Source organism: Falco biarmicus, chromosome W (genome assembly GCF_023638135.1).
Source record: "Falco biarmicus isolate bFalBia1 chromosome W, bFalBia1.pri, whole genome shotgun sequence".
NCBI classification, from domain to species: domain Eukaryota; kingdom Metazoa; phylum Chordata; class Aves; order Falconiformes; family Falconidae; genus Falco; species Falco biarmicus.
The window spans coordinates 16,437,650-16,567,357 of record NC_079310.1 but is presented as its reverse complement, the minus strand read 5'-3'; the positions used below and the strand labels follow the sequence as shown (position 1 = coordinate 16,567,357).

Sequence of the window (129,708 nt, the reverse complement as noted above, 5' to 3'; positions counted from 1 at the left end):
TGGCAACATTACAAACCAAGAAAGATAACGGATGATTCGCCATTCGGCAACTACACCAGCCAGTCTGAATCTTGCGGGACACAACTTCTAGGGCAGCCTGCTGTTCTGGTGACCAAGTTCGAGGACTGTTGGCTTCGGTGCCATGCAACCAGGATTGGAACGGTTGGAAATCATCATTAGTGAGGCTTTTTGCGTGTCATCAGGGTGTAAGGGAATCGTGAAGAAACAGTCTTTCAAGTCTATCGTAAGAACGTTGCCAATTCTGAGGGATCATTGTAGGAGTTGGAAGACCAGGTTGCAACGCTCCCATCGCTAAAGTCTGATGATTAACCTTCCATAAATCATGTCCCAGTTATGTGCATCCAGATTATTAATCACTACAGGACAAGCTAATGAGCTAGTCACCTGCCAGTCACCTTCCAAAACAGCATCACGAACAACACCAGACCAACGCTATAGAGTTGGATCTTTTCTTGAGTTCAGCATCGGCGGGGTAGTTGGGCTAACTGGAGGAACTACAGGTATTGAAGTAGTAGGCAGGTTCATTTCAACTCGCTTTTCCAGGTTTCTTAATTTATCTATTACATCTTGTAAGGATTTCTCCGTATTGTTATCACAAAGCTTCTCCCCACCTTCCTCCTCAAATTCATCCGATGATGTTCCAGGAAGAGGAGGATGCATCATCGGACGGCGCTTTTTCCCGCCCTGTTGTGACCTATGAGCTGTAGCCACCCTCCGTTTTGGTCTTGCTCCACCCACAGCTCTGATTGGTGCAGCATGACTTGCTGCTCCTCCTTCCTGGGGAGGCTCAGCAGCCTCTTCCGGGTTCGGCTCAGTTACAACAGACCCCCGAGGAGTAACTTCCGGATTGTCCGCTGTCTTATCTAAAAAGCTCCTGTACTGTTGAACACGCAGAGGCTGACATACCCTTCATAGGACGAGTATGCCCAACTCCGAAAAATGTAGCCAAGAAAGAAGGTTTAGGTGAATCAGCCTTCTGCTCTATTGGCTTTTCTCCCACATCTCCTCCCAATGCTTCTATAGCTGCCGCCGCTACTTTATTTTCCGCCTTCATAGTTTCCAGAGTGTTAACTATAGACCACCACGTAGCTCCTAACGCTTTAGCTTCATTTCCTTCTTTACCTCCCTTGATCATAGTATCCCAGAGGCAATTTCCCACTTCTCTCCATTCCGTAATACTAAACAATAACGCGGGCTCGGGAATCTTATCCTTTTTTCGTGCCCAGATAACTAAGGTCTCCACTTCTGTTTCTTTAATGCTCTCCCCTCTTTTAAAGAGGATGCTAGTTAACAGTTTAATTGCCGCGTCTAATTCCATCGCGGTCTTCCTCTGAGCTCTCCCCTCTCACAGAAAGGATATCAGCAGGGAGCCCCGCCACACTCGATGCGGCCTTCCTTAGTGCTCCCCCCTCTCACTGAAATGGTATCAGCGGAGAGCCCTGCCACATTTGTCACGGTCTTTCTTAGTGCCCTCCCCCCCCTCACAGAGAGGAATTCAGCGGGGAGCCCTGCCGCGATTTACTCGACGCGGTCTTACCTCCAGCGGGGGTGCGATCTGCAGCTCTACACAGAACTCTGGACTCCGCTTTTCGCCTTCCAGGTTCCGTCCGCCTCCGACCTCCAGCTCCCTAATGGGACAACTTCCCTTCGGGTCCGATGCACGGAGACTTCCGCATTTAAGCAAACAGTATTTAAGCTAAACCGCTTATAAGCGAACCGCATTTAAGCGAATAAATGGGTCCCTGTTTGGGCGCCAGACGAAGAGGGTCCCCCGTGGAGAGTCGGCCAAGTCACGACAATCACACCAATATGGCTACATGCTGTGCTCACTTTATTAAACAAACACATCATATTTATAACTTAAACTGACCGCTCACATGACTTTACACACAGGTGATTGGATAAAAGTCTCTGGTCATGCGGGCGTCCATGTCGCTGATTGGTGGGCATGCTGCAGGCGCCTGATCAGAGTGTGCTGATGAGAGTGTGTTGATTTCGCGGTTCCCAGGACTTGCTCTGCACCTGGCTTCTTGTTTGTGCATAGCTTGTTTTCTTTCTCACACTGCTTGTTCCCAGGACAATTTAAAGTTGCTCTGCAGCTTCAACTAACAGGCCTGGGTTGTCCAACCCGGACAATGGTAACATATGTCCTCGGTCCTTTAAAAATCCCTCTACAGTGGGCAAAGGTCCTGACTCTTATTTCTTGACTGGTGGTAATGGCATATCCTGCATGTCTCTTACCACCCGGGACATAGCTGCTTCCATCAGTGAACCAGTTTTCTCCGTTTTCCATGGGACTGTCTTTCAAGTCTGGGCGACTTGTGTACGTCACTTCAACGATCTTCAGGCAGTCATGTTGTACTGGTTCTCCTGTGTTCCCACTGAGGAAAGAAGCTGGGTTGACAATGTTAGTAACGATAATTTCCACATCGTCCTGTTCTGCCAGTATGGCCTGGTATCTCAGGAATCTCTGTGGAGAAAGCCAGTGTCCACCCTTTGCTTCCAGCACCGCAGATACTGTATGGGACACCAAAACAGTTATTTTCTGGCCCAGGGTAAATTTTTTAGTTTCTTGGATATTTAGTATTACAGCTGCAACCACTCGCAGGCATCCAGGCCAACCCTTAGCAGTTGCATCCAGCAGCTTGGAGAAGTAGGCAACTGCTCATCAATATGGACCCAGATTCTTGTGTTAATATTCTCAAGGCAATTCCCTGTTTTTCATGGGAGAAGAGGAAAAATGGCTTACTCACGTCTGGTAGCCCTAAAGCCGGGGCTGACATCAGGGCCTTTTTCAGCCGTTCAAAGGGCTGTGTGGCTTCCTTATTCCATTCAAGGTGTTTCTGCTCAGTGGTTGTTAGTGCATATAGTGGTTTAACAAGCAGTCCATAGTTATAGATCCACAGTCGGCACCACCCGGTCATTCCCAAAAAAGTTCGTAACTCTTTTACTGTCTGAGGCATACTGTTTCTTTGCGGGACTGTCCCAAAGTCCTTTGGCCAGCGCTAATTTCATAGCCCAAATAAATCACTTTACGTTGTATTATTTGGGCCTTCTTTTTAGACACTCAGAACCCTTGGAGCCCTAGGAAATTCAGTAGACTCACTGTCCAGATCATACAACTGTCTTCTGTCTTGGTGGCTATCAGGATGTCATCCACATATTGTAACAATTTCCTGTCTTCAGGCAACAGTTCCCAGGATTCTAAGTCCTTTGCCAGCTGATTGCTAGAAGATGGTGGGGCTGTTTTTAATTCCTTGTGCAACACTGTCCAAGTGAGCTGGGTTTTACAACCACTTTTGGGATTTTCTCATTCGAATGCGAATAACTTCTGGCTGGCTTCATGGAGAGGGAGGCAAAAGAAGGCATCCTTCAGGTCTAAAGCAGTAAACCATGTTAATTCAGGAGTCAATACGGTCAACAAAGTATATGAATTTGCTACTATAGGATAGAGATCTTTGGTTATTTTGTTTACAGCCCACAAATCCTGAAGCACCCGTTACAACCCGTCAGGTTTGCGAACAGGTAATATGGGAGTGTTATATTCTGATTCACATTCATTTAGCAATCCCATTTGTAGGAAATTTTCGATCACTGGCTGATTTCCTTCTCTATCTTCTTTCTTTAGGGGATACTGCTTAACTCTTACCGGGTGCCAGCCTTCTTTGAGTCTAACTCAACAGGTAGAGCATTCTTTGCCCTTCCAGGTACACTGGTGGCCCATACCCCAGGGTATATCTGGTTTAAATTTTCTTCTTCCTAATTTCCTGCAGAGAAGCTGGTTAAAGATAAACTCAATATTTGAATGTATTGTTGATCTTTTACTTCCAGAGTAATTTCTCCTTTTTCAAATGTAATTTTTGTACCCAACTGATCCAACAAATCCCTCCCCAAAAGTGTCTTTGGGGAGTTGGGCATATACAGGAATTTATGGATACCTCATTGTTTTCCTAATTTATATTTCAAAGGTTTACAAAAATATGCCTTTTCATTTTGGCCATCACCCCTTTTAACATGATGTAGTCATCCTTCTGGAGCACCAAGGCTTGATTTAAAACCGAATATGTTGCCCCTGTGTCCACCAAAAACTCCACCTCTTGTCTCTTCCCCAGCTTTATTATAACCAGTTGATCTGCTAGTGTAGATTCCCCATGTCCCCGTCAATCTTCCTTTACATGGGCCACTATTCTTCTTGTCTGGTGATTTTGTCCCTTTTCCTTATTTCTTAGACATTCTTTTTTCCAGTGACCAAATCTCTTACACAGTGCGCATTGGTCCTTGCCTAGCCGGGACGATTCTCGTCTAGGCTTTCTTTCCTCCTCTTCCCTGAGAACCGCTATCGTTTTCCTTTGCATCTGTTTATATTCTTCCTCCCTTTTACTAAACACTCTCCAAGCTTCATCCAGCAACACTTCCAGATTTCTACTTTCTGTAGAGCGCAACTTTTGGAGTTTGCGCCTAATGTCCCACATAGATTGGCCCAAGAATAGGGAGACTAATTGTATTCCTACTTCTGACCTAGGATCCAGCGCTGTGCTACAGTGCATTAAATCCCTCAGTCGATCCAGGAATTCAGATGGGGACTCAGAAGGACCTTGTTTAACTGCATATAAAGCTGACCAATTTATGCTTTTGGGGACAGCCCATTCCCTTTAGTTTTCACTCTCAATACCCTCGTAATCTTTCCATATGTGCAGATATATTGGGATCCCACCTTCGATTTTGGAGGGGGGGGAAATTCCTTAACATCCCCTCCTGCAGCTTTATAATGATCCTCAGCCAAATTTCCTGCTGTTTTTAAAATTAACTGTTTTTCCGTCTCAGTCATAGAGTCCAATAATAGCTGCAAATCTTCCGAATCAGGTTTATGCTGTTTTATAAGAAATCGAAAGTGTTTGGTAACACTTACCAGATCATTCCGATAATCCTTTGCAACCTTTTTCCATTTCCCTAAATCAGAGGAGGAAAAAGGCACACTAATTAACATTGTTCCGCCATCAGGCCCTACTGCCTCCCGGAGAGGTGCTTGTAAGGTTGTTGAGGCAGATTTCTTCCTAGTACGGGAAGATACAGGGCTATCTGGGAGAGCAGGAGTTCCATCCGAGTCCACATCTTGTTCCTGTAATCAAGGGGGAGGCTTAAACAAATCAGTTAGATCTTGTTCCGGTACCTGGTGAATTTTGTTAGTTTTAGTGCACCTTTGCCCAATACTACATGCCGAACAGCACCACTTTAGTTGATCTCTAAGTTCTTTCAGAGTGTAAGTACCATGGGGTCCTGTGGTGGTATCATCCCACAGTCCCTCTGACACTCTGGATGGTTTTGGAGGGTGAAAACCATGTCTGCATGCAGGAGCGGGCTGGAAACTAGGACCATGCGTGGCAATCAGGTAGCTGAGGGGAATGTGCTCGAGCTTGTCTAGACAACAATTAACATGATGAGGCATGTTTGCAGAGCACAGGGGAGTGGGAGGACGGATGGCGCCAAGGAAAGGCAACACCTTGCTGTTAATTGCTGGTAGTTAACCACCAATCAGGGATTGCCTAGTATGCAATGCTTAGCTTCAAGAACCAATCTGTTTAAAACGCGCAGCTTCTGAAAGTGTATAAAAACGCGTGCTTCTGTACAATAAATTGACATTTGCTTGCATCAAGCTGCGTCCCGTCTCTTCATTCGCCGCAAATTGGTGACCCCGACGTGATGCGTTTAAGGATCTAACGTAAAGGGCTCTCGAATCGCCTATCTGAGCGACATGCAGCGAATCCCACATAACTTTGAATGATCTGCTGAAAGGAAGCAGGAGCCGGCCGGCCAGAAATCCCTCCGGAGTTGAGAGGTGAGCTGTGGGAAATCTGTAACGGGGAATCAGGCTTCGTCCCCAGAAAGAGACGTATATGGACTCATAAAGGGTCTTCTAGTCAGATCAGGGAGTCCGTGCCTCAGTCTCCTCAAATGGTGACCCCTATGGTGGTGTTCCAAAGCCTTGGAAGAATAAGGACGGAAAAAAGACAGCTCGTGGAAGAGGGCTGCGTTCCGGAGGAGACGGCTTGGCTGAACGATCGTCTTGCTGTCTGGACCAGGCGGACAACCTAAACCCCAAGGATAACACCTGTATGCATCGAGACAGGTGAGCAGCCAAGAAACTTTAGAGACTTTGAAAGAATGAAAGTGTGTACAGACAGCAGCCAATTGTATGATGCTGCCGCGGAGGGGAACTCCGTGTCGGGAATGCATTTAACATCTTGGTGGCAAATTCTGACTACTCTTTGCCAAGTGTGGACTAATTCTACTATCGGTGCTAAACCAGAGGAAGCTGTAAATTCCACCGACAGCGCAACTCTTCTCAAGACACCGTCAGCGATGGCGATTCTGTCCACACCTCCTCTGCCCCCAAAGCTTCTGTCACTGATTGCAGCGACCCTCACAACACAGGAGCAAGCACGGGAACAGGACAACTCGGACAATGATTTTATTGACACTGATAAACCTTTTGATCCAGGTCCTATAGATCTGGAAAAGGAGCTAGACCTTTTCCCCACCCCCTCGTCTCTCCTGATGCATTGATTGTATTTTTGGGGAGGGTGAAAGGGGGTCTGAACCAGTTCTTGTTTGGTGTGCCCTTCCACCTATGTATAATGTTAATCCAAAAGAAGATGATATTGTTTACACTTTGAATGTCGATAATTGTCTTTCTGTAGATACTAATGTAGTAGGAGGCTATGATGGGAACGTGTCGCAGCGGTTCTTCTCTTATCCAGAGTAACAGCAGGGAAAGCATTAAAGAGTTAAATCACCTTGTTTGGTAGGCAGTTCAGAATGTGAGTCAAAATTGCCACTGCTTTTTGTCCTTGGTTCAAGGACATGGCTGTGAGGATTTTGATGGTATGTGCTGCGTGGATTTTAGGAACCCCATTGCAGCAACATGTTATCAAAATCTGAGAAAATGTCAGCCTTTTTGGCATCCATTCACTCAATTGGCAGTATTGTTTGTTTGCTGTTACCTTGGTTGCTGTCATGTTTGCAAGGGCCCTGCAGAACATGGCAAACCTGGTACTAGCTGTTCAAAAACAAAAAGGGGAAATTGTAAAATTGTACGGAACAAAGACAGTGGGTTATTTTGACATTGATAATATATCTTAGTTGGTTTTTTATTTGTTCAATTACTTGTGCCTTGTTTTTCTCGGTTTCAGGGGTTCTTTTGTGCAACAGGAAGGGGGAGATGCAGGAGTGGGCTGGAAACTAGGACCATGCGTGGCAATCAGTTAGCTGAGGGGAATGTGCTCGAGCTTGTCTAGACAACAATTAACATGATGAGGCATGTTTGCAGAGCACAGGGGAGTGGGAGGACGGATGGCGCCAAGGAAAGGCAACACCTTGCTGTTAATTGCTGGTAGTTAACCACCAATCAGGGATTGCCTAGTATGCAAGGCTTAGCTTCAAGAACCAATTAGTTTAAAACGCGCAGCTTCTGAAAGTGTATAAAAACGCGTGCTTCTGTACAATAAATTGACATTTGCTTGCATCAAGCTGCGTCCCGTCTCTTCATTCGCCGCATCTGCATGTGAGACTTCATCCCATTTTCCTTCCCTCCTTAAAAATAGCATTAGTTGTGAAAGGGTATTATAATCCATTGACCCATTAAGTGGACATTTAGCTTTGTTTTCCAATTTATATAAAGGACACCACTGATTGCAGTATTTAATAAGGGTCTTTTTATTTTCTGTACCTCCAGTCCCAAAAATATCTTTCCAATGGGCAAGCACACAATCCAAGGGACTCTTTTTCAAAAATCCCCTTTGCGTTTTACTCATATTGTAACCTTTTATTAATTTTTTATTCAGATTCCAGCTATTCTTCTAATAAGTTTCCACACAAACCTCTTCTTGCACTTCTCTATAGTTTTCTCCCAATCCTCTTCCCAAACATCCCAAATTTCCAAAATGAAATTTTCTCTTCCACACACTAACTTAATTTTTTAGAGGTTTTGTAGGACTGGCGGTAGGGTGAGGTGATGATACCCAGAGCACTTTGAGCACTCTATGTCTTTTAGAGCTACAATACCAGCACCTTTCACAAAACAGCACTTCAGTAAGACCCAGGCTGGGTGCCAACCATTGTACCTATTATTATAGCTTCTTATATTACAGCAGACCAGACAGAGAATTGTGGAGTGGCTGGAAGAAAATGGGCATATTATGAGCAATCCAGACCAAATAACTTGGTTGTAATAACAGGCCACGGCTGTAACAAGTTGTTGTGAAGGACATATGCAAGGTCAAGAGAGACAAAGAAACTGTGTAATCGCACAGAGATAAGAGAGTTGGACTGAAAGATGAGTAAAAGCAGGATGCCTGCTTAGGGGGGGAGCAGCGTGTGGGCACCACACCAGGACCAATCATAGGGGAGATGGGAGCGTGTGAACAAGTAGTTTTAGCCTATCACCTTCTGTATAACAAAGCCTGCATAGCGTGTGTATCTTTTGCTGAGAATATAAATTGCTGAAAGTCTTTTAATAAAGTGGCACTAACTTGATCACATTGGTCGTATAAGTTGTGTTCGAACCTTCTGCGTCAACAAGTGGCACCCAAACAGGGACCCTCTCGTCCATGCTTCCAGGAGCAAATAGGCGGCTCAGAGGGGGCGGAAGAAGCTGGCCGTAGCAGGCACTGCCCCAGTGCCTGGGAAGGCACGCAATCTCGCCCTGATCAGGTGAGCGGTCAGGGAGGAGATGGGGTCCACGCTAAGCAAAGAAGAAGCGGCAGTGGTGAAGCTCCTCCAACATATCCTCTCTAAGAGAGGCTTATCTTATGATGAGGGAAGCCTGAAGAGGTTGCTGTCATGGGCTCAGCAGCATGGATTAATCTCCTCAGTGAGTGCAGTTTTTGAACTAGACACTTGGGAAAAGATTGGTGCAGCACTGTGGGAGGACATTAGTTCAGGCTCTAAAGACAGTGGGAAATTCTCCACAATGTGGAGAATTATCCTAGAGACTCTGGAAAAGATGAAAGCAGAACAACAAACTACAGCATCTGCTTTCACTGCCCTGTCGGCACAAGCTGAAGACACTAGAGCAAAAGACTCTGCTACTGCTATGACATTCTTGGGATCCTTGTTCCCAAAAGCCAAAAGAAGGGACAGGGATACATCGCGTGTAGCAGTAGTGTGGCTAAAGGGCCGAGAGCCAAAGGAGACGAATCCGCCACCGCTTGAATCTCCCAGTCCAAATTCGAGAGAACAGTCCCCGGAACACACGCACAATGTCTCGACAGAAGATGGCTTCTATCCACCTCTGCCTCCGTCCATGCCTCCATCACCTCAATCGGTGTTTGCAGAACGTCGCCGTGGTTTGGAGAATGTGCAGTTACAAGATCTCATGAAAAAATTGGAGCAACTTGAGATGCGGGTGCAAGAATCAGCTCAGCCTGTTCCTACAGCACCGCCACTATCTCCCTTCTCTACTAATCCTTTTATACAGGGGGGAGGGGGTGTGGGCAGTTCTGAGGAGACATTAGCAGTGGGACCACTACTACCGCCGGTTAAAATGGGTGGCGTGGGGGGTAATAGTAATCCAACACTTCGATGGCGGGGGGTTATTCGGGATGCAATTATAGAGGGACAATTTGGGCAGCTTGGGCCAATGGCATTTCCTTGTGATAGTAATGCCACAGGGTAACGAGTGGGAAGTCTTAGATTGGAAGGTAATTAAAGAAACAAAATCTGCAATAACACAATATGGGTTAAAATCTCCATATACTAATTCAATAATTCAGCATAATTTTACGGCAAATGTATTAACTCTGTATGATGTGCGTATGATTGCACAATCTTTGTTAATGGCTTCTCAACAGATACAATTTTTTCAACGCTGGCAGGCAGGGAGTGAAGCTGCGGTAGGAGCTGCAGTGAAGCCACTTGTGCAAGGAAAAAATAATAATGGGAAGCAAGATAGAAAATGTTTTAATTGTGGCAGGATGGGTCATATCAGATCACAATGTCATGTTCTAGTCTCAAAGCAAAAGAAATGGTGTGTGCAGTTTCGGAAAGACAATCATAACACTAGCAATTGTCGGGAAAAGGGAAACGAGACGTGGAGCGTGCCTTGCCCTCACGCTATGACACAAGTCCAGGGTGCTTGGAACGCTGCTCAGCCGCCACCTCCAGAAGCACCGGAGTGGACCTGGCAACAGCAGTAGCTATTACTCTTACCGACACCACAGTTCAATTGGTTGATTCAAATCTTGTGGGACCTTTGGGACATGGTTTAAGTGCCTTATTAATCGGACATTCTTCAGTATCTAGGAAAGGTATTTTTGTGGTCCCAGGACTTATTGATGCTGATATTGAGGGATGGATTAAAATAATGGTTTACACACTAACTGCCCCTATAACTATTAAGGAGGGATCAAAATTGCTAAATTAATTCCTTTTGAAGCAAAAGTGCCTAACGTAGAACAAAAGAAAAGGGGGATAGAAGGTTTTGGGTCTACCGGTCAGCCCGATGTTTTGCTAGCCATGGACATCAGTAGGGGAAAGCCGGGGGAAAAAATGGAAACGAGGCACCCTAGTGGACAAGTGTGTAAATTGCAGATGATTATAAATACTGGAGCTGATGTAACGATTGTACCTTTTTTTAAGTGGCCTAGGCAGTGGCCTCTAATGCCAGCGGGTACCGGCATTGTGGGGGTTGGTGAGACTCAAGCTACCTCTATCAGTAGAGATGTAATTGCATTTATGTTCTCCGATGGTAAGGTAGTAACTACGCGCCCCTATGTAATGCACTTACCTGTGGCACTAATTGGAAGAGATCTGCTCAGTCAGGTGGGAGCCCAACTCGTTACTTTGCCTTTTTAGGAGCTGCTACTGTTGAGCAACCAATCCTAAAAATCAGCTGGAGAACTGATGATTCAATTTGGATTGACTAGTGGCAGCTAAAACAAGACCGGCTGCAGATTGTTAATAATTTGGTGCAGGAACAATTAGATGCTGGACACATCGTGCCTTCAAGTAGTCCATGGAACACTCCAATTTTTACAATCCCAAAGAAATCTGGGAAATGGTGTGTATCACCTTCTGTATAACAAAGCCTGCATAGCGTGTGTATCTTTTGCTGAGAATATAAATTGCTGAAAGTCTTTTAATAAAGTGGCACTAACTTGATCGCATTGGTCGTATAAGTTGTGTCCAAGCCTTCTGCATCAACAGGGAATCACAGCTTCTTTTAAATAATATCAGTAATTCACCCTATTTATCCAATGACTCCCTTGTTCAAATATTCCCAGGGTTCCAACCCAAACCACTGGAGGAGTGATTCCCTTTGTCTTGTCTCGTTATCAACATAGAGACATTCATTCATTCATACACTATTAAAACATGGTACACTCGTACAAAACACCGACTATTAACAAAATTCCCAGGTATTCAAACCATACAGTTAACATCCATCTAGCAGCTGCAAATATAACATGCAAAGTGATTTTATCGCAATTGTGAGAGGTCCGCTTACCCTTCTCCTGCTTCTTATATACCAGTCATTAGCAGGTCCGTGATGGCTCCCTACACTGGGATGCAGCGGCGACCTGGGATTTGCTCGATCTGCCCTCAAGATCTCAAGATCGGCCGCCCCATTGGTCAGCAAATCCCTTCCTTATGCAGGGTACCTTCCTCCCATACGGGGACTATTCTGCACGCCAGACGTCTCTTCGCGATTTACCAGCTGCCCCGGCCAAGCCCATGATTTACAGGTCCCCTTTACTAAAACATACCGTTTTCTTCCGCAGCTTCAGGAGGTTGCTGTCTGCCCCCCGCGGTGAGCGGCTGGTAGCAGAGGCTCCTCCGAGGAAAGTGCTCGGGGCGCGCCCAGTGGCGTTCGCTCCACGGAGCAGAGATCCTCCTGGCTGGCTTGCCAAAACTGACTTGCGGAATCAGACTCCATAATCTTATCAGACTGTAAAGTAGGTATTTTTATTCAGCGCTGGGCAGCACTGGGGTAGTCTCACCAAAGCCGTGCCCACCAGGGGCAACAACTTGCCTCAATTTATACAATCAAATGTTTCATATACATAAGATTTCCAAATATGTCTATACATATTCATAACCTACCCCTGATTCATATTAAAATTAGCTTCAATAAGTCATTTCCGTAAGTCCCTCCCATGTGCTCTTGCGTACTGTCTCTTGGTGGGGGTCGTGGGGTTCATGGGGATGAAGGCTTGGTAGTCTTTCTCTCTCTGAACTTTTTACCTTTTCTCTTTGCGCAGACTCAGTTGTTCCTTGGTCTTTGTCCAAACTACAGAGTTGGTTTTAGCTAGTTCTCATAACAAACTGTCCTTCAGGAGGAACTGTAGACCCCTTGCTTTAGTTAATTTACCCAATAGTTAGTAAAACAAAGCATTATTTATCAACAGAAATCTAGATAATTGTTAAGCAATTAGATCTACTAAAATTTCTTTAACCCCTTCCCTCAGGCTAACAGTACCAGGCAGCCACTCGCTTATTCCACCTCTCCACCAGTGGGATGGGGACAATTGCGAAAAAAAAATATGTAAAACCCCGGGGGTTGAGATAAGAACAATTTAATAATTGAAATAAAGTAAAATATACTACTTGTAGTAGTAGTAATGAAAAGGGAGACAACAAAGAGAGAGGGGAATGAAACTCAAGAAAACCAAGTGATGCATAATACAATTGCTCACCACCCCCTGACTGATGCCCAGCCAGTCCCTGAGCAGTGATTGGTGACCCCTGGCCGATTCCCCCCAGTTTATATACTGAGTATGATATTGTTCTATGGTATGGAAAATTCCTTTGGCTAGTTCAGGTCAGCTGTCCTGGCTATGCTCCCTCCCAGCTTCTTAGGTACCTGCTGTGGTTGTGTGCTCCCCTGCTCCCCATCCTGTCCTTTCTTTCAATAAGGATGACCTACCAATGGCAGTGATAATGAGTGCCTCTGATCCCTGAGGGCAGTAATCGACTCAAATTGGCTTTGAGGGTTTGACTTGAGATCTCACAAAACAAATAACAGGTCTAACAATCAACCAGTCTGAGTGACACCCACCCCGGATGAGGCGGAGGCCTCACAGCCAGCTGTTGCTTCAAGAAAAGCCAGGAAGACCCCCATACATCTGTACAGAATACCCCACCCTGTGCTGAACCATCGGGCCCCACTGACCTCTAAGGGCCAATCAGTACACAATGATTGACTTAGTCCCACCTCACCTTGAGTATAAATCTGGCATTTAGAATCTTCTGTTTTGAGGACCAGAATTCCAACCACTGTATAGGCTTGGACCTCTCTCCTCCCCAAGCAGAGATACCTTTTTGGTAAGACTTGTGCCTCTGTATTGATATGGAGAAATAGTGTGAAATAGGGACAATGGACATCGATTGTGATTGTATAGGTCTGCTCAAGGAATGTGGGTATGGTGACTGGTCATGGGTGCGGTATCTGGTCACATAGGCACACAGCTTTGAGGAGACGAGAGATGAGAAATGTGAGATGGATCGTCACTTCGGGTATGCACGTTAGGCGGAAGGATCCCCCGTGCATCCAGCACTGCCAATAAAGGATACTTAGTCACTAAGAAATTTTGACTTCGTTCTTTAAATCAGTCTACGTCAGATATTACCCGGGAAAGTATTGTTAACTAAAGCGCTGAACTCTTAACTCCAATTCGATTGTTGCAGTAAATGTATTAACGGCAATTCTGAACTTGTTATATCTGTTGCCTTAATAAATCACATATTTTTATCAACTTTGTGAAACTGTTTCAGTGAAAGTCCTTGGACTGGGATCTGACAGGCAAACAATAATTCTGATGAGTGACTGTAGATATAATCCTTTAAATTTAAACCCACTGATCAAGTCTGAGACTAGGGTTGTATCTAGTCACACCTAGACACCTCTCTGGGAAGAAGTTTAGAAAGCAAGGGGATCCTTTCTAAACCTTGTGACTCAACAGGAGGGCTGTCTCCCCCCAGACACTCATCAGACTCTTACCCCTTAGCAGGGGTCCTCAAACTATGGCCCGCAGGCCGGATACAGCCCCCCAGGGTCCTCAATCCGGCCCCCGGTATTTACAGACGCCCCCCCCCCCCCCCCCGCTCCCTCCCCTCCCCTCCCCCCGCCGAGGGTTGGGGGGGGAAACCAAGCAGCCGCAGATGACTGCCTGCCACTTTATCCATGCGCCGGCCCCCTGTTTAAAAAGTTTGAGAACCCCTGCCTTAATGCAACACCTTACTGGCAGAGCATGGGAAACTGAGAAGTCCTTGATTCAAAGTAAGCAAAGCACTACTCTAGCAACAACTGAAAACATCAGTGTGTTACCAACATGATTCTTGAAGTACGGAATTAAACTCTATAACTCGAAAGTAAACTCTATAACTCGAAAGTTATAAAGTAGGTATGTTTATTGCGCGCAGATGCACGGGGGATCGCTCCTCCACAAGCGTGCATGCCCAAAGTGACGAACCATCTCACATTTATACAATAAAACAAATGAATATTCAATTAACACCTATACATATCAGTTACCTAAACCTGCTTACTCTCGCTTCATATGTTAATTAGCTTATCAGTCCTTTGCCTGGAATGTGGTGGCCTTGCAGGTTTGTAGGTGATTCATGTCCTTGTGACCATCTGATCTTCTCCAGCAAGGAGACTTAGCACTCCCTCTAGATAACATTGGAATGTCTCTCCTCCTTTTCTCATCCTTTTTATAAATAGCCCCTTTGTTAGAGGAAGAAGGGTAGTCCTCTCCTCAAAGCTGTGTGGCTATGTGACCAGACACCACACCCATGACCAGTCACCATACCCACATTCCTTGAGCAGACATATACAATCACAATTGATGTCTATTGTCCCTATTTCACACTATTTCTCCCTATCATTCTCATACTAAATCCAAACCACACCACTGTACCACCTACTAGGAATAAAATTAACTCTATCCCAGCCAAAACCAGGACAATGGGTCTTTTTTTCAGCAGAAATTATGAGCATAGGTTGCAGGACAATACTATTTAAAAAATAGTACTTTTTATATAATGCTATGTAGTACTAATTACTTTAAACTAAAATACTTTTATTTTTATTAGAAAAAATGCTTATTTTAAATAATGAAATAATTTGTGACTTTCAGGTGGACTTTTACTTCTTCATGAATATATATGTATGTCTTATCAAAATTTTAATACTTTGTTTTAATTAATTTTTTTTTAGAGGTAAGCTATACTGTTCTCATGAATGAACTGCATTTTATCATTAATACTGATATAGTGAAAAAAACCTAAAACTCTGCTGCAGACAGAAGCTGCATAGATAACAGAAACATTAACATCGGAGAAAGAGGGAAGGGCGGGAGCTTAGCACTAAGCACTTCGAGAAGGGACAGTTAGTACCCATGGAAATGAGCTCAACAAGAATGTAAATAAGGAGCCTTCTGATGAGGACTTGCTAGCTGCTAAAAGAAAACAAACTAAGGTAAAATAATTGTGGTAGTGGTAGATCAGCGACCTCCTACTCAAATGGCCCCCACCCTGAAGATGGTGGATCCCCGCTAAGGGATCATGCTGATATAGATTAAAACCAGCCCAGTGGGCATGTATTACCTTGACATGTTTAGAGTGGATAATAAGGAAGGGCTCATCCTTAGCTAGCAGTTGTTTTAAGATAACAGAAACTAAACAACAAAGACTGCTAATGTATGCAAAGATAAACAGGAACTTCAGGTAAATGCCCAAGAAGGTGAAAAGTACATCCTGAAGAGGCGCCAGAGGGAGGAGATTCTGAATTTTCAGAAACCTTATGTATATGAATGACTTTGTATAATAAATATCCGGCTGCTTGTTGAAATGGTGTGCAAGTTAGGATCCCCCTTGCACCTGGCCCGCAATAAACATACCTGCTTTATAACGCTCTGATTCTGCACGTCAATACACTTTTGATGCCTGAAAGGGCCTAATTGGACTGATATACTCAACTGGAATATTTCCTAGTATGTTCAGAAACTTTCCACTTTTAATCTTCGGTGACCTTGTAATCTGTATAGGACTTTTCAAGAGCTTTAAATGTACAGCTGATGTACGGAATTAGACTCTATAACTCGAAAGTTATAAAGTAGGTATGTTTATTGCACGCAGATGCACGGGGGATCGCTCCTCCACAAGCGTGCATGCCCAAAGTGACGAACCATCTCACATTTATACAATAAAACAAATGAATATTCAATTAACGCCTATACATATTTTTTACCTAAACCCGCTTACTCTCGCTTCATATGTTAATTAGCTTATCAGTCCTTTGCCTGGAATGTGGTGGCCTTGCAGGTTTGTAGGTGATTCATGTCCTTGTGACCATCTGATCTTCTCCAGCAAGGAGACTTAGCACTCCCTCCCTCTAGATAGCATTGGAATATCTCTCATCCTTTTCTCATTCTTTTTTAAATAGCCCCTTTGTTAGAGGAAGAAGGGCAGGCGTCTCCTCAAAACTGTAGTCGTCTCCTCAAAGCTGTGTGCCTATGTGACCAGACACCGCACCCATGACTAGTCACCATACCCACATTCCTTGAGCAGACATATACAATCACAATCGATGTCCATTGTCCCCATTTCACACTATTTCTCCATAGCACAGCCACTAATAAGCTATACTTTTTATACTGCTCTTATTTGCAGGGCTTCCCTCACACCTCACAAGCCAGGTCTCAGAAATCTAGCATTTTCTTCTTTCCCAGCTGCCCTTATTCAACAGTATTGAATTTATCAGTGATGATTTAAGTGTGGGTAGAAGATAGGCATTTTTTTATATATCTGAACTACTCTAATAATTTAGGAAATTATTCCTTATTTAGTTCTCCTTCATGACTATCTCTTCCAATGCCTTTTTTATCTTTTATCTTCCCCCTTAAGCTGTCTTTCTGCTTGCCTTTCAGTTGTTTTCATACTGCCTATTAATCTCTTATTGTTTCTTAGCAACTCATGAGGGAGAGATGCAGAATTTTTCCCTAAGCTGCAGATGTTTTTCCTCAGTTCCTTCCCTGAGCAAGGGATGACTTGCTGAGAAATCCTGAGGGCTATTTCTTGTGTTGGCTAGACTGGTGCTTCTGTTCTTTGCCATCCTACTGGCATATGCACTTCAGAAATGTAGTTTTCTGCAACATCAGTCAACTCTGTTAAGCAAATGGGTAGCAGGTAGTGGTAGTGATATTAAATGATTAATAAACTTGAATGTATGGTTAGCATATTGACTAAGACAAACAGAGTGAATTAGTTGTTAAGAGTTAATTTAGGATAAGCACTTTGTATGTCCTGCTAAGCACTTCCTTAGGCACCTGCAAATCCTTTTGTTTAGAAAAGGTACTTCACTAAGGAAGCACCTCCACAAGACAGATGAGCTGATAGGAAGCTCACCACAAGCAGTGAGCTCAGCAAAACTAGGGGAAAGGTAATTCCGGCAGGGGGAGATCGTGTCCACCAACTCATTGACCACTGACTCAAGAAATCCCCCAGACCCAAAAGAAGTTGAGACTGAAAATGCAAAGTAATTAACATGAGAAGAGAGAATTATTTGACAAATGGGAAACAGTTTACTAAGTAATGAAAGAGGTGGGTAACTTGTAACCAGTGAAAGCTTGAAAGCTGATGTCTTTGTGTTAAAGAAAATGTATTTTGAATGAAGACATTTAAAGTGCTGAAGCTGCTAAATGGCAGAACCAGGCCTCAGTCCTTGTATAGCCCTAATCCAAGGCTGGTTTAAAACCCAGTCAAGTTAATCAGTGGGAGAATAGAGAAACAATAGATGATCAATTTGTATACATAGGTGCTCTCAGAAATGCAGTTGTTTTTAGAAAAATTAGTACATGTGAATAGGAATTGCTTGTTCAAAGACTATGTGCTTGAAGGACTGTGTGAGTGAAAGTAGGCAGAAAGAAGATCATGATCCGAGGAGGACCTTGGAACCAAGGCAGAGACTGGAACCAAATAGATGAATCAACTGGGACAGGGTCAGGTGATGGATTCTCAGAACTGACAAGACCAAAGGAAACTTCTAAAAACTTTGGACATTGACTAATGATTTGATAAGTGTATATAAGCTGTGCTGTATCCCTTTGTTCTCTGCCACTGAGGTGGTGGCCCAACTCTGAGTTGTGATTAAAGCAAACCTAGTGGTACCCATGTCTGTGTGAATTTTTCCTTTAGCACTTTGTATGCTAAACTGTATAAATAGTCCAAGGTTTTTACAATCGGGGAACTAGGCATTTGTGGGTTACCACCTAGCTCCCTACTTTATGCAAACTAGAATACAGGTATAAGCAATACCTTGACTCGATGTGTGAATTTGCGCTGCGCACCAGATAACAAGCCCACTTACACGAGAACAGTAGGTCAATCTTTGTTAAATCTGTGGACTAAAAGTCTTGCAGTAAACTGGGTTTTAAGTATCTTTCTGAGGTGAAAGCACTCAATAGATACTAGGCTAAGAGCAGAAACTCACTTTACAATTATTGCTGAAACTGAATAAAGCAATGTGGTCAGGCCTACACCCACTACTGTCATTGAAATTGGGAATAAGAAAACTTAACACCAACGTAGCATTAAGAAGCATGCATTCATTATTGCAGCACTGGATGTGTTACATATCTGCTAATAGAATTAATTAACCACATTTGATTAGGAATATAGAGTTATTTTAATAAGAATATAGAGTTATAAGAAATATTTTAATTAAACTTGTATTGTACAGCAACAGCTGTTATGAAATCCTCTGTATAACCCCGTACCAAGGCCGAAGGTGTTGGAAGAAGGGTTCGCCGGAGTCAAGAAGTCGCTCAATATGAGTTATGCATCTTGCTCAACTTTATTAGTTTCTAACACTACTTATATAGAACCGATACACATGCATATTCACAAAGCAAAAATATAATTGGTTATTAGTCTCTAAGCGCGCGCAGTTCTCACACCCCTAATTATCATGACTAAAATAAGCATTCTATCCATGTAGCTAATTGAGTTGCTGTGCTTCAGCCTTGTAGTTTGTTACTCCCTATATTCCCATACCGCTCCCTATCTTTCTTGGCCCTGCACCTGCTTTCCCAGCAGCTGTATCTTGTTAGAGCCACGGCCTGTTGGCACAACATAATTACTTGGCCTCAGGATTCAAGAATAGCTCAAGGCTACCTTTCTTGTTAACTTCAGCACAGCAACTTCAGCACAATTATAAATTACAGGCCTATTGTAATACCAGGCCTGGATTGTGCAGATCTTCAGAGATTCTAAGGCCACGCTTCTGCAGCCATTCTTCTACATGAAGGAATTGGTCAGAATCACCTAGTAGGAATGTCTTAGATAACAGACTTAAGATTCAAGATGATTGTTTATATGTAACCTGGGAGAATGTACTACAATGTCAAAATGTAGAAGTAATGGGAACTGAGGAGAGTCGAGTGAAGCAACTTGTAGTTACCTGCCAAGAAACAGTTACCTTAAGTGAAAGGTAATTCCGGAAGGGGGAGTTCGCGACCACTGACTCATGTACCACCTACCCAAATTTTACCCCAGACCCATTTCCAGACCTTTCTAACCTTTACTGAGCAGAATCGGATATGGGAGGAGAGTATGTTAATGTTTTTCGGGAAATACTATGTTTATGCATGAATACTTAATGAATATGTACGAATAAGTTCTATATAAGGTATATGATTTTGAAACTTGGTGTGCGTTGATCGTGAGAGGACTCACTCACGCACCTGGCCTTCAATAAAGAAGTGTCTGCTTATCTACATCACATTGGTGTTGATAAGTTCTTTATTCCGAGATTTTGGTAACAGATGTATGGGGGATTGTTCCACCTAACGTGCATGCTGTATGTTTCATGAAAACAAAATTATATAATACATACTTATGATCATGCATTACATTTCTCAGAAAAATCATACATATTCGTTCAACAGGTGGTTCTTTGTTAATTGTCGCACATACTCCTTACAGGTATCTTAGAGTCTTCTAAGGGGTCTCAAACAATAGTTGACCCTACAGTTACAGCTGACCAATCACTGACCCTTAATTTACTTCCCTTATATGGGGAATCCAAGGAGAGTCCAAATTTTTTTCATTAGTTACCTATACAGTGGTCTCCTCAGTTACTGTACAATCCCCTCAGTGATCATAAGTTTTAAATTACTCTTTCCCCCTTAGTGTAAAATTATACAACCAGGGTTGGTTAGCAATCTCTCCATAGTAATTACACTGAAACAAACAATATAGTTGCAAAGCTAAACCAGAATATATAAGAAATATAGTTGCAAAGCTAAACCAGACTATATTACAATGATGTTATACACATCATGAATCTCACATCCTTTCCTTATAAATCTGGAGTCTACACAATGGAACACACTGAACCACACAGCAAGTGACTACGATCAATACGATTAGTAAGCCATCAAAATTTGACTGTTCTCACTATCTACTGAAAGTACAAATAAGGTTATTCTAGTCCATTGTTTCATCTCACTCCACTTTATAGTTGGTGTTCTTTTGAGAGAAAGTTATTCAGTGCTGGTTGTTTGATGATGACATTTCAAAAATATCTTTAATGGTTCCATCGATGTTGAAGTTCATACCTCTTATGGAATCTTCTTAAGCCTAGTATAATGAATCCAGGAATCAATTCCTTCTAACTTAACTGCAGTATTTGTAGTTAGTAATACTTGATAAAGTCATTTCCGCTTTTCTTGTAGGGGTTCAGAGTTCCAAGTCTTTATGTATACAAAGGCCCCTGGCTGGTACTGATGTACATAGGTGTCCGGTGCAAGTGGTCCTGTCAGGACAATGTGTCGTCAGAGAGCCACAAGGACCATTCCTAAAGAAATCAACTATAACTTTAAATCTGTCTTGCCCTGTACATGTATTAATAGTATTTGATATAGTTTTCCATATAATATCTCATAAGGGCTAATCTTACTTTTGGGTTGTGATTGTATCCTAATTCTCAAAAGAGCTAATGGAAGGGCCTGTGGCCATTTTAAAGAAATTTCCTGACATATTTTACTGATCTGTCATTTCAAGGTTTGATTCATTCTTTCTACCTTTCCACTTGATTGTGATCTCCATGGAGTATGTAAATCCCATCTGATACCAAGGGTTTTACTTAACTGCTGAACAATGTCTGCTACATAATGTGGACCTCGATCAGAGGACATTCCTATCAGTACCCCAAACCTTGTTATTATTTCTTTGAGTAGTACCTTAGTTACTTCTCTAGCTTTGTTGGTGCAACAGGGAAAAGCTTCCGGTCATCTCGAGAAAGTATCAATCAGTACTAAAATATACCTATACCCATTTTCTCTTGGTAGATCAGAAAAATCCATTTGTCAGTAATCTCCAGGTGAATTTCCCTGCTTAGTGGTCCCTGGGGGTGTTCTTTTCCTGTTAATGAGATTATTTTTTTAGACAAATGGGACACTTTGCTATTACAGACTTTACTATTCCAATCATTCCTACACTTATAATCGAATTTTGAAGACTGGAGATCATAGCCTCACTACACCAATGTGTTTCTTCATGTCTCTTTTCTACAAAATCAGTTATTATTTGCAATGGAACAATGACTTGTTTTGTGGGAGTTATTAACCAGCCCTCTCTATAGTTGCTTTTAACAGTGATGCTGATTGTTGATCTGCCTCACTATAATTGGGCTTCAGAACTGGGAGCTGTACCTATTTTTCTGGCACTAATAATGCAAGGATGCTTTGTTCAGCCACCTCCTTAGCAGTTTTATCAGCCAATCGATTACCCACATTTACTGCAGACTATCCAAATTGATGTACTTTGCAATGCATTATCACCACTTCCTTAGTTTTTTTTGATATCCTGTAGAAGTTGAAGAATTTCTTCCTTGTATTTAATAGGTGATCCTTGGGCCAACAACAGTCCTCTTTACTTCCAGATGGCTATGTGCATGAAATAAATACATATTTTGAATCAGTCCATATATTTACTCTTTTTCTTTCAGTTACCTTCAAGGCTTGTTTAGTGCTATCAGTTCTGCCCTCTAGGCTGACGTGTTGATGGGTAGAGCCTCGGCCTTTATCACCTGTGTAGTTGTAACCACTGCATATCTGGCCATCCGTCTTCCATCTTGTACAAAGCTATTACCATCAGTAAACAATTCCAAATCAGGATCAGTTAATGGTTCATCCCTCAGATCCTGTCTGCTTGAATATACATGTTCAATAGTTTGTAGGCAATCATGATACAGGGATTCAGAATCCTTTGTTTCTGAATTTAAAATAATTGCTGGGTTAACTGCTGTAGTGGTTTTAAGTTCTAAATCATCTTGCTCCAACAAGATAACTTGAGCATGTGGCTTGGAGACAACCAATGTCCCCTCTTTTGTTCTAAAACAGAAACCACCATATGCAAAACATATACTGTTATTCTCTGTCCTATTGTTAATTTTCTTGCTTCTTGAATTAGGAGAACAGTTGTGGCCAGAGCACGCAAACATCCTGGTGAACCTTTGCTCACATTGTCCAATTGTTCAGAAAAATATCCCACAGCTTTCCTCCATGTTCCCAATCTTTGAGTCTGCACACCAGGGCCAAATGTAGTCTTTCATATACAAATAGCTCAAAAGGCTTAGACAAGTGAGGTAATCCCAATGCAGGTGCTTACATCAGAGTCCTTTTAAAATTCTTAAAGGCTGTTCGTCATTCAGGGTCCATAGTAAGTGGTTCTCTTTTGAGCCCTTCAGGGTTTCATAACCAATAATCCATAGTTGAGAATCCACAATCTGTACCATCTGACCATGCCCAGGAATGCCCTTAGCTGTCACACAGTTCTTGGTTCTGGAGTTTGGCAGATTGATTTTTTTCCTGTTAGTTTCCAGTTTCCATTGCCCTTGGGAAATCTCAAATCCTAGATAGATCACAGTTTCTTTTCCTACTTGGGCTTTGCCCTTTGATACATGATATCCTCCTTGTCCTAAGAAATTTAACAAGTTTATAGTCATTTGCAGGCGTTCTCCCTGAGTTTCTGTAGCCAATAAAATATCATCCACATACTGTAATATTAGTCCTTCTGGATTTTCCTTTTTCCACAATTCTAATTCCTTTGCCAGTTGATTGCCAAATATTGTTGGACTATTTTTGAACCCTTGTGGCAATACTGCCCAAGTAAGTTGAGTTTTGCATCTGGTGGTGGGGCTTTCTCATTCAAAGGCAAATATTGCCTGGCTACTTTTGTCTAGAGGTATGAAGAAGAAAACATCCTTAAGATCAAGTACTGTAAACCACTTATGCTTTTCCCTTAAGGATGTCAGCAAGGTATATGGGTTAGCTACCACTGGGATGAATGTCTAGAACAGCCTGATTTATGGCTCTTAAATCTTGCACTAATCTATAACTCCCCATTTGGTTTCTTTACTGGCAATACTGGAGTGTTATATACCGATTCACATTCTACTAACAATCCATAATTTTAGAATTTCAATATTAACTCTTCCAATCCCTTCCTATCCTCCCACTTAATAGGGTATTGGTTTTGTCTTACCAGTTTAATTTCGATCTTTAAAATTATTCTTATCGACTCGGCCAACTTGGATCAATCTGGGATACCACTAGCCCATACCAAAGGGGTTACTGCATCTTCTACCTCTTCAGGGGTTTCTTCCTATGATCTCTGTGTATTCTGTAGCATAAAAATCTTTGCTTCCACAGCTTTAGATTCAGATATTAACAATTGTACTTCTCCAATAGTAAAAACTATCTGTGCATCCAACTTAATAAATCTCTTCCCATCAAAGGCATTGGGCATTCAGGTATATGTAAAAATTAATGAGTTACCCATTGTTTTCCTAACTTGAATTTTAGAAGTCGCAGGAAGGGCCAATTCTCACTTTTCCCTGTGTCACCAACATTTACAGTTTCTTGTCTAAGACCTCCTTTACAAGTATTGAGTACAGAATAAGTAGCTCCTATATCTACCAAAAATTCTATCTCATCATTTCCCAGCTTTAACATAACCAGGGGTTCAGCTGGGAATGACTCCCTCGGTTCTCTTTGGGACTCACCATCTAATGTCATCAACTCAATAGCTTGCAAAGCAGGATCCAAGTTAGGGCATTCCTTCTTCCAGTGTCCCTTTTTCTTACAAATTGCACATTGGTCCTCTGCCAAACAGGGTTGTATAGGTTGTGTGGAAGGAGGCAACCTGCCCCCTCCCCCACTCCTCTTTTTTCTCAGTTATTAAAAACAGCCCATGCTACTTCCAGCATTTTTCCTAGATGCCTTGAATCTACCCCTTCTAATTTTTGAAGTTTCTTTCTTATATCTGGGGATGATTTCTGTATAAAAATAAAGGCAAATTGAACAGCTTCTTCTGGGTTTTCTGGATCTAGATTAGTATATTTTCTAGCACTTATTTTTAACCTTTCTATAAAAGCTGATGGTGATTCATTAAGCTCCTGTTTTACTTCATTGCCTTTGGCATAGCATGTAAAAACTAAATCCACATATGAGAGTTCATCCCATTTCCCCTACCACCTGCACTATAACATCAATTGCAATATCGTATTGCATCTTACAGTTCCATTCTTTGGCCATTTTTCTTGGTCATCAAGGGTATGCATCGGCCACCAATGATTACAATGTTCTATGAGTTGTTTCTGAGTGAAAGGATTTCTCCCACCCCCTTTCCCCAATGCTTCAATAAACATTCCAAGGGGGGATTTCTTTTTAAAATACTTCCTTCAACAGATTGAGCTGTTCCTACAAGAGTAAACACAAATTATAATAAACAGCAAAACACCTTAGACAGGACAATTCAAAAATCCAAGACAATTAACTCACACACTTAGAAAAATTTTCATCTTAAAACATAATCCAGGTGTCAATATCCAATACTATTCCAAGATCAAAACCACAGTTGTACGCAGTGGGACTCTAACCCGCAATTACGTACAAAGATCCCAATTCTGGGCATCCCTGAACCTATACCACAGTTGTGCACAAAATTGTTCCACAGACTTTTGTCTAGCAGAGCTATAACCTTTCCTTTACCAGTTCCTTAATGCGCAAGACCTCTCCTTGTGTCTCACTTGGGGAACTTCCCAAAGAATGCCTTTACCTCTCCATAGTAATTATACTGTTACAATATAGGTGCAAAGCTAAACCAGACTATATTACATGGTAACACTACCAACTACAAGAAACATTGTTATCTCTTTGTTTTTCATAGTCTACTTTAAAGGTGGTCTTCCTTAGGCTTCTGTTTGAAAACTAATATTTAGAAATTGATATATGAATATTTATTGTGTACATGTGGCATATTTTAGGGAGAACATGATAGGAAAACGTAATTGCTTTGTCTTAAAGTGAGTTCTTTAAAGACTCATATGTTACATTTCCAATCAACAGAACTTAAGAAAACATAACTTATATCTTTATTTATAACTGTATACTGTTGTGTCTAAGGAGTTCTTTTAATAGTTTTAATATCTGAGAGAAAATTATGTTGGATCATCTAGGAAAATGCTTAAGGAGGTAATTCTGATCTCAGTGACAGTTTAGATGCTCAGTGTAGGTTTGGCATGCAACAGCCTGTGCAAATTCTCACCCACACCCACACCCCCTGGTGGGATGGGGAGGAGAACTGGAAAAAGGTAAAGCTCATGGGTTGGGATAACAATAACTGAAATAAAGTAAAATAAGAATAATAGTAATGAAAAGGAGAGGGAGAGAGAGTAATAAAACACAAGGGGAAAAAACAAGTGCTGCACAAAACAGTTGCTAACTACCTGCTGATCGATGCCCAGCCAGTCCCTGAGCAGTGATTAGTGTCCCCTGGCCAACTCTCCCCAGTTTATATACTCAGCATGACGTTCTATGGTATGGAATATCCCTTTGGCTAGGTCGGGTCAGCTGTCCTGGCTATGCTCCCTCCCACTTCTTGTGCACCTGCTCACTGGCAGAGCATGGTGTCGCATGCTGGTCCAAGACCAGAGTGAGGTTCTGCTTGTATTCTCAGGAACAGAATTAAGACTAAAAACAGAGTCAAGGAATTTTATTTGCCTGACAACAGGTTTGAAAATGCAAAGGAGAGAGTGAGAGATAAAGAGAGAAAGGAAGGAAAGAATGAAGGAAATAATGAAAGAGTTCACAGCAATTGCTACCACCCCGGAGCTGCGGTGTCCCAACAGTCCGATTCATTTCCAAGTTTGGTGGGGGAGCATTCCATCTGACGTCGGTTGGTTCCGTTCTTTTATAGGGTTGTCACGAGCTGTTCTTCTTAACCACACCTTCCACCCAGCAGTGGTGTGCCCAATACTGTCAGGTGGTCCTCAGGGGTCTCCAGGCCTCTCGATCCCCCCAGTCCTGGGTCTGGGTGCATGCACAGGGGTTTGGTTAAGTTTCTCAGGATTAGCTCCCCCCATTACTCCATGGTGTCAGTCAGTGGGATTCCTGCCTTAATGTTGAGATAAACCTCTGCTGTGGTAGTAGTGGTGTTGGCTTCCTGCCATAGCAATGTTGAGACAAACATCTGCTGTGGCAATGATGGTTCTCACCGATGCAGTCTCTTACACATGGGAAACTGAGAAGTCCTTGATTTAGGGTGGGCACTACTTAGCAACAACTAAAATATCAGTGTATCAACGTGATTCTCACACTAAATCCAAAACACAGCACTCTACCAGCTACTAAGAAGAAAACTAACTATCCCAGCCAAAACCAGGATCAAAATTTGAGGAGCTGTGTTACGTTGGGAAGCTTACTTAAAATTAATTTCATTGGGTATTAATGAAGAAATTAAATTTACCTTTCTATGTAATTTCCTGTATTTTTGTTAATACCTAATTGCACAATCCTTCAATTTACAGGTGAACTATGGGGAAGTCTGTAATGAAAGTAGAAAAGGACTCAAATTCACCATCTCCTCTGACTGTAATCCAGAGTTTTCCTTTGTACCATATGGTAGTACCATTGCTGTTTTTACAATTTTCACAGAATAATTGATAACTATGCTTAGGAATACAGTCAACTGCTGTGTATTTCAACCTAATTTTCAGGTAAGTAAAGTACAGACAGTATTCCAGTCAACCTGGAATATTTATGAAGATTGCCAAACCATTTGCAAAAAAATTGGTAACTTTCAGGGATCTACTTTAATCAAAGATCTTGACATAACAAGTTGTTCTGTGGCCTGTGTGTCAAGTGAGAAGAGTTTGGTCAAGTTCTTGTGATGACCCTTTCTGTATTTGGTTCCTTCCACTATCCATTTCTTATGTAGGAAATTTTTCAATATATCTATAGTATTTTTTTGCCTTATATTGTCATTAAGAAATAATATTCATTAAGGCTTTTGCCTGTTTTCTGTAAGACTGAAGAGAAGGCATTTGTCTTTCTCTGAGACACCTAAGACTAATCTTACTGTGGTAAGTATGAATGGGAAGTACATTTATGTGAAGTGCATTAGTATTGTTATCAGTAAATAAATTTCTCAATTACTTGGATAGAGCAATCTTGCTCAAATGCCTGTATTTATAACAATCACTGGATCTATGAATGTTTTGGATGCAGTTGTTGAAAATGTGATGAGCTGATTAAATTAATCTGAGTACATTTCACCTAAGAAATACCATGGCATTACCAGGGACTCCTGGTGTTAGTACCCTTTTTTTGTTTCCTCTCCCCTTTTATCTTATCCTCCTATGGTATATTTTTCTCTGTAATAAGAGATTTAAGGATAAAAAAGCTTAATTTGTTATGAGATATTTTATAACAAATTACTCTTATTGCTTGTGGTGTGGCAAGAGTAGAGTGGATATTAGTATGGATTTTGAGGTTGTTACACAGTTGCCTTCAGGTGTTGAGGACTGTACTTATTGTTCCAGCTCCTCCTTTCTTGTCTTTTGTTTCTGAAATATCAGGCAAAAAGGGCAAGTGGATATCTTTTCATGACCTCTCATACATATAATTGAATCTGGTAGCTCTTGCTTTGAGTACAGTAACTTTGAAACAATGTTTGCCTACCACTGAGATGGACTTCACTGAAAGGTTTGGACACATTACAGATGAGGCAATAGAGCATAAACTAATAAGCTTTACTAGACCTGGAAAGCAGTTCTGGGATGAATAGGCAACGAGATACTGGATTCAGTGAAGAGTGGAATATTCACATTATAGCTAAGGCACATCTTTTCTGGACTGTTCTTGACTAGTTTAAAAAAGCCCTTTGTATTTTTAAGAATAGTTTACAAACATAAGTGCTAGTGTATTTATATTAAGTCATCTTTGGTGTTCTTTTTGGTAAGCTGAAGAGATGAGGTCTATTAAATCTCACTGTAAATCATATTTCCAGCCCTGGAAATGCATAGCTACAGTGTATCTATCTTGGCTTTTAAAATTCTTAGAAAAGGATCACTTGTGTGTGTGTGTATGCACACAAGAATTGCATCAGCCACTACAGCTATAGGTTTATGTTGGCAACAACTTCATTTGTTTATCCATTGTGATTCCCAATTCTCTTTAAGAATCAGCTTTTTCCAGAGTTCAGTTCTACATTCTCAAAGTGCAACTGCTTTTTTTTGTCTTTTCTTTAAATGTCCTTGCTTTTGATTTTATTAAATTATTACTTTAATGGAATTACATTACTATAGTCAGTGTGTCAACACCAAAGGCAGCGTTAGTGTTATTTTGTCTGTTTATGTTCACATGTATACTTCCAAATAGCTCAATTCTGTCTTGAGACAATTAAGTACTTTCATCAGTTTTCATATAATTCCACTAGAAATTATGATTTCCCAGTTAAAACTCCTCTTCTGAGAATGCAGTCATTTGTGAAATTTAGTTACCTGCTTTATTTTACTCTTCCAAGCAATATTAAATTGATATGTTACAAAGCTATTCACAGCTGTGTATTTCTATTTTCAGTTAAACCAGTTCTAAAAGAAAATCAGGTTTGCTTGGCAAAACCTGCTTTGTTGCAAACTCTGACTGGTGTTTATATTACTATATCTTTACAATAACTGAATCTTTTGATCACCTTTCCCTTTGTCTGGTTTAGGATTAAAGAAAAGTCAATTAGTTCATTGGTATCAGTATCATTCCACTTATTTTTGTTCTGTTTTTCTGAATGGCATATTTGCTCACTTTCAGCTTTGTAGTATTTCAATACATATAAAAATACAATTAACTTTATCAGGCCAGAAGTTTTCTTGGACAACTCTTCTAAGTCTTTCTGATAAAAATTATTAATCTGCTAGTGAAATGTGTAGCAGATAGCTTTCTAACATCTTTATTTCTTATTAGTACATTTGAAATTAGTACACTATCATCTTATGCAACAAGATCTACATCTGTTCTGTATAGTTTCTACCATTTCCATCTAGTAGCAAGTCTCTGTCATTGTTAGTTTTCTTCATTATTAATAGTATTTTAAACTTTTTTGCTCTCTAACCCTGCTGAATGATTTTCCTACCCACCCCCAAATCTGGTCTTTAGTTTTTCTTACTATTTTTTTTTCTATGCTCAAAACTTCTGATTGATTTTGGTTGCTACCAGTCCCTCACTTTCTGTTTATTTACTGTATTTTAATCACTATCTTTGTTTCACCTCATAACTGAAATAGTCCCTAAAAGAAACTTTAACTTTGCACCAATTATGTATTTGAAGTGAGATGTGTCTACTGTTTGCTCAGAACTATATAATCAAATATGATCATGATACCCAAGCAACTAGCTATTTGCAATCCAATGATATTACTCTGTTTACTCTTATGAGGTCCAAATTAGCAGGTTTGTGTGGAATACCTTTTGTGTTTGAGAGATTATGTGGAGCTGTCTCCACAGAGTGGTGTGAGATTCAGTTAAGGTGTATATATACATCCCTTTTGAGAGCCTGGGAACAGAGCCATAAAATCCACTATATTATTGTTGGCCTAAATTATTCTTACATAAATCTCTCTCTGAAGTTAATAAGATGTTAGTCTGCTTGAGTAATAAGAACTGCAGAATTTGGCCCATTAATAAGAGACATTAATCTAATAGGAGGTAGGCAATTTCAAGGGGTGTGGAAGAGGAAATCCTCATTGTGAAATTTCTTAGATGATGTTTACTGTTGGATCTAATATGCTAGATACAATTGTGCCATATTAATTGCTTAAAACAATTTAAGTAAGCAAACAAGAATTGTGTCTCCCTTTCAGAAAAAGGAATGGAGTAAAGTGCAATGTATAAATAACTTCATAAAATATTAGTTATGCATTGGGAAGCAATTTTGTTTTAGAATATAGCTACTTCTATTGTTCAGGAAATGCCAGCGACATTTGCAAAGGTATTTGGCAAATCTAGTTGTAGGTTAGCAAGTAAAGATAACCGAAAATTAAATTAGATTTTATTTGAAATCCTTCTGTGAATCTTAAAGCATAATATTTTCATATATTGTACCATAAAAACACATGGAGCATGTTTATGGTACAATATATGTATCTGTCCTATGCTGTACCATAAACATGCATGGAGCTTGTTGGCTCTTCTTTTGACTAATTTAAGGTATGAGTCACCATTTCATGTTGTAATAATTAATTGTGAGCATTTGCCAATGCAGTGTATATTAACTGAAGATATTGCAATACCAGGATCAGAAAATGAGACAAGTAGTAATAAAGATTAAATGGAAGTATGCTGATGCTACTATTACATTGCTCACAAGGAGAGATTTTGGGGTAGGAGGAATTGTTTTAAAGTTCTAGTGATATTCTATATCCTGTCAAAGACAGGATGCTTGAGTAGAGTACTGCTGACAGGATGAAGTGGGATTTGACCTATACCTTGGTGTAACTTTGACCTGTCTTCTTTTAAGCAAGTAGTATGTTTCTCTCATAAAATTATAAACTCTAATCTTGTATGTGTTATGCATTAATAACTTAATTCATGAGAGCAGTTTTACAAAAGTATGCCAGCTCTTTTGAATAAGATGTCCGGGTTTCAGCTGGGATAGAGTTAATTTTCTTCTTAGTAGCTGGTGCAATGCTGTGTTTTGGATTTGGTGGGAGAACAATGTTGATAGGACACTGATGGTTTTAGTTGTTGCTAGGTAATGTTTATATTAAATCAAGGACTTTTTGTTTTCTTGGGCCGTGCCAGTGAGAGGGCTGGAGGGGCATGGGAAATTGGGAGGGGACACAGCCAGGACTGGTGACCTGAACCAGCCAAAGAGGTATTCCATACCGTATGACATCATGCTGAATATATATAAGCTGGGGGAAGAAGAAGGAAGGGCATTTGGCATTATGGCACTTGTCTTCCTGAGTAACTGTTACGCGTGATGGAGCTCTGTTTTCCTGGGGATGGCTGAACACCTGCCTGCCCATGGGAAGTGGTGAATGAATTCCTTGTTTTTCTTTGCTTGTGTGTACAGCTTTTGCTTTAGCTATTAAATTGTTCTTATCTCAACCCTTGAGTTTTACGTTCCTTTCTGATTCTCCTCCTCATCCCTCTGGGTGAGGGAGAGTGAGAAAGCAGCTGCATGGTACTTGGTTGCCGGCCAATGTTAAACCACGACATAAGATTACCCACATAAATGGGTATTTATAGGAATTAGGCATTAAGCATTTGCTTTGCCTGTGTGCGTGGCTTTTGCTTTACCCAATAAACTGTCTTTATGTCAACAATGAACTTTCTCACTTTTACTCTTCTGATCCTCTCCCTCACCCCACTGGGGGAGAGTAAGCAAGTGATTGTGTGGTGCGTAGTTGCTGGTTGGGGTTAAATTACAAGTCTTCTATGGGCAGCCTGATCAAGGGGAACCTATCGATGAAGCCTTCTTACTCCAGCTACAGAAGGTACAGTGCTCACAGGCTCTTATCCTGCTGGGGGACTTCAACCACCCTGACATCTGCTGGAAGAGTCACACGGTGAGATGCAGGCAATCCAGGAGACTCCTGGAATGCATTGAGGATAACTTCTTAGGCTAGATAATAGACATCCTTACCAGAGGGGTTGTGATACTGGATCCATTGATCACCAACACAAGCAAGCTAATCAGTGATAGCAAAATAGGAGGGAGGCAGCCTTGGCTGCAGTGATTGTGCACTGGCGAAGTTCGCAGTCCTGAGGGATGTGGGTCAGGAGAAGAGTAAAGTCAGGACCCTGAATTTTAGGAAAGCACTCTTCTGGCTCTTCAAGGAGTTAGTCAATAGGACTCCCCATGGAAACTGCCCTCGGATGCAAGGGAGCAGAAGAGAGCTGGCAGATCTTTAAGGATGCTTTCCATAGAGTGCAAGACCTCTTGATCCCCACATGTAAGAAATGAGGCAAGGAAGGCAAGAGAGGGGCATGGATGAGTCGAGACCTGGTGGTCAAACTAAAGGGCAAGAAGGAAATACACAGGCAATGGAAGCAGGGACAGGTATTCTGGGAAGAGTATAGGGACAGGGCCAGGAAGGCCAAGGCGTGGCTGGAGCACAACTTGGCAAGGGATGCAAAGAATAATTAGAAGGGCTTCTACAGGTATGTCAGCCAGAAAAGGAAGGTTAAAGAAAGCTTACCCCTCCTGATGAACAAGACTGGCAATCTGGTAGCAACAGACAAGAAGGCTGAGGTAGTCAACTTTTTTACCTCAGTCTTCACTGTCATTCTCTCTTCCCACACCTCTTGAGGGTGTGGACCGCAAGGCAGGGACTGAGGGAGCAAAGACTCTCCCACTGTAAGAGAAGGTCAGGTTTATGACCACCTGAAGACCTGAACATACATAAATCTATGGGACCTGACAAGACGTATCCCAGAGTCTTGAAGGAATTGGCTTCTGTTGTTGCCAGGACAGTCTCCATGATATTTGAAATGTCACTGTAGTCAGGTGAAGTCCTCAGTGACTGGAAAAAGGAAAACATTGCACCCATTTTTAAAAAGGGGAGAAAGGAGGACCCTGGGAGCTACCGACCTGTCAGCCTCACCTCTGTGCCTAGGAAGATCATGGAACATATCCTCCTAGAAACTATGCTAAGGCACATGGAGGACAGGGAGGTGATTTGAGACAGCCAGCATGGCTTCACCAAGGGCAAGTCTTCCCTGACCAACCTAGTGGCCTTCTATGATGGAGTGTCCACATCAGTGGACAAGGGAAGAGCTACGGATGTCATCTATCTGGTCTTCTGTAAAGCCTTTGACACAACCCCCTCCAGCATCCTTCTCTCTAAATTGGAGAGTGATGGATTTGATGGGTGAACTGTTTGGTGGATGAGGAATTGGTTGGATGGTCACATTCAGAGAGTAGTGGTGAATGGCTCAATGTGCGGATGGAAATCAGTGGCAAGTGGTGTCCCTCAGGGTCTGTATTGGGACTAGTACTGTTTAATATCTTCATCAGTGACATGGACAGTGGGATTGAGTGCACCCTCAGCAAGTTTGAAGATGACATCAAGCTGAATGGTGTGTTTGACACACCTGAGGGACGGAATGCCACCCAGAAGGACCTGGACAAGCTCAAGAAGTGGGCCCATGTGAACCTCATGAGGTTCAGCAAGGCCAAGTGCAAGGTCCTGTACTTGGATCAGGGCAATCCCTAGTATCAATACAGGCTGAGAGATGGAAGGGATTGAGAGCAGTCCTGCTGAGAAGGACTTGGGGATACTGGTGGATGAGAAGCTGGACAGAAGCCAGCAGTGTTTACTTGCAATCCAGAAAACCAACCGTATCCTGGGCTGCATCAAAAGAAGCGTGGCCAGCAAGTCAAGGGAGGTGATTCTGCCCCTCTACTCCACTCTGGCGAGACCCCACCTGGGGGACTGTGTTTAGCTCTGGAGCCCTCAGCACAGGGAAGACATGGACCTGTTGGAGTTGGTCCAGAGGAGGGCCACAAAATTGATTAGCTGGATGGAACATCTCTCCTATGAGGAAAGGCTGAGAGAGTTGGGGCTGTGCAGTGTGGAGAAGAGAAGGCTCCGGGGAGACCTTATTGGGGACTTTCAGTATTTAAAGGGGACCTACGGAGAAGATGGGGCCAGACTTTTTAGTAGGGCCAGTAGTGATAGGACAAGGGGTAATGGTTTTAAACTAAAAGACGGTAGATTCAGGCTAGATATAAGGAAGAAATTTTTTACAATGAGGGTGGTGAAACACTGGAACAGGTTGCCCAGAGAGGTTGTAGGTGCCCCACCCCTCAAAACATTCTAGGTTAGGTTTAAGATATCCCTGCTCATTGCATAGATGTTGGACTAGGTGTCCTTTAAAGTTCCCTTCTAACCCAAACTATTTTATGAAATTAAAGCATCTTTGCTGCTGTGATATTTCATTTAAAATATTATTGCCACCATGTTTTCCATGTTGTAGATATGTGAAATAGCAGATTGGAACCTGTTTTGGTTTGTGAAGTAAATGCTCTGGAGGAGGTTTCAATGTTCATTTTACAGACAACTGGAAGACCTCCAAGATATTAATTTCCTCTTTGCAGAAATGACAGAACTGAACATGAGCGCTTTTCATAATTTTCAGTGCAAAGTAAACACTTTAATGTACTGGTGAAGATGCAGTTCGAAGTAGTTTGTCTGAATTTTCCAAGGCAAGTTAAGGATTTGCATTGTTATCCATTTTGATTGAATTGTACGATTAGTAGGTGTAACTAGTTCATACTGAGTACTGGAGGTACTAAAGTATAGATATAATTCAAGCTAGATCCTACATTAAGGTATAGCCTACCTTTGCAATCAGTGAATCCAACATTCAGGAGGAACTTAAAGAATTTTCAGCTTTGGTTTTATCTTATGGTTTAACATTCCTCTCAGGTTTTTTTTTTCCTTTTTAATTTCTGTCTTTCTACCCTATGCAGAGGAACTACCTCACTGGATGGTGTCAGCAATGAAATGTCTAGTAAACTGTGAATAAATTTGGGGGGGGGACATACATGGACAGCCACACACTCCCATAAAAATCAATTGAACTGTCTGCCTTTACTGCTTCATCAAATACTGTTTATATTCACAGTCAATATTTTTTCTGATCACTGTCTTGAAAAAAAGTTGGAAAAGACCAGCCAGCATATGTTCATCTGCCAGTGCAGTTTATTTCAATTAAATATATGAAGGTTTAACTATTATGTTCATTTTTTTTCTCTATTATGTGTTTTCTCTATTATGTATGTGGATCTATTGGAAATAAAAGTGAAATTTTATTTCAGTTTCTGCTTTGTTTAGTGGGTTTTTTAGGGTCCAGTTGTTCAGACTTGAAGCAGTCTACATCTTCAGTATTTGAAAGAGATGTCTTCAAAACTATAGTGGACTACTCTGTCCAGATGAAAGAACATCTTCTTGCATTTTTGTTTGGATGTTTTTGTTAGTGTGTTAGGTAAGCAGTTTGGAATGTAGTGAAAAAAATTATCCTTTTAATTAACTTCATGGAATTAATTTGCCACATCAAAATAGTACCACACCTTATTTCTTTAGAACCTGTCCTGTTCATGCTACATGGATAACATTTTGCTATTTAAATTTTTTTCATATCACAAGTTGGTTTTATTCTTGTGTGTTTTTGATCACATTATAAAGACAAGCAATTGAAGACTTTCTGACTAATTTTTAAAGGTCTCTGTTGCTTAACACTGCTTAGAGCTAACATGGTTTTTAACAATTATATATTTATTTTTACAAATGCCTAAGTGTTTTATACTCACATAAGCTTTTAGAAGTTGCTTGACTGAAGTCTAGATTAAAAAGGATTAGGGCTGTAAGGATTGTTTTTAACCCTGGCAATATGACATTTGAAGGAAATGGAAATCCTTCATTGCTTAAACTTAGAATAGACATTAACTAAATTAGTGATTTAAAGAAAGAATAGTTTAATTATTCTCTATAACTTTTTAAGAGTTTCTACTATAACAGTTTAACTTACCCTGTAGCTATAGATGGCCCATTGAAAGATAGTAAATATGAAAATATTTGATTACATTTTATGATTGCATTTCAGAAAAGAACCACTGAGTTTCTTTAAGTGGGAACAATATTGCTTTTAATTAATTATCCAGATGAAAAAGGAATTTAGAATAACTTTTTCAGCTGTTTTTTTATTGGCTGTTTTAAACTATTTTTTGAATTTAAAATTTTTATACTTTGTTAGCATCTAGTTGACAGTCTTGCTTCAAACTAAATATAGTTCCTTTTTTGACTTTTTTCTTAGACAACAGATATTCTTGATATCTTTAAAAATTCTTCCTTTCACTCTCATTCTCTTTGCTTTACCATTATATTTCACATCTTTCAGGTTTTAAGAGAGTTTTATTTCACAGATATAACAATGAGAACATAGAATTCATGCCAATATTTATGTGGAAATAAAAGGAAATCACACACTGTTTAAAGGAAAAAAATAAAGTAAAAAAAATATTCTGGCATCTTACAAAAAAAGAGGTGTAAATATGGAATCCTTCCTTACTAACAAAAATAGATTTACACAAACAATTATGGGAATACTGGCTTTCAAGAACTACTTAGTTTGTTTTCCATCTTCCTACTTAGAAAATTTACTTTAAAGTACCAGCAGTATATGTTTGAAAATTTCTGGTTTCTCTAGAAGTCTTGCCACGACAACCTCCTCCAGACACCTAATACAGGTATTTCAGTGGCTAAAAAGTTGCACTTGGCCTTAGTGGGATGATTCAGGATACCTGAGTTAGTTACTCACTAACTGAGGGGGTTGTTGGGCCAGATGATCTCCAGGCATCTTTTCCACTTTTTTTTTTTTTTTTTTTTTTTTTAATAATTCAATGACTAGGCTCCTTAGTTAGCCAGTGGAAGGAGTTCAAGAAAATTCAACATACCTATGGTGAAGCCTAACTCTCTTTTTTGTATTCAAAACTACTTAGAATCAGTAGTAAAAAAATAAACAAGTAAATATAAGGCAGAAATTCCTGATTTGCAGTTTCGCTATCAAGGTCTTCTCTAACCACTCTTGTTGTCTAAAACTCCTGAATTCCTGAACTCTGATTTAGTGCTTAACTATATGTGCACAGAGTTTAGGTTAAGCCGACCCTCTAGAGTTGCCAAGAAATACTAATGAAGGGACTTCTAATCAAGGGAGTTAGCCTTGGGAGAGACAAAACAAAGCACCATCCTATCTTTGTGATGTAAGCCATATGTACTTAGACTATTTTCTTCATGTTAAACTGATTAGTCAGCTCTTATGTTCTTTAGCCTTACCCTAGAAGTGAGCTATCCTCATTAAGATACTAAAAATCATACCCCCTAAGGGAAAGACCCAGGCCCACTAAAAGACCCTTCATCAGAGAGCATGCGTAGTAGTAAAATAAGTTAGGTAATGGTATGCAAATGTGTAGCAAATCATCTATATGGACCTGCCCTCTGGGCAGGGAAAGTGTGATAAGATTTTGTGTATAATGTCTGTAACTTTGTACTGTGGTATGCTAGCTGTGTTTGCTAACATCCAGACTTGTGCAACTCTGTAATAAAACAATATCTCATTCAGTGTGTAAGATTGGCTTGTTGCACACCAGGAATGGACTTGTATTTTAGAGACAGCACTCTGACTCTTGTCTGACACTTGATCTGTGATTATTGATGGGGTGGAGAGAAGGAATTCTTTTTGGGGTCAACTGAGAGAGAAAGAGGAAAGTTTTGGGTTCTACTCAACATGTAATTAAGTCTTATCAATGAGGCTAATGTACAAACCATTGTGAAGCTGTGGGTAAATTTAGAAGATAACACGCTGCATAGAATACTATTCTGTAATGTGTCAATGCTAGTACTGAATGCTGCCTGTGAAGCAGCAATTGCTTAGCAAGTTGTGCATTTACAAAATATGAAAAAGCAGATCTACGTCTGCAGTTCCATTTCTGGGTTTTGTATTGTTTGTGTTTGGTTTTGGGTTTATTGTTGTTTTTTTTTAATGGAGTATGGCTTGTAAAACTGGCAACATATCTCAATCTGAAGACATTTATAAACCAAGATCTCAATCTTTGAGTCTTTGACTTTTCACATTGCTACTCTTATGGAATTACAGCCTTTCCACAGTGATTACAAGACTTCCTTCTTCCTTTAGTGGATACCTTTTTTGTTTAGTGGAAGACTTCAGGAAATAGTAAAGAAAGTGTTATCAGATGAGGTTTTTAGTCATTTGAGGCATCCATGATGTGATTTATTTGTATATGTATAAAAGCTCCATCTTAAAACCTGAGAAATATTTACAGAAATAATAGGTGGCTTGTGTAACCATATCAAGATGCCTCAAGACGCTGCTGTGTTTGAATGAAGATCATCTAGAGGACTTCTATTCCAAAAAGTTGGCTGAAATAGTTTTCAGAATAGCTAAGAAAATAGGACTAAGGTGTCAGTGATCATCAGATCTTTTAAGAACTTGGTAAGATTAAACTTGCTCTTAGCACAGGTTGTAATGATTCTTTATGTACAAATCACATTAAAGTTAATTATTATTCCTCAGGGCCTATATACATGCATGCAAAATCTTCCTCTGAAATTAGAAAAAGCTTTGCTTTGAAAATGAAATTAATTAGTGCTTTACCACTCTTTTCTTGGAATGAGGGAAGGGGTTAAAGAAATTTTAGTAGATCTAATTGCTTACATGCCCCGAGGCTCACCGCGGGGGGGGGGGGGGGGGGGGGGGGGGGGGGGGGGGGAGATAACAACCTCCTGAAGCTGCGGAAGAAAACGGTATGTTTTAGTAAAGGCGACCTGTAAGTCATGGGCTTGGCCGGGGCAGCTGGTAAATCACGAAGAGACGTCTGGCGTGCAGAATAGTCCCTGTATGGGAGGAGGGTACCCTGCATAAGGAAGGGATTTGCTGACCGATTGGGCGGCCGATCTTGAGATCTTGAGGGCAGATCGAGCAAATCCCAGGTCGCCACTGCATCCCAGTGTAGGGAGCCATCACGGACCTGCTAATGACTGGTATATAAGAAGCAGGAGAAGGGTAAGCGGACCTCTCACAATTGCGATAAAATCACTTTGCATGTTATATTTGCAGCTGCTAGATGGATGTTAACTGTATGGTTTGAATACCTGGGAATTTTGTTAATAGTCGGTGTTTTGTACGAGTGTACCATGTTTTAATAGTGTATGAATGAATGAATGTCTCTTTATGTTGATAACGAGACAAGACAAAGGGAATCACTCCTCTGGTGGTTTGGGTTGGAACCCTGGGAATATTTGAACAAGGGAGGACATTGGATAAATAGGGTGAATGAACGATATTATTTAAAAGGAGCTGTGATTCCCTGTCTAATCTGCGATAATATAAGATGCTATAATAATAGGTACAATGGTTGGCACCCAGCCTGGGTCTTACTGAAGTGCTGTTTTGTAAAAGGTGCTGGTATTGTAGCTCTAAAAGGCAGAAAGTAGAGTGCTCAAAGTGCTCTGGGTATCATCACCTCACCCTACCACCAGTCCTACACAACTTCTAAATAATTAATTAGTGTGTGGAAGAGAAAATTTCATTTTGGAAATTTAGGACATTTGGGAAGAGGATTGGGGGAAAGCTATAGAGAAGTGCAAGAAACGGTTTGTATGGAAACTTATTAGAAGAGTAGCTGGAATGTGAGTAAAAAATTAATAAAAGATTACAATATGGGTAACACTCAAGGGGAAATTTTGAAAAAGAGTCCCTTGGATTGTGTGCTTGCTCATTGCAAAGATATTTTTGGGACTGGAGGTACAGAAAATAAAAAGACCCTTATTAAATACTGCAATCAGTGGTGTCCTTTATATAAATTGGAAAACAAAGCTAAATGTCCACTTAATAGGTCAATGGATTATAATACCCTTTCACAACTAATGCTATTTTTAAGGAGGGAAGGAAAATGGGATGAAGTCTCACATGCAGACATGGTTTTCACCCTCCAAAACCATCCAGAGTGTCAGAGGGACTGTGGGATGATACCACCACAGGACCCCATGGTACTTACACTCTGAAAGAACTTAGAGATCAACTAAAGTGGTGCTGTTCGGCATGTAGTATTGGGCAAAGGTGCACTAAAACTAACAAAATTCACCAGGTACCGGAACAAGATCTAACTGATTTGTTTAAGCCTCCCCCTTGATTACAGGAACAAGATGTGGACTCGGATGGAACTCCTGCTCTCCCAGATAGCCCTGTATCTTCCCGTACTAGGAAGAAATCTGCCTCAACAACCTTACAAGCACCTCTCCGGGAGGCAGTAGGGCCTGATGGCGGAACAATGTTAATTAGTGTGCCTTTTTCCTCCTCTGATTTAGGGAAATGGAAAAAGGTTGCAAAGGATTATCGGAATGATCTGGTAAGTGTTACCAAACACTTTCGATTTCTTATAAAACAGCATAAACCTGATTCGGAAGATTTGCAGCTATTATTGGACTCTATGACTGAGACGGAAAAACAGTTAATTTTAAAAACAGCAGGAAATTTGGCTGAGGATCATTATAAAGCTGCAGGAGGGGATGTTAAGGAATTTCCCCCCCCTCCAAAATCGAAGGTGGGATCCCAATATATCTGCACATATGGAAAGATTACGAGGGTATTGAGAGTGAAAACTAAAGGGAATGGGCTGTCCCCAAAAGCATAAATTGGTCAGCTTTATATGCAGTTAAACAAGGTCCTTCTGAGTCCCCATCTGAATTCCTGGATCGACTGAGGGATTTAATGCACTGTAGCACAGCGCTGGATCCTAGGTCAGAAGTAGGAATACAATTAGTCTCCCTATTCTTGGGCCAATCTATGTGGGACATTAGGCGCAAACTCCAAAAGTTGCGCTCTACAGAAAGTAGAAATCTGGAAGTGTTGCTGGATGAAGCTTGGAGAGTGTTTAGTAAAAGGGAGGAAGAATATAAACAGATGCAAAGGAAAACGATAGCGGTTCTCAGGGAAGAGGAGGAAAGAAAGCCTAGACGAGAATCGTCCCGGCTAGGCAAGGACCAATGCGCACTGTGTAAGAGATTTGGTCACTGGAAAAAAGAATGTCTAAGAAATAAGGAAAAGGGACAAAATCACCAGACAAGAAGAATAGTGGCCCATGTAAAGGAAGATTGACGGGGACATGGGGAATCTACACTAGCAGATCAACTGGTTATAATAAAGCTGGGGAAGAGACAAGAGGTGGAGTTTTTGGTGGACACAGGGGCAACATATTCGGTTTTAAATCAAGCCTTGGTGCTCCAGAAGGATGACTACATCATGTTAAAAGGGGTGATGGCCAAAATGAAAAGGCATATTTTTGTAAACCTTTGAAATATAAATTAGGAAAACAATGAGGTATCCATAAATTCCTGTATATGCCCAACTCCCCAAAGACACTTTTGGGGAGGGATTTGTTGGATCAGTTGGGTACAAAAATTACATTTGAAAAAGGAGAAATTACTCTGGAAGTAAAAGATCAACAATACATTCAAATATTGAGTTTATCTTTAACCAGCTTCTCTGCAGGAAATTAGGAAGAAGAAAATTTAAACCAGATATACCCTGGGGTATGGGCCACCAGTGTACCTGGAAGGGCAAAGAATGCTCTACCTGTTGAGTTAGACTCAAAGAAGGCTGGCACCCGGTAAGAGTTAAGCAGTATCCCCTAAAGAAAGAAGATAGAGAAGGAAATCAGCCAGTGATCGAAAATTTCCTACAAATGGGATTGCTAAATGAATGTGAATCAGAATATAACACTCCCATATTACCTGTTCGCAAACCTGACGGGTTGTAACGGGTGCTTCAGGATTTGTGGGCTGTAAACAAAATAACCAAAGATCTCTATCCTATAGTAGCAAATTCATATACTTTGTTGACCGTATTGACTCCTGAATTAACATGGTTTACTGCTTTAGACCTGAAGGATGCCTTCTTTTGCCTCCCTCTCCATGAAGCCAGCCAGAAGTTATTCGCATTCGAATGAGAAAATCCCAAAAGTGGTTGTAAAACCCAGCTCACTTGGACAGTGTTGCACAAGGAATTAAAAACAGCCCCACCATCTTCTAGCAATCAGCTGGCAAAGGACTTAGAATCCTGGGAACTGTTGCCTGAAGACAGGAAATTGTTACAATATGTGGATGACATCCTGATAGCCACCAAGACAGAAGACAGTTGTATGATCTGGACAGTGAGTCTACTGAATTTCCTAGGGCTCCAAGGGTTCTGAGTGTCTAAAAAGAAGGCCCAAATAATACAACGTAAAGTGATTTATTTGGGCTATGAAATTAGCGCTGGCCAAAGGACTTTGGGACAGTCCCGCAAAGAAACAGTATGCCTCAGACAGTAAAAGAGTTACGAACTTTTTTGGGAATGACCGGGTGGTGCCGACTGTGGATCTATAACTATGGACTGCTTGTTAAACCACTATATGCACTAACAACCACTGAGCAGAAACACCTTGAATGGAATAAGGAAGCCACACAGCCCTTTGAACGGCTGAAAAAGGCCCTGATGTCAGCCCCGGCTTTAGGGCTACCAGACGTGAGTAAGCCATTTTTCCTCTTCTCCCATGAAAAACAGGGAATTGCCTTGAGAATATTAACACAAGAATCTGGGTCCATATTGATGAGCAGTTGCCTACTTCTCCAAGCTGCTGGATGCAACTGCTAAGGGTTGGCCTGGATGCCTGCGAGTGGTTGCAGCTGTAATACTAAATATCCAAGAAACTAAAAAATTTACCCTGGGCCAGAAAATAACTGTTTTGGTGTCCCATACAGTATCTGCGGTGCTGGAAGCAAAGGGTGGACACTGGCTTTCTCCACAGAGATTCCTGAGATACCAGGCCATACTGGCAGAACAGGACGATGTGGAAATTATCGTTACTAACATTGTCAACCCAGCTTCTTTCCTCAGTGGGAACACAGGAGAACCAGTACAACATGACTGCCTGAAGATCGTTGAAGTGACGTACACAAGTCGCCCAGACTTGAAAGACAGTCCCATGGAAAACGGAGAAAACTGGTTCACTGATGGAAGCAGCTATGTCCCGGGTGGTAAGAGACATGCAGGATATGCCATTACCACCAGTCAAGAAATAAGAGTCAGGACCTTTGCCCACTGTAGAGGGATTTTTAAAGGACCGAGGACATATGTTACCATTGTCCGGGTTGGACAACCCAGGCCTGTTAGTTGAAGCTGCAGAGCAACTTTAAATTGTCCTGGGAACAAGCAGTGTGAGAAAGAAAACAAGCTATGCACAAACAAGAAGCCAGGTGCAGAGCAAGTCCTGGGAACCGCGAAATCAACACACTCTCATCAGCACACTCTGATCAGGCGCCTGCAGCATGCCCACCAATCAGCGACATGGACGCCCGCATGACCAGAGACTTTTATCCAATCACCTGTGTGTAAAGTCATGTGAGCGGTCAGTTTAAGTTATAAATATGATGTGTTTGTTTAATAAAGTGAGCACAGCATGTAGCCATATTGGTGTGATTGTCGTGACTTGGCCGACTCTCCACGGGGGACCCTCTTCGTCTGGCGCCCAAACAGGGACCCATTTATTCGCTTAAATGCGGTTCGCTTATAAGCGGTTTAGCTTAAATACTGTTTGCTTAAATGCGGAAGTCTCCGTGCATCGGACCCGAAGGGAAGTTGTCCCATTAGGGAGCTGGAGGTCGGAGGCGGACGGAACCTGGAAGGCGAAAAGCGGAGTCCAGAGTTCTGTGTAGAGCTGCAGATCGCACCCCCGCTGGAGGTAAGACCGCGTCGAGTAAATCGCGGCAGGGCTCCCCGCTGAATTCCTCTCTGTGAGGGGGGGGAGGGCACTAAGAAAGACCGTGACAAATGTGGCAGGGCTCTCCGCTGATACCATTTCAGTGAGAGGGGGGAGCACTAAGGAAGGCCGCATCGAGTGTGGCGGGGCTCCCTGCTGATATCCTTTCTGTGAGAGGGGAGAGCTCAGAGGAAGACCGCGATGGAATTAGACGCGGCAATTAAACTGTTAACTAGCATCCTCTTTAAAAGAGGGGAGAGCATTAAAGAAACAGAAGTGGAGACCTTAGTTATCTGGGCACGAAAAAAGGATAAGATTCCCGAGCCCGCGTTATTGTTTAGTATTACGGAATGGAGAGAAGTGGGAAATTGCCTCTGGGATACTATGATCAAGGGAGGTAAAGAAGGAAATGAAGCTAAAGCGTTAGGAGCTACGTGGTGGTCTATAGTTAACACTCTGGAAACTATGAAGGCGGAAAATAAAGTAGCGGCGGCAGCTATAGAAGCATTGGGAGGAGATGTGGGAGAAAAGCCAATAGAGCAGAAGGCTGATTCACCTAAACCTTCTTTCTTGGCTACATTTTTCGGAGTTGGGCATACTCGTCCTATGAAGGGTATGTCAGCCTCTGCGTGTTCAACAGTACAGGAGCTTTTTAGATAAGACAGCGGACAATCCGGAAGTTACTCCTCGGGGGTCTGTTGTAACTGAGCCGAACCCGGAAGAGGCTGCTGAGCCTCCCCAGGAAGGAGGAGCAGCAAGTCATGCTGCACCAATCAGAGCTGTGGGTGGAGCAAGACCAAAACGGAGGGTGGCTACAGCTCATAGGTCACAACAGGGCGGGAAAAAGCGCCGTCCGATGATGCATCCTCCTCTTCCTGGAACATCATCGGATGAATTTGAGGAGGAAGGTGGGGAGAAGCTTTGTGATAACAATACGGAGAAATCCTTACAAGATGTAATAGATAAATTAAGAAACCTGGAAAAGCGAGTTGAAATGAACCTGCCTACTACTTCAATACCTGTAGTTCCTCCAGTTAGCCCAACTACCCCGCCGATGCTGAACTCAAGAAAAGATCCAACTCTATAGCGTTGGTCTGGTGTTGTTCGTGATGCTGTTTTGGAAGGTGACTGGCAGGTGACTAGCTCATTAGCTTGTCCTGTAGTGATTAATAATCTGGATGCACATAACTGGGACATGATTTATGGAAGGTTAATCATCAGACTTTAGCGATGGGAGCGTTGCAACCTGGTCTTCCAACTCCTACAATGATCCCTCAGAATTGGCAACGTTCTTACGATAGACTTGAAAGACTGTTTCTTCACGATTCCCTTACACCCTGATGACACGCAAAAAGCCTCACTAATGATGATTTCCAACCGTTCCAATCCTGGTTGCATGGCACCGAAGCCAACAGTCCTCGAACTTGGTCACCAGAACAGCAGGCTGCCCTAGAAGTTGTGTCCCGCAAGATTCAGACTGGCTGGTGTAGTTGCCGAATGGCGAATCATCCGTTATCTTTCTTGGTTTGTAATGTTGCCACTTCACCTTTTGCCCTTATTTTGCAATGGCAAAAGAAAAAGGGGGAAAATATGGCGATCATTTTAGAGTGGTTGTTTTTGCCATTGCAACCCAGACATCGTATTTTAAGTCGTCCTGAAGCAGTAGCGGCCTTGGTGAGAAAAGGAAGAGACGGGATTGTTGAAATTGATGGGACTGAACCGCCAGATATCAGCATATCAGCATTCCAGTCCGTGGTGATGATTATGAGTGGCTCCTGAGACATTCAACAGCCATACAGGAAGCCTTGATGGGTTATACAGGTGTTATACACAACAACCGGCCAAAAGGACCTCTCTGGAAGATGTTAGAACATTACCAGTGGATTGTGAGACCGCTATGCTTAAAAAGACCAGTTGACGGGCCAACATTGTTTACAGATGCAGGACGAAAGATGAAGAAGGCTGCATGTGTTTGGCAATCCGATAATCAGTGGCAGAAACAAGTGATCACCGGTGAACCAGGGGGAAACCTTCAAACCTTAGAACTGAAAGCAGTGTGTTGGGCTTTGGGAAGCTGGAACGACACACCTGTAAACATAGTATCAGACTCATTGTACGTAGTTGGTGTAGTACAGCACATTGAAGATGCCTTGTTGAGAGAGACAAAGAACCAATATCTTGGTGAAATGATTATACAACTGCGTAGTACTCTTCGTCAGAGAAAACATGAATTTTGTATTATGCATATTAGAAGTCATCAGTGGACCATTGGGTTGGGCGAAGGTAATGCTAGAGCTGATGAAGCAGTCAGCTGTCTGGCAATAACTCCTCCAACAAATAAGTTTGAAGAAGCTCGTAACAGCCACGAGATGTTTCATCAGAATGCAAAGTCTTTACATCGACAGTATCAAATACCCATAGCAGATGCAAAGGGTATTGTTCGCTCCTGTCCTCAATGTAGTCAATCATGGACCTGGTTTAGGGGTGGGCACTAACCCAAAAGGTCTGAAGGCACTTCAGGTTTGGCAAATGGATGTAACACATGTACCTGACTTTGGGAAGCTTAAGTATGTGCATGTCACAATTGACACCTATTCTCATTTTATATGGGCCACTGCACAAACCGATGAAAAGGCATTACATGTGGAGAGACACTTAATGTCTTGTTTTGCTGTCATGGGAGTACCTGCAGAAATAAAGACAGACAATGTTCCAGCGTATAGTAGTCAACGAGTCGCTAGGTTTATGACAACTTGGGGAATTAAACACGTTAAAGGGATTCCTCACTCCCCAATGGGGCAAGCAGTTGTTGAAAGGGCGAACCATACCCTGAAGGATTATCTTCAGAGACAGAAAGTATCGCAGGACATAGACGTAACTAAACGGTTGACTAAGGTGTTGTTTACCTTAAGCTATCTCTCCCTTACGGAGGACAGAGAGGGACCAACCACCTGTTGTTATGCATCACCAAACAGCACGAGGGAACCAAACAACTACAGTTCCTGGTTTGAATGTTTTGTATAAAAATATGGCTTCAGGCGTATGGGAAGGACCGAATCCGGTGTTCTTTATCGGTAGAGGTTATTTTTGTATCTCCACAGATAAAGGACCTATATGGGTCCCTAGCAAGTTTGTGCGACCTGTATGTCAAGATCAGAAGATGGAAGAGAAGACTCAGAGCGAGCAGACAGAATAAACTGTCTATGTTGTAAGGGATGTAACCCGCGGGTATTATGTCAGTGTATGCTATGTGGGGTAAAACGGTTCTGTAAGCCAAAGTTTAAATGTAAGTGGTGTAAAGAGTGTATGTGTTTGATTAGTAAGTGGGCATGAAGCAAGAGAAAGCATACGACTAGTGTAATACCATGCTGATTGGAGACAGTACACATCATCAGAATCTGTGAAAGCACAGATTTGTGGGGTGGAATGTAAAATAAATAAATAAATAAATTTTGGAAGTTGCAGGAGTAAAAATGTTTGAGTGGCGAACTTGGTTTACAGTCTTGATGAATTTTTTACCCATTAGCCAAAGTATTTTTAACATCTTGCCTAGGACAAACATATGGGTGACATGGGCAAATATCACGGGAATAACAGACTTTTGTTTGTCTGCAACAGGCAGACAACCCCTTTAGAACTTGTTTTATTGGTATTCCCCTGCAAGAGAATGAAACAAATTTTGACGGTTTTTGGAATGTTAAAGCAGTGAGTGGATCTGACTTCCAATCAGAATGGTAAATGTAAGAGTCCAAATGGGCAATATGTTTGGCCTTCTATGCGTAATGCAGCGTGGCAGAAGACGGTTATTGAGAATTTAAACCAGCCACATCATTTACCTTTGCAGGAGTTAGACCTATTGGCTAGCGTTGTACCTGTTGAATATGTTAATGTAACTGCAACTGGTATGGCAGACTGTACCCACATGTCATCACCACTCCAACCCATGAATGGCACTGGAGTAATTTGATTTGGTGACCCGTGGCAGTTATGGCTAACACGTCAAGGTGAACGGGGGTTTTATACAGGGTTTCAAAATCTAACCGGTTCACCTATTTGGGGTGAACTGAAAACTGGGGGTGTCCATATAGATGTATCAGGGGGTTATCAGTTGCCACCGGGAGTCTTTCTGATATGTGGGGACAGAGCGTGGCCAGGGATTCCTTTGTATCCTGTCGGTGGACCATGCTATTTAGGGCGTTTGATCTTGTTTGCTCCACATATGAAAGACTTATTAAAAATGACTCCACAATCTCATAGATCACGGAGGGCACTGCGCACCTTTGATGAAACATGTAATGACCGAGTCGATCTACAGTCTGTAACAGTAAATGTCCTAGCCTCCATATTTATGCCGGGGGCAATGGCAGCATTAAATGCTAAGAATATATGAAGGTTAGCGTTCTGGGGAGAGAAACAATTTAATCTTACATCACAGATTTTAAGTTCATTATTGCTTGATGTAGATAGTGTTAGGCATGCTTCGTTACAGAATAGAGCTGCAATAGATTTTTTGTTATTAGCAAATGGACACGGTTGTGAGGATTTTGAAGGGATGTGTTGTATGAACCTTTCCGATCATTCCATATCTATGCACAAGAAGTTGTCACAACTGCAGGGAAACATGAAGCATATTCTTGCTGATGATAATCCCTTCGATGAATGGTTGAGAGGATTGGGGATAACAGGTTGGTTAAAGACGTTATTGATGGAAGGAATACGCTTTGTTATAATCATTGTTGTAATGCTTTAATTTTTTAGCTGCTTATTTTGTTTGAAGAAAGGTTTAACATCTATTGTGAAACAGACATGGGTTGTCCAAAAAGAAAAAGGGGGATATGTAGAGGGATTTTTAAAGGACCGAGGACATATGTTACCATTGTCCGGGTTGGACAACCCAGGCCTGTTAGTTGAAGCTGCAGAGCAACTTTAAATTGTCCTGGGAACAAGCAGTGTGAGAAAGAAAACAAGCTATGCACAAACAAGAAGAAATAGTGCAAAATAAGGAACAATAAACATCGATTGTGACTGTGTATGTCTGCTCAAGGAATGTAGGTGTGACTGTATATGTCTGCTCAAGGAGTGTAGGTGGTCACGTAACCATATAGTTTTAAGGAAATAACTAATGAAAGAAAGAGTCTGTTCTTCTTCCTCTAACGAAAGGGGCTATTTATAAAAAGGATGAGAAACATTCCAATGTTATTTAGAGGGAGCATTAAATCTCCTTGCTAAGGAAAACTAGATGGTCGACAAGGACATGAATTAGCTGCAAACATGCAAGACCACCACGTTCCAGTCAAAGGACTGATAAGCTAATTAACATTCAAAACCAGAGTATGTGGGTTTAGGTAGCGAATATGTATAGGCGTTGATTGAACATTCATTTGTTTTATTGTATAAATATGAGATGGTTCATCACTTCGGGCATGCACACTTGTGGTGGAGCAATCCCCCGTACATCTGCGCGCAATAAACATACCTACTTTATAACTTTCGAGTTATAGAGTCTAATTCCGTACGTCACTGGGAACCGCGAAATCAACACACTCTCATCAGCACACTCTGATCAGGCGCCTGCAGCATGCCCACCAATCAGCGACATGGACGCCCGCGTGACCCAGAGACTTTTATCCAATCACCTGTGTGTAAAGTCGTGTGAGCAGTCGGTTTAAGTTATAAATATGACGTGTTTGTTTAATAAAGTGAGCACGGCACGTAGCCATATTGGTGTGATTGTCGTGACTTGGCCGACTCTCCACAAGGGACCCTCTTCGGACCACGATCACCTCTACACAGAAAGCAAAAATAATTGCTCTAACACACACCTTGGAATTAGCCCAAGTTGTGAATGTTTACACCGAGCAGAGATGGGCCAAATTGGAAAAGGCAATGGACCTGGACAACAATGGCAGATTGATATTACAGAACTCCCAAGAAAAAGGGGTTTTTGATATTTATTAGTATTAACTGATACCTTTTCAGGTTGGCCAGAAGCATTCCTGATCAGAACGGCCAAGGCTTGGGAGGTAACCAAAATACTGGTACAAGAGATAATATCATGTTTTGGGGTTCCTGCAACCGTATCCTCTGACAGAGGACCACACTTTATTTCAAAGGTGGTACAGCAAATTAGCCAACATTTGGGTATAGATTGGCAACTTCATACCCCATATCGCCCTCAGTCAAGTGGCCAAGTAGAAAAAATGAACCATCTGATCAAACAACAAATTGTGAAATCGGGACAAGAAACAAACTTGGCCTGGCCTCAGTCTCTTCTGTTAGCCCTTCTGCACATACGAACTAGACCAGGGGCGAAGGAAGGACTGAGCCCCTTTGAAATCTTTTATGGACGACTTTATGAGATACAGAGTGGAATATCTATACAGGTTAGGGATGAAATCATTACTTCCTACATGGTGGCATTGAGCAAATGACTCGATGAAATCAGGAAACATGTGGTTGGAACTCAGGGAAGAGGTTTGGACGGACCTGTACACAATATACAACCTGGAGGCTATGAGTATATGAAGTCCCTTGCAGAGAAAACCCTGGAGCCACAGTGGGAAGGACCATTCCAGGTGCTTCTTACCTCTTTTACAGCCATCAGGATTAAGGAACAGAGTGCCTGGATACATCAAACTAGGGTGAAGAAATCACCACGGAATGTCTGGACTTCTGAAGTCCAGGGACCCTTGAAATTCAAACTGCAAAGGTAGAATGTGGATTAAAATTTGCTTAATCCTGACAAACCTACAGGTGATTAGGGTGACTGCTTGGCAAGAGAATTTTTATGTACAGTTAACACAGAATATTACCCAAATTATAAATAAGACTGACTGTTGGATTTGTACCCAAATGCCAAAACATTCTGGCCTTGGAATGCCCTTAATAGGTATTCCATTGCCATTGAATGTTTCTTGGACAAATGTTACTTTCTGGTGAAATACCACTTTTAGAAAAGATTCCCAAGCCAAGTGGGACCAGGAGCTAGAAATGGAAACAATAACAGCCAATACCTCAGGAGACCATTGTTTGGTAAGTTCGGGAAACAGCATGTTTTTTGGAAAATACTCAAAGTGTAATGAATCCATTTCATTGAACATGACAACTATAGACCCAACATTCCAGGCACATAATTATACTGGTCTTCGGGTTCCGGTAGGAACAGGGTGGTATTGGTTGTGTGGCACAGCAACTTGGAAAACTTTACCTCTGGGGTGGTGAGGAGCATGTACCTTAGGCGCTCTGGTTCCTAACATCACTATTATTGATAAAACAACACTAGACCCTGTGAGAAGAGGAAGGAGGAGTATTTTGATCAGAAATTGAAGAACAGATAACCCCTTAATTGAAAGACTGACAGGCTATCATAGCTTTATGCGATGGCTAATCCCATCATTGGGAGTTAGTGAGTTAGAGAAAGCTATAGTAAGCATCTCAGCTGTAATAGAAACGATTGAAAACAAAACTATAGATGCAATCAGAGCCCTCCAAGAAGAAATTAGGAGCCTGTCAAAAGTAGTAGCACAAAATTGTATGGCTTTAGATCTATTATTAGCCTCACAAGGAAGAGTATGTACAATAATGTCAGCTGTTGTATGTACCTAGACCAGAGTGGCCGAATCACTGCTGACTTACAGGAAATTGGGAAACAGGCAAAGATCTTACATGAAGTAACTCAAGATGACATCTTTTGGGGTTTTTCCGAGCTGTCGGAAAAACTGACCTCCTGGTTACCAAATTTAACATGGTTAAAACAATTGTTTGTTATAATAATAATAATTATCCTGTTCTCCATAATCTTTTGCATAGCAGTTTGATGTGGCAGGTGGTGTTTCCAAAACACAGGAGATTCCTATAGTGAATGGAAGAAAAATCAATTACGACGGAAACTAGACTCCAACAAATATTTTGAAAAACTGTTAGATAAAAATCAATGTATTAGATTGAGTATAGTAAAATAATTTACTAATTTTCTAGAAAAGGGGGGGATGAGGAAGGAGTTAAAGAAATTTTTGTAGATCTAATTGCTTAACAATTACCTAGATTGTTGTTGATAAATAATGCTTTGTTTTACTAACTATTGTGCAAATGAACTAAAGCAAGGAGTCTAGAGTTCCTCCTGAAGGACAGTTCCTGATGAGAACTAGCTAAAACCAACTCTATAGTTTGGACAAAGACCAAGGAACAACTGAGTCTGCGCAAAGAGAGAAGGTAAAAAGTTCAGAGCGAGGGAGACTACCAAGCCTTCATCCCCACGACACATGACCTCTACCAAGAGACAGTACGCAAGCGCAGTTTGGCGGGAATTATGTAAATGACTTCTTGGAGCTAATTTTAATATGAAACAGAAGTAGGTTATGAATATGTATAGGCGTATTTGGAAATCAAATGTTACCAATTTGTTAATAAGTTAAAATTGATAGATTTTATTTGATTAATTAATTGATTTTATAAAATCATTTAACAGAATTAAAATATAGAAGCATAAGGAAAAAAAAAAATTATAGGAAACTTACAGCTACACAGTAAGAGTTGTTATGGAATCTTTTGTACGTCTTGTACCAAGGCTAGAAGAAGGGCCTGGAACTATTGTAATAACTCTAGGGTTGAAAGGTTCCATTGTATTTAACCAGTCTTCTGTACGCAGAGGTGTATTGAAATGTCAGAATATGAGATTAATGGGAACCGGGGAGAGTCGACTGGAACAGCTTGTAGGTACCTGCCAAGAAACCGTGAACTTTAGTAAAAGGTAATTCCGGCAGGGGGAGATCGTGACCACCGACTCATATACCACCTACCCAAATTGTACCCCAGACCCATTTCTAGGCCTTTCTAAGCTCTACTGCGCAGAATCGGATATGGGAGGAGAATATGTTAATGATTTACGGGAAATATCATGGTTATGCATGAATATTTAATGAATATGTATGAATAAGTTCTATATATGGAATCTGATTTGGGGACCTGGTGTGCGTTGATCGTGAGAGGACTCGCTCACGCACCCAGCCGTCAATAAAGAAGTGTCTGCTTATCTACGTCACATTGGTGTCGATAAGTTCTTCATTCCGAGATTTCGGTAACAGTTTTGGCGACCCAGATGGGACCTCGCTGAAGGAGACCGGAGGAGTCGGGGACCTGATCAGTTCTGGCCGGCACCAAGGATTTCTCGGGGACACCCATCGATCCCCGATCCGTAAGGCTCTTCGCGACGTTCCCTGGATTTTTGGGTAAGACACATCTTTTTTTAATTGTAGTAAGTAAGTGCACTATAATAATTGTATGGGAAAGAGTGGGATGGAGTCCCACCAGTGGATTGGAGTCCCACTGAGTAAGTCTACCTGTCAGACGCGGTGAAAGAGCTGCACAGGGTAGGACTAGGAGTCTGCCCGTAAGACATAAGCGAAAGCTATTGCAGGGTTGGACTAAAAGGATCCTTGTGGGAGTGGAAGCCTAGGCGTCTGTCCGTAAGACATAAGTGAAAGCTATTGCAGGGTTGGACAAAAGTGTAGACAAGAGAAACTATATGCTATAGTGTTCTCTAAGGTAGTGCCTCTAACAAGAAGTTAGAAGAAGTTTTTGGTGTTCTTTGTTGTTTTGTGAGTTTGTGTATTAAGAAGAAAATTGAGAGGTATAATATTGTGTTATATGTTTGTTTTCTTTGTTGTTTTGTGAGTTTGTGTATTAAGAAAATTAAGAAGTGTATAATATTGTGTTATATGTTTGTTTAAAGTAACTGTGGGAAAGTGTGATTGTGGCTGTAAGGGTGAGACGTATAATTGAGAACGAAAGCGAGTGTGGAGTGTGGATCCGCGGATCGGAGTGACAGAGTTGAATAATTGTGTATTGTACTGTGAGTAATTACACCATGGCAACTAAGTTAACTCGCTTGTTTAAAAGTAAAAGCATGGGTAATCTTGCTGTAAATGACAAAATCCCGAAAAATTCTTTGTTGGGATGTTTATTGGCACATTGGGGAAATTTACAGGATGATCTGCAAAAGAGCCAGATGATTGAGTATTGTAATAATTTGAGTATTGTAATAATTGGTGGCCTTTGTATATATTGGATGATCAGGAAAAGTGGCCCACGAATGGGACACTGAATTATAACACTATTTTGCAGTTAATGCTGTATTGTAAAAGAGAAGGGAAATGGAATAAAATGCCAGATGTGGATTTGTTTTTTTTACTTAAGACAAAGAAAGGATTGGCAGGATGAATGTAAGCTAACTATTAGAGATAATTTGGTAATAGCTATAACTTCTGATAATAAGAAAGTGTAAAAAAAAAATCTTGTTTAAATTGTGAGGTTGGGAGTGGATACAGGAGCAACATTTTTTTATTAAATACCTGTAAAGGAAAAATTGGAACAAAAACAGGCCATTCCTGCAACCCCTGGATTTGAAATTTGGAAATAAGATAATTATACATGAATTTTTGTATGTACCAGAATGTCTGATACCCTTGTTAGGAAGGGATTTGTTATCCAAATTAAATGCACAGATTGTTTTTGATGAAGGAGAACTTTTCTTGAAAATACCTGAGTCAAAAACGGGAGAAATCCTGATGATACAAGAAAAGGTAAAGGAACAAGAAATTCCACCGGAGGTGGATTTGGCAGTGATCCCTACTGTATGGGAAACAAATAATCCTGGTAAATCAAAACTAGCAGAACCTGTTAAAATAGATTTGAAGGAAGGCGCAGGAACAGTGAGAATTAAACAATATTCAATCAAACCAGAAGTGAGACAGGAATTGAAGAAATTGATTGATAAATTTTTGGAGTATAAAATTTTGGAAGAATGTGAATCTGAGTATAATACTCCTATTTTACCAGTCAGAAAACCTTCGGGTGAATATAGACTGGTACAAGACTTGAGAGCAGTAAATCAAATAGTTAAGGATATTTATCCTGTAGTAGCAAACCCTTATACATTGTTAACAGCATTGAGGGAGAATTATCAGTGGTTTACAGAGCTTGATTTAAAAGATGCTTTCTTTCGTATACCTTTGGAAAAGGAAACCAAAAAACTGTTTGCTTTTGAATGGGAAAATCCTCATGCGGCGAATGAAGAGACGGGACGCAGCTTGATGCAAGCAAGTGTCCATTTATTAGTGATTTTCTTACAATTATATGCGTTTCTACCTTCTACATATTACACACTGATTGGTTAAATCTTAAGCGTAAAAAACACTGATTGGTTAATATTTAAGGCACACCGTTAGAACAATAGGTACTTACTAGTTTATCTTGACCTAGCAATAATTTTTATTCCAAGGTTAGGGAGTTTCTTTCTACGCGGCTTTCTTAATTACATATTGGTGCCATCCGTTCCCTTATCTGGCTACTTGTTTCTCTGTCCGTCTGGTTGCCTCCTCAACTGTGACGGCTCAGGGGTCTGCAGTTAGCTTGTTCCTTTGCTCCCAGGGCTTGTGCCCTACAAGTTCTAACAAGTCTCTATTCATCAGGCTATCAGTACTTGGACTCTTGTCCTTGAGGCCTTGTCCTACATCTCCCCCTTCCTGTTGCAGAAAAAGAACCCCTGAAATCGAGCAAAAACATGACACAAGTAATAGAACAAATAAAAAACCAACTATGACATATTATCAAGGTCAAAATAACCCACTGTCTTTGTTCCGTACAATTTTACAATTTCCCCTTTTTGTTTTTGAACAGCTAGTACCAGGTTTGCCATGTTCTGCAGGGCCCTTGCAAACATGACAGCAACCAAGGTAATAGCAAACAAACAATACTGCCAATTGAGTGAATGGATGCCAAAAAAGGCTGAAATTTTCTCAGATTTTGATAACATGTTGCTGCAATGGGGCGCCTAAAATCCACGCAGTACATACCAAAAATCCTCACAGCCGTGTCCTTGAAGCAACAACAAAAAGCAGTGGCAATTTTGACTCACATTCTGAACTGCCTACCAAACAAGGTGATTTAACTCTTTAATGCTTTCCCTGCTGTTACTCTGGATAAGAGAAGAACCGCTGCGACACGTTCCCATCATAGCCTCCTACTACATTAGTATCTACAGAAAGACAATTATCGACATTCAAAGTGTAAACAATATCATCTTCTTTTGGATTAACATTATACATAGGTGGAAGGGCACACCAAACAAGAACTGGTTCAGTCAAAAAGTTCGAAACATAGCATGCCTTCTCTGAACATACCTCGGGGTCATTCCCTTCATTCCTTCTCTTTTTTATGCAAAGAGAAACACTTTTACCATAACAGAGAAGCCCCTATTTACATCTCTGAGCCGGGACACAAACCGCACCTGTATGCACCACCAGGCTCAGGGCAGAAATCATTCATGTAGTTACATAGCTATATATCACTATAAGCATGCAGATACCTATTAAACACTAGATAACCATGTTTATCTTTCCTAGTCTCCTTCACAATACCCAGCTGTTCTCTCATCTCTTGTTAGGTCAAATAATTCTCCAGTTTCCTCTCCTATCTCTCTCTTCAGACATTCTCTATCCTCCTCTTTTTTGCTTGTTAATTGCGACAAGGCAATGGTTGTGTGTAGCTGGGTGACCATGACCTGATTTAAGTTACAATCAACTAAACACTGAATACAGGAAAAAAAAGCATGGGAGACATAAGGCAAACATCAATAAGGTGGTTAAAGATAATTATAATAAATCCTGTAATACTTTTGAGTCATGGCCCAAAGTTTCCCAGCCGTGAGAAGAGACCAAAGGCATCCCGCCCCTGGCTCTGTTGCAGATCTTTCTTTTAAGGCTTTTGAGTTTTGTATACTTTTGTAAATTAATTCACAGTGGTCTCTCAGATTCACGTAACACATCCTATCAAAGTCTTCACACTTGTGTCCCTGTGCTAATAATAAAAATCAATAGCAACTCGGTTCTGTAGCAACATATGACGGACAGAATCAACATCTGTTAATAAGCCAGAAAAAAAAATATAGTATTTGTAGTATTACTTTGTTTAGCAAGCTAGCAGCCTAATTTACTAAGCAAGTTAAGAGCGTGTACTATTCTTACAGAAGAGATTAGAGCAGCAAAAATGTGTTATGCTGCATTCCAGAACTCAGCCTGAGAATTACAGTCTGCTGTGAGTTCTGCGTTACAATCATTTGACACATGTTGGGGTTGCGATTGTGAAAGTTGCCCGTTTACAGTTTTCATTGACATTATCACAGCTAGTTGTTTTAAAAGCAACCCTTGAGCTTCCTGATGTTCGACTTGTTGCAAAATATTCTGAAGCCAATCAATCAAGTTAGTATTAAAGTTAGTGACTCTCTAGCACCCTGCAAGACTGTGGCAAGACTCCCCCATCCTGACTGCCTTAATAGCCATCTCATTCATTTGCAAACAGTTGTCCCTGGGATACCTTGCCTGAGTCACAGAATCTGCACAGTTAATTGCTCCAGCCAACTGCTCATAGTTAACAGCAATTCCCCGATTAAGGTTTTCAGTCAAGGCCACTACACATAGCTCACAAAAATCAGATAACCACATCATATACTGTATCAGTTAGTACCATACAAAGCAATAACTTCCAATCATGCAGTGTGAGCGTATAAGGCTCTGCCATCACTTTAAGAAGGGACATAGCAAATGTATTATGAATCCTCCCTTCCCGCACTGCTTTGCTTAACCCTTTAACAGCCTCGTATTGCAGAGGCTGCCACTCTGCAGGTTGATTTGTCTGACAAAATACTGAACATGCCCTAGCGACTCCCAAAACCCATCACTTAAGTGTTTCCCACTTGCATTCCTGCCACCAATCCCTCAGACCCCCTTTCACCCTCCCCAAAAATACAATCAATGCATCAGGAGAGATGAGGGGGTGGGGGAAAAGGTCTAGCTCCTTTTCCAGATCTATAGGACCTGGATCAAAAGGTTTATCAGTGTCAATAAAATCATTGTCCGAGTTGTCCTGTTCCCGTGCTTGGTCCTGTGTTGTGAAGGTCGCTGCAATCAGTGACAGAAGCTTTGGGGGCAGAGGAGGTGTGGATGGAATCGCCATCGCTGATGGTGTCTTGAGAAGAGTCGCACTGTCGGTGGAATTTACAGCTTCCTCTGGTTTAGCACCGATAGTAGAATTAGTCCACACTTGGCAAAGAGTAGTCAGAATTTGCCACCAAGATGTTAAAAGCATTCCCGACACGGAGTTCCCCTCCGCGGCAGCATCATACAATTGTCTGCTGACCGCTTTAATTTCTTTCAAAGTCTCTAAAGTTTCTTGACTGCTCGCCTGTCTCAATGAGTACAGGTTTCTAAAGCTTCTTAAAATTTCTTCAAATATTTAAAATCTGTAAGGTTTCTTGGCTGCTCACCTGTCTCGATGCATACAGGCGTTATCCTCGGGGTTTAGGTTGTCCGCCTGGTCCAGACAGCAAGACGATCGTTCAGCCAAGCCGTCTCCTCCGGAACGCAGCCCTCTTCCACGAGCTGTCTTTTTTCCGTCCTTATTCTTCCAAGGCTTTGGAACACCACCATAGGGGTCACCATTTGAGGAGACTGAGGCACGGACTCCCTGATCTGACTAGAAGACCCTTTATGAGTCCATATACGTCTCTTTCTGGGGACGAAGCCTGATTCCCCGTTACAGATTTCCCACAGCTCACCTCTCAACTCCGGAGGGATTTATGGCCAGCTGGCTCCTGCTTCCTTTCAGCAGATCATTCAAAGTTCTGTGGGATTCGCTGCATGTCGCTCAGATAGGCGATTCGAGAGCCCTTCACGTTAGATCCTTAAACGTATCACGTCGGGGTCACCAATTTGTGGCGAATGAAGAGACGGGACGCAGCTTGATGCAAGCAAGTGTCCATTTATTAGTGATTTTCTTACAATTATATGCGTTTCTACCTTCTACATATTACACACTGATTGGTTAAATCTTAAGCGTAAAAAACACTGATTGGTTAATATTTAAGGCACACCGTTAGAACAATAGGTACTTACTATTTTATCTTGACCTAGCAATAATTTTTATTCCAAGGTTAGGGAGTTTCTTTCTACGCGGCTTTCTTAATTACATATTGGTGTCATCCGTTCCCTTATGTGGCTACTTGTTTCTCTGTCCGTCTGGTTGCCTCCTCAACTGTGACGGCTCAGGGGTCTGCAGTTAGCTTGTTCCTTTGCTCCCAGGGCTTGTGCCCTACAAGTTCTAACAAGTCTCTATTCATCAGGCTATCAGTACTTGGACTCTTGTCCTTGAGGCCTTGTCCTACATCCTCAAACCAGGCAAAAGATGCAGCTGACATGGACTAGATTACCCCAAGGATTTAAAAACAGTTCAACTATTTTTGGAAATCATTTAGCAAAGGAATTTGAAATCTGGAAACAGGACAAAGCAAGATCTGGACATTTAGTTTTACAATATGTGGATGATATATTGATTGCTACAGAAGAAAGATTTATTTGTATACAGGTGACTACTGACCTTTTGAATTTCCTGGGACTAAATGGGTATACGGTATCCAGGAAGAAAGCCCAAATAGCCTGCCAGACTGTGATATATCTCGGCTTTGAGATTTAAAAGGACAACGACAATTAGGAAAAGATCGCAAAGAAGCTATTTGTGGTATACCTGAGCCGAGAAATATTCATGAACTCAGAGCATTTTTGGGAATGACTGGGTGGTGTCGCCTTTGGATCATGAACTATGGGCTAATAGCTAAACCGCTGTACGAGGCCCAAAAGAATTCTCCCTTTGTATAGGGCCCACAACAACAAAAGGCTTTTGTAGAGTTGAAACGTGCCTTAATGTCTGCACCTGCCTTGGGACTGCCGAATCTAACCAAAGATTTCCAGTTGTTTGTTCATGAAAGACAACATCTTGCACTGGGCATGTTAACCCAGAGGATAGGAAGCTGGAAGCGACCAGTCGGATATTCCTCTAAACAACTGGACACAGTGAGTAAAGGGTGGCCAAACTGCCTTCGAGCACTGGCCGCAATAGTGATGCTCATACAAGAAGCTCGGAAATTGACTTTGGGAAGAACAATAACAGTCTATGTTCCACACATGGTGATAACTGTCCTAGAACAGAAGGGGGGACATTGGCTGTCTCCCAGCCGAATGATGAAATACCAGGTGGTATTGACTGAACAAGATGATGTGATTCTAAAGACAACTAACCTGGTAAATCCTGCAGTGTTTTTAAGTTCCATACAGAAAGAAGGACAACTGGAACATGATTGCTTGGCTACCATCGAGTATGTTTATTCCAGTCATGAAGATCTGAAGGATGTACCATTGGAGCGACCAGACTGGGAATTGTATACTGATGGAAGCAGCTTTATGGAACAAGGAGTCCGATACGCCGGATATGTGGTAACAACAGAGACTACAGTTATAGAAGCAGGAGCATTGGCGAGTACCACATCAGCCCAAAAGGCAGAACTCATCGCTTTAATTTGAGCCTTAGAGCTAAGCAAAGACAAGAGAGTAAATATCTGGACTGATTCGAAATATGCCTTTGGGGTAGTGCATGTCCATGGAGCTTTGTGGAAAGAGAGGGGGTTATTGTCCTCTCAAGGATCAAACATTAAGCATCAAACAGAAATTTTACGATTATTGCAAGCAGTTCAAAAGCCAGATCAAGTAGCAATCATGCACTGTAAGGCACACCAGATTGGGAATACAAAAATAATAGCTGGGAATAATTTAGCTGATAGAACATCAAAAAAAAAAAAAAAAAAAAAAGCAAAGAAACAAGCATTGCAAATGGCAATAATTCCTTCTAAAACAGTAACCCTTCCTAGGGAAAACCCGAGATATTCAGAGGAAGATGACAAATTGGGTCAGTTATTAAATGCTAAGAAAAACTTAGCGGGATGGTGGGTAACTCCTAAGGGGCAAGTAGTAATTCCACCTCTTTTGATGAGAGAGATAATTCAAATGAGACATCAAGAATGTCATTGGGGGGCAGAAGCCTTAGTAACATTTTTACGAAAGCAAGTAATATCAGTTAATATGTTAGGAATAGCTAAAATGGTAACTGCAAAGTGTGAAGTATGTTTGAAAAATAATCCAGTGATTAAAAAAAAGGCTGAAGTCTGGTACAGAACCTGGAGATTATTGGCAAGTAGATTTTTCAGAGTTGCCTAGATACAATGGGTACCGGTACATCTTGGTAGGGGTTGATACTTTTACAGGATGGCCAGAAGCCCTTCCCTGTCGCACCACACAAGCAAAAAGAGGTTGTGAAAATGGTTATTACAAGAAATAATTCCGAGATTTGGAGTTCCTATTGGAATTTCCTCTGACAGAGGTCCACACTTTGTGGCTGAAGTAGTCCAAAGTGTTAGCAAAGCATTGGGTATTAATTGGGATTTACATTCATCTTGGAGGCCACAATCTAGTGGGAAAGTGGAAAGGATGAATCAAACTTTGAATCGACAAATAAGTAAAATTTGTCAAGAAACCAGTCTAAAGTGGCCTCAGGCACTTTCATTGGCATTATTATGAATCAGGGTACAGCCAAAGAGTGGAACCTCAGTCAGTCCTTATGAATTATTATATGGAAAACCATATGAGTCTCCAGAACCAAATCTAAACATACATGTAAAAGGAAAACAAGATGTGTATAACTTTTTGCTTTTTCTAAGGAAAACTTTGGCTGTGATTTGGAGTGTAGTAATTTGAAATAGACCTTTACCCCTGGAAAATTCAGTGCATGATTTCCAACCAGGAGACTATGTCTATGTGAAGACTTGGACCTCCGAACCTTTGCAGGAGCACTGGAGAGGACCCTTCCAGATACTGCTAACCACTTTTACAGCTATCAAAATTGCAGAATCGGATGCTTGGACACATTATACTCGAGTGAGGAAAGCACCGTGAGGAAAGCATCTATTCCGTGGAAGATTGTGAAACGTAACTCAGAGACTTAAAAATTGACTTTGAAACATGTCTAATTTTGCATATCAGGTTATGATTGGTTTTTGGATTTTTTTTTTGGTTGATAGTGTTGGTGGGATCATGGGCTGACTTGGTGGACAGGAACAAAAGACAAATAGAAACAGAACAAGTGATTGACATTCCCAAACAAATGGCTGAGGAAAATTTGATGGTAGGATTGATTAAAGAATTTGCCAATTTACAAAACGTCACGCAGATCACTGCTTGTTTGCCAATACCGAGGGCAGTAGGTGAATCTATTCCATGGGGAATTTTAACTATGAATCTGACTAATCTGGAACATAAAAATGAAACCACCTATTGTGAACAAAGGCCAGTAACTCAATGGTATGAACAAGTAAAGGTTATTAGAAAACAGTGGAAGTCACCAGGTAAAGAAACAGATTGTAAAAAAAAAAAACAAAAACAAAAAAACCCAAAAAAACCCCAAACTATTGAATTATGATTTTATAACAGGATCCTGACCTAGTGCCATAGCTTGAGTTCTTCTTCCTGGGGGTCCAAATCTCCAGTTAGGATGGTGTTCTTATGATGAACAACTTAAAACCAATGTGAGCAGAAGTATCATGAAATGGAAGTGTAACAAAACTGGCCAAGGTACCCAATTAGTAGAACAATGGGACTCTATATGGTCTATGTCCATATTTTCTCATTTTCAGTATATGGCAAGAACTTCTTGGTGTTTTACCTGGGATGGGAAAGTTTTTTTCAGTATTACCTTGGGTCAATGATAGGTCAACTTCATCAGGAGAGAAGGAAAATAAAATAGTGCCATAGTGGAAATGTGAAAAAGTGTATGATTGCAGTAATGCGGACTTAGTAATCCAAAGAATTCCTCCGTAGGCCACTGTTTTAAAATATGGTTATTTTTGTCGAGGTCTTAAGAACACTCTCAATTTAACCAGCACTTTTACAGTTAGGAAAGGAACTTTGTTTAGTTGTAGTAAAACTACTATTTGAAGTCCAGGACATTTAGTTTGGGCATTAAGTGATGGAACCTGGACCACACATTTACCATTAGATGGTAAGGTGAAACAAATTACTTCAGGCATGCCAACATTGTGTCCAATTTGGAAGTAATCATCATTTAAAGGATCCTTAGAGAATTTAGAATTGAAACGAATAAAGAGATCTGAGACAAATGATGATAATTGGAATGAACCATTTACAGGAGTGAAAACTGGTTGGGCACTTGAATCACTTTTTAAATCCTATAGCTTCATATAGAAACAGAGCATGGCTCTATAAGTTAACTGGTCAAGTGGAAAAATTAGCAAACGTTAACAAAAAGGGGTTTAAGGAATTGAATATATAATTACAGGCGACCTCCAGAATGACTTTACAAATAGAATGGCACTAGATATGCTCCTACTTAAAGAACATGGAGTATGTGGATATCTCAAGGATAAACTGGACCACTGTTGCATCCACATTCCAAATGTCACTCAGGATGTGGAACATGATCTAGACCTATTGGGAAAAATTGAAAAAGAAACTGAAACAATTCAAAAGGATATGTCAGAAGATTGGCTTGGGAAAATTTTTAACAAACTGGGATGGAATTTGAGCTCTTGGATACAATCTATAATTAAGACTTTGTTTCTGTTACTAGTTGTCTTTTTGATGAGCATGCTAGTATATGCATGTCTGAAGAAACAGTTTACCAATAGAATTGCAGTGAGTCGTATGATTATGAGAGAAGTACCAATTATTTCACCAAGACATGATCCATTACCCAAATATGTTGAAACAAAAGATATATGAATAAAGTGAAAGTATTGAAATAATGATTTTCAACACTTTCAAAGGGGGGAAATGTTACCGATTTATTAATAAGTTAAAATTGATTTATTTTATTTGATTAATTGATTGATTTTATAAAATCATTTAATAGAATTAAAATATAGAAGGATAAGGAAAAAAAAAAATTATAGGAAACTTACAGCTACACAGTAAGAGTTGTTATGGAATCTTTTGTACGTCTTGTACCAAGGCTAGAAGAAGGGCCTGGAACTATTGTAATAACTCTAGGGTTGAAAGGTTCCATTGTGTTTAACCAGTCTTCTGTACACAGAGGTGTATTGAAATGTCAGAATATGAGATTAATGGGAACTGGGGAGAGTCGACTGGAACAGCTTGTAGGTACCTGCCAAGAAACCGTGAACTTTAGTAAAAGGTAATTCCGGCAGGGGGAGATCGTGACCACCGACTCATATACCACCTACCCAAATCGTACCCCAGACCTATTTCTAGACCTTTCTAAGCTCTACTGCACAGAATCGGATATAGGAGGAGAATATGTTAATGATTTACGGGAAATATCATGGTTATGCATGAATATTTAATGAATATGTATGAATAAGTTCTATATATGGAATCTGATTTGGGGACCTGGTGTGCGTTGATCGTGAGAGGACTTGCTCATGCACCCGGCCGTCAATAAAGAAGTGTCTGCTTATCTACATCACATTGGTGTCGATAAGTTCTTCATTCCGAGATTTCGGTAACACTTATGTATATGCAACATTTGATTGTATAAATTGAGGCAAGTTGTTGCCCCTGGTGTGCATGGCTTTGGTGGGACTACCCCCCAGTGCTGCCCAGCGCTGAATAAACATACCTACTTTACAGTCTGATAAGATTGTGGAGTCTGATTCCGCAAGTCAGGAATGCTGTCCGTATTAGCTGCTGTAAATACTACTGCACACGTCTGTTCTTTTTTTAATGACAAACAACTTTCACTTTTTACAGTGTGGAATTGACTGGGACAGCAGTGGATGCTGTTTATGTTGACTGTAGTAAGGCTTTCAACACTGTCTTCTATCACATCCTTATAGGTGAACTGAGGAACTACAGGCTAGATAAGTGGGCAGTGAGGTAGATCAGAAACAGTCTGAATTGCTGGGCTCAAAGGGTTGTTTGTGATTTGTAGCACAAAGTCCAGCTAGAGGTCAATCAGTAAGGAGTAGTCCAGGGGTCGATAATGGGGCCAATAGCAGTTAACACTTCATTAATGACCTGGATGGTGGGACAGTGTGCCTTAAACAAGCTTGCAGGTGATACAAAACAGGGAAGAGTGGTTAATGCAGCAGAGGGTTGTACTGCCATTCAGGGAGACCTTGACAGGCTGAAGAAATGGGCAAACAGGAATCTCATAACGTTCAACAAAGGGAAATGCTAAGTCCTCTCATGGGCAGGAATAATCCCATGCACCAGTACATGCTAGGGAGGGCAACTGACTTGAAAGCAGCTTTGCTGAGGAGGACTTGGCAGTCCTGGTGGACTCTCATGTGACTATAAGCCAGCATTGTGTCCTTGTGGCAAAGATGATAGCTACGTAAAGAACATTGCCAGCAGGCTGAGGAAGCTGATCTCTGCTCAGCACTGGTGAATGAGTCCAGTGGAGGGTCACAAAAATGATTAAGGGCTTGGAGCATCTGTCATATGGGGAGAGACTGAGAGCAGGGACTGTTTAGCCTGGAAAGGAGAAGGCTCAGGGAGGATCTTATTAATGCATATAAAAAACTTATGTGGGAGGAGTAAAGAAGAGGGAGCCAGACTTCCATCAGTGATATATAATAACAGGACAAGAGCCAATGGGCATGAACAGAAATACAGGAAATTCCACTTATACATAGGAAAATAGCTTGTGTTTTCTTCTGATGTTTTTTTTCCTCTGTTGTGGTTTGTTGTTTGGTGTTTTTTTAATTGGAAGGTGGTCAAACACTGGAAGAGGTTGTCCAGAGAGTCTGTGGAATCTCCATCTCTGGAGATATTAAAAACATGACTGTACATATACCTGGGCATCTTGCTGTAGATAACCCTGCTTTGAGCAGGAGGAGAGGTCTAGATAATCTCCAGAGGTCCCTTCCAACCTCTATAATCCTAAGGGAAAAAAAAGGTATATCTCTTTGTCTTCTTCTTTGTTCCTTTTTTAAGTGAAATTACTATTAGACTTCAGTCATACAGATATTTTTCTTCTGATTTCTGTTTTGTTCTGATAGTGCTATTTAGGCAAATGTGTAGTAGATGGCTGAGCCTTAGAAACCTAAAAGAGGGTGACATTTTGGTGGTAAGACCTCTTTATAGGTGCCTAAACTACTATCAGATTCTACTGTGCTTGTCCAGTCTTCAAATTTTTCTGGCATGCTGACATTCTGTGTTTTCTCAAGAGTTTGTAAGTAGAATTAGTTGTAGATTTAACTTCTATAGGTGTGGGGGACATGTCAGTATTATCATAGCTGTCAATGATGTTCAAGCACATGTTTTGTTTAGACTCTCTAACTGTTGCCCCAGACAACTTTTTTTATGTGGTTGCTGCATTTGTGCATACATCTCAGTCATGTTGACGGTTATGCAAGAGCAAAGGATGAACCAAGATGGTTTAGTTTTTCATGTCTACTAATATCTAGAGCTATAGGTTATGGTTATTAATATTCCCCAATGTATCAGAAAGAAATCTTGTAAATACTGAAACAAGGTGCATAGTGGGAAGTGAGTCCAGTTCTAGGGATATCTTCTTAGACTCTTAGGGGAGTGGAGTTCTAAGAGTATTGAATGAGTAGGAAAGGAATTTGGGGGTACAGGTTTAGAAATGTTACGTGAAATGATATGGAAATATATAATTGAGAAATGTTGCCAAATCTCCTTATCTTGTATAAAACAGGTCTGCTGCAAAAACATAGCAAGGCTGTAGAAGCTCTTCAGATATCTTGTCTTCTGCTGCCACCAGAAAATCAGAAAAAAAAATACAGCTGTTGGTGAGTATGGCAAGAATTAGCTTTCACAATGATTTGCCACCTCTTTCTGAATCAATGCAGACCAGAATCTTGGTATGTACAGTGTAAGGCAGAAGGTCTAGACAAAGATATTGGAATAGCATAAATAAAGGATTCTTACTGGAGAGTGTATGGAAAATACAGTTTGCTTGTTTGATGAACAGTTCATCTATTCTAGCTATGTGAAAAGCTACTCTGAATTTGAATAAATTTCTTGGTAAGTTGTGAGCAAATGAAGAATTTGCTCAGAATTTGGAGGTTTCCTTATCTTTAAAAACTGATTTTACACACAGACATGGATAGGTTCACTGTTGAGTGGAAAAAATAAAATGCAGTGGAACATGAGGTCTCTGGTGTTCTTTATCACTGCAGAAAGTGCAACTTAAATAGACTATTTCAGTCATAGAAATCTGTAGCTGAATGTTTTGGTTTACCTTTTTTCAGCCATTAAAAAAAAACACAACAAAACTACCAGTTTATTTAAGTACTTATTTTAGTTCATCACTTAACTACAGATATCTTTTTCTCTGAAAGTAGTTTTAGTCAGATCTCTACAAAGCCTTATTTTGTGCTAATGTTCTTTCTGTATTGCTGTTTGTAGAGTTATCGCTGATGTTTGCAACAGCATGTTTTTATAGTGATGTGTTGGAAGTACGGTAAGTATTGTGCTGTTAAAATATATTTTACTAAAAGATCACTCTTGAAATACAGTCCAATTCCCCCTCTCCCCCAACAGAAAAATATACAATAAAGATATTTTTCTTTCTCAGGTGGTTTAGGCATTTTTCCATTATATTCTCTGTTCAAAAGATGAAATGGACTTGGATTTGGATGAACTGCTTGCTGCTAAAATAGTATTTTTTTGCATGGACAATTATCAAGAAATCTTAAATGTTCTTTCCTCAAAATTTTCTATAGTGGAACATGTACATATCCAAAAAATTCAAGTAGATGTCTAGTGAAAAAAACTCCTATGTCTCTGCTTCTAGATCAAATTTATCCTTTTTGCTCCAAAATCCAATAGTTCTTAAAGACTTTGTTCTGTCTCTGCTAGCATATGAAGAGCTAATTATTTTTGCTGATATTCAACCATAACTGTATTTAAATGAAAATGATATTGAATGGTTTAGAGACAAGAACTCTAAAAATATGTTTTCCTGTTGGTCAGCACTCTCTTCTTCAGGGAATAGAGTCCTGATCTGGCAAATTGTTTGTGGTAGTGAGGAAAACCGTAAACAGCTAAATAGTGTTTCTATTAATGTTCAAATTTTCTTTTAGATCCATCCTTACTCGCTCAATTTTTCAGAACTCTTTTTCTATTTCCTGATACCATATTTTCTGTTCAAAGCTGCTTTTTAGTTCTTCCTTCCTTAATTTCTATTGAAATAGTTACTTTTAACCTCTTCCAAGAAAGGGTTAAACAGGCTTCCTCTGTGTCATGTTTTTTTGACTCATTAGAACTCACTCAATTAGTGCAGGAGATAGAAGGTAGAATTTGGGGTCTTTACTCCATATCTTCTTTACTTAAAGACTTTAGGTGGTCAATTTGATTAGGCCAGTTCTTGCAAATGTATAGCAGAAAAAAAAAGCTGTTCTTTTTTTACTCTTTCTTCAAATAAAATATGTTGGAACTGATACTGATGCAACTTTTCCTCCTGCATCATTTTGTCACCAAATCAGTAAAGATGAACTTGAATACCAAAGGGAAACTGATTCAAGAACCACTGGCAGCTTTATTGGAAGAAATTGCAATGAATACAGAAATGTCTGTGAAAGACAAGAAGCAGCAGCTCTCAAGCAAGTAAATAAAAATTCCTCCACAGTCTTTAATTTCAATTTAAAAAGCTTTATCCGGTAGTCCTCTAGAGAAATAATGAGATTTTAAAATAGTAGATACTTTTGGGGAGTTATAAATTTTGAATCACTTAAAATAAGGGTTCTGTGATGAATCAATACATATTGTAAAATATCACTTAATTTTGTATATAGACGTATAGAGAGTCCATGGGAAAAATAAACATTTTCCTGCTCCAGAAGCAGAGGTTACACTTTTAATAGTTTTTTAAATTACAAGTTTGAGTGAATTCTTCATTTAAATTGATGTACTTTTCTAGTTTCAGAAATCTTACCCTCAAGTGTATAGAGTACGATTTCCTACCCTTGAAACTGAAGTGGTGCTATTTCCAGAAAAAGACTAAACAGAAAACACCAGTTCTGATGTGGTCCTTAAAAAAGCCTTTTCAACCATTTCACAGAACCAGAAGCTTTTGGATGTAAGTGGTTTGAAATACATCAGTGAACTGTCAGAGAATATTAACAATGGATCTTAGGCAAAAGGAGCCTGAGCAGCATGTAATTACTCAAAAAAAACCCACTACTAGAGATACTGTTAAGACAGCAGAAAAGGTCAAAAGAAGAAAGAATTGAGGTGGTAGAAATGTGAGCCATTATCCTTATTTTTGTAAATATATGTTTGGGGTTTTTTAATGGCTGTTATTTAAAACAAGCAAGCAAATAAACAAACACACACACCCCCAACTCAAGGTGATTAATCTACGTGGGCGATAAAGTACACTTGCTGTAGTTTTGATTTAACCATCATTTCAAGGCCTATAATGTATCTGTGTGTAATGTATTGTTGGTAACTAGTCAACAGCAGTTTTTCCATGAAAATGAGTAAAAATGTTTAAGCTAGGCTGTTCACATATAGCTTGAAATTAATTTCCTGTACATGCTTGAATGTATGAAACACTGGGTTTTGTTTTACTGTTGTGTTACCTTAGTGTTCTTGATGTGTAAGATTTATTTTTGAAAATTGTGAAAACTAATTCTTAATTTTCTGATTCATATAATGCATTACAACTTGAGTCAACTCCTGTTGAAATTCAATTAACTTCTATAGTGCAGACCCATTCCTTTAAGTCTTTTCCATATGCTCTTACTAAATATTGCCCTAAAAAATTGGATGTTTGTCCAATAGAACATGTTTTATAAGAAACTCTGAAGCCTTGCATTTCCTCTGGAAATGGAATGCAAATATTGAAGTATACATGCCTGTAATGATATTTTTTTGCATTATTAAATCTACTGCACCTGTAACTTGACTGTGCATATAACTAACTAGATACTGATAGCACTTTTGAGCTATTAAAGCATTAACATTTTCAGATATTTACTTAGAATGGTGGTTTCATGTTATTCATTAAAGAGTAGCATTTCATACCTCATTGAATGTCAAAGTAGTCTGTGCAGGAGAGAAGGTAGCTGACATCCCAACAAATTTCTATCTGATGTTTTAGTAAGCAACATAGTGACTATCCTGTAATGCAACATTGATGGTATTTTTACTTTGCTAACCTCCTAAACAGTTGATAAGCTTTAAGATGTACATTACAAGGTTGTTGGTTTAATGGATTGGAATAGTTCTTGGGCATTGTGCTTTTGATGAACAGTACATGTTTCCATGATCTCTTTTCACACACCATTTATACTTGGATTTCATATCAGTAATCTTTATTTCTTAAGCAAAAATGATAAAAAGGTGTAGTGGGGGTTTGCATGGCAAGGTTTTGATAGTGGGGGGCTACAGAAGTGGCTTCTGTGAGAAGATGCCAGAAGTTTCCCCCGTGACCAATGGAGCCAATGCCAGCCAGTTCCAAGATGGACCTGCCACTGGCCAAAGCCAAGCCAGTCAGTGACAGTGGTAGCGCCTCTGTGATAGCATATTAAGAAGTGAAAAAAAAAATAATCTGTACCAGTAGGAGAGAGGAGTGAGACTATGTGAGAGCAACAACTCTGCAGACAGCAAGGAGCAAGGTCAATGAAGAAGGAGGGGGAGAAGATGCTCCAGGCACCAGAGCAGAGATTCCCCTGCACCTGTGGTGAAGACCATGGTGAGGCAGGCTGTCCCCCTGCAGCCCATGGAGGTCCATGCCAGAGCAGATATCCACCTGCAGCCTGTGGAGGACCCCACACCAGAGCAGGTGGATGCCCAAAGGAGGCTGTGACCTGAGGGAAGCCCGCACTGAAGCAGGTTTGCTGGCAGGACTTGTGACCCTGTGGGGGACCTATGCTGGAGCAGCCTGTTCCTGAAGGACTGTACCCCATGGAAGTGACCCACACTGGAGCAGTGTGTGAAGAACTGCAGCCTGTGGGAAGGACTCATGTTGGAAAAGTTCATGGAGAACTGTCTCCCGTGGGAGGGACCCCATGCTTGGAGCAGGGGAACAGTGTGAGGAGGAAGGAGCAGCAGAGACAGTGTGAGGAGGAAGGAGCAGCAGAGACAATGTGTGATGAACTGACTGTAACTCCCATTCCCCATTCCCCTGTGCCACTTGGGGGGAGAATGTAGAGAAATCAGGAATTAAGTTAAGCCCAGGATGAAGGGAAGGGTGGGGGGAAGGTGTTTTTTCTGATTTGAATGGTAACAAATTAAACTAATTTTCCCCAAGTCAAGTTTGTTTTGCCCATGACAGTAGTTGCTGAGTGATGTCCCTGTCCTTATCTCAGCCCACGAGCCTTTCATTATATTTTCTCTCCCCTGTCTAGTTGAGGAGGGGAGTGATAGAGCTGCTTTGGTGGACACCTGGCATTCAGCCAGGGTCAAGCCACCAAAAAAGGTACATTTTTTCTTTTCAAATATTAAGGAAATATTAATATTAAAAGTAGTTTGAGGCCACTTCTTACATTTTGTACTAGGTCTTCAAAGGTGGCATAACCTTTTAGATCTGTCATAGTATTCTGTGTATGCTTACATGCAGTCGAACTTTGATTATGACTAGACTACTTGTATATAATAATTTGGTTACAGTGCTAAACCATGAAGTATAATAATGAGCAAGGATAGTTGGAAAGTGTGACTTGCATAAACGTGGAAACCCATACTAAATGTTCTCTGACATCAGTTCCTAACTTGCAGAGAAGTAGAAGTCAATCTATTTGCAATTGGAAATAATATCACTTCCTGCCAATGAGCCTTCTAATGTCATGTCGAACTTTCCCCCCTTTGTTCCTGTTCTTTTTAATAGTATTTGTAGCCTCCCTGAGCTAAACAGTAGAGTTTACTCGTTAGTTTCCATGAGGAGATGTTGAAGATGTATCGTGTTTTTATGGATCAATTGTACCTTTGTTTCAAATAATTATTTCCTTGACTGTGGTAAAAACAAACCAAGCAAGTCTGTCTGCTCACAATTCCCAAGACTGCCAAACAATACCACCACAAAAAGTCCTCTAAAATCTTGAAGGGACTGTAGAGAGGGAACTGTATCTGAGATCATAATCTTACAGACTGAATTTTAACTGTTGCCCTATCTTGGAGACACTTAAAAAAGCTTATCTTAGTAATAGAAGATATGTGACTATGGTCACTACTTTAAAAAGCTCATCATAGTAATAGAAGATTATTTTTCCCTCACCCCACCCCCCTCACTTCCCACCTTAAACATGATCTCTCTCCTGACCTATTGGATCCTAGTGACCCCACATCTGTGGCAGCTTTGCTCCAGCATTTCCTGGAAGAGGGAAGAACAGTACTTATCTTCCTTTCTTGGGAAGGGAGCTGGGTCTTTGCTCAACATCCCTCTTTCTTGCTGTTTGTTGCATTTCTTTCTTTCCTTACACAAACACAGCTTGCTCCAGCTCCTAAATTAACAATCAGTCATCTGGAAAACATTTTGGTTCACATGTCTCTTTCTGCTCTACTCCTCTGATGTTGATCAGTCTTTGAGTAATAGAATCCATTGTTAGTTGCCAATACATAAAGGTTACTTAATTGCTCATATTTTGTGTGAAGTCTGTTTAACTCGCCTAGCTTACCAGGATTGTGATAACAGCTGTTTACACTTACAACTAAAAAGAATGATTGATGACTGATGTTATTTTCTGAAACTGTTTTCAGATGTTATTTCACTAAAGATACGGAGGAAGCTTAGGCAAAATCTGGGAGATCTAATCTTGTCATTCTACTAAGTGGAAATATGAACTAAAATGAAAAAGGTAGTCTGTTAACATACCATTCTTTTTATGTTATTGCTGTAATATGCCAGAGGTTGGTTGGTTCACTCCCACTCCCCCCACCCCTTTTTCATAAAGATGTTTTACATTGTAAGAGCTTTTCTTTCTTTCACAGAGAATAGGTTAACTCAAATTACTTACTTTATCTCGTGACCACAAATTTTTAAGTCTCCTACTGCCTCAGAGCTAATGATTCCAGTTCTTTTAATTCTAGGACCATGCTTCTAGGACTAGCTCATGCTTCTGAGATTTCGAATCCACAAACTCATTTCCCATAGATATAATTATCTAGATATATAAGTGCACTTGAATTCATTTTTATTAATTTGGAACAGCTGGTGTACTCTATACCAGCTGTAATGCATTAACATTACTATTTTCATCAGTTCATTAGGCTTAAACCAGAAGTATGAGATTACAAGCTTTTCAAGAAAACAAACCCTGTAAAACGTGATTAGAACTTATACAAGGACGTTCTTAGCTCTGTTTTCAAGTATTTGCTGTACTGTATTTGTTTATCAGTGTCTCTTTCAGTGTTGATGTCGGTTCTTTTTTTCTAGAAACCCATATTATAGAATAGGTATGTATCCAGGACACTATTTATCTATTCTTTCAGTATGAATCATATTTGGGAAGTGTTGTATTCCATTGTCTGTAAAAGGAGTTGATAAATTTACTAAGTGTAAACATATAAAATTAGGTGAAGTCAGTCCCTCTTCATGAGTTTCTATTTGGGTGTCTAACTCCCATGTAATTTAACCAAGATAATTCAATAACATAGAGGAGATGCTCAAGTCTGTGTTTAAAAAGAAGGAAGCTGATACATGTGCGTGGAGTCCTTACTAAAACTAATTTAAAGAGGCAGAATATTTAAATAGGGGCAGTAATTTTCAATTTCATAGCTTTTTTTGGGAAATTTTGGTTATCTAAAGCTACCTGAAAAAAACTCTTGCATTTTTTAGCAAAAGCAGGAAAAGACCACAAGAGTGCCAAATACACCCTTATTCAGGCGGACAAGTGAGAATAATCCAAATAGTTAATGGCAAGTGAGTCTGATGGCAAACCAGTTGAAAAACTGATACAGAATTTTAGGTGGGAAAACCTAAAACAAAGTACAAGAGCTAATGGTTAGTCAATTTATTTTTTTATACAGAGTACATTGTTTAGCATGGCAGACTTGGTTTTGTTAGTAATGGAGATTACAAGTTTGGTTTTGGTGGGTTGTCCCTGGCTGGCTGCCCCTCTTTGGAGGAGGTGCAGGGGGAAGAATAAGATTGAAAAGAACTGGTGAGTCAAGATAAATGCAGTTTAATAAAGAATAATCAAAGGAAAACAAATAGATTTATTCTTGACTTCCATCTTCCCTTAATGAAATCTGAAGCTTTATCAGTAAGGGAGACAGACCATTTTCAAAGTCTGGTGCTAAACATTTAAACCCATTGCACATCCAAATGCATGATAAGCTATTTGGCAGCAGACACCAAAAGAGAAGACATGAGTCTGACCTTTATAGGGTGGGATGAATGGAAGAATTACTAATTCAGACTCTGTTATTGGGATTCAAAGAGTAAACAAGTTGAGACACATAATGAAAACCCTTTCAATTTCACGCAATTAACACAAAGCATTCAACTCAACTTAAGAAAATACCGTAAATTCACAAACGTTCATTAAAATACTAAGCCAGTTTTTTAAAAAAATCAACTGCCACTTAAAATAATTCTTCAGTCTTTAAGAACACATATCTGGCTGACCTGTTTAAGGTGGCATCTCTCCATTGCAAGTTCTTTCTCCTACATAAATATATATAAATAGCTTTTCTTCCTCAAAATTTATGACACATCTGGATTTGCTACCATTTCCTTATGCACATCTATTAGATTCATGAGATAAGTGCCTGAGAGAAATTCTTGTGACGTTGTTCCTCACTATGCTATGCCAGACCTCTGAAGCAAAAAACAAACATTCTAGAAGACAAAGTATACATTTTAATTTAATGATGTGTCATGGTTTAATGCCAACCAGCAGATAAGCACCACAGAGCCATTCGCTCACTCCCCCCACAGTGGGATGGGAGAGAGAATCAGAAGGGTAAAAGTGAGAAAACTCATGGGTTGAGATAAAGACAGTTTAATAGGTAAAGCAAAAGCTGCGCATGCAAGCAAAGCAAAGCAAGGAATTCATTCAACACTTCCCATCGGCAGACAGGTGTTCAGCTATCTCCAGCAAAGCAGGGCTCCATCATGCGTAACGGTTACTTGGGAAGACAAATGCCATCACTCTGAATATCCTCCACTTCCTTCTCTTTCCCCCAGCTTTATATGCTGAGCATGACATCATATGGCATGGACTATCCCTTTGGTCAGTTGGGGTTAGCTGTTGTCGTGGTTTTAACCCCAGCCAGTAACTAAGTACCATGCAGCTGCTTACTCACTCCCCCTCCCAGAGGGACTGGGAGAAGAATCAGAAAGAAATGTAAAACTTCAGGGTTGAGACAAGAACACTTTAATAATAGAAATAAAATAAAATAATGATAATATTATTATTAATACTAAACCCAATAAAAGTTATGCTGAAAAGGAGAGAGAAGGGGAGAGGAATGAAATCCAAAGGTAAGGGAGACAAGAAAACTAGCGATGCACAAAACAACTGCTCACCACCCACTGACCGATGCCCAGCCAGTCCCCAAGCAACAATCAGCAGGCCCCAGCCAACCCCCCCCAGTTTATATACGGATCATGACATCCCATGGTATGGAATATTCCTCTTTGGCTTGTTCAGGTCAGCTCTTCTGGCTGTGTCCCCTCCCAATTTCCCATGCCCCTCCAGCAATGATTTCTCTGGCAAAGCCTGATAAACTGAAAAGTCCTAGACTGAGTATAAACATTACCCAGCAACAACTAGAAACATCTGTTATCAACACTATTCTCACACCAAATCCAAAACACAGCACTGTATCAGCTACTAAGAAGAAAATTAACTCTATCCCAGCTGAAACCAGGACAGTTACCCAGAGAAGTTGTAGATGCCCCATCCCTGGAAGCATTCAAGGTCAGGTTGGATGGGGCTTAGTGGAAGTTATTTATATGGGTCTAGTGGAAGATGTTCCTACCCATGGCAGTGGGTTGGAGCCAGATGATCTTTAAGGTCCCTTCCAACCAAAACCATTCAATGATTCTATGAATATTCCTTTGGTCAATTTGGGTCAGCTGTCCTGGCTATGTCCCCTCCCGAGCTCTTGCCTACCCCCAGTCTACTGGCCTTTGGGTGTGGGGGAGTGGGTAGTGATTTGAAAGGCAGCCTTCATGCTCTGCCAGTACTGACTAGCAGTAGCTAAAATAGTGGTGTGTTTGTATTTACAAACATGTAAATGTATTATATTATGCTTTTTATTCACCTTTGAAGTCTATACAAGTTCCCAGGTCAGTCATTCCTCACTTCAGCAGGCAAGCTCAGGAAACATTGCAAGAAGCTTCTCTCAAGTCAATGCTAAAGTTTCATGGCACTACTAAAGTTTCAGAGAATGTTGCAGTGATTTCAAACTATGATTATAGAGAAGTGCCCACCAAGCTGCTCTATTACTCCCCATCTCAGAAAAACAGGGAGGGGGAGAAAAATAAGATGGAAAAAAAGCCTCCGGGGTCAAGATAAAGGCAGTTTAATAAAGCAATAGCAAAGGTCATGCATGGAAGCAGAGGAAACCCAAAGATGTTATTCTCTACTTCTCATCAGCAGGCAATGCTTAGCCACTTCCCAGGAAGCAGGGCTTCAGTATGCATAGTGGTTGCTCCGGAAAACAAATGTTGTAAAAAATGAATGCCCCTCCTTCCTCCTCCTTTCTCTTAGCTTTTATTGTTGAACAGATGTCATGTGGTATGGAATATCCCATTGGTCACTTTGGATCAGCTGTCCTGACTATGTCCCCTCCCAAGATCTTGCCCACCCCCAGCCTACTGGTGAAAGGGGGATGGGAAGGTTATAGAGACAGCCTTGATGCTGTGCTAGTACTTCTCAGCAGCAGTGAAAACACTGGTGTGTTATCACCACCTTTCTAGCCATGAATACAAAGCACAGCACTATGAGGGATGCTATGGGGAAAGTTAACTACATCCCAGTCAGACCTAATACAAAAATAAATGGATACAACATGAAGAATGCCACTCAACTACCCTTATTCCGTGCCTCAAGCACTTCAGCTTCAATACCCACAGTATCTGTAGGACCTTACTAACCTGACTACTCAAACTGCACATTTAAATTTAAAGTGCAGAATGTATAATGCTTTTTAATCCACTCTTTGCCACCAGTAAAGGTACTGAAATTTGGAACACATGTTCAACAGCCTAGACAATGTATCCTTCCTGTCTTCAAGTATTCATATTTTTTGTTCTAAAACTAAAACCGTTTCAAATCGCTCCTGAAAAATGCCTTAGAGTTCTGTCATCTGCTAATTATTTCTTCAGTTTTCTTTCCATTAAGCTGCAAATATTAGTACAGAAACAGAACAATACTTGTAAATAGCCAGACAAATATTTAGGTTCACTAGACACATCAATTTGCATATAGCAGTAGTCTGTAGTCTTTCAGTCATTTTAGTTATGTCACTAGCAAACAGTTTCTGGATCCCGGGGATGAGAGTACAGTGGAGAGGGATGGAGTGGAGAACTATAAGAGAAGGGTCAGATTATAGAAGTCCAGTACCACACAAAAATATTGAATGATCTAGATTTTTATTTTTAAACAGATTCACACATCATGTATATTTGTTTGAATAGCCAAGAAGTGACAAATGGGTATTCTTAGGCAACCAGTTCCACCCCCTGAGCTAACAGGAACAAAGCCATATATTTAAAAAACACAAATACCAATTTTGAAATATAGTTTCAAAAAACCCCACATTTAATTCACTGTTCTGTTTCTAAGAAAGCTATGTTTGCAGAGCAAACTAATAAATACTGTTCAAGCACTGCAAGCCACAGATAAGGACTTGCTTAGCAACCACAAGGACATCCAACCATATTCTCCCTGCAAGGAAAGTTAGCAAATCATTTCATCCCAATGGAGAGCAGTGTGTTAGTGTGCCAACTGCATTCTATAGACTCAGGCAGTCATGAACCAAAAACAGCTTGTGGTCACATCTGTGTATCCTAAAAAGCTAACATTGTGACAACTTAATGAAATAATTGGCACAAAATGTGTAATCTGCCAAATGTCAGAAAGAATGTTAAATTGCTTTTAGAAAATAACAGAGTAAGAACTGAAAATGTTAGAATACCACTTTATTTACTCACCTCTTAAATTCTGGTCACTCAGTATCCAAGAAGATACAGCATACATGGGAAATGGGAAAGGACTACCACAGCATTCAGAGGTGCTGAGAAACACAGATATAAAAAGTGATTAAGAGAAATCATAACATGGGCTCTCTTTGGAAAAAAGAAGACATATTTGTGTCAAAAAAGCCCCAGAACTAGTGGACATGCACTGAAATTAAAAGGTAACAAACTGACAAAAAGTTGTTTTGAGATTTGCTATTACATATTATAAATTATGTAAGTTCTTAAAGATGCATAAATATCAGTAAAGTTATCCTATATCCAAAGCAAAAATTTGTATGGTTTTCCACTTCTTGTATTCAAGATGGCACTTCAAGTTAATTGTTTATCCAGGTAAGGAAGAGATTGCCTTTACAGATATACCACAATGTAATGAATCAGATTGGGAGTCCCTTTGAAAATATCTTTCATTTCTGGTACAGAGCACAGGCTTTTTTCATTGGCATTACCTGTTCTCTTAAAAAAAAAAAAAAAAAAGTATGCAAGAGCAGCAGCATTTAATATGCTTCTGGATATTTACATGAGATTAATACTGTAACCCAGGGGTCCTCAAACTTTTTAACCAGGGGGCCGGCGCGCGGATGAAGTGGCAGGCAGTCATCTGCGGCTGCTTGGTTCCCCCCCCAACCCCCGGTGGGGAGGGGGGGCAGGAGAGTTCTGTAAATACCGGGTGCTGGACTGAGGACCCTGGGGGGCCGTATCTGTAGTTTGAGGACCCCTGATGTAACCTTTTTAGGTGTCGCAATGGAACAGCACTAATTCTTTTCCTCTTTAAAATAAACAACAGACATTGTTCAAGTCACTTGACAACAAAAACGTTAGACTGTATTTTAGCCAATTAATATATAAAATGTATTTGTTTGACTCTAACAAGCACTTTTTAATAAGTATGGATCTGGCTCTAGACACATATTGCATAATTCCCATTTTCATAATACATATGACAAAGTTCAAGGAGCTATTAAAGAAAAAAACCCTAACAAACAAACCCCCAAAACATATTACAAAGTAACTTTTGTCAACAGCTGAACCATAGGTTTCCAGTTACTGAGTTTTCTGCATCCCACCTTAATGCCAGTAAACATCAGCACAAAGGAGTCCTACATTGTCCCAGGCTAACAGTGAGATGGAGAAGGTACCACCTTTTTGCGTCTTTTCCCTCAAAAGGGCTTAACAGCCTAAACTTGCCGTGGTTTAACACCAGCCAGCAACCAAGCACCACGCAGCCGCTTGCTCACTCCCCCTCACACAGAGGAATGGGGTGGAAAATTGGAAAGGAATGTAAAACTCAGGGGTTGAGATAAGAACAATTTAATAGGTAAAGCAAAAGCCGCGCAAGCAAGCAAAGCAAAACAAGGAATTCATTCACTACTTTCCATTGGCAGGCAGGTGTTCAACCATCTCCAGGAAAGCAGGGCTCCATCACGCATAACGATTACTTGGGAAGACAAACGCCATAATGCCAAATGTCCCCCCCTTCCTTCTTCTTCCCCCAGTTTATATACTCAGCATGACATCATATGGTATGGAATACCCCTTTGGCTAGCTTGGGTCACCTGTCCTGGCTGTGTCCCCTCCCAATTTCCCATGCCCCTCCAGCCCTCTCGCTGGCACGGCCCAAGAAACAGAAAAATTCTTGACCTAGTATAAACATCACCCAGCAACAACTAAAACATCAGTGTCCTATCAACATTGTTCTCCCACCAAATCTAAAAAACAGCACTGCACCAGCTATTAAGAAGAAAATTAACTCTATCCCAACTGAAACCAGGACACTTGTCTTGCCCTGCTAAGCCAGTGTGAGAGTATGCATTGGAAAGAGAGTTTGGGAGATCAATAACATCAAAGTGATTAATATAATTGGTGATCTAAATAAAGAGCTATTTATTTATTCCATTTTATAAATAAAAAAATATTCCATGAAAATAGTTATCTACAAACTTTATAGACAAACATTTAAATGCTTTTATTAAGTATATTTATCAGTTTATTGATTGCTGCAGAATCTATAAAGATCCAGTGTGAGACATTTCATATTGAATCATACTAATGAGCTATGCAATAGGAGGGAGGAAAGACTTATGTTTCATTAGAGTAAGGAGCCTAGCCAGTCCAGTACAGAGGACAATACCTAACCTAAGTGAAACAATTCTTATTTTAATTAAGGAGAACGGCTGACTGTCTCCTGAATGGGAAAGAGTAAGATGAGTTTCAGGAAGGAAGAGTAAAACTTTATAGACATTTCAAGTACTGTTCCATACTGGTTTTAAGATTCTGACTGAAAATCCACTACAACCCCTTTGTAAGCAGTTTTAATAGTTACATTTTTTCCCACTAGTATAATAAATAAGTAGTTCCAAATTTCTAATCCAGATTTGTCGGAATTCAGTTTCTAGTTGCTTTAGTCCGCTATATTTCATCTAGTAGACAATGAGGCTTCCATTGCTAAAATTTCCCTCTTCATAATGATTAAATCATCTCTTAAAATCCTCTGAATATTATGCAGAACTTTTGTTAGGGACCTCATTACTAACTATAGCAGTAAGTTAAAAAGACATGTCCTGTAGGAAGCCATGACATTTAGGCATAGTAAATGAAAATTCTCAAATCATATATAATAGAGGAAACAAGCTTTTTTTTGACATTTGTGGCAGATTAACCTTGGCTGGATGCCAGGTGCTTATCAAGCTGTTTTATCACTCCCCCTACTCAACTGGGCTGGTGAGAAAAAATATGACAAAAGATAAGGACAGGGAGATCACTCAGCAATCACTGTCAGGGGAAAAACAGACTTGACCTGGGGAAATTAAGATGATCTTCCTGGTGGATATTTACTGAAACCCAAGTCACTGAGCACAGGGCAGGGTGAACAGAGGGGAAGCATAATGACTTGTGATATGTGGGAGACAAAATTTCAGGGCTCCTCAGTCTGCATACTATGGATTTTCACATGTGAGTTCAAATTCATTAGCTTCACTCAGTGACTTGATATTCAGGAGGTGATGTGAAAGAGTTGTTTTGTCATTCTTCTCTTGATTTTTGATGCAACTAAAGAAAACAGCATTTGTTACTTTTGTTTTCCAGCCAAACCCCAGTGAATATAGGCATAGGGCTCACCCTTTGGTTTGCCAGGGCACAGCTGCTTCTGGGGATAATGAAAATCAGCTCTGCTCTGCCCAGCAACCCAGTCAGGGAGGATGAAGTATGTCCCTTGGTGTGCTGCAGTTGCTTTGCCTGGGAATGAGAGAGAGGATAAGATACATAGAAATGTGATCTGGTGGCTGGTAAATTGAAGTAATACAGTTGCTGCTGATTAATGATCTAAGTGGGTATTTTTAAATGTATGTCTTACTCTTGGGTTTTTTTAACCTGGGAATATGTGGTGCTGAACTGTTCAAATTCATATCTAGGAAAGACAACTCTTGAACATCCAAAGCAGACTAAAGTATCTCTTGTCTTAGCACTAACTTAAAGCTGTCTATAGCCCCTTCTTGTGAATTTTTTACACTTTCTCTATAATCATGGTTTGAAATAACTGCAGTGTTCTCTGAAACTTTAGCAGTGCCATGAAAATTTAGCAATGACTTGAGAGAAGCTTCTTGCAGTATTCCATACCATATGACATCTGTTCAGCAAAAAAAGCTAAGAGAAAGGGGAGGGAAGAGGGGGCATTCATTGTTTGCATTTGTCTTCCAGAGCAACCACTACCCATACTGAAGCCCAGCTTCCCAGGAAGTGGCCAAACATCACCTGCTGATGAGAAGTAGAGAATAACATATTTTGTTTTCCTCTGCTTCATGCGTGACCTTTGCTATTGCTTTGTTAAACTGCCTTTATCTTGACCCCAGAGGGTTTTTTCCATCTTATCCCCCCCCCATGTCCTACTGAGGAGGGCAGTGATAGAGTGGGTTGATGGGCACCTGGCATCCAGCCAAGGTCAAACCTCCTCAGGTTTTTTTTTAGCACCCAATGTGGGGCTCGAGACAACGGCAGTTTTGTATTAAGTGTATTTCCTGGCTTTGGCTGGGATAGATTTAATTTTCTTTTCAGTAGCTGATACAGTACTGTGTTTCGGATTTAGTATGAGAATAATATTGATAACACACTGATGTTTTTAGTTATTCCTAAAGTAATGTTTATACTAAGTCAAGGACTTTTCAGTTTCTTAGGTCCTGCTAGTGAGAAGGCTGGAGGGACACAAGAAATTGGGAGGGGACACTGCCAGGACAGCTGACCTGAACTAGCCAAAGGGATATACCATACTATAGAGCATCATGCTGAGTATATAAACTGGGGGAGTTGGCCAGGGCCTGGGATCACTGCTCAGGGACTGGCTGGGCATTAGTCAGTGGGTGGTGAGCAACTGTATTGTGCATCACTTGTTGAGGTTTTTTTCCTTTTAGATTTTATTCCTCTCTCCCTCTCTCTCCTTTTCATTACAATTACTGTTGTTATTATTATTATATTTTATTTTATTTCAATTATTAAACTGTTCTTATCTCAACCCATAAGTTTTACCTTTTTCCCAATTCTCCTCCCCATCCCACCAAGGGAGGAGAGGAGTAGTGTGTGAGCAACTGCATGGTGCTTAGTTGCCAGCTGGACTTAAACCATGACAGTGTGCTATATCTATAGTAGTTATTAAGTGGCAAGCTCCTGTGTGGGTCACAGAGTTTGTTGGCTGCACTGCTTATCTCTTTATTTTGCTAAGCTTGGGAACATGTTAATACAAATAATGGCTATGTGCTTTGACCTGGCATTGATGGCTTTGCTGTACTGGGGGAGCTATCTTGTGAAGAAGATGACGGAATACATCTCTTTCTACCTGCCCAGGGCTGATGTGGATGGATTTATTATGCCAGCTCCCGAGATTCTTGATCACCCTTATGTGAACTGTTTAATACTATTAATTAATACTGTTGGCATATTATGAGCTTTGTGTAATGTGGCCTCACATGGAGTCTCTGGCAGAAAACATCAGAGAAACCCTAGGCCAACCATTAGGGTTTTGGAGCCAGGGGTATCAAGGATCAGAAGCCCACTACACCATAACTGAAAAAGAGATAATAGCAGCATATGAGGGGGTTCGAGCTGCTTCAGAAGTTATTGGTACAATAGCACTGCCATTGCTTGTGCTATGCTGCATGTTCAAAGGAAACATCCCCTCTAAACATCACACAACCAGCGCTACATGGAGTAAGTGGGTAGTCTTGATCATGCAGCGAGCTCAACTGGGGAAAACCAACCACCCAAGAATCCTGGAAGAGATCATGGACTGGCCAGAAGGCAGAGATTTTGGAGCACTGCCTGAGGAGGTGCCTCGTGCCCAAGAGGCACCACCACATAATGAGTTATCAGAAGATGAAAGGCATTATGCTTTGTTTACTGATGGATCCTGTCATGTGGTAGAAAACCATCAGATGTGGAAAGCTACTGTGTGGAGTCCTACAAGACAAGTCATTGAGGCCACAGAAGGAGAAGGGGAGTCAAGTCAGTTTGCAAAAGTGAAAGCCATCCAACTAGCCCTAGAGATTGCTGAATGAGAAAAGTGGCCAGTACTCTATCTCTATACTGACTCCTGGATGGTGGCTAATGCCCTGTGGGAGTGGCTACCACAGTGGAAGAAGACCAATTGGCAGCACAGGGGTATACCCATCTGGCCTGCTGCAATGTGGCAGGACATTGCTGCCCGGGTAGAAAACATGGCTCTAAAGGTACGTCATGTAGATGCTCATGTACCCAAAAGCTGCACCACTGAAGAACATTGACACAATGAACAGGTAGACAAGGCTGCCAAAACTGAAGTAGCTCAGGTGGACCTGGACTAGGAGCATAAGGGGGAGTTATTTGTAATTTGATGGGCCCACAAAACATCAGGACATCTAGGGAGAGGCGCAAAATACAGATGGGCTCGTAACTGAGGGATGGACTTGACCATGGAGGCCATCACACAGGTCACCCATGAATGTGAAACATGATGCAATCAAGTGAGCCACATGAGTAAAATCTCTCTGGAATAGAGGGCAGTGGCTGGGTTTTCAGTATGGTGAGGCCTGACAAATTGACTGTATTGGACCACTGCCATGAACAAACCAAGGCAAGTGCTACATACTTGCCATGGTGGAAGCAACTACTGGGTGGCTAGAAACATACCCTGCAAACCATGCCACTGCCTGAAACACCATCTTAGGCCTTGAAAGGCAAATTTTGTGGCAGCATGGTACTCCAGAAAAAATGGAATCAGACAATGGGACTCATTTCTGAAATAGCCTTATAAAGTCCTAGGCCAAGAAACATGGTATTGAGTGGGTGTATCACATCCCCTATCACCCACAAGCCTCTGGAAAGATTGAGACATATAATGTACTGTTAAAGACTATTTTGAGAGCATTGGGCAATGGGGCATGGAAGCATTGGGATACGAATTTAGCAGAAGCCAACTGGCTGGTTAACACCAGAAGATCTACTAAACGTCCTGGTCCTGCCCAAACAAAACCCCTACACACTGTGGGAGGAGATAAGGTCCCCGTAGTGCACATAGGGAAGTGGCTGGGGAAGGCATTGTGGATTTCTCGTCCCTTGGGGGAAGGCACACAAATTCATGAGATTGTCTTCACTCAAGACCTGGGTGTACTTGGTGAGCAATGCAGAAGGATGGGGAGACCCAGTGTGTGCCTCAAGGAGATTTAACCTTGGGGGAAAAATAACCTGTGATGTGAGTTGTATGTTGTAGGAAGTGACGTAGCAGGAATGACCTGAACCGATGAAGAGTGAGTTTTGCAAGAAACCAGATGAGTGCAATGATGACCCAAACCAAGCCGGTGTTGGTGCCCAACAATTGATCATACTGCTTCTCCTGTCCTGAGTACCCATCTTGACAGATGGGGCCCAAGTCATAGCCTTTTGTGAACATCTGGAAGAGTGAAGGAAGCACATGGAAGAGTAATGTCTATCTGTTAAAGGAAAAGGGATAGTAGTTAATGAGAATGTATAAATCTGTATGTTTGGTATAAAGATGGTTTAGGTATGTAGTTGTAAGTGTAAGTTTTAAGTGTTGTAAGAAGTTGTAAGAAGGGATTTCAGTAATGACATTAAAATACAATGTAATGGTTAGAAGATACATATATATATGTATTAAGTTATGTGGGACCTGTGTGTGATGCAAATGGTATGGAATAAGGGGTGGAGATTGTGTTGGGTCTGGCTGAGATGGAGTTAACTTTCCCCATAGCAGCCCACATAGTGCTGTGCTTTGTATTGGTAGCCAGAAAGGTGGGGTGGTGATAACACACCAGTGTTTTGGCTACTGCTGAGCAGTGCTCCCACAGCATCAAGGCTGTCTCTCTAACCTTCCTGTCCCCCTTTCACCAGTAGGCTGGGGGTGGGCAAGATCTTGGGAGGGGACATAGCCAGGGCAGCTGATCCTGTGGGGTACAGACAGTGGGTTGTTTGACATTGATAATGTGCAGCTGTGACCTTGCTTTGATGATGTGCAGCTGTGATCCTGCAGCAAAGAAGTAAATAACTTTGAGGGAGTATGAGAAGAAACCTGGAGGGAACAGAAACAAAGGAGGAATGTGATCTAGAAAATAAGGAGACAGTATGAACAGCAGAGAGTAGCCTATAGTGAACAGCGGCTGGGTGCATAGACAGTAGAGTTTGACCAATAATAAAGCTTTTAGCAGCATGTGTGCAGAGTATAAACTTATAAAAGCTGTAACTAGCTAACAATAAAGGTCTTTGCTTCACCATCCTTGCAAAGTCCGTGCCTCAATCGCCACAAATGGTGACCTCAATGTGCTGGTCAATAAGCCGCGGACCATAGAGCGGTTGGTGGTGGCGCCCAGCTGAACTCAAGAAAGCAGCGGTACAGAGAGCTGTTCAGTCTGGACCTCATCACCTCTACAGGTGAGCAGCTGGGGACGTTATGGGTTTGCATATATCAAGCGAAGAAAAATCAATATGCAGTATGATAATGAAAATACTGGAGAGGAGAGGGGTGAAGTATGACGAAGCAGCTGTGAAACTTTTGCTTGCCTGACTGCACAAGCAGGGACATGCTGCAGATGCTATAACAGCATTTCTCACTCAGCTTTGGGAAGAAGCAGGAAAGATGCTTTTTGATGCAGCATCAAAGGGAGATTCTACGGCAACCTCTTCTTTGACAATGTGGAGCTTGAGTAGGAGGCTTACGGAGCCTGAAACTGGTGGCATAGCCCGACTGAACCAGGATCTGCGGAAACTTTGTGCACCTATCACCTACAAGAAACGTGAGCAGTCGGGAACGATGGGAGGAAAGTTATCTCGAGATCAACAGTGTAGCCTGGATGTATTGCGACAGCTGCTTGCAGCTCAGCAACGAGCTGTGATGGGTCCGCAGCTAGTGACTCTGTTAGAATGGATCCGTGACAAAGTGCTGGACTTTCCACCTGATGGCACGTTGCAAATTCCTGCCTGGCAAGTGGTCAGCAGATGATTGTATGATGCTGCTGCAGAGGGGGACTCCGCGTCGGGAATGCATTTAGCACCTTGGTGGCAAATTCTGACTACTCTTCGCCAAGTGTTGACTAATTCTACTAACAGTGCTAAACCAGGGGAGGCTGTAAATTCCAACAACAGCACGAGTACTAAAACAGGAGAGGCTGTAAATTCCACTGGTAGCACGACTCCTCTCAACACACCATCAACGATGGTGACTCCATCCGCACCTCTTCTGCCCCCAAAGCTCCTGTCACCGATTGCAGCAACCCTCACAGCACAGGACCAAGTGCGGGAAAAGGACAACTTGGACAATGATTCCATTGACATTGAGAAACCTTTTGATCCAGGTCCTATAGATCCAGAAAAGAACCAGACCTTTTTCCTCTCCCCCCCCTCCGATTTTTTCGGGGAGGGTGAAAGGGGGTCCGAGGGATTGGTGGCAGGAATGCAAGCAAGAAGCACTTAAGCAAGGGGATTTGGGAGTCGCTATGGCATGTTCAGTGTTGTATCAGCCAAATCAGCTTCCAGAGTGGCAGCCTGTGCAATATGAGGCTGTTAAAGTGTTAAGCAAAGCAGTGCGGGAAGGGAGGATTCATAATACATTTGCTATGTCCCTTCTTGAAGCCATGGCAGAGCCTTATACACTCACACCGCATGATTGGAAGTCATTGCTTCGCATGGTACTAACTCCAACAAAGTATATGATGCGGTTATCTGATTTTTGTGAGCTATGTGTAGTGGCCTTGATTGAAAACCTTAATCGGGGAATTGCTGTTAACTATGAGCAGTTGGCTGGAGAAAATAATTGTGCCGATTCTGTGACCCAGGCAAGGTATCCCAGGTGCCTCAATCACCACAGATCCAAAGTGACCAATGGGATATTCCATACCATATAACAACTTTTCAACAATAAAAGCTAAGAGAAAGGAGGAGGAAGGGGGGGCATTAATTATTTACATTTGTTTTCCGGAGCAACCACTACCTGTACTGAAGCCCTGCTTCTCGGGAAGTGGCCGAATATTGCCTGCTGATGAGAAGTAGAGAATAACATCTTTGTTTTTCCTCTGCTTCCATGCATGGCCTTTACTATTGCTTTATTAAACTGTCTTTATCTTGAACCCTGAGGTTTTTATCCATCTTATTTTCCCCTCCCCCACCCATGAACAGCTGAGGAGGGGAGTGATAGAGCAGCTTGGTGGGTAACTGGTGTCCAATCAAGGTCAACCCACCACACCTTTTGATGTTGGAATCTGTGCAAAATATTTTGGGATTCTATTAAAAGTTCCCTCTCGTTCTCCTCTTTGAGAACTATTTAATGTTCTGTGTATCACTGTCCTGGTTTCGGCTGGAATGGAGATACTTTCTTCTTAGTAGTTAGTACAGTGCTGTGTTTTGGCTCTGATATGAGAATGTTGATAGCGGCACTGATGTTTTTAGTTGTTGCTGGGTAATGTTTATACTAAGTCAAGGACTTTTCAGTTTCTTGAGCCTTGCCAGCCAGAGTGCTGGAGTGGCACAAGAGACTGGGATGGCACACAGCCAGGTCAGCTGACCTGAACCAGCCAAAGGGGTATTCCATACCATGGGACGTCATGCTTGGTATATAAACTTGGGGGGTTAGCTGGGGCGGGGGGTGGAGATCGTTGCTCAGGGACTGGTTGGGCATCAGTCAGCGGGTGGTGAGCAGTTGTATTGAGCATTGCTTTTTTTCCTTTCTCCCTTTTCCTTTGGATTTTATCCTTTTGCCCACCTTTCCATTTTAACTGTTGTTATTATTATTGTTATTGTTATTATTGTTGTTCTTACCTTTTGATTCTTTTTCAATTATTAAATTGGTTTTATCTCAACTCTAGAGTTTTACATTCCTTTCCAATTCTCCTCCCCACCCCTCTGGGTGAGGGGGGAGTGAGCAAGTGGCTGTGTGGTTCTTGGTTGCTGGCTGGGGTTAAACCATGACAATCACTCTAAAATTTGAAATGCTTGTTAATTTATAACCCAGCAGAGGTCAACCTTGTAACATTGTTCAAAAAATGCTCAAAAGAAAGAAGAGACAATGTTGGTTTTATAAAAAGTACTTGGAATTTTGTTTTACAAAATTTATTCCTGTTAATTAGAGTTGGTGTGATATTACTGTGTTGTAGCTAGATGTGTGGCTTCTTAAATAGCTCCATGTAACTTATCTATGTAATAGGATTGTTTACTGTTTTGTAAAATTGTTACCTCTCAAATGTTAGCCTCATTGGTATTCTAAAATACTTGCTTACTGATTTGATTAGATAATAAAGTATTGCATTTTCAGAGTTGATCATGTAGTTCAGTGAAATGACATTGTGGTGGTTTGACCCTGGCTGAATGCCAGGTGCCTGCCAAAGCTGCTCTATCACTCCCCTCATCAACCAGACAGGGGAGAGAAAATATAACAAAAGGCTCGTGGGTTGAGAGAAGTCCAGGGAGATCACTCAGCAATTGCCATCATGGGCAAAACAGACTCAACTTGGGGAAAACTAGTTTAATTTATTACCATTCAAATGAGAAAAAAACCCTTCCCCCCACTCCTCCCTTCTTCCTGGGCTTAATTTAATTCCCGATTTCTTTATGTTCTCCCCCCCAAGCACTGCAGGGGGACAGGGAATGGTGGTTGCAGTCAGTTCATCACATGTTGTTTCTGCTGCTCCTTCCTCCTCACACTCTTCCCCTGCTACAGCGTGGGGTCTCTCTCTCCTGGTTTCAGCTGGGATAGAGTTGATTCCCTTCTTAGTAGCTGGTTCAGTGCTGTTTTTTAGATTTGGTGGGAGAACAATGTTTATAGGACACTTAATTTTTAGTTGTTGCTAAGTAATGTTTATACTAGGTCAAGGATTTTTCTGTTTCTCGGGCCCTGCCAGCCAGAGGGCTGGAGGGGCATGGGAAATTGGGAGGGGACAGAGCCAGGACAGGTGACTCAAGCTAGCCAAAGAGGTATTCCATACCATATGACATCATGCTGAGTATATATAAACTGGGGGAAGAAGAAGGAAGGGGGGGACATTTGGCATTATGGTGTTTGTCTTCCTGAGTAACCATTATGCGTGGTGAAGCCCTGCTTTCCTGGAGATGGCTGAACACCTGCCTGCCCATGGGAAATGTTGAATGAATTCCTTGTTTTGCTTTGCTCGCATGCGTGGCTTTTGCTTTACCTATTAAATTGTTCTTATCTCAACCCATGAGTTTTCTTACTTTTACTCTTCTGTTTCTCCTCACCATCCCACTGTGGGGGGAGTGAGTGAGAAGTTTCATGGTGCTTTGTTGCCAGCTGGGGTTAAACCACAACATCCTTCCATGGGAGACAGTTCTCCATGAACTTCTCCAACGTGAGTCCTTCCCATGGGCTGCAGTTCTTCACACACTGCTCCACTGTGGGTCCCTTCCACAGGATGCAGTCCTTCAGGAATGGACTAATGCAGCTTGGGTCCCCTGTGGGGTCACAAGTCCTGCCAGAAAACCTGTTTCAGCGTGGGCTTCCCATGGGTCACAGCCTCCTCCGGGCATCCACCTACTCCGGCATGGGGTCCTCCATGGGCTGCAGGGGGACTGCCTGCCTCACTATGGTCTTCACCACAGGCTACAGGGGAATCTCTGCTCTGGCACCTGGAGCACCTCCTCCCCCTCCTCCTTCACTGACCTTGGTGTCTGCAGAGTTGTTGCTCTCACATAGTCTCACTCCTCTCTTCCGCTGCAGTCTTTTTGCCTAGATTTCTTTTTCTCCCTTCTCAAATATGTTATCACAGAGGTGCTACCACCGTCACTGATTAGCTCAGCCTTGGACAGCAGTGAGTCCATCTCAGAGCCGGTTGCTTCTAGCATCTTCTCACAGAAGCCAACCCTGTAGCCCCCCACTACCAAATCCTTGCCATGCAAACACACTACAAACATCAAGAGGGAACACATGGAACTGTTGTTTGAATGCTACATGCTTCAGATTCACAATGATGTCTTGAAGTAGTGTGTCTGTATAACATTGATGACTGGGGCAGGGGAAGAAACAGTGGGGAGGGAGGTGTACAGAATAGGCAGGTATTTTGACACTTCTTTCTAATAGTCTATGAGAATAAAAAGTGTTCTCACCTTTCCATAAAAAAGCATGTTTTTCCTTTGTGATACTTAAAAAAATGAAAGTTAGGGAAAGAGAGGAGGGAAAGGATTGATTCCTTCCCTACACCAGCTCAGAAGCACAAATGATTTTTTCACAGTGTAAAACGCTATTCCTACATTGTATCACAATGCTAGAATGATCAGTGGTGGTTTCCTTGATGCTAACAAGGGTAACACTCTAACTGCATATAAAGTTGATGATTCAGATTATAATCCTCATCAAGAACAGTGGCAATCCTGTCTTAAATTGCCTGATTACCTGGTTTATAAGTTCAGTTTCAATTGGCAAACTCAACAGTGTTTGATATAATTGCTCTGCTCTGCTTGAACACAATCTTCTGTGTAACTTGAGTAAGCTCCAAAGTAGTTTTATCCAGTTAGGCAGTAGAACTGCATATGCAAGAACAGTATTGTCAAAGCTGCAGCTGAATCTTCTACAAGCAAACATGCTTTACTCCTTTATTGTTACTGTATTTTTTTATACTCTGAAGTTGTTTTCAGATATTAAAAACACGCTGTGGTGCAAACAATATTCTGAGGTTTGGGAGTAGCTAATAAAAACATATTATTTGTCTTTTGTCAGCAGCAGGGCTGCAAGTCAAAAACAGCCTCAGGAATAGAGACTGTGCTTTTTAATGCTTACTTTTCTTTTAAAACTTTTTTTTTTAAAATTTACCTTCAAGGAGGCAAGATCAGCTTGGAGCAACAGCAGCTACTATGTTTTTCTTTATCTTTTGAAAAAAATGATTACGAATGACCCAAAACTTGCCAGACAGTTATCATTATCTTATAAAAATGTTCTCCAATTAGAGAGAGAAAATAAGAACTTTGCTAAAATTGAAGCCTTTCCTGATATGGAAGCCTTTGGTAGTATGCTGTGACCAGAATACTGTAACATGTTCTTTTTGAATATGTTATTGAGGACAGTTAATATTTATTGTTTCCTGGAGAATAGAAAAGCCAAGTTATTAAGACGAAGAACCCTATTTAATGTCATTCAGCAACATTGTATGTTGTTCTTGTTCCTCTCCACTCACTCTATTGAAATGAAAATAGTGTTGAATGCTTTGAGCATCCTGTGGACTTAATAGAATGTGCTTATGTAATTAAGCTCTAGTCTATTAGATATGCATAAGAAAAGACATTGTGAATTAATGTTGCATGAGTAACATTTTATGGCACTTCCTAGCTTTTGAGTATTTGACTCTGCTGTCTCATTTAAAAGCATGTTTTGTCCTTGGCACAATGGCTTTTGCCCAGCACTTTAGTTGTTATATAGAAACTCCAGATTTGTGAGCAACTCTTCAGTTTAATAATCCTTCCTTTGTCATGGATGAAGAAATGTACCTCACTCAAAAGAGAGAAGCAGCAATATGTTTTATTGAGGTAAAATAATAATTTGACAGAGTGCAATAAGATCGATGGAATTTAACAAAGTTTAACAGTGATTTGACAAGGTTCAATGAGTTCGATGGCAAGTTTCACCTTATTAATTACTGCATGGAAGAAACATACAAAGGAAAATTGAGTTAGAATCAAGTTAAAATGATTTGCACAGAGACCAGAGATGCAAAGAGTAAGGAGGACCCTCCCATTGACTCACAAGGTTCAGAGTAGACCCTCTTGTTTTCTAAATTACTTTCTGGAGCCAAGATGTGTCTGGGTCCATTCTTATTCTCAGACTTGGTCAACAGTTTATGTCTAATGGAATTATCCATACAAGGCTTATTGTAATATACCTGTCTTGGTTTTGGCTGGGATAGAGTTAATTTTCTTCATAGTAGCTAGTATGGGGCTATGTTTTGGATTTGTGCTGAAAAACAGTGTTGACAAAAGAGAGATGTTTTCGTTACTGCTGATCAGTCCTTAAACAGTCAAGGCTTTTTCTGCTTCTCACACCACCCCACCAGTGAGTAGGCTGGGGGTGCACAAGAAGCTCGGAGGGGACACAGCCAGGACAGCTGACCCCAACTGACCAAAGGGATAGTCCATACCATATGATGTCACGCTCAGCTTATAAAGCTGGGGGAAGAAGAAGGGGGGAGGGGGTCTTTCAGTGTGATGGTGTTTGTCTTCCCAAGTCACCATTATGCAGGATGGAGCCCTGCTTTCCTGGAGATGGCTGAACACCTGCCTGCCCATGAGAAGTGTTGAATGAATTCCTTGTTTTGCTCTGCTTGCATGCACGGCTTTTGCTTTACCTATTAAACTGTCTTTAACTTAACCCATGAGTTTTGTCACTTTTACTTTTTCGATTCACTCCCCCATCTGCCACAGATGGTGTGATGCACTTCACTCATAAGAGAGAAGTAGCAATACGTTTATTGGTATAAATCAGTGATTTAACAAAGTTTGATAGTAGATGCAACAGTGGCTTACAAGGATCTGATGGCAAGGTACACTTGATTGTTTACTGCACAGAGGATAGGGTCAGAAAAAACTGTCAGGGAGACCCTCCCGTTGAGTCATGAGGTTCAGAAAGGACCCACTTGCGTTCTAAACTCCTTCTCAGAGGGGAGTTTAGGTGTGGCAAGATCCAGACTTAGTCTCAGACTTGGTCAATGGTTTATATCTAAAGGATTATATGTGCACAATCAATCCTTTATACCACTTAGCTAAGATTTCAAACTTTAGCATGCTATTAATCACTTACCGATAATCTGTTGCAGCAAGGAATCTCTCAACCTGGAGGAGTAACCTTGAGAGGTGTCCCTACTCAAGGGGAGATCCTGGTGTGTAGCCCGCTGCTGTGCAGGAGAGCAAAACAGGCCCTGGGCTGTCCACTATGTAGTAAGATAATTGACTCATAGTCATATTTGCATACCAACTACAGAAGTTAGTTTCTTTCACACTTAACTTGAGTCGGACCTTGACCAGCACTGTCAAGTGTACACATTGTTCAAATTAACCTTTGGCTATCATGTTCATGTCGTTATCTGTCTCCTTGAATCCACTTCGAGTTGGATACAGCCATCATGATCAGACTCATCCATTATGACCGCCACTGGTGGTTTTCACTTGAGCATTGTTACAGAAATAAAGGTTAGGATTGGGGGTGGTACACTACCACACTCCACCCTGTGACTATAGTCAGTTCATCTCAATTCATCTTACCTTCACAGAGTGGTAGTACGGTCACCTCTTGTCTCAGTGCCATAAATAATATAGCAATAGTTTATACACTTACAGATCCACAGTAAGTAGATAGTCAAGCACTGCTATTTGTTATGTGCTAATTTGTATGCTTTGGGTGGTTGAAGTTGGGTTGTTTTATGATGTACCAAATCTTTATATACAATGTAATTATAAGTAATAGACATATTAAAGTTAGCCTTTGTAAAATCACGACTGGGTGAAACATGAAATTAAAAAGTCCTGTTGCTGTCTGTGACCATCCAAGAAGAGTTTCCCACCCATGGTGTTTGGTGTTCTCCATCCTTCTTCACTCTTTCCAAGACAGTGTGTCTCTTCTGAATCATGAACAGTGATTAATTTTATTTCCATTGTTTCGGACATGTTCTAGCAGTTGACACAGATCATCATGTTGTAGTAGTTTCTTCACCGATGTAAGATTCATTCCAATGGGGGTAGGCAATAAATCTTGACTCAGTGTGTAATTAGATTGTAACAATTGATAAGACATAACAGGGGCTGAATAATTAAAGTCGCATCCCATATTTTTAGTAAAGTTACAAACACAAGTATTTGAGTGATTACTTGTATTTACAGTAATGTTATCCACAAATATAAAACCCCAAACGGCTCTGTTGTGGTTTAACCCCAGCCAGCAACAAAGTACCACACAGCCGCTCAGTAACTACCCCCTCACCCAGAGGGATGGGGAGGAGAATTGGAAAGGAATGTAAAACTCAATGTTTAAGATAAGGACAATCTAATAATCGAAATAAAATAAAATAACAACAACAATAATAATAATCATAATAGTTATAATGAAAAGGAGGGAGAAGGGGAGAGGAATGAAATCCAGTGGGAAGGGAGAAAAGAAAATAAGCGATGCACAATACAATTGATCACCACCCGCTTGTGGCGTATGAAGGCATGGACTCCGGTTGTGGTGCAACCAAAGACCCTTTATTGTGCAGAGAAGGTCATATTTATATCTCTGAGCCTGGATACAAATACCAGCTGTATGTACCACCAGGCTCAGGGCAGAAGCCGTTCATGCAGTTACATAGCTATATATGGTTATAAACATGCAAACATCTTTTGGCTAGATAACCATGTTTTCCTTTCTTACTTTCCTTTATAAGACCCAGCTGTTTTCTTACTTCCTGTTGGTAATGATCAGACATTCTCCATCCTCCTCTCCCACACCTGCTGACCGATTCCCAGCCAGTCCCCAAGCAGTGATCCCAGGCCCTTGACAACACCACACTTTATATATTCAGCATGACATCCCATGTTATGGAATATGGCTAGTTTGGGTCAGCTGTCCTGGCTGTGTCCCCTCCCAATTTCCTGTGCCTCTTTAACCTTCTCACTGGCAAGGCCTGAGAAACTGAAAAGTCCTTGACTTAGTATAAACATCACCCAACAACAACTAATAACATCATCCATTTCGACCACCACAGGTGGTTATTGCTTGAGCATTGTTACAGAAATAAAGGTCAGGATTGGGGGAGAGCACACCACCACAGTGTTTATTACAGATAAGTGTCCCAGATATTGTTCTTCTATTTAGATGATCATGGTAATTTCACTGGAACTGGTTGTTGTGGAAACCAATTTCCTTCTTTCCATTCTCTTTCTAATAAAATATTTGTGAATAAAGTCACTAATTCAACTGAAAATTAATTTGAATTGGGATTTTCTGAATTCATTTAGGAGAGACAGCTATGCACACAAAACGGTATTTTACCTGAGATTCTCCTTAAAAACTATGGAAAATCCCCAAATTACTCTGTTTATTGTTTTTTAATCGAGCTAAATAGATTTACAGTTTGATGGTGCCAGATATTCAGGATGTGAATTACCACCAAAAACTCTTGGTAGCTTTCACTTACCTAGTAATTAATTTGGTAGGACTATGAACCAAAACCTGTTAGGTTTCTGATCTGCAAGTTTGTAAGACAAGCTGTTGAAAAAAAGGATTAAAGTGCCAGCAATAGTGTAAAAAAATCTGTCTCAATTTATCACTGATATGTCTGTACATAATTTTTGCGTTTGGTTCTTTTCCATCATTTTTTGTTAGTTAATTGTGCATTTCCCATGAAAGTATGTTCATGTCCTGAAATGTATTACACTATAGTTTTATTACATCTTCCTTCTCTCCCATCTCCATGGTATTTTAAGCATAAGTGTGTACTTTTGCCTTTGAGGCAGGTATACAGCACAAAATCAATGTAAAAATTAAATATTGTGAATTAGTTACTGGCTTTTTCAGCGTTGCTTGCTTCCACACTTGGAAGAATTACTCTTGATGTGCAATTATTCACTTCTGTTTCCACTTTTTAAAATATGTTAACAGCAAAAGGAGGATCAGAGATAACAATGGTCCATTACTTGATGAGCTCAAGAGAGAGAATATAGAGAGCACACACCATGGGGTACCCTGTGGTTTTACCTGCAGGACCATGGAGAGGTCATGAAGAGGTGGGATGGAAAACCTACCTTGACTCTAGAAGCACAGGTATGTGAATTACAAGGAAAAACAATCACGGATGGGGGTTCTTCCAGGAAGGCTGCTGCTCCAGTCCCCAGTGGGCAGTTCTCCAGACAGAATGGAAGGGCTGATCTTACTCCTGATCCTATGGAAAGGAATTCTAATCCATTTTTAAAAGAAGTAAATGGAGTATCCCATGACCAGGACAAGATGGGCCCTGGCTCAAGCCAGATGGAGGAGAGGGACAGCCAGGTTTAATGGACTTTGTGGATCCAATGGCATGGCACGTCAGACCACCAGGAGTATAAGGCTTTAGTAGACACCAGTGCATAGTGTATCCTACATACCACCAAGCTATAAGGAGGCAGAATCCATTCATATTTCTGGACTGACAGGGGGATCTCAACAACTAACTGCGTTGAAAGCTGAAATAAGCCTGACTGGGAATGAGTGGCAAAAGCATCCCATTGTGACTAGCCCAGATGCTCTGTGCATTTCTTTTCTCAATCCCTTTGTCAGCAGACTGCAGGCCACAGTTTACTTTCACTTGGAGGAGAGTCCAATACACCTGGAATCGACCCCTCCAGGGGTTCAACCATTTATCCATGAACTGATCCAGACTCCACTGGAAAAGGGTGAAGCTCCAGAACACCTGCAATACATTGATGAAGTTATCATGTGGGGCAATACAGAAGAAGTTTTTGAGAAAGGGAAGAAAATAGTCCTTCTGAAAGCCAGTTTTGCCATAAAATAAAGTAAGGTCAAGGGACCCGCACAGGAGATCCAGGTTTTGGGAATAAAATGGCAAGATGGACATCGTGAAATCCCAATGGATATGATCAACAACATAGCAGCAATGTCTCCACCAACTAATAAGAAAGAAGCACAGGCTTTCTTAGGCATTGTGGGTTTCTGGAGAATGCACATTCCAAATTACAGTCTGATTGTCGTACCTCTCTGTCAGGTGACCCAGAAGAAGAATTATTTCAAATGGGACCCTGAGCAACGACAAGCCTTTTAACAAATTAAACAGGAGATAGTTCACACAGTAGCTCTTGGGCCAGACCAGACAGGGCAAGATATAAAAAATGTGCTCTACACTGCAGCCAGGGAGAATGGCTCTACCCGGAGCCTCTGGCAGAAAGCACCAGGGAAGACTCGAGGTTGATACTTGGGCTTTTGGAGTTGGGGATATAGAGGCTCTGAGGTCCGCTATATTCCAATTGAAAAAGAGACACTTATGAAGGGGTTTGAACTGCCTCAGAAGTGGTCTGTACCACTCCTGGCAGCTCCTCCTGGCACCCTGGTTACCAGTGCTAGGCTGGTTGTTTAAAGGGAGGATCTCCTCTACACATCATGCAACTGATGCTACATGGAGTAAATGGGTTGAATTTATCACACAATGAGCTCCCATAGGAAATCCCAGTCATCTAGAAATCTTGGAAGTGATCATGGACTGGCCAAAAGGCAAAGATTTCAGAATGTCACCAGAAGAAGAGATGATACATACTGAAGAGGCCCCACTGTATAATAAACTTCCAGAACATGAGAAGCAATATGCCTTGTATACTGATGGGTCCTGCCATATTGTAGGAAAGCATTGGAGGTGGAAGGCAGCTGTATGGAGTCCCCTACGACAAGTTGCAGAAACTGCTGAAGGAGAAGGTGAATCGAGTCAGTTTGCCGAGGTGAAAGCTATCCAGCTGGCTTTAGACATTGCTGAAGGAGAAAAATGGCCGATACTTTACCTCTGTGCTCATTCATGGATGGTGGCAAATGCCCTGTGGGGGTGGTTGCAGCAATGGAAGCAGAGTAACCGGCAGTGCAGAGGCCAACCCATCTGGGCTGCCACACTATGGCAAGATATTGCTGCCCTGATGGAGAACTCCATTGTCACATAGATGCTGACATACCCAAGGGTCGGGCCACTGAAGAATATCAAAACATCCAGCCGGTGGATCAGTCTGCTAAAACTGAATTGGCTCAGGTGGATTTGGACTGGCAACATAAGGGTGAATTATTCATAGCTCAGTGGGCCATCAAGGAAGAGATGCGATATATAGATGGGCTTGTGATCAAGGGATGGACTTGACCATGGACACTGTGATGCAGGTTATTCATGAATGTGAAACATGCACTGCAATTAAGCAAGCCAAGCAGTTAAAGCCTCTGTGGTATGGAGGATGATGGCTGAAATATAAATATGGGGAGACCTGGCAGATTTTGGTTTAGAATACCCATGAATTAAATCGTATGATGTTGATTGCTATATAACACTGTATATTTTCATTTCTATGGTAGCTTTATGTCCATCACTGCACTGGGCACCTCGTGTCACCCGTCTCTGCCACTCCAGATTTGGGGATCTGAACCCAACTCCCTTTGATTGCCATATCAAGGACATGATGGTAACAAAAATCACCCAGATTCATGGAGAATGAATTTCAATGAAACTGGGCACAGTGGTGATGGAATCAGAACTGGCTTCAGCATGAAACAATCCAACACCACAAACCATCTTTTTTTGCCCTGAAAGGCTGTTACAACAAATGTAACCCAAAGTCATGGACTAAATTAACTCAACAGACATTTTATAGAGATGGCCCATAGAGTAAGGGAATGATATCTCTGTGTATATATCAAAAGACAGGAAAGGTGATAGGATATTGGAAATTGTGGGACCAGGGCATGATGTAAATAGTATGGAATAAGGTGTGGATACTGTTCTGGTTACAGCTGGGATAGAAATAGTTTTCTTCTTAGTAGCTGGTACAGTGCTGTGTTTTGGATTTGGTATGAGAATAATATTGATTACACACTGATGTTTTAGTTGTTGCTAAGAAGTGCTTACTCTAAATCAAGGGCTTTTCAAGTTTTCCATGCTCTGCCAGCAGGTGCACAAGAAGCTGTGAAGGAGCATGGGAACAGCCAACCTGAACTAGCCAAAGGGATATTCCATACCATAGAATGTCATGCTCAGTATATAAACAGGAGGAAGTTGTCCAGGAGTGGGCCAGTGGCTGCACAGGGACTGGCTGGGCATCGGTCAGCAGGTGGTAGACAATTGTATTGGGCATCGCTTGTTTTTATTGAGTTTTATTCCTCTCACTCTTTTTGTTATCCTCCTTTTCATTACTATTACTATTATTACTATTGTTACTATTATTATTATGTTTTATTTTATTACAATTGTTAAACTGTTCTTATCTCAACCCACAGGTCTTTACTTTTTTCCTGATTCTCTTTCCCATCCCATCAGGGGAGGCAGGGAGTGAGCAAGTGGCTGCGTGTTACTTAGTTGCTGACTGGGATTAACACAACATGGCCACCTCCAACAAAGGGCACCACTGCTGCTCTGACTCCTTAAACCCTGCTGTTTACACCCAGTAGCCTATATATAAAAATGTAGGCTAGTGGTAACAGGAAAAAAAGTGAGCAGTGACAGGGTGTCACTATGGCTAATTCCTGCCCTGTTTTGACTCTGTCCCACTGGTGTGCTTTCAGGCAGCTGTGATAGTTCAGGAGGCAGGGCAGATAGGGAATGTTTTCCTCCCATACATTGTACATGTACTGCTGTACTGGTTTTCATGATAAATTTAATGTTTTAGATGCAGACTGGTAGGCCTCAGTGCCAGACAATGCTCCCACGTATGTCTAATTTGTCAGGCCAGACATAGACTGATGCAACCCAGTATCAAACTGCTGTGGTTTAACCCCGGCTGGCAACCAAGCACCACACAGTGGCTTGCTCACTCTCCCCCATGCAGAGGGATGGGAAGGAGGATCGGAAAGGAATGTAAAACTCCAGGGTTGAGATAAGAACAATTTAATAGGGAAAGCAAAGCAAGAAATTAATTCACTACTTCCCATAGGCAAGCAGGTGTTTGCCCATCCCCAGGAAAGCAGGGCTTCACCACGCATAAAGGTTACTCAGGAAGACAAACGCCATAATGCCAAATGTCCCCCCCTTCCTTCTTCTTCCCCCAGCTTATATACTCAGGATGACGTCATATGGTATGGAATACCTCTTTGGCTAGTTCGGGTCACCTGTCCTAGCTGTGTCCCCTCCCAATTTCCCATGCCCCTTTAACCTTCTTGCTGGCAGGGCCCAAGGAACTGAAAAGTCCTTGATTTAGTATAAACATCACCCAGCAACAACTAAAAACATCAGTGTCCTATCAACACTGTTCTCACATCATAGCCAAAACACAGCACTGTACTAACTACTAAGAAGAAAATTAACTCTATCCCAGCTGAAACCAGGACACAAACGTATTTCACTTCAGTATGAAAAGGACTGTCCTGACTGTGTAAAATTATGTTCTTTTAACCAAAACTTTATTTAAGTAACACTTATCATTACATTATCAAGAGTGTTGATATCTGATGCTACTCATTTCCTCTGTGTCAGAGGCGGCAGAGGACCAGTGAAAAAATACTTTGTGATGACTCTCTCCAGTATTTTCTATCTTCCCTAGGACAGAGTCAGTCCGAGTCCCTGGCTGTGTGTTCTCAGTGCTAACACATAAAAGTCACAAATAAAATACTAGCAATTGGTTTGTAAGTTTATAAATGCAGTTATCAAATATACAAACATGAAGAAAATGTACTTAGTAGAAATATTCTTACCCAAGATTGCCTCTTTATGCCTCCTTCCCAGGCTCAATGCCTGACTGAGTTCCCCAGGTTTCAAGTCTCTGTCTTTCTGTTCTAAGACATTTTTCTGGGTAAGTGCTGGGCACGCACTTCTGGATGGATATAAGTTATTGTTAAAAAAAGAATTGCGCTAAGTGGACTTTAGTGTCTTCCCTAGAGGTCATGCTGTATTCTGCTAAAATCAGATTCCTTGTTTTCTGAAAACCAGGCTTTATAACTTTATCCACAGAAAGAAATAGATAGTCTAACAATAAAAATATCTTTGCCTTCTTCTATGCTTTATAAACTGCTACAGTAATGTTACTCCAATTTTTATGTTAAAAGCTTAGCAATCCTGCTACCCAATCTTTGTTATCCAACACACAGCTGTGATAATTGACATTTCTAGTAGCAAGTCCTCAAAATTGTCTGACATATATACTTGCATTGTATCAATACAGTAATGTCTTTTCAAAGAACTTCTGAAAACAGAAGGCTTCTTCTTGCATAGACTGCAAAAAAATTGTGAAAAGTTGTTCTCATGTTTTCTTGCTGCCCTCTCCCTGGCCAGATGTAATTCTATCAGGGTTTTAGCTTTCCCAAACCTGGTCCCTGGCTGCTCAGACAGTTTCTCTGTATTCCTCCCAGGCTATTTGTCCTTGCTTCCACCCTCTAGGTTTCCTTTTTGTATTTGAGTTTGTCCAGGAGCTCCTTGTTCATCCATGCAGGCCTCCTGGTGTTTTTGCCTGACTTCCTCTTTGTTGGGACGCATCGCTTCTAAGCTTGGAGGAGATGAACCTTGAATATTAACCAGCTTTCATGGGCCCCTCTTCCCTCCAGGGCTTTATTCCATGGTACTCTACCAAGCAGATCCCTGAAGAGGCCAAAGTGTGCTCTCCTGAAGCTTAGGGCAGTGATCTTTCTGCATGCCCTCCTCGCTGCCCTAAGGATCTTGAACTCCACCATTTAGTGGTCACTGGAGCCAAAGCTGCCCTTAAGCTTCACATTCCCCTTCAGCCCCTCCTTGTTGGTGAGAACAAGGTCCAGCATGGCACCTCTCCTCATTGGTTCCTCTATCACTTGGAGAAGGAAGTTATCATCAACACATTCCAAGAACCTCCTGGATTGCCTGTGCCCACACCTCCAACATATAAGGGGGTGGTTGAAGTCCCATGGTCGGGTGGCCTGTAGCAGACCCCCACTATAATGTCTCCTGTCCCTGTCCTTGCCCTCCCTTTAATCCTGACCCATAAACTCTCAGTTGGCTCCTCATCCATCCCCAAATGGACCTCCATACACTCCTGCTGGTTGCTGACATAGAGGGTGACATGCCTTTTCTCCCCTGTCTGTCCTTGCTAAAGAGCTTGTATTCTTCCATTCCAACACTCCAGTCATAAGAATCATCCCACCATGTCTCTGTGATGACAATCAGATTGTAGCTCTGCAGGAGTCTCTAACTCCTCTTGTTTATTCCCCATGCTATGTATGTTTGCATAGGGGCATTTAAGTTGGGCCCCCACTGAACCTCACTTACTAGTTGGAGCAGCTGGAATTTCCTTGTGCTGCTCTTCAGGTGCTGTCCCACTGCCCTGAAAAAGTATGTAAGAATGTAATTTGCCAGTACTGTTTAATTTTCATAGAAGCATAAAATGGTTTGGGTTGGAAGGGACCTTTAAAGGTCATCTAGTCCAATGCCCCCTGCAATGAGCAGAGACATATTCAGCTAGATTAGGTTGCTCAGAGCCCCATCCAACCTGACCCTGAATGTTTCAAGGGATGGGGCATCTACAACCTCTCTGGGCAACCTGTTCCAGCGTTTCACCACCCTCACTGTAAAAATTTTCTTCCTTATATCTAGTCTGAATCTACCCTCTTTTAGTTCAAAACCATTACCCATTGCCCTATCACTACAGGCCCTACTAAAAAGTCTGGGCCCATCTTCTCCGTAGGCCCCCTTTAAGTACTGAAAGACTGCAATAAGGTCTCCCCAGAGCCGCCTTTTCTCCATGCTGAACAACCCCAACTCTCTCAGCCTTTCTTCATAGGAGAGGTGTTCCATCCCTCTCCTCTTTTTCATGGCCCTCCTCTGGACCCACTCCAACATGTCGATGTCTTTCTTGTACTGAATTTTTGTTCTATAGCATCTTGGGAATTTGCATCTCAAAAAAAAAGAGTAAAGAATACAGTAGTTAACAGTCAAGGGCTGACAGTAAAACTATTCATGTCAGCTGATTTCTGGATTTGTGTTTAATACTTGCAGAGACATTATTTTTAAAGTTAATAATGTTAAATACTTTTTCCTTCTTTCATAGTAAAGAAAAATGGCCAAGTGTGAAAAGAATTCATGTCTGTTCTCCTGAAATTCAATTTTTACATCACCTGTATCAATGTATAAATCCCCATTTTCTCTACTGGAGAGATTGTTTACATATCATTCATGCTTCAGAAGAAGTTATTGGTGTAACAAGATATTCCATAAAAGCACTAAAATAGAAAACATTTATGAATTAATTTGGGTCTATTTGCAATGTTTAAATGTTGTTTTCATGCACTCTTCAGAGATGTTAATGTTGTATGCAATACATTTCTCCAGGGAACTCCCTTGTGGTTTGTAAACACTGGCTTTTATAGTAGTGTTTTAAAACTTTGGAGATTGTAAGGGAAGTAGAAAATATTAATTTTTTGCTTTAATAATACAAGTCAGAGTTTATTCTTTTTTTCTTTTTTTTTCTTATTTTGATTAATGTAGCATTGAAATTTTTTTGTTGCAACATTCATGTTGCTGCTTACTTTGCAATTTTGCCAAATATAAAGAATGTGGAATGTTCACACTCATGCTAATTGTGCTTTTTTAAAAGTAGTGTAAATGTATGTAAACACAGGTGTTATATACATTCTGTTTGATATGATGACATTCCATATGTTTCACCATTCTAAAATAAAATACCTGGGATTTTGGCAGAATCATTCAATTGTAAGCACCAGTTTCTGGATATTTATTTTCTGTAGAACAATGAAACTAATTTGCTTTAAACATTACCTTGCACTTTATTTAAGTTGCTTTCTGTCTGTTCTGAAGAAATCCAGGATTATGAAAAATGCCTATAATATGAAGCAGACTATATAGAAAATATGTCATATTGAATAAAAGGAGCTAAAAGCTAGTCTAGCTAGGCAAATTTGACTGGGTGATGCTTTACCTGATGATTAAGGAAATAAATAGTCAGTAGCACGATAATGCATTTGGCCTTGAATATTCAGGTATTTATTTGCACATCTCTCTTAATCATAGATTTCTTATATCTCAGTGTATTAGGTCTGGCTAAGCCCCATAGCAGCCCTCATAGTGCTGTGCTTGTATTGGTAGCTAGAAAGGTGGTGATAACACACCAGTGTTTTAACTACTGCTGAGCAGTGCTCCCACAGTATCAAGGCTGTTTCTCCAACCTTCCCGTACCCCTCCCACCACTAGGCTGGGTGTGGGCAAGATCTTGGGAGGGGACATAGCCAGGACAGCTGACCCCAACTGACCAAAGGGATATTCCATACCATATGTCGTCTACTCAGATATAAAAGCTAACAGAAAGGAGGAGGAAGGGAGGGCATTCGTTATTTATGATATTTGTCTTCTGGAGCAACCGCTATGCGTACTGAAGCCCTGCTTCCCAGGAAGTGGCCAAACATTTCCTGCTGATGGGAAGTAGAGAATAACATATTTTGTTTTCCTTCTCTTCCTCATGTGCGACTTTTGCTATTGCTTCATTAAACTGCCTTTATCTTGACCCACGAGGGTTTTTATTTCCATCTTATTTTCTTCCCTCTCTGTTCTGTTGAGGAGGGGAGTGATAGAGCAGCTGGGTGGGTACCTGGTGTCCAGCCAAGGCCAACTCACCACACTCAGTAATAGTCTATCCATAGAAGCTGTTTTCTTCTACTCAGTCAAAATAACTAGAGAAGTACAGTGTCTTGCTAAACATAGGAGAGTTGAATAAAAATTGAGCATGTACTCTGGTCCTAAATGCATTCTTATTTTGGGACCTCTTTTCTCCTCATACTCTTATCTTTCTTTCGCATCTTTTCCAGTTGTCAAAGTATTTCACAGCCTGTTGCTTTTGAAAATTTCATCAGTGTGGTTTAAGAGATTCATTGGAGTGTATTTGCTTTTTTGTTTCATCTTTTTTTTTTCTTTTGTATGCTTTTGTTGTGCCGGGGAAAAACAATGTCCCTGAATGAGTCATACACTGCAGAGAGAAGTTGAGACCTTTTAAGTTATATCCTCAGTTGTTTTAAAGGGACTGTGCTTTTGCTTGTCTCTCAGATTAAAAATTTTAAACAACATAGCTTTTCAGAGCAGTGTCAGGTCTCTTACAGTAGATCAGTGAGACAGATAGATCATTCAAGAGATCTCTAAACCTGTGTGATGATGTGCCTTTTTTTCCTATCTTTGGATTGAAATTTTGTCTACATTATCAGCCCAGAACTGCTCAGAAAGAGAGGCATGTCAGAGATAAACTGTATGAGTTCTTCATCTCACTCATGGATGTTGGGTGGCAACAGAGAGTAAGTCATATCTTACGTTCTTGTTATACCTTTTATATACAAATATTTGAGACAGTGACTGGAAACCTAAATCACTGTTTAAAATCTTTCTAGATCATGAATGTTTCCAAATGATATACTGTAACACTCATAGTTGCTGTCAATCAGAAAGGGAAAAAAAAATTAAGACTAGAGCTATATTTTATTAAACACAACTCTGGTAGACACAGTTGCCTTTAAGATCAGATTTGGTAAAATAATAAGTACCATCACCTTGCTAGCTGCCAGCAGTCTGCTCCTCAAAATCACTTCAGTCTGAATTTGTATATTGAAATCCCTTTGTTCAGGTTTTAGATAAGTACCTCAGGTAAACAAACTTAAACTATATATGTAAGAGTGAGCAAGCACAGTACATAGGCACACAGTGTTAACTCCTCACAGAAGACAGTGTCTTTACCTTAGTTTCAGTTCACTAAATGCCTGATAGAGAGTGGATGGGAAGCCATTGTACACAACTATTAAACACTCCAGGTTGTTCATGGTTAAGTCATAAAAATTAAAACAATGTAAGAGCTTCCTAGAATGTTCAGTGTATGCCTGTGCAAAATTTAGTGAATTATTTTGAAAATTAAATAAAATTAAAGGAATGTAAGGCTATCTGGCAAGCAGAAAGAGTGCAAGTTCATCAAATTGTGCAGCAAGGATTATTATGCAGTGTTCTTTAACTCTTCTTAAAGAAAATATGTCTCTTCATAGAATATATGTATACATACATATAAACAAACAATAATATCCTAGATGTTACAAGAACTTCTCTTACTTTTAAAATCTTCTGATTCACCCTGGAATCTACTCAAGCAAACTGGCCAAATTTCTGGTTATTTTTCATTTCTTCTTTTTGGATATTTCTCTGGTATTTTTTTTCTAACTTCTTGGAATTTCCTGAACTGAATGATAGTGTTTTCCTTTGTGTGAATATGTTGTTTTATTCAACAGACCTCAACTACATGCAAATGTCTTGAAAGAGTAATGAAAACATACAGAAACAGAACACAAATGGAAGTTTTTTTTATTTTATCAACTTTTAATCTCCTGTTCAGAAAAATAAAAATGTCTTGTACTTGAGCTACCAACTCAGTAGAAACATTTGCATTTTAAGTGCCCTTTATTGTTTTAAAAATAAGCAATATCAGAAAAGTCTTCAATTTGAAGTTACTTTTTTGTCTTTCTTTGATGTTGTGTTTTACAGTTTCCATTTGAATAGTAATTATTAAGGCTTAATAACTAAGATGATTAAAGCGTATATATATGGTTCTACTTAGAGTTGCACTATGAATATCTTCTGCTTGCACTATTTCTTTTGCTAGTATTTCAGTCATATCTGTCATGTTCAACAGGAATAAGGTTCATAGTCCTTTGAATCAAAACTTGAGAAGCTTTGAAAGTCTGGAAGTAGGGCATGATGTATGACTAATGTCCCTGTTATAATAAGCTCTACCAGTTTGCTGGTAGTATCAATGGACTAGTTCAATGAGGTCTTTTTCTAATGGTTCTCTTCTTGTGATGTCATGTGACAATTCTAGGTATTACATCCACAGAAAAATAGTGATCAGGGAATATTCTCCAGTCTCTTAGGTCAAATGTACATTGGGCAAGAAGTATTCTCTTCAAACTTCATCCCAGCACTGAAGAGCTTTTGTTCTTTCTTTTGTATTCTATGATTTTAAGAGCTCTGCTGTCCTGCTTTCTGACTGTTGTATGGATTTGTACATTATGGATGCTTGTAAAAACATAACTGAAAATGTTTAAGACAGAAACTCTTTTAATATCATAGAATCATAGAATCATTTATTTTGGAAAAGACCTTTAGAGATCACCAAGTCCAACCATTAACCCAGGACTGCCAAGTCCATTACTAAACCATGTCACTAAGCACTGCATCTATGCATTTTTTAAATGCCTCCAAGGATGTTGATTCCACCACCTCCCTGGGTAGCCTGTTCCAATGCTTGAAAACCCTTTCAGTAGAGAAATTTTTCCTAACATCCAGTCTAAACCTCCCCTGGCACAACTTGAGGCCATTTCCTCTTGTTCTATCACTTGTTATCTGGGAGAAGAGACCTACCCCCACCTGCCTACAACCTCCTTTCAGGTAGTAGTAAAGAGCAATAAGATCCCCCCTGAGACTCCTTTTCTCCAAATTAAACAACCCCAGTTCCCTCAGCCACTCCTCATAAGACTTGTTCTCCAGACCCTTCACCAGCTTCATTGCCCTTCTCTGGACATGCTCCAGCACATCTACATCCCTCTTGAAGTGAGGGGCCCAAAACTGAAAACAGTATTCGAGGTGCAGCCTCACCAGTGCCGAGTATAGGAGAAAAATCACTTCCCTTGTCCTGCTGGCATATATGAAAGAAATAATTGATACCCATTTAATGTGTTACTACTGCTTTCCTGAGTTAAAGCCATAAACTTGTACCTTGCTTTCATACATGGTCCCAGATATTTTATGTGACTTGCGAAAATTTTATCTAAATGCATTAACTAGTTTAATTAGCTAAATATATTTTTCTTTTGTGTGCATTTTAAGCATTGCTGGAGTGGATTAAGTGGTGAGTTATTTACTTTTGTGTCCATTTCATCCTGTAGCTATTTTAAATAAAAAAGCAATGCGAACATACTCTTTTGTGGATACTGATTTCTATGTAGAGATGGCAAGTAAAATATTTGTCACTGAAAATTCTTTTTCTTTCCAAAAAACATAGATAGATATGAATATTATGTATACTTATATGTATTTATATATGTTAGATATAGTATATGAATAATTTATAATAAAATAGTGTTATCTGGAAATGCGAATTCTCTTAAGGAAATCTTATAACAATAACCCACAAATTGATTAAGATCTTGGTTCCTTTTCAATAATACTCTTTTCAATAATGCTCCCAAATCTACTGATGTGATTTTTAGGTTTTTCACATAAAGACTCCATCACCTAGGTTCAGAATCAATACACATATGGCTTTTTGCTTCTTTCAGTGGATTAATATAATTAATTGCAAATGAGATCCTGTATTTCATTGTAAAGCTGCCAACAACAGTGTTTGTACATATGATATCTAAATATGAAAAATTATTAGCTGTTTCCTCAACAGCTGGCTTTGATTCTGTCCTGGTTTCGGCTGGGATAGAGTTACTTTTCTTCTTAGTTGCTGGTGCAGTGCTGTGTTTTGGATTTGGTGTGAGAATAATGTTGATAACACACTGATCTTTTTAGTTGTTGCTGGGTAATGTTTATACTAAATCAAGGACTGTTCAGTTTCTCAGGCCTTGCTAGCGAGAGGGCTGGAGGGGCATGGGAAACTGGGAGGGGACACAACCAGGACAGTTGAACCGAACTAGCCAAAGGGATATTCCATACCATATGATGTCATGCTGAGTATATAAGCTGGGGGAAGAAGAAGGAAGGAGGGACATCTGGCATTATGGTGTTTTTCTTCCTGAATAACCATTATGCGTGGTGAAGCCCTGCTTTCCTGGAGATGGCTGAACACCTGCCTGCCTGCCGATGGAAAGCAGTGAATGAATTCCTTATTTTGCTTTTTCTTGCACACGCAGCTTTTTGCTTTACCTATTTAACTGTCCTTATCTCAACCCTTGAATTTTACATTTCTCTCCAATTCTCCTCCCCATGCCTCTGGGTAAGGGGGGAGTGAGCAAGCAGCTGCATGGTACTTAGTTACCAGCTGTGGTTAAACCACGAGAGCTTCTTTGTTACTGGATGCTGCCTATAAATAAATAAATACATAAATAATCAAGACATCATTATTTACCTGAAGGAAGTGTCAGAGTTTTAGAAAAAATAATCAAAAGATCAAGTAGCATGCTGGAGACTTGCTTGTGCATTGAGATGAATGGGTTTCTTAAGAAGGAAAACTAGAGGTTATGGTCTTTCACAGGTCATGATGTTCTCCTGTGATGGAGGGAAACTACACCTGTATGTGTGTATAGCTGCATGACTATATTTGGCTTAGTATCATACTGATACTTAAGAGTTCATTTTCTGTTGTGGCAGTGGTGGGCCTTGGAGATTCTCGAAAACATAGTCATTTTAACAGCATGTTATGCTAGCAAAACTAGGCTAGTGTGTATGAAGCCTAACCTAGGAAAATATTTCTTGTACCCATATAAGTTGTATGAATGATGTACTAAGAGGGTCTCCCGTGGAGAGCGGACAATACCCTTTGCATCTGCTATAGGTATTTGATACTGTCGATGTAAAGACTTTGCATTCTAATGAAACATCTCCTGGCTGTTACGAGCTTCTTCAAACTTATTTGTTGGAGGAGTTATTGCCAGACAGCTGACTGCTTCATCAGCTCTAGCATTACCTTCGCCCAACCCAATGGTCCACTGATGACTTCTAATATGCATAATACAAAATTCATGTTTTCTCTGACGAAGAGTACTACGCAGTTGTATAATCATTTCACCAAGATGTTGGTTCTTTGTCTCTCTCAACAAGGCATCTTCAATGTGCTGTACTACACCAACTACGTACAATGAGTCTGATACTATGTTTACAGGTGTGTCGTTCCAGCTTCCTAATGCCCAACACACTGCTTTCAGTTCTAAGGTTTGAAGGTTGTCCCCTGGTTCACCCGTGATCACTTGTTTCTGCCACTGATTATCGGATTGCCAAACACATGCAGCCTTCTTCATCTTTCGTCCTGCATCTGTAAACAATGTTGGCCCGTCAACTGGTCTTTTTGAGCATAACGGTCTCGCAATCCACTGGTAATGTTCTAACATCTTCCAGAGAGGTCCTTTTGGCCGGTTGTTGTGTACAACACCTGTATAACCCATCAAGGCTTCTTGTATGGCTGTTGAATGTCTCAGAAGCCATTCATAATCATCACCACGGACTAGAATACTGATATCTGGCGGTTCAATCCCATCAATTTCAACAATCCTGTCTCTTCCTTTTCTCACCAAGGCCGCTACTGCTTCAGGACAACTTTTTTGTCAGGAGATATCATTAGGGTGTGGTCATACATGCTGGGATTTGTGAGAAGAGAGAGCTTTCAGTTACAGGGAAGGAGGCTTGTTGATTCCCCAGCTGTGTGAACAGCCAGTGTGCGTGATGTCTAAAGGTCTATGGAAAGTTGTTTAGATACTTCAAATCATACAGTTTAAGTAATTTCTCTGGAAGTCCACTTTCCTTTATTTTCCACGAAAAATTCCTTCCTGTAGGAAGGAAAGGAGAAGCAAAAGGCATAAATATTTGGAGTAGGATAGTAAGATCAGTGCAACATAGTAACTAAACTGTATCTATTTAATTGGAAGTATAAAGTCATGGCATGCGGGTTTTTTTTTTTGGCCTTTATTATTTGTTGCCTTAATATTTCTCAGCGAACACAAAACATCCAAACAGTTTTTCTCTGTTGTATATAACTTTGGACAGAATATTTGCTGCCTTTGTTATTTATTTGTGTGTGTGTGCATATTCAGATACAGACAGTAGTGATACATGAATTTTTTCATTATATAAATTCAGTTTGTTATTCGTGGGACCATTGTTAGTCTTCCCCTTTGATATCTGTCCCCTCTACAGCTCTTCTGGGGTTCATTTAGTATTGTTTGATGTTTAGAGGGTTTATGTTTTTACTCTTTAGACTTTTTTTAACATGCTTCCCCAAACCTAACCATTTAATATAATTATTAACTCTAAGAATACAAGTATGTGCTCAATTATATAGAGTACTTTCATGTGAATTCAGTCGGCCTTTGTCCCCACCTGTGGATAACTGGCTAGCTGAAAAGGGTCACATAGACATAGTCCAGCTGGCTGGACAAAAATGCACATTGCTCTCAGCTTATCTGAAGTAAAGCAAAAATACACTGTCCTTGGCTGTCCTTGTTACACAGTAACAGGAAGATTTCGGTGGGAAAAGAATGTTGCAGGTGGGAACAGATAACTACAGAAGAGAAACTAGGGACGGGCTTGGTATTTAGGCAACTAACCAATAATGAGCTTAACTTTTGTAATATGTATGAGCTAATTATAACAAGGCATAGAAGGTGACTGTAAGGCACAATAAACGAAGTCTGCTGATCACTCATATTGAGTGACTGTGTCTTCCCTCTGTCACGACACCCACCCATAGTAAATAGTTTTACAATGACTTTAGCATTTGGATATGAAAATGATAGATGCCTTAGAAAGAGTTTAGATAAATATGGGCAAGGTGTGCAATTTTAAGTTTCAGGAAAGTAACTGACATAAGGGTACTGATAAACACAGGTCTTTATTTTTATTGCATAATATGTTTTCATGCACTTTTAGCACTAATTTAAAAAAAAAAACAAAAACAACAAAACGTCAAGTATTAGTTATATATTGCTCTTCTGCAATCTACCTAACTTGATGTAGTTCTAAACCACCTGATTCAGTGTATTTATGCTGAAACTGTAGTAAACTATACTGAAGCTATACTAAATTGAAACTATATATTTTTCCTCACTAAATGTTCTTCCAATTTTCAAGACATATTTTCTTCAAAGAATTTTAATGCATGACTATTTTTTCCTTTCCTTTACAACTCGGTGCTTCTCGGGGAACTAAAGTAATTACACTTTGGTGTATGAAAAGCATTTCAAAAGGAAGATCCATTAAAACAGAGTAGGATGATAACTGTGCTAAGAAAATTAGGGAAGGATAAGATTCATAAACAAAGTATACTCTATACTAACAGCTGAAAGTTTCTAGAGAGCTGTGCAGAGTAGTTCTGATCTGCTTTCGACTGGGATAGAGTTAATTTTCTTCCTAGTGGCTGGTACAGTGCTGTGTTTTGCATTTGGTGTGAGAATAATGTTGATAACATACTGATGGTTTTAGTTGTTGCTAACTAATGTTTATACTAAGTCAAGGACTTTTCGGTTCCTTGGGCCCTGCCAGCCAGAGGGCTGGAGGGTCACAAGAAACTGGGAGGGGACACAGCCAGGACAGCTGACCCAAACTAGCCAAAGGGATATCCCATACCATAGAATGTCATGATGAGTATATAAAGCTGGGGGAAGAAGAAGGAAGGGGGAGATGTTCGAAGCGATGGCTTTTGTCTTCCCAAGTAACTGTTACGTGTAACGGAGCCCTGCTTTCCTGGAGATGGCTGAACACCTGCCTGCCAATGGGAAGCAGCAAATGAATTCCTTGCTTTTCTTTGCTTTGCTTGCATGCATGCCTTTTGCTTTACCTGTTAAACTGTCTTTATCTCAACCCATGAATTTTCTCACTTTATCCCTTCTGATTCTCTCCCCCATCCCAACACAGTGGAGAGTGACTGAACAGCTGTGTGGTGCTCATTTGCCAGCTGAGGTTAAACCATGAAAAGTTCAAACTTCAGTGGAAAAAACTTTGAGTGTTATAGAAGAATATATCAAAGAGAAGCCATATTGCAGGATATTTTCCTGATTTAATTAAATTTAAATAAAAATTAGATGCATGTACTCATCATATTAAAAGAAGTGTTTAATCAGGTTAAAGATACAACAAAATTTAATTAATAACATCCTTTTGGTGCTAGTGAAATAAAATGTACAGTTTAAGAAAAGATTATTTGAATAAGATGAAGATGAGTTGCACGTTTGCATATGTGACCTTATTTGTTTCCGTTAAATTAAGAAAACAAAGTAGTCTTTTTTTATTATTATTTATTCTGTGTGTGTCTCATATCCAGTTTGCTTGAGTTTCTTCTTCTTTACTTTTTCTCACACTTCCTAAGTCACCTGACCAAATATTATATAAAGTTTTACTCAAGGTAACAACCAACATATTACAGAGGACTCTTCCATTGGTTTTCAGACTTTTTAGATTGTGTTACCTTACTCCTTTTCTGGAATAGTATGGGATCCTCTCCACACATAATGTGAAGGTATTCATAATAGATGCATAGATTTTTCCCAGGAAATAATCCTCAAGATTTACATTCCTTTCTGATTCTCCTCCCCATCCCTCTGGGTGAGGGAGAGTGAGTGAGTGGCTGCATGGTGCTGTAGGACAAGGCCTCAAGGACAAGAGTCCAAGTACTGATAGCCTGATGAATAGAGACTTGTTAGAACTTGTAGGGCACAAGCCCTGGGAACAAAGGAACAAGCTAACTGCAGACCCCTGAGCCGTCACAGTTGAGGAGGCAACCAGACGGACAGAGAAACAAGTAGCCAGATAAGGGAACGGATGGCGCCGATATGTAATCAAGAAAGCCGCGTAGAAAGAAACTCCCTAACCTTGGAATAGAAATTATTGCTATGTCAAGATAAACTAATAAGTTCCTATTGTTCTAACGGTGTGCCTTAAATATCAACCAATCAGTGGTTTTTATGCTTAAGATTTAACCAATCAGTGTGTAATATGTAGAAGGTAGAAATGTATATAATTGTAAGAAAATCACTAATAAAGGGACATCTTGCTTGCATCAAGCTGCGTCCCATCTCTTCATTCGCCACAAATTGGTGACCCCGACGTGATCCGGTGAAGGATCTGATGTGGAGGGACTCTCGAATCGCCTAACTGAGCGACATGCAGCGAATCCCACAGAACTTTGAATGATCCACTGAAAGGAAGGGGGAGCCGGCCGGCCATAAATCCCTCCGGAGTTGAGAGGTGAGCTGTGGGAAATCTGTAATGGGGAATCAGGCTTAGTCCCCAGAAAGAGACGTATATGAGCTTATGAAAGGTCTCCTTAACAAACATAAGAAAAGTATTTCTGGGCATGACCTTAAAGCAATGCTTGAGGGGGTCAAGTAAATATGCCTGCAGTGACTGCAACTACAATTTTCATGCAGGAACTTTGGGACGATACAGGGGTGAAATTGTGGGATTCTGCGACAAAAGGCAATACTGAGTCCCACCGTCTGCTCTCTTCATGGAGAGTTATTTTTGAGACTCTGAAAGCACAAAAAGAAAAGGCAGAGGAAAGAGAGGAGGAGGAGTTGCAAGCTCTGATAGCCCTGTCCTTATCAGCCTCTAAATCACAGTGCTCTAAACTCCTGGGTGTTAATGCAGTGGAGTATCTGCCAGAAGACGACCCCTTTGACCCGGGACCAGTAGACCCTGAACAAGAACCTGATTTATACCCTCCTAATCTGTGTGATGTGTGGGCAAAAATAAAGAAACAAGCCTTAAAGGAGGGGGATTTAGAAATGGCTAAAACTATAGTTGCTCTGGTCTTGTATTCTCAGGGTCGGGCAGGGGGAGCACGATTGGAGGCTCTTTCTTTTTCGGATGTTAAAGAACTGCGCCGCACGGTTACAGAACATGGTATTTCTTCTCCCTGTTTTATAAGTCTGTTATCTTCTGTGTTTGATACTTATGTCATGACTCCTCATGATTTGAAATCTTTAGCATGATTGCTACTAACCCCGACTCAGTACACGTTATGGGAGTCGCATTGGAGAGGGGGACTGCAAGCACTCCTGCTCACGTATGTTAATCATAATGATCCTGCATTAGCTGCACTAACAATAGAACATCTTACAGGCACCGGTGCACATGTTGATCCTGTAGCACAGGCTCAAAACTGCCCCCGTGCGGCTCTCGAGGCAATTAGAGAAGAGGCGAAAAAGGCTTTTTTCCAGGTTCCTGACGTACAAAAGCCACAAAAAGCTTTTACTAACATCACTCAGGAGTCTCGAGAACCTTATATGCAGTTTATTGATAGACTAAAACAGGCTTTGGAACGTCAAGTAGATAATGCGGAAGCTCGGGATATATTGCTAACAAAACTAGCTGTTGAAAATGCTAATGTTGATTGTAAAAGGCTACTGAAGTCTTTTCCCAACCTGAACCCCACTTTGGTGGAAATGGTGGAAGCATGTAACCGAATCGGTACGGTTGACCATAAGTTTGAAGCTATGGCTGCTGCTTTTGCAGCGATGCGTGGTGTGGGGAATTGCTATGGTTGTGTTAAGCCTGGTCATTTAAAGAGAAATTGTCTTGCTCGGGCTGCAGGGAATAGACAACAACCTCCTGGTCCTGGAGTTTGTCCGAAATGTCGGAAAGGGCGTCATTAAGCTAATCAATGTCGATCTAAGTATGACTTCCAGGGACAACCGATACAGGGAAACCGACCGCGGAGCGCGGGGCAGTGACGCGCGCAGACACAAATGCCACAGCTGACATTTCAACAAGCTCGGAGAGAAGCACTGACACCTCAAGTCCCTGTCCAGCAACCTCAGGCAGCGCCGGATTGGACCTGGCAACCTCACACACAGTAACACTGCTCCATTCCTCGGTTCATTTATTATCAACAAATGTCAAAGGACCATTACCCCCCGATACACAAGCTCTATTAATTGGTAGATCTTCCACGACATTGTCTGGTCTCTTTGTTTTACCAGGTGTTATTGACTCTGACAGTGTGGACGAAATCAAAATCATGGCATGGACTCCATTTCCACCCTGTACGATACCTCAGGGTAGTCGAATAGCGCAATTGATTCTGATTCCGGCAAGGGTAAGCTCCCTTATCACTGATCATCCTCCGCAGAGGAGAGGAGGTTTTGGATCCACAGGGTTACATTATATTTTGTGGGTACAATCCATTTCTCCACAGCGACCTATGTATCAGTGTACCCTTATTTACAATGACCAACAAATAGCACTAAATGGAATCATTGACACTGGAGCTGATGTCACAGTAATTTCTCAAGCCAAATGGCCTCCGCAATGGCCACTGACTAATGTCTCTCAGACACTGGCTGGGATAGGGGGGACCGGTAACAGTCATCAGAGTTTGGAACTAATTCGAATTCAAGGACCAGAGGGACATGTGGCTTCTGTTAAACCTTTTGTGCTACCTGTCCCTATGGTTTTGTGGGGACATGATGTATTGTCACAATGGGGAATGTCTATCCGTACACATTTTTAGATAGGGCCATTGAAGTGCGCGACACCCTAAAAATAACCTGGAAATCTGATGTTCCTATTTGGGTGGATCAATGGCCCCTTCCTTTGGAAAAACTTCGCGCACTTCAAAACTTAGTCTCAGAACAACTGTCCAAGGGACACATTGTACCTTCTACTAGCCCATGGAATTCACCAGGTTTTGTTATTAAAAAACAAACTGGCAAGTGGCGCTTGCTCCATGATCTCAGAAAAATAAATGATGCTATGGAAGATATGGGAGTCCTCCAACCCGGGCTCCCGTCCCCGACTATGATCCCTCGACACTGGCATCTAACTGTCATAGATCTTAAAGACTGTTTTTTCAGTATCCCGTTACATCCAGATGATGTCCCAAAATTTGCCTTTTCAATTCCAAGCATCATCATGCAAGCTCCATTGCAGAGATATCAGTGGGTTGTACTGCCACAAGGTATGAAAAATAGCCCTACAATGTGTCAATGGCATGTTGCGAAAATACTCAGTCCTGTCCGAAATGTGTTATTGTATCATTATATGGATGACCTTTTGGTGGCAGCACAACATCACGAAGTCATGGAGAAAGCTGTAGCCCTTGTCACAGATGCCGTGAATTCGGCAGGTCTCTGTATAGCACCAGAAAAGGTCCAGAAGTTTCCCCCTTGGAAATATCTGGGCTGGCGAATAAGAGCACAAACTATTGTTCCTCAACCATTGCAGATCAATACCAATGTAAGAAACCTGCATGATGCACAAAAATTACTGGGAACAATAAATTGGGTTCGACTACTATTGGGAATTTCTAATACAGACCTGGGTCCTCTGTTTGAACTACTAAAAGGAGACACTAATCTTTGTTCTCCACGTAATCTTAACTCTGAAGCAGATACATCTTTACAAAAGGTTGCCTCAGCTATCGCTTCTCGACAGGCCCACCGATGGGCCCCTGAACTACCTTTTTACTTGATTATTTTAAACCCTGCTCGACAGCCTCATGCCCTGATATTTCAATGGGACCTTCAGAACTCAGACCCCTTGTTAATTATTGAATGGATCTTTTTACCTAACCAGTCTACAAAAACTATTTTGACACAACATGAAATGTTTGCCTCTCTGATTGTTAAAGCTAGATCACGCCTGTTAACCTTATCAGGGAAGGATTTTGTCTGTATTTGTCTACCAATAACAACAGTATACTTACAATGGCTTTATCAGCAATCAGACACCTTTGTTATGGCACTTGCTGACTATACAGGTCAAATAACTTCTCATCCACCTTCACACAAACTGTTTAACATTGACTTTCATCTGATGTTAAAACCTAAAAGAAGCGAACAACCTTTACAGGCACTTACTGTGTTTATAGATGGATCAGGCAAATCACATAAATCTGTTCTCCTGTGGTGGGATGATCAACGGAGAAGATGGGACTCGGACATAGAGACAGTCTCCGGTTCACCTCAAATAGTAGAACTGAATGCAGTTGTTCGCGTTTTCCGAAAATGGAACGTACCACTCAACCTTGTTACTGATTCCACTTATGTTGCAGGTATTGTTTCACGAGCCGAAGCTTCTGTGCTGCGGAATGTTTCACATTCACAACTCTTTACCCTGTTACAGGAACTTATTTTCCTTTTGGACTCTCGATCTGCGCCTTATTTTGTTATGCATATTAGATCTCACACTTCACTACCTGGTTTTCTTGCAGAAGGCAATCGACGAGCTGATCTATTGACGTTACCAGTTCAAGTACTGCCAGACCATATTGCACAAGCTAAACTAAGTCACTCTTTTTTCCATCAAAATGCTGGAGCTCTTAAACGACAGTTTGACCTTACTTCTCAACAAGTGTCAAATATTATTGCTGTCTGTCCTGATTGTCAAAAACATTCTTTCCCATCAATTGCTGCAGGAGTTAACCCTAGAGGATTACAAAGCCTACAATTATGGCAAACAGATGTCACACATTATTCTGAATTTGGTAACCTTAAATATATCCACTCCTCCATTGATATATTTTCAGGTGCCTTGTTTGCCTCTTGTCACACAGGAGAAAAGGCACGAGATGTTCGTAGACATTTAATGCGTGCTTTTGCTACATTGGGTATTCCCTTAAAGATAAAGACAGATAACGGTCCAGCTTATGTTTCAACAACTATAAAAACCTTTTTTGCCCTATGGGGTATAACTCATATTACTGGCATTCCTCATTCCCCCACTGGTCAATCTCTCATTGAACGGTCTCATCAGTCTCTAAAACGTCTATTACAACAACAAAAAGGGGGAATGGGAATGGCTATTCCAGAGGAACGGTTACAGAAAGCATTGTATGTTTTTAATTTTTTAAATTGTTCTTTAATAGATAACAACCCACCGATAGTTCGACATTTTACTGCAAATACCTCTTTTGAGGCACGGGTTAAAGCCCCAGTATTGGTTCGAGATCCAGAAACAGGTAAAATTATGGGACCATATCCTCTTGTTACATGGGGAAAAGGTTATGCTTGTGTCTCCACAGAAAAAGGACCCAGATGGATCCCAGCAAAGAATGTACGACCTTTCCGTGAACCTTTACCACAGACAACTGATACCGACACCAACCCTACAGAATGAAATAAAAACTGCGTGATGATTTCTGTTTTGCATTAATGTCAGGTAACCAAATTCAGGATATAGCATCTAGATTTCGCTTTTTACAGCACTTGGAACGGACAATATCGCCCTGGATTAAACCACTTAACAAAGGTAATACGTTTGGACCAGACCAGATCCCCAACGCACTGACGGCACCACTAGCAGATATTATCTTCCATTACATCGACTTTCAACGACACTGTCATGAACCAGATTGGACAGCGTCTCGATTTCTACAGTTATGTTGCTATGAACATGGACCATCTTGTCGACAGTGGATCAAGATTCATTGTGAACTCTGTGATCACGATCGCTGGCAAGTTGTAAGACTAAGGGACAGATGGGGTCATTGGATGTGTTCTGAGTGTAATAATCAAATATTAAGGTTTAATCATATACAGTGGGCTGAATGTTTTATGGGAAAACCTCTTTTGGAGATAGAGGGAGTTATAGGGTTAGGTTCTGAGATTTTGCCAAACTTAGTTTTTGCAAAATTTTTATCATTGATTGAAAGCCTAGAAGTACGGGCTATTGCACGGTTGTTGTTTCAATATATTGTATTAGCAAGCAGAATTTATATTATTAACAAGAACATTATTGTAGGATTAGAGTGTGGACAATCAATTGCAGTGCCTTGGTCGTGGACAGTACGACCAGAAGAATGGCTGGTTGTAAAACGACAATGGAAAAAGAAAAAGAGAAATAAGCATTGTCAGTAATATGGATAATGATGTTCATACCTGGACCTTGGCCTATTGAAGGTAGCTCTTATCCCCCTTTTCTACCAAAGGTAAATGTTTGGGTCACGTTGGCGAGCTTGACTGGACAGGATACTCTGTGTCTTGCTATGGCCACTCCGGATCAGCCTTTTTCCACATGTCTTGTGGGCTTACCATTAGACAAATGGCCTATACCTAGGGACCTTCAAAGTCTTTTTCCACCCAAAAACGTATCAAAAAATGTGACAGACAATTGGGATGTATGGATACCCCATCTCCCACTGGCTACTCTGGAACTGCAGGAAATTGAACTCCTTGGTTCAGTAAAAATGGATTTTTGCATAAAATTTAACTACACGGGAAAGAATCAATCTAGGGCATGGGACGTTTCCCCTATTCATCCTGTTTTTAGAAATGCAAGTATCTGGTGTAATTACACTGCTAATAACTTGTCTAAATCTAGCAATGCTCCGCTCTCACTACCTGCTGGAGTATTTTTTATTTGTGGTGATCGAGCATGGCCTGTCATTCCTTCTCATATAAAAGGAGGTCCGTGTAGCTTAGGGCAACTTTCCGTCCTGACTCCTAACACATCTATGATTTTACAACATTGCTACTCTCGAAGGACAAAGCATGGCGTTCATGCATTTGCCTCCGATTGTGATGATAACATGCAATTTTGGTCCTTTGGCCAACGCTTTATTGCATCTCTTCTGTTGCCTGGAGCTGCTACAGGAAAGGCTCTAGCAACATTAGATAAGCTTGGCTGTTGGCTTGCCAAACAAACTAATGCCACAAGCAGTGCCCTGTCTGGTCTTTTATTAGATGTTGATAGTGTTCGCCATGCAATATTACAAAATAGAGCTGCAATAGATTTTTTGCTTCTGGCACAAGGTCACGGTTGTGAAGAGTTTGAAGGGATGTGTTGCATGAACCTTTCAGATCATTCGGAATCAATTCATGCTAGCATCCAAAGATTGAAGGATGGAGTTTCTCATCTTCAACAAAGTGATACTTGGGATTGGTTAGATAAACTGTTTAGTGGTTGGGGCATTTCAGGATGGTTAAGAAGTTTAGTGAAGATGATTATATATGCTTTAGTTGCTTTTTTGTTTGTTTTATTACTTATACCTTGTCTTTTACAATGCTTACAAAAATTAATAACTCATTTGATTTCAGGGGTTCTTTTTGTGCAACAGGAAGGGGGAGATGTAGGGCAAGGCCTCAAGGACAAGAGTCCAAGTACTGATAGCCTGATGAATAGAGACTTGTTAGAACTTGTAGGGCACAAGCCCTGGGAACAAAGGTACAAGCTAACTGCAGACCCCTGAGCCGTCACAGTTGAGGAGGCAACCAGACGGACAGAGAAACAAGTAGCCAGATAAGGGAACGGATGGCGCCGATATGTAATCAAGAAAGCCGCGTAGAAAGAAACTCCCTAACCTTGGAATAGAAATTATTGCTATGTCAAGATAAACTAATAAGTTCCTATTGTTCTAACGGTGTGCCTTAAATATCAACCAATCAGTGTTTTTTACGCTTAAGATTTAACCAATCAGTGTGTAATATGTAGAAGGTAGAAATGTATATAATTGTAAGAAAATCACTAATAAATGGACAACTTGCTTGCATCAAGCTGCATCCCGTCTCTTCATTCGCTGCATGGTGGTTGGTTTCTGGCTGGGGTTGAACCATGAAAGTCCTTTTTGGCCCCTAACGTGGAGCTCGAAGGGTTCAAGATAACAACAGATTTGATTGGAATGTGCTAGTTTGAATTTATAGCTGTTATTGCTGTTTAGCTATTAAGGGGAAGGTTTCTGTGCTTGCCATGGGGCTTGTTTGCTTGCCTTACTGTATATTAGAGTACAGAGCTCATTAGTGGCTGCTTCTTGCTTTCACTGCTTGCTGTACTGCTGTGCTGCTTATCATCTCACTGTGCTGGGCCTGGGAACATTTTGATAACAGCAATGGTGATGCACCGGGGCTAGCAGATGGCCAGGGCATGGCTGCTGTTTCTGTGCTGCTGTACTGGACAGGCTGGATCTCCAGTGTGAACTTGAGTCAAAGGGACTGTGACCTGTGGATGAGCCCACGTGGGAGCAGGACACCCCAAAGCCCCTGTGGCTGTGAATAAGTCCATGCAAGAGCAGGTATATCTCAGGGCATCTGTGGACATGGTTATGTCTGTGCTGCAGCAGGTATGCCTCTGAAGGAATTGTGGCCCAAGGACAAGTCCATGCTGGAGAAGGTACATGTTAAAGGAGAAATTTACACAGACGTGGGCACCAATAGGTTTGCTTTAATCACAACTCAGAGTTGGGCCACCACCTCAGTGAGTGGCAGAGAACAAAGGGATACAGCACAGCTTATATACACTTATCAAATCACTAGTCAGTGTCCAAAGTTTTTAGAAGTTTCCTTTGGTCTTGTCAGTTCTGCGAATCCATCACCTGACCCTGTCCCAGTTGATTCACCTATTTGGTTCCAGTCTCTGCCTCAGTTCCAAGGTCCTCCTCGGATCATGATCTTCTATCTGCCTGCTTTAACTCACACAGTCCTTCAAGCACACTTAGTCTTTGAACAAGCAATTCCTATTCACATGTACTAATTTTTCTAAAGACACCTGCATTCTTGAGAGCACCTGTGTACACAATTGATCATCTATTGTTTCTCTATTCTCCTACTGATTAACTTGACTGGGTTTTAAACCAGCCTTGGATTAGGGCTATACAAGGGATGAGGCCTGGTTCTGCCATTTAGCAGCTTCAGCACTTTAAATTTCTTAATTCAAAATACATTTTCTTTAACAGTACACCTCAAAGCATCTGTGGCTGTGGATAAGTCCATGCTGCAGCAGGTACACCCTGAAGCATAAGTGGCTGTGCATGAGGTCATGATGGAGCACCTCAAAGCATGTGGCCATGCGTAAGTTTTACATTCCTTTCTAATTCTCTTCCCCATCCCTCTGGGTGAGGGGGAGTGAGCTAGCAGCTGCGTGTTGCTTGGTTGCCAGCCAGGGTTAAACCACAACAAAGGAGAGATGCATATTGACTATTTTCATTGAGCCTTTCTGTGTTGTACAACTTGTAGTTCTTCATGAGTTTTAATAGCTGAAATGATTTGCCTAGGCCATGGTATTGTGTGATCTATTCTCTTTAATGGTGTGTTCTGTGTTGGACATTATTTAGAAGAAAGTTTAAATAATTTAGCAGAAATGGAACTGAGTTCCTATATTTCTACTTTTGTTTAGTAGTTACCTCAAAGGCAAAGAACTGCTTTGCAAGAATGTTTTTGCTTTCACAATTTATTATATATTACTACATATTGTATTGCAAGTTATGTGTGACTGACTGCAAAGGTTTTAACTATTGTACCCTTCCATAAATTTCTCTGACTTCCTAAGGTTTTTTTAAGAATTTGCAAAAAATTCCAGTAGTTTTTTTAGAATGTTTTTATTAGCTTACAGTATAATATCTTAGGAAGCCTATTAGATTCAAGCAGTCTTCCATGTTTCTTCTTGTTGAATCACTGCATTTTGCAAATTGCTATCTTCACTTTCATTTTGCATGTGTATGTCACTGTTTTCTTTGTGGTTTGTTAAAACAGGTTATTTCTTCTTGCCCCACCCCTTGCAGTCCTGTCTGTCTGTTCTGAAGTTTGACACATTTTCAATGTTTTATTCAAGTTGAAATTGGTATCTCATGGTAGCTTTTTCTTCAGTTTTGAATGTCAAGACTGCACTGTACTTTGGCCTTAAATTACGGATTTCACAGGTATTCTATAGTTGCATGTATATAACCTCAAAGTTTCAAATGTGTTATAAAAGCTTCATAAGCTTCTTTTTTTTTTTTGATATCTCAGCAATTCATATCTCTTAATAGATATATTTCTTATTGGAAAACATATTCTTAGAATTTCTTTAGCACAGTCTAGCAACTAGCTGGCTTTTCATATCATACATTCTTGAATTGCTTCAGCTTCTTTGGGATTTGTAGGTATTACTCCATTTTTTCTCTCTTGTGATATTTCTTCTCTATCTTTTGAATGTTTTGGAGTTATTTTATACCATGGTTTCGTCTAGTAACAAGGATGTTTTTTCCACTGGTGCTCCAGAACACTGACCTTAAACCTTGTAAGAGTTCATTCCAACAATAGATAAGTTAACATTTAAATGAGAAAGAAGAGTGGGAGAGGGGTCTCAGCATCTCAGTCTATCAAGCTACTAGTCCCATGAAGAGCAACCGCTGACTTGAACAAGTAAGTTCTACTCTGTCAAAGGGCAGAGTACTGACAGACATCTGATTTATGCAAAGTGCAGCGAAACATTTTCTAGCAGAAGGCTTGTTTCTGTCCTTATCTGGGGAAAATGGTCAGTATTAGAACTGGTTTTTATGTGGGGCAAGTTACTGGTGCTTAGACTGTGTCTGCAGTAGTGTGGTCACTCAGTTATGGTGAGATACGCTGCCAGACCTCTCCTTTCACTCAAGCCCGGCTAATGTTTGATCTTGGTCACTAAATAATGTTGGTAATATTGACATCCCCCCTCATGGAAAAACTTTAGGAAATAAACTTGTAAAACCTCTACTGCTTTATAATATTAATAAATGCATAGTGGATTGACTTTACATTTCAGAAACCTGCAAAGTTCAGCTAGCAGTCTTATCTTTCCCCTTCATCAGAGATGACATGACGCTATATGGCTAACATTTAACATGTATTGGGTTTGTGTGGCAAGGTTTTGGTAGCAGCGGGGGCTACAGAGGTGGCTTTTGTGAGAAGTTGTTAGAAGCTTCCCCTGTGTCTTCTAGACCCAATTGGAGCCAGCCAGCTCCAAGACAGATATGCTGCTTGCCAAGGCCAAGCTAATCAGAGATGGTGGTAGCGCCTCTGTGATAACATATTTAAGAAGGAGAACAAAGTATTTGTGCAACAGCAACTGCAGCGGGAGAGAGGAATGAGAATATGTGAGACAAGCAACTCTGCAGACACCAAGGTCAGTGAAGAAGGAAGGGGAGGAGGTGCTCCAGGCACCAAATCAGAGGTTCCCCTGCAGCCTGTGGTGAAGACCATGGTGAGACAGGCTGTTCCCTTGCAGTCCATGGAGGTTAACAGTGGAGCAGATATCCACTTGCAGCCCGTGGAGGACCCTATGCCAGAGCAGGTGGATGTGCCCGAAGGAGGCTGTGACCCCATGGGAAGCCTGCATTGAAGCAGGTTTACTGGCAAGACTTGTGGACTCATGGAGAGAAGAGCCCATGCTGAAACAGGTTTGCTAGCAGGACTTGTGAGCCCATGGGGGACCCACGCTGGAGCAGTTTGTGAAGAATTGCAGCCCGTGGGAAGGACTCATGCTGGAGAAGTTCATGGAGAACTCTCCTGTGGGAGGGACCCCATGTTGGAGAAGGAGAAGAGTATGAGGAGGAAGCAGCAGAAACAACATGTGATGAACTGACTTTAACCCCCATTCCCCTGTGCCACTGGGGGAGTGGACATAGAGAAACTGGGAATTAAGTTAAGCCTGGGAAGAAGGTTTTTTTTCCTGATTTGAATGGTAATAAATTAAACTAATTTTCCCCAAGTCAAGTCTATTTTGCCTGCGATGATAATTGCTGGGTGATCTCCCTGTCCTTATCTCAATCTATGAGCCTTTTGTTATATTTTCTCTCCCCTGTCTGGTTGAGGAGGGGAGTGGTAGAGCAGCTTTGGTGGGCACCTGGCATTCAGCCTGGGTCAAACCACCACAGTACCTGCTTTCAAAAATTTGTAGACATTCTTTGGGGTGGAGAAAAGATCAAAACACAGAGTAGTGTTTTTGTCTTGAATACAAAGCATGTGTTCCTTGCTTCACTCATTACAGACATTCCAATGTCTGCAAAAACTAAAGGGCAAAAGATCTTTGCCTCCTTTTCTGTCTGTAAAATGCATCTATTCTGCTCACCCAAAGAAGTACTGGTCTCATGGAAAAGGTGATTGTGATCACTGTTAAAGAGCACCTCTATTATAATGTGTGCCATACACGGAGGGCGAATTATGACCAGACAAACAATTCTGGCATTTCTTAATGTTTGAGAAATTGTCTTACAATCTTAATATCCTTTTCTGTAAGCAATTTCTCAGTGGTTTTTGTTTTGTTTTTTTTTTTTTAATGCAAAAGACATTTTAATGTAATTTAATGATGGCTCCTTCCATTACTCTTCTGCAGTCTTAGGTATAATGTATCAGCCTTCCATACCTGTATTAAGAGGGATTGACAGGAAGATGAATGAACTTTATAATGGGATGCTGGAGTCACATAACACCCAAGTACATTAACCCATCTAGAAAATATTGGTAGCTGTCTAACAGGCAGTATTGAAGAAATTACACATTTGTTTGCATTTGTGGGGTTGTATTTTCCAGATGTTCAGCTTGTTATTTAACAACTCAACTTAAATATACCGCTTTAAATATAATTTCTCTTACTTTAAAATAAGCTAAGGCCTCTGGAATCAGAAAAAAACCCACTCAGATCTTCTGCAGCAAAGAAATCTTGGCTGATCTTGGCATATTTCCATAATGATTACCTATCATGACTCAACTGGAAGGGCTGGCATGACTAGTTGTAATCTAAAACTGTTGTTTTGAAGTTTTGCACTTTTAAGGGATAATGTTCTGGTTTCTCTGATGAACTAAAGATTTGAATCCAAAAATCACATTCAGAAAACAGACATCCAAATTAAATATTAAAGAATGTCAATATCGAAATTTAAAGTCTAAATATCTTTAAATGTTCTCTCAGGTTTTTAATTTTAATTTTATATTTTGCTACTTGTGTATATATTTTTCTATACTCACAACTGTGGCAATTAATCCATACTTGTCATTGATGGCATACCTTTCACTGAAATGTCTATCGTATGAGTGGTGAGTTATTCTGTAGTTAAGGAGTTCAGACCAATGTGGCAAAGTAAACAGTTTCTTTGCAGTCTCATACCTCTTGGATTTTTTAACGCTTATAACTTTCCTGAGACATTGTCTTGGTTTAATCCTGGCTGGCAACAAAGCACCACACAGCCACTCACTCACTCCCCCCCCACAATGGAATGGGGGAGAGAATCAGAAGGGTAAAAGTGAGAAAACTAGTGGGTTGAGATAAAGACAGTTTCATAGGTAAAGCAAAACCCGTGCACGCGAGCAAAGCAAAACAAGGAATTCATTCGCTACTTTCCATTGGCAGGCAGGTGTTCAGCCATCCCCAGGAGAGCAGGGCTGTATCATGTGTAATGGTTACTCAGGAAAACAAAAGCCATAACTCTGAACGTACCCCCTTCATTCTTCTTCCCCCAGTTTTTATTGCTCATGTGCTCTACTTCTGGAACTGCAGGCCTGTAAGACCCCAGAATTTTGTGCATACCACTCATTAAAATTGTATAAACAAATGATTCTATTTCTACAGCTCTGAAAACAAGAGCAAGTGGGGAAGAAAGTAAAAGGTCCTTATTCTAATATTTTTTCTACTGACTTTAGAAGCACCAAATATTTTTCTTCCAATGCAAAGTAGGAGTATTTGTATGGTGGCAAAGAAATACTTCTTAATGAAAAATTTCACCTGGAGCAATGTGGCAACACAAGTCGAGATGGACATAAACCCACTATTTCTACGTGGCTGGGTTCAGACAAAATGGCCAAAATGGCGCTTTATTGTTTTTACATATTGCTTATATATCTTAGATAGTACATGTGTCAGATGCTGATAGGCTTTCTGTCTTCTTCTTCTTCTTGCTTGCTATTTGCTGTTGATGTAGGTGCCCGCAAGCTGTGGTTCTAAGTTCGGGGTTTTCACATCCTATTTAAATGCTTGACATTTTTGTGGCTGTCTTAAAGGTACACGACTAAGTCTTCAAAGTGAACTAAGTTGTCTGACCCAACAGAGCAACGCAAATGTTACAGTACTGTGAACTACAAAGATTCTCCAGGAGATGAAAAGTTTTAAAATTGTTGCTCTGTGTGGAAAAAGAAAAAAGTAAAAATTAAAATTAAAAATAAAAGATTTTAAATATAACAAACATACTGGAACTAGAATGTGTTTCAAATTCTTTTTGCTCCGGCACTCCAGTGGGAAAAAAATAAAGAAAATGTAAAATCATTGTGATGCTGGCTATTTCCTTAATATAAAAATGTGGGGGGAAGGGTGGCTAAAATGTTATGATAGCTTTACTAAAATAAATTATAACGGACTTATTTTGCCAAGAGTATTTTTTTGTAAATAAGCTTTTTCCATATCCCATGTCCAACAGAAATGTAAATATAGTTTTCTTATTTCATTATGTATTAAAGAAAAAAAAACAACAACAAATGCATGAACAACCTTTCTGCCAGTACATGGGGACATGATGGTGAAATGAACCCATGCTGATTAAAATAATAAAAATGTCAAATTGGAAACAAAATACAAAGGGCAATATTAAAAAAAGTAAACAAATAAAAGGAGATAGAGAAAGCACAAATAAATCGAAGAGGGTCCCCCGTGGAGAGTTGGCCAAGTCACAAAAATCACACCAATATGGCTACATGCCGTGCTCACTTTATTAAACAAACAGGTTATATTTATAATTTAAACCGACCGCTCACCCAACTTTACACACAGGTGATTGGATAAAAGTCTCTGGTCACGCGGGCGTCGGTGTCGCTGATTGGTGGGCATGCTGCAGGAGCCTGATCAGAGTATGCCGATGAGAATGTGTTGATTTCACGGTTCCCAGGACTTGCTCTGCACCTGGCTTCTTGTTTGTGCATAGCTTGTTTTCCTTCTCACACTGCTTGTTCCAGGACAATTTAAAACTGCTCTGCAGCTTCAACTAACAGGCCTGGGTTGTCCAACCCAGACAATGGCAACATATGTCCTCGGTCCTTTAAAAATCCCTCTACATATCCCCCTTTTTTTCTTTTTGGACAACCCATGTCTGCTTCACAATAGATGTTAAACCTTTCTTCACACAAGAAAATAAACAGCTAAAAACTACAAAAAATTACAACAATGTTATAAAACAAAGCATATTCCTTCCATCAATAACGTCTTTAACCAACCTGTTATCCCCAGTCCTCTCAACCATTCATCAAAGGGATTATCATCAGCAAGAATATGCTTCATGTTTCCCTACAGTTGTGACAACTTCTTGTGCATAGATATGGAATGATCGGAAAGGTTCATACAACACATCTCTTCAAAATCCTCACAACCGTGCCCATGTGCTAATAACAAAAAATCTATTGCAGCTCTATTTTGCAGTGTAGCATGCCTACCACTATCTACATCAAGCAATAACAAACTTAAAATCTGCCATGTAAGATTTAATTATTTCTCTCCCCAGCACGCTAACCTTCGCATATTCTTAGAATTTAATGCTGCCATTGCCCCCGGCATAAATATGGAGGCTAGGACATTTGCCGTTATAGACTGTAGATCGACTCGGTCATTACATGTTTCATCAGAGGTGCGCAGTGCCCTCCGTGATCTATGAGATTGTGGAGTCATTTTCAATAAGTCTTTCATATGTGGAGCAAAGAAAGTCAAACGCCCTAAATAACATGGTCCACCGACAGGATACAAAGGAATCCCTGGCCACACTCTGTCCCCACATATCAGAAAGACTCCAGGTGGCAACTGATAACCCCCTGATACATCTACATGGAAACCCCCAGTTTTCAATTCACCCCAAATAGGTGAACCGGTTAGATTTTGAAACCCTGTATAAAACCCCCGTTCACCTTGACGTGTCAGCCATAACTGCCACGGGTCACCAAACCAAATTACTCCAGTGCCATTCACGGGTTGATGTGGTGATGACATGTGGGTACAGTCTGCCATTAACTTATTAGACTATATTGGTATAAGCTTGTACTGTGTATCTGAAAAAGGCATTCATATGGCCAAAAGACTGCCAACTTCTTTAGCTGTAGCAGTCGATGCTATCTTTCCTTACATTTAATTCTGAAATGCAGCTATCATATGACACCTCTTCAGTGTTTTGCAGTACTGTATATTATAATTCATTTAACTAATTTTCTACTTTAATTTTTCCATTTCCTACTAGAATCACTGATAACTTACCAACTTCAGAAACAGTGAGTGGTACGAAATCTCTTCTGTTCTATTATATTTGTGTGACATCTGTTTGATGCTTACAGTGACTTCTACTTCCCAGTGACTGTCTGCATTTTAACCTAAAATAATTGAAGAAATGTAAAAAAAAATAATCTCTTTTCTGATAGCATTATTTTCTCCCAAATGCAGACATGAGGAAAAAATAATGCTTAGAAGTTGGA

General features: G+C 40.8%; 1 protein-coding gene across 1 annotated transcript; it reads left to right on the top strand.

The window, feature by feature from the left end:
• The first annotated feature begins 8,749 nt into the window (after positions 1-8,749).
• LOC130141908 (DEP domain-containing protein 1B-like) lies at positions 8,750-68,649 on the top strand. Its single transcript, XM_056323204.1, is given in 11 exon segments — positions 8,750-9,578; positions 34,839-34,886; positions 35,215-35,329; positions 35,331-35,353; positions 66,261-66,334; positions 66,337-66,426; positions 67,143-67,314; positions 67,983-68,085; positions 68,087-68,169; positions 68,485-68,561; positions 68,563-68,649. Coding segments are annotated over 11 exon segments (1,701 nt in total).
• Positions 68,650-129,708: the final 61,059 nt, after the last annotated feature.